At 32.9% G+C, this 121,710-nt stretch overlaps 1 protein-coding gene and 2 long non-coding RNA genes across 5 annotated transcripts; 2 read left to right on the top strand and 1 right to left on the bottom strand.

Moving 5' to 3' along the window:
* The first annotated feature begins 7,380 nt into the window (after window positions 1-7,380).
* LOC148609868 (uncharacterized) lies at window positions 7,381-95,054 on the top strand. 2 transcript variants are annotated; one of them, XM_088541347.1, is made up of 56 exons: window positions 7,381-7,434; window positions 20,333-20,435; window positions 29,905-29,994; window positions 32,590-32,669; window positions 33,833-34,006; window positions 36,917-37,057; window positions 38,261-38,374; window positions 41,049-41,306; window positions 44,518-44,638; window positions 45,070-45,295; window positions 46,693-46,863; window positions 47,227-47,584; window positions 48,217-48,517; window positions 49,594-49,714; window positions 50,157-50,381; window positions 51,163-51,375; window positions 52,786-53,063; window positions 53,418-53,568; window positions 54,112-54,330; window positions 54,703-54,865; window positions 55,293-55,549; window positions 55,935-55,961; window positions 56,484-56,498; window positions 57,214-57,411; window positions 59,531-59,666; window positions 60,242-60,267; window positions 60,792-60,933; window positions 61,971-62,206; window positions 63,504-63,668; window positions 64,399-64,588; window positions 65,403-65,642; window positions 66,462-66,679; window positions 67,389-67,494; window positions 71,035-71,151; window positions 72,356-72,491; window positions 73,527-73,710; window positions 73,993-74,269; window positions 74,638-74,824; window positions 75,344-75,564; window positions 75,874-76,103; window positions 76,469-76,622; window positions 77,275-77,459; window positions 78,644-78,781; window positions 79,382-79,556; window positions 80,027-80,171; window positions 80,675-80,796; window positions 82,856-82,998; window positions 83,659-83,806; window positions 84,366-84,569; window positions 86,067-86,288; window positions 87,779-88,558; window positions 89,939-90,151; window positions 91,690-91,785; window positions 92,696-93,021; window positions 93,366-93,564; window positions 94,406-95,054. In XM_088541347.1, the coding sequence occupies exons 2-56, from the start codon at window positions 20,362-20,364 to the stop codon at window positions 94,684-94,686; spliced, it is 10,317 nt and encodes a 3,438-aa protein (XP_088397473.1). In that variant the 5' UTR covers window positions 7,381-7,434; window positions 20,333-20,361; the 3' UTR covers window positions 94,687-95,054. The 2 variants fall into 2 exon arrangements, with proteins under 2 accessions (XP_088397473.1, XP_088397474.1); XM_088541348.1 differs by lacking the exon at window positions 56,484-56,498.
* Window positions 59,535-74,781, bottom strand: LOC148609869 (uncharacterized). 2 transcript variants are annotated; one of them, XR_015914597.1, is made up of 6 exons: window positions 74,645-74,781; window positions 68,873-68,975; window positions 65,426-66,686; window positions 64,547-64,725; window positions 63,469-63,564; window positions 59,535-59,652 (listed from the first exon to the last, which is right to left on the bottom strand). It is a non-coding gene; the product is annotated as an uncharacterized LOC148609869 (long non-coding RNA). The 2 variants fall into 2 exon arrangements; XR_015914596.1 differs by having other exon boundaries at window positions 63,469-64,725.
* Window positions 95,055-102,266: 7,212 nt separating the features above from the next.
* Window positions 102,267-109,428, top strand: LOC148609867 (uncharacterized). Its single transcript, XR_015914629.1, has 3 exons — window positions 102,267-102,527; window positions 106,327-106,460; window positions 108,933-109,428. It is a non-coding gene; the product is annotated as an uncharacterized LOC148609867 (long non-coding RNA).
* Window positions 109,429-121,710: the final 12,282 nt, after the last annotated feature.

Raw genomic sequence — 121,710 nt, 5'->3', positions numbered from 1 at the left:
GTTTTCTTTTGTGCAACTAGGAAGGCCGAGGTGTTCCGATTGGTCTAATCATATTATTTTAACTCATGTTGAAATACAAACTGATCTATCAGAAATATGAATTTTTCAATATCAGTTTTCGTAACAAAAGAATTATCAATATGAATAGCATGATTAAAGTAATCATATCTTAGATCACTATAAGTATCACAGTTCACTAGAAAATGTACCTCATCTTCGAACACATTTGTACAAAAAGGACAGTTCTTTCGATCAGCGGTGTCGGTGGTTTCATATATGCTCTGTCAATCCCCATAACGACGATCCGTATATTAAAATCGGTTGTACCATACTTTCATACTGTTTTGTGAACACTTTGTAGGTCATACCACCACACGCATAATAATTTGAAGTTATACATCCCAGTGTGCGGCTCGCCGATTTAGAAAGTTCTCACACAGCTTTGCACCACGTAATATGTTAATTAAACCTTATGCGTAAATATTTATAGGAATCTACATAGTTAATGTCATTAGAACCACATGTAAAATTATAATTAGAACGCTGCATAGTACTAGGTCTAAAATGCACAATATTTGATTTGCTATAATTTAATCTCAATCTCCATTTGTAACACCATTCATATACATGATCTTACACTGTAAATTAGAGCCATTTGGTGAAATCAAAACAATATCATCAGCATACAATAAGATGCTCACATTAATATTAACAATATCAATACCTTTGTTTAAAGACTTAATAACTGTTGCTAAATCATTAACATACATAGCAAAAAGCGTTGGTGAATTTAAACAGCCTTGCTTTACACCACATGAAACATTAAACATAGATGTATACATATTAATAATGCACACAGAACATGCAGAATCATCATATACAGACTTAACAGGCGTTAAGAATCTTACCATTTATACCATATTTTCGTAACTTAAACCATCACGGTAAACATGATCAAACGCCATTCTTATATAATTGTTTATATACATGTATTGAATGATTGGAAATAGTAATCTATTGTTGATCCAATAGATTAGTTGAAATACGAAATAGCACAATAATCACGCTGTTCACCAATTGAAAGATTGAAGAATCCCACAGACCTAAACATGTTTTGTTAGTTCCTGAAATGAATTACAATGAAACACCTAGAGTATCGTTATATGGTGCTTATAAATAGATACATTTTATGTGTGTACTAAATTGCATAACTTATAAAAATGAGGACTCTCTGTTAACCCCCTAAAAAGAAAATCCTAATAAATAAAGGTTTATATTATGTCATTTAACTAGTTCACACGTTTGTCACGTGTCGGTAATCAGAATCTCCTCTGTTTCAATTCCTATGGACACGTTGATATTCATTTTAATAAGAAGGGCAATGCGGTTGGGTAATTTCAACTGAAACCGCTAGCATTCTTTGACAAAGATCTACTGATTTGATCATAAAGACAATGCTTTGCCTATACAATTTCCTGATTTTTTATCTTACATGGTCTTGGATGAACGTACTTAAAGTTTTAATTTCAAAATCACCAAACTTGATTTCAATAATAATCTGGTCATGATTGGACGATTTGTACCAAATTTTCTGATTTGTCTTAAAAATTATCTTGAATGAACATACTTTAGAGGCCTATTATTTAAAACAAAACTTTGGTCACCAAATTGGGTCTTAATTTTGGCAGTTTTAATAAGTCGCAGATTTTTTTATTTAACATATTCTTAATTTTCAACATTTTTTTAAAAATAAATTTCGGATTTTTATATATTTACCGAACTTGTTAAGTTCGAAAAAAAAATCCCTATATGTTACTATAGGACATTACCCTTGTATTTATAAACAGCTGTTTTAAACTAATGGTTGTAATGGTACTGTATATAAGATAACGTTAAAGTTTCTCCTAGAAGATTCAAAGATATCTTACTCAAATAAAACTCTATTATTTAATATTTCTTAAAAGACATATATAGTATAAGCTGACCGAAAAATATTTCCTCAGTCGTCATGCAATGTGTCGCTGTTCTATAAAGGGGACAGTTGGTTCGCTTGTGTGACATTTCAAAAAGTGGAGGTAAATTTTTCATGAGAAATTAAAATTTAATGTCATAATCAGTTATTTCAATAAAGTATAATGTCATGTAAATAGTTTCGTGTAAAGTTATTTGTGTACGGGGTCAATGTTTACCTTGCCATCACAGTTATGATATATTGTTATTTCGGTTGGGTGAATTAGGACTTACATATTGTATTTATTAGGGTATTTGTTTATTGCTTTTTTGAGAGTTTGTTTATAAAACATTAATTGAAAGTCAATAATATTTCAAATAGTTTAAATTGCTATTTTTTTTATTGAAATCCACCTCATTTATTAAATAATGTGAAGTGACTGGTCGATAATTTTAATATTTTATGAAATATTCGAATTTTGTTTTAGTTTTTCACACAAGTTTAAAGAAATGAAAAAGAAATAAAACGATAATACCAAAATGAATAAACAGAACGTACCATAGAAAATGTTAAGCAAACAATCTCCGATGTAAATAACCCCCGATGTAATTATTACCGCGCGGCTTGTCCCATAATATATTAATATGATGACTATCAGGCATGAAGCGCCTTACAAGCAGCGCCCTGTATATTGTCTAATGACGATAAGCCTCCGTATAGAAACTAGACAGAACTGTTGATATAGGTGTCACAGAGTAAAGTTTATCCCACCAATTTTTTTAAGTCGCTAATATTGTTAGCGACTTCTTGCACTCGAATTTCTGTAGTTAACATTCGCATATGATTTGCATTATTATATATCTATACTCCATGTAATGCTGCAGATCTTTGCCATGTTTACCGCTGTAGCGTCATAGTTATAGCAAACCGTTTGGTTTATTCATTTGGTATTATCGTTTTATTTCCTTTCATTTCTTTAAACTTGTGTGAAAAACTAAAAAAAAATTTTCACGTTCCTATACTTCACCTATTGCATCAAAAATTTTCAATTATAAAAGGCTATTGCAGAACCTCGAGATTGAGGACTTCTAGGCTAAACCACCTGACTGTTCTTGCAAAACTCTTCATTCAAATATGGTCATTCCGGTCACGTCGTTACGGGAGATCTGTCCATCATCCAAAACGAATCTCTGCGTAATATCCTTTCTAAAGGTCCCATGTACCGTGAAACACGCTCTATAAATTGAAATTATAACTTTAAAGTTCTTATGGATGCCGTGGAGGACTACGCAAGAAAATGGATAAACCGAGAACAAGAAGACATTGAATCTCTGTCAGAGTGGTTAAAGGGCGGGAGGTCTTTAATTTTGAAACGAATGAAAGTTTTAAGTAGTCCAATGCTACATCAGTTTTCAAAGACCCCGATGAAGCAAAAACATTGTCTACTATAAATGACAAATAAATTGTCATACCAGTAGACAAAGCCCAAAACAACATTTTTTTTGTCTGCAAAACGTTTTACATCCAATATTTATTATCAGAGGTAGACGTAGAAAATAATAGCAGCGATAAGGCCTATACTGCTACCACACTCTCCAAAGAAGAGATTGTGGAAAACCATAAATCTGTAATATCTTCTTTTGGTTTCTCTACCAAGGACGATGATTGCGATTTACTGTCTATGTACTGGAATCCTAAACTCTTCAAGAATTCATACAAACAACGTTACATAGCTGGATGTGCAAAATGTACATGTACCACAAAACCTCTTTCAAAACTTTTAACTTTTATACCCACAGCTGTCAAAGAGGGCCAACAGTCCTACCACAACACTTGTTACTCCCGTAGTGGTACAAATTAAATGTGAATCCTGAAAAATTCTTTTGGAGACAATCAGTTCAAGACTATTTTCAGAATAAAATAGCATTAAAACATACGATTTTTCAACACTGTACACTTCTATTCCCCATACTCAGTTAAAATCCCGACTTAAAAACATTATACATCGTTGTTTTTTTTTCAAAAAAGATGGTACAACTAAATACAAATATATAGTTCTTGATAGAGACTATTCATACTTGGTAAGAAATAATTCCAAATCATCATCCAAATATACAGAATATGTTTACAAAATGCTGGAATTTTTAATCGACAACATATATGTCCAGTGTGGTGGACGTGTTTTTCAACAAACTGTCGGCATTCCAATGGGAACAAATTGTGCTCCTCTACATGCTGACCTATTACTTCACTCTTATGAGACGAGACTGACTTTATAGCTGATCTGATTCGGAAGAAAGAATATCTTTTAGCTAGGTCCATTAATCTCAGTTTCCGCTATATCGATGACGTATTATCTTTAAACAATCCTAATTTTGGGTATTTGATACGTCGCATCTACCCCATAGAACTTGAGATAAAGGATACTACAGACACTGTGAAGTCAGCCTCATATCTCAACCTACACTCAGAAATCGATGGTAAAGGAAAACTATTGACCAAACTTTACGGCAAACGTGATGACTTTTCATTCAGAATTTTGTGTATAGGCATATGCATTGCCTACTCCTGCAATGCTAGAGGTTGTCTGGCAAGTTTGGGTATGGAGGAACGGAACCTCTTACATTGTAGGAATAATGCATTGCCCAAAGAAGCGAGCGCCGTTGGGTTCAACATTCTTGAATTGTCATTTTTCACCTTAGATCAGATCTGGCTAATATAAGTTTTAACAGTTTCTGATTCGTTTCGGTAATGATAACATTTCTACACAGATGACAGGAATATTTTACAAATAACCCGTGACGTAAACACATTTCCATAAAACTTACGCAACTTACAGCTTTGCATAAATAAAAAAAATACCTCAATTTCCTACCTTTGAAAACTTAGGATTCAGTTTTAACCATACCAATCACATCAAAATATTTTCCAGGCGGATTAGCCCCGTGCAGGTCCGGGTGTCAAAAGAATGGACCCGCAGCTGCGCTAAGCTTGTCGTAAAAGGTGACTAAATAGTGCTCAGAACCCTGGCCGGGGGCTAGGACGCTTTGCCCACAGAGCAACTGGGTTTTGTGGTTGAATGGGGTACCCCTGGCGTGTTACATGCTGGGGTTGTCAGGCTATAATACGGAAAACCTGACCTCAAACCATAGTGGTGCACCGTGTTGGGAAAGATTTCCACGTTCCTCGCACGTTTAAGAACCCTTGTGTGGTATTCTCCCGGAATATGAACCATAGGGTTCCGTCACATAAGGCTAAATTGCCCGACCCTAGCCACTTCTCCCTATTTCCAGTGGCAACCACAATTTGTCGACCCCATTATCCTTGCGTCCCACCCCATTTTTCATTTCATCATCATTTCATGTTCATTTTATCATCTATTTCATGTTCATCGCCTGAATATAGCTGAAATATTGCTGCTCGGGCGTTAAACCCCAACAATCAATCAATCAATCAATCCAGGCGGATTAGGTTTTTAAACAGCCAGTTAAACAGGGATGAAAATACGTGTAAGTGCATGCAACTTTTAGCGAACATTTCCATGATTTATGAAGAAGGAGTAATGCATTGAAAACGAGTGTATATTTTCAATGACAAATATTAAGGCTTATATACGTGTATACATGTATCCCGGGCAAGTGACAAAAAAAAACAAAGGTGATAAGCAACTAAGGTATATAGCATGAACTGCTACTAACTTTGACTTACAAATAAACACGCCCACCAAAACTAATCGGCCTTTCTATTTATTCTGTTGTTGCACAAATGAGTACGTTGTTTTGTGTGTGTGTGTTCGTGTGTGGCGGAGATGTACTATATATATGTGTGTGTGTGTGTGTGTGTGTGTGTGTGTGTGTGTGTGTGTGTGTGTGTTATAAATTGTATTATATGTGCATAATTTTCAGTAATTCTTAAAATTCATGGCAGCAGCCTACTATGTTCGTAAGGTGCAAACGCGATCCATGAGATCCTCATAAAATTATTTCTTTTTACATGTTATATTTTTATTTTAAAGCTGCATTAGCTGGCATTTTCGTATATTTTTGATTCTGTTGAAATATTATACCTTAACTTTGAATTATTTCTACTAAAATGTATTTTACGGTATATTCCTGTATAATTTCATTTGATATCCAGATATAAAATGCATTAAATACATGAAATAAGTGTCAATATATCTATTGTCTTGCAAGACAAAAAAATCGACCTAGATAAATTCGTATGCGTGTCACTTCTGGATACCTTAATCCGCGCATGTGGTGTAAGGATCGCTTCTTTAATAACAAACCTGATTGCAAAGTGAAAGTGGTTATTCAACGGCTAGAAGACCCACGGACACAAGCCGTAAAAGAAAAAAGTTCGAATAAAACACAAGGATCCTTTTGACATTAATGTGTTGTGATATAATGTTGCTCAAATATGGTTATTGTTTATTTGAAAACTAATCAAGAAATAGATGAAATGAAATGAAAATGAACAGCTGCACTAACATTCTCAGCTATATTGTAACATCTTTGAATTAACCGGGAACCTTTTATAACTAACTGTTATCCTAATCTGTTTCATTTTTTTTTGTTGGCTACAATGTATGTTATTCAAAATTTGTCTAATACATGCGGACCTTTCTTCAGTTTTGTTCTATTTATACTCCTTAAAACGTAACACATTCTTCGAAATCACTCTGAATAAAACGAATTCTTTTCCTCAGGCTTTCGTAGTTACCCGACCTTCATATACTGCTACCATGGTGCGACTGTCTTAGTCAGAAACAAAGGGACAGTGTCTAAAATAAGGACTATAGGTCACAGGCTTTACTGTTCTTTGTTTAAAAATAAAACAAAGAGCAGCATAACATACGTAGATAAGATCCAATCTAATCTGTTGAGTATTCTTTAAAGTAATCAGTGCAAAGTGTAAAAAATTCTTTATCTCATACAACAATCTTATTGAAGGCAATTTTAAACCTTTTTGTGTGTTTCACAAACGCTTGAGTTTTTTTTATTATTTTTTTCAATGATATGTTAATTTAGTACGTCATTATTTCTTTTTACACTCCTTTAATTAATTCACAGAAACAAAAAATCGTGCAAAATTCTTGTTTTTTTTTTGTTTTTTTGTTTTTTTTTGTTTTTTTTTAGTTTTTTTCTGGCGCAGGTCCGAAAACAGTAAACTAGCAACATATTTGGAGCGGCCTTATTTCATTTGGTATAATATGTCAGATTTAATGGGAAATGGTCATACCTGACCGGTTCACTTGGTTTCATGCCCAGGCCTATGTCGCTACAACATGTACGTTTATCCAATTTCAACCAATTATCGCTTTTATCTATTATAAACAAACAGGTCAACATATTCTTTCGTCACCGAATTTAATTTTTACAAGTCATTCGCTGACATTTAAATTCATTTCGTAAAACAGGAGTTGTACCGTAAAGTTCGTTTGATTTTTACCACAATTCTCTATGGATTAATAAGTTCAACGGGTATGTAGCAATAAATGCCAACTTTATTTAGTTTAATTGGGGAGGCTATTTTAATGAAAATATAGGGACATTTAAGTTAAAGTTGCAGGACCATTTTGACTATTGTAATAATTAAATTATGACTGTGACAAAATTGTTTTATCAAATTTGTAGCAATCAGTGTCAAAATCACAAAATCGGAAGCATTAAACAGTTTGAACCAATAGCATGATATCGATGTTATCAGCTACGAGCACATTACATGCAGGGTCGGGTTCAAAAATTTAAAAAAAGAGGGTCCAGAAAAAAGGGGTTTAAGATAATTATGTCAAAACTTACAAAATTTTCCAGCGAAAAGGGGGTTTCATAATTTATTACCATCCCATTATGTGAAAAATTTAACAACCTACACGATTTATTTAAATATTTTTTTTTTATTTTGGAGTGGGGGTCATAGCATGCCTTATGTTTATTTCTAGGTTGTTATGATTCTCTGGTAAAATTTCATTTTTCCAACTCTGTCATTACAACAACTTGTTGAACATTGTGTCATTATTATAAAAGATGAAATGATTTTTTTTTAATTTGGACTAATCAGTCCTAAGCAAAATTGAAAATATTAACAATACATTTATTAAGTAATATCAAATAGTTGTATAAGCTTTCCTCAAAGGTAAACGTGCATATTGAAATACCTGGACAATTCGAAACCTGGCATCCAGTGGCGGCTCCGGATAGGGGTCCTGGAGTTGGAACCCCGTCCTTTTAAGAGAAACTTTGTTCATTTAGTGCAAAAATTTTGGCAAATATGAGCAAAAATAATACCTTGAACTCCCCTTTCAAAATTTATGGATCCGCCCTGGCATATCCGCAGTTAAATCTGACTCAGTGACCATTTTACCTACAGGCATATTAAGTCTCCCAGAAATTATCGCTTGGTCACAAGAAACACGTTATATCATGGGAGTAAGAAAAGAAAAGGCACGCTCTGGGAGTGTTTACCATTGAGGCATAATTATTACACTACTCTCTTTAAATCAGTCGACAAATGTTAATTCTAGAAACTAGCGAATTCAAACATACAGTGACGCATTCAGAAATTCTGAATGAAAGAAGGTGGAAGTTACAGTGATTTCCATGCAATTTCTTCTATATAAACAACCGCACTTGTCGAACGAAAGGGGTACACCCCTTTTTTATCTGCTTGTATCATTAAATCACACACAACCCAAAGACAATTTGAATGTAAATTTGTTTCTACTTCTTAAGATAACTGTATTTAAATGGTCGGAAACAGTACGCATGTTATGGCAGTGACAGTATAGTTACTCATAGTTCAATGATAACTATTGGATTAGGTACCAGATGGGTCTATCCAAAGAATTCGGAGTGGTGTTTACTTCACTTATTGACTACGTTTTCCGAAATGACTTTTCTTTTGAAATTTAGAGATTATTGGTCGTGCGTGTCGTCAAAAACAGTAAATATGAATTCAGCCATGGTCTTGATCTTAGTGATTTTTTTTTCGTTGGAAACAATTTTGCACTTGTCACCTACTATCTGCACTTTCATTTAAACCAAATGATAATAAACGGGAAGTGGACGAAATCTGAAGAAAAAATTACCTCAACTTACTTCTTTAAAATTAACCTCGAATACCGTCCACTTCAACCTTACAAGGCCTTGGATAAAGCCATTCACTACATTTTACGATTCTGACACGATCGTAGAAATTACAGTAGCGTATCCAGAAAAAGTCCGAGGGCTAAACGCGCCCTCCCATTGTTGCATGAAAAATTTGATTAATTAAGTGCAATCTTTTTAAGAAAATGAGCACATGATAGTCTGATGTCCTACTTTTAAGTCGCTAATATTGTTAGCGATTTCTTGCATTCAACGTTACGCACGCTATTGCGGCTGTGTCGAAAAAACACACCTATCTAAACTATAAATGTCTATTGAAAACAATCAAAACTGTGCTTATGTAAAAGCTGTATACTGTTGGAATCGGGACAAATTATAATTTCTGAATATTTGTCGGACATATTACTTCTAATTCTTTCTTATCAATTAAACTTTCCGAAAACCCGTAAAAACGTCAAAATTCCGTATGTCAGGTGTAACAAACTGTAAGGCCAAAAAAGTTAAAATAGTGAATTGCGCTATTGCAAGAGGTACGAAAATCGCCATATTTTGCTTGGAAGAATAATTTCGTATGTTCTTTTTGAAATAATTATCGAAATTTGCATTAATTTTAGGCAAAAAATATTCAGTGCAAAAATGAAATTGTTGGTAAATGGTCAGATTTCTAAAAGTGTTCAGTAATCAAATTCTGTTGTTAATGTGAGAACTTATTTACACAATATTCTTTTCCGATTAATATTTCCTAAAAATATACAATCATACTTTCAGCAATTCTACGTCGACATTCGATAAAATTTTCAATACAAACAAAAAAGTTACGTCTTTTTGAAAATGTCTTCCGAAATGTCAGATGTCAATATTTTCCGTGTTCGTTGAAAAAATTTCATGCTCCAACGCAATTCTACAATCAGCTGAAAATTTCTTCTATGAAATAAAGATACTTTGTAATTGTACATACACTTAGGAATACACATATTTCATTTTTATGGTTTTAACCATTTGAAACGGATAAAATTCGAACAAAACAAATGTCTAGCGATTTGTCGAACTTTCACTTTTTGAACGTTTGGAACGTTTTCCGTCGATCTGGAAATTATAAAATAAAACATAAATAATTTCCGCCTTAGATGACAAGAACCAGACACTTATACTCGTTTCTGCAATTACAAGTATAGAACACGCAACTGAAAGAGACGAAAAAATCGAAATCAAAGAAATATAAAAAGACTAAAAGTGTCTGTATATTGTGTTACTAACAAACAAAAGAATAAACCAGAAAAGAAAAGAATAAATTCTGATAGTTTATAGGAATTCGATCGGAGTTGAATGACTGAAACGCAAAATAGTGTTGACAGAACTTTTAAAAAAGTACAGAAAAGCAGAATGCTAATAGATAAAATGAATACAGGAAAGGAAGTCATAAACATTTTTTATTTTGGAAAACGCAAATGAGCAAATGAAAAGAAAATCAATGAGCGGCTACCTGATGGGTGTTGATGAAAGCCCGATTTTCTGATGAATAAAAAGCTCTTTCAATCGAAATACTAAGTTGTGAAAGGTACAGATTCTGCTATTAGCACATGTTACATATAATGATACATGTAAATCAAAACGTACATTTTAACTTATCGCAGGAGAAAGTTCCTATATTCCTTCTCTAGACTGACAGAGTGTGCATGTATGTGGTGGTTGCATTCCCCGCTGCGGTGCACATGCAAGTGCAAATTTAATTTACCGGTAGTACTGATAATGAAATTAATTAATCTTTTCGATTTTGTAAGAAATTTTCAAGATGTTTTAATTGCTACCAATCAAAAACTATTGTATATTGTATTTGCTTTACTGTACAGATGTTTCAATAAGCAAGCAAGCAGGAAACGAAAAGTGTGGACAAACGTCGAATTCTGATGTTACCGAATGTGCCGCAATAGCGTGCGTAACGTCATTCGTAATTTTAGTACTTCACATTCGCATATGATTTGCATAATTATATATTATTACTCCACGTTAAGCTGGTGATCGGTGCCGTGTTTACCGCCATAGCTTCATAGTTCTAGCGTCATACAAGATCAAAAATGTACCTCTTAAATATCATACACGTGTGTTGTACGTGTGTGTTTTGTTTGTATGAGAAAGGGAAGTTTACATTAAAAGATGAAATGATCGGTTATCATTGAACATTATCCAGTTTCTGATTCAGACAAAGGGGTTCGTTACAATTGACTTTCTAGATCATATACATCATCAAAGAAACCTATGGAACGGAAACATTATCCGCACTTCCTGGTAATCATTTGTTTTGATTGAAAAAAATCTGTTCATCACGGTTACGAAAGAGTAATGATATTAAGGGGACCAAGATACAAGCGGAAGTCACCCGATTTTAGAGCATATCGAATTCGTGCCATTTCGGATATTGAAAGCAAGCCAAAATCAGAGGCATAGAATATTTGACAGTTACCGAATTTTGAAGACTTCTGTTTTTGATTTCTTTATAAATTTAAGAATCGGTGCGTTCCCGATTAAAGACATAACTGCTTACAGTTACATTGTACATGTATAAGTTGACTGCTGTCTTTCAGTGTCAGTATTGACGTCTTGTTCTGTTTTGGCAGCACAATGAATGACCGAATTCAAAATGTTCTTTTGTTTCTTTTCAAATAATAGTTTTACAAATCTATTAAGAAACATTTGACACGTAGAAGCTAAAATTCTATTAATCGACTACTATAAAAACATCCTTTTATGACGTCTTAAACTACAATTATTAATATATTCAATTAGTATTAAATGTAGGAAAGAAAGGGTTACAATATCGAGTTGATATATGTCAAATATAATGAACTGAGTATGACCTTTCCATAAGGCTCTATCTATAACGTTATTTTTATTATGGAAAATGCATTGAAACTTTTCATAGATTTAATATTTTATTTTTTACCCTTTAATATGTAAAATTTACACATAAATTAGAAACAAAATACACCTTTTTGCCGCAATTTATGATAAATTAGAGTTAAATCTAATATAACGCTTCCAGGTAATGTGTATACAACCATGGTGGATTCAAGGAGTTTCGGAGGTTTAACCCCACCCATCGAAAATTTTGTTAGCCTTATGCAAAAAAGGAGTAAAATGAACAAATTAAAAGCATGTTTCTACAGAAGCTCGGACTTCCTTTCCCTTGCATATACATGTGCCTATGAAGACTAGATGTATCGCCATCGTACGTGTATACTGTTAATACTTTAAACGATTCGTTGTTTGGTATTTCGTTTCGACTTTATACCGATCACGCACATTCTTGAGCCCTATCGCAAATTTGAAATAAAGGGCAGTATTTTTTGTCGAAACAGTGACCTATGTAATATCAAAATAACGATTCGTCTACAAAAAATGAAAAAGCATTTGACCAATCTATTTAATAAGAGTACTCGTATACTAAATCAGCTTAATATACTGATCATTTGAATTAGTACGCCTCATAATCGTCAAATTGCAAATATAGGGATAGGCAGAAAAGAAAGAACGGGAATCGACTTCAAACGTATCTAAACACAAGATCGTTGTTATGAATTATTATTAAAATCTTTCATTTAAAGTTGCCATTTTGTTGACGAGGGGCATTCAATTTATCTTTTAAAACCACATCAAAATTCACCTGGCATCATAAACGTAGCTGTTCGCCAGTGTGGGAAATATTCAGGTTCGTTGTTGGTTTACATGGTACACTTAGATGTATGAACGCCAAACCTTCCGACGTACTGCATAATTAAATTACAAACTAGTTTTAGGTCGAACCTGTCGGTCAAATTATTCAAACTGAAGTCACAGTCGTTAAAACAAAAGCTGTCCTTAGATACTCGTACCTCTGAACTAGTCGAAACTATTTCTCATTTGATAAGCTACAAATTGTCCTATAAACAGAGTGCTTGGTTTCCGGACACCTAGTTCCAGAGACACATACATTAACATAAACGCCAAAGTCTTAGATGGTTTCGACGGTCGGGGCAACCCTTTTGTTTAAAAGTTTGTGTAACACTAAAAATATTTGGAAACGCCCCAAGCCTGCATGAAATATCTAAAGACAACTCTTCCGATTGGTACTCGGCATCCCCCTCTATATTTTCATTTCTAGCATGGATGTCTATTTATAATGTAATTATTTTTTACCGTGGAGGGGCTCCCGTGTGGATCCATGAGTGGTGACCTTATCTTAAATTTAATATACTCATGCAGTTTTTATTCCCAGATTATAATGCGTCTAAGAATAAAGCATTTAAAGGCAATTGAACAACTGGTTTATCAGGGTAAATGCTAAGAAATGAACAGGTACTAATAAGAGGTTGGAGGTCACCTACTTCAATTATATCGTTGTTCAGACATTCAAACAAAGGACTGTAATATAACCAAATTTTGTTTTAACCAAATTAATCAGCAAATAAAGTCCACTGTAAAAATAGTTTATTAGTGTAAATAACATGGTATGAAACTTGATATATTAGAAAACCTATAAAGGGGACATAAATTTTTGTAATAGTCTGCAATTAATCTTTAACGTGGTATGCCGGTGATAGTGTAAGATATAACTGCAGATGTTAATAGAGCGTACAAATCTATTTTGCTCTGTCGGCTATATTAATTCTGATTTTCGATCTAAATTGATAAAAACATTTTTATTAGATTTTTAATACGGGAACCCAATGGAAAAAAATTTCAAATTAAAATTGATAAATCCAAAATTAAAGTCGACAGTTAGAAATAAAATATATAAAAAGGATGGCCTTAATACGCTTCCGTACCTATTGGGCTTTCGTACCTTTCGCATTTTCTGAGAAAAAAAATAGTTTATTGAAAGCAAATGGAAATCATATTTGCAGACATTCTAGTTTTGTGTGTAAAAGATTTGTTAAACTTGTCGACAAATTAACCTCAACATCCTCCGTTCACGATCAAGCAGCAATACCTTAGATGTATTATCTAGCAGGTTTGTCCACAGTCAATTCATTATTAGTTATCTGTCCTTTTCGTCCCTTACTGAGACAGACGGATAGTGAGGAAAACATAGGTAGAGACGGTCATTCATATCGCTATATAAAAAGAGAAAGAAAATGTTGGCTACCGAATGTATTGTTGCTGTAATGTATTGTTGCTGTAATGTATTGTTGCTGTAACGACATTTTGCTATTTTTGGACAAGAATATCTTGATCTTGCTTTGTTCCTTTTCTCAACAATAATACTAAGTTGTTGAATTGTATTAACGATTAAAGGCGGATTCAAAGAGGCGCCCCCTTATGCTCGAAAAGCAATAAACGTTCTATAATACACTTATTTTTGTCTTTAATTCAATAGGCATATTATTGCCTCTGTGGCTGTGACTTCTGATGTGAAACTAGTTCTCCCTATCTTCATCATCGCCATCCTTTGGTTGTATCAATTGTTATACAAGCTTTGTCTTACAAACTGTATCTACTCAGATCACTGGTTATCATGCCATAGTATTTATGGTTAGTTGTACAATCCCTGAATGTGGAATTATCTCCCCTACTATCTCCCTCTTTATCCTGTCATATCATCACCTTGTATATGTTGTTACTACCTTTGGGTATTAACACTCTGTATTCCAGTCAAAGCATGGTATTAATAATTTGTTGTTTTTTATTAGATATTACATTATTGTCTTTGTTTTCCTTTTGATTTTGTTTCTTTTTCTTGGTGGTTTAATTCATAAATACCAGATTTGATGGTTGATTATGCGCTGTTTGTAAAATGATTAACGTGTCAGTGGGACTTTCTGGTCTTTTGACTTAAATAATCATTTAAAGTTTGTCAGATATTAGAATAAGGCTAAAAATATTCAAAAGCTATTATTTTTTTTGTATTTCAGTTGTGGCCTCTAATATTAGGTATTTATGATTAGAATTTTGGATAATCTATAATTGCTTGACTAATATTACTCGCGCAAGATAAATTATAAAAATATTTTTTGTTAGGGGGAGGGGGCAAGGGTCGTAGTTGGAATAAGATATTGAATGTGTAAATAAATGGTAAAAAATCCAAATCGAATAATGGATTACAATAAAGGGCTAAAGTTTAAATACGAAAACAATGAAGTCTGGAATGGTATAATGATCACTGTCACAAAGAGTGCGTAAATATCACATCTACTATCGGCAGTTGTTAACTTTTGCTTTTCACAGACAATGCATTTTCTTAGTTAATTCTGAAGTTTGTATGTTTGTGGGGGCTGGTAATTTTTTTGGGGTCAGAATATTTATTTTTGAGTTTTTAAGTTTTTAATTAATATTTTTCAACTACATTTTCATTTCATTGTATGAAGTATTTTAACTGAGGTCAGAAAATTTATTCTCTATGTGAAGGCCAGAATATACATTTTCAATTATTTCAATGTCGCAGAGAAATTTGGTAACAAGAATTTTCATAGGAATGCCACGGTTATCCCAATTAACCTTTAGAGAGAGATGTAAATATAATAACCACAATTTTACAAGATTGAAACTCTTGTATTTCATAATGCACCATTTGCAAAATGTAATAATGAACAACTGTTGACAGTAAAATATAAGATTTACGACATGTAACTCTTTGGGGACATTTGTAATGGTTCAGCGCCTATGGTGGGTTTTATTTAAACAAACGGTGGGGTTATAAATATAAATGGTGGAACCCGACTTATTCTACACGTGTTTTCCAAAATTCAACATTGTATGTGAGTCTTATATTTATGTTTTCATAATTTATTTCAGGTAGTGTACTGAAGTTTTTTTTACTCGGAATACTTTGGAACTTTGCGGGGAACAAACGATACTTTAAGGTTACTAAACATGCAATAGATTCAAAGATTTGTAAAACTGTTACCAAAAAAAAAAAAAAAAAAATAGCCATCTTATAATTACAAGTAATGTTAAATACTTTTGTGTCCCGAGGCATGTAAAACAGTAGTAGCCAATTTTGATTGAAACAAAAGTTGCTTTTTGTTTCTTTCTCATGAATGTGGTCAGAGCGTAGAGGTCGAGGGCATGACTCGACTCCTCGAGATGTGACACCATCTCCGACCGGAACCACTAATAAATAGTTGTTATATTCATTTCATTGAGGAACCATGCATATCTTTGATGTATTTTGTTGTGTATATAATTTAACCCAAAAGAACAATCGGCAAACCTCGGGTGACTCCGCTACTCTACCTCAATCCATCGGATGTGATACGGAATTTAATATGTGTCTACGCGCTACATTTATTCGCCGGAAGTTGACCGCGTCACCTATGACCATTAGAAATATGGCTCGCTTGACCTAGCCATAGGGTGTACGATACGCTCTATCAATAAGACGTACATATCCGTAAAATAGAATTTAAAAAGTTAAGTTAATTATCTTAGAAAACGACATGTTTATATTTATAAGCACACATTTTCCATTTTCAAATCCATATTATGGGCGCATCCATCTTTAAATGAACATTAAATACCTCTACATAGAAGATTTCCGAAAGTAGTTCCAATGGCAGCTGACGTAATACAGACGAGGTATGAGGAGGGTACGGACTCGGCCGAAGTTGCGACGAGTGCCAAAAGAAGTGGGACTTTGTCACATGCAAATCTGCATCGCAACTGTGTTTTATCAAAGGACCCCAGGTGGTCATTATCGTGAAATGCTCTGACAATGACCGGTTTTCTGGTCCGTTTTGCTTCATGATATTATTGTTTGATGGAGATTCTTCCGTGGAATGACCACTTTTTATCCAATTAGAAAATCGGATTTTTCACCGATATGAAATACACATGAGTAGTTAGTCTATTTTTGTTTTGTACTTGGGAGCTCGCACTCAATACCAAAAACCAACGGCACTGTTCATGAAAGGGTGAACTGTCCGTGGTGGACTCAACAATGCACTGACGCTAAGAAAGAAATACGTAATAAAGAACGTATTTTCAATAAGTCAAAATCCGAAAATGATAACCAGAATATAAAAAAGAAATTAAGTCATTTCAAAAAACTATAGAAAATGCTAGAAAAGACCATTGGCAAAACTTTTGTTCCAAATTGAACAACAAATCCAACGTCAAACAAGTATGGACTGTGGTTAAGGGCCTAAAGGTAACAGGGATAGCAATATTCCTACACTTTCTGTTGATAATTTTCAAGCAGTTTCCAATAAGGACAAAGCAATCTTTTGGCTCGCACATTTGCTATCGCATCAAGTAACCAACACCTTGATCCAGAATTCAAAGTTCACAAGAACAATTTTGAAGCTTCAAATCCAATTCATAAAGATAACTGTCATACTAATAATCAATCAAAATACAACCTACCCTCTACAATAGAGATGTGTAAAATAATTAGAAATAAAAAAAAGCGTCAGCACCAGGTGACCACAGAATGTCTTATGAAATGTTTTAACACATGCCCGAAAACATGCTATAATTGCTTTTAGATTTGATAAAGAAAATTTGGAAAATTGGTAAATTATTCCTATTCCTAAGCCTAAGAAAAATGAATCTGATCCAAAATCATACCGTCCTATTTCTTTAACTTCTAATCTTTGTAAACTTGTGGCAGGTATGGTTAATCAAATACTCAAATTTCTTCTCGAAGAGAAAAATATAATTAAAGATATGCAAAGCGGCTTTAAGCAGGGTCGGTCTACTCTAGACCATTTGTTAACGCTGAAGGATGATATCAAAAAGGCTAAAGTTAAAAAAAAAAATCTTTTAGCAGTTTTCCTAGACTTTGAAAAAGCATTTGACCTAGTTTGTAAACCAGGATTGTTATATAAATGCAAATCATATGGCATCAATGGGCATATGTTTAACTTTATAGCTGATTTTCTCCAAGATAGAAAAATTAAAGTAAAAGTTAGTCAAGAAGAATCAGATTAATTTGAGTTAGATAATGGTATTCCTCAAGGTAGCCTTATTAGCCCTACACTTTTTTATACCATGATAGATGACTTTAAAAAGTAGATGACAATTTCAAAACGCCATTTTATCACAATTTGCAGACGACAGTGTCATGTGGTTAAGGGGATATGATCTTAAAGCTCGTACTCGAAAAATGCAGTTAACCCTTAACAGCATTAGTAAGTGGTAAACAAAATGGGGCTTTCAAATATCTTAAAGCAAAACAGTGGGAATTATTTTTGGCGATAAAAAAGAGACCTCTGTCAGCTTATTTTTAGAAAATAAACCAATCTCATTTCAAACACATGTCAAATTTTAGGTCACACTTTTGACAAACGTCTTACATGGAATGAGCATGTGCAATATTTAGAAGAAAGATCAAAACCAATTTTGAACTTGCTGACATATGTTAAAGCAAATAATTTTAGCATGCGAACAGAGTCCTTACTTTTGCTTTACCGGTCTCTATTAAGGTCAATTTTAAACTTTTTTTTAATTTTTTAATTCTGCCCTTCAAAATGTTAAAGAAAAACTAGACCGCATTCAATCTAGGGGACTTAAAATTGTTCTAGGGGCAATCAAATCAACACCTTTAAAAAGTTCTAGCAGAAGCAGGTGAACTCCCTTTACAGCTCAGAAGAGATCAGCTGAGTCTTAAATATTATGCTAGATTTAAACAAAATTCTTCAATCCAGCCAACAAGTTAACCGAACAATGCTCGGAATATACTAACAGATATTCACATAAGTGGGGAAAAAATGACTGCTCATATGGTTTCAGAGTACGTCAATTTCTCTCAGATAATGATTTAGATACAATAGATATCGTTCAAAACAAACAACCAAAACATGCCCCCTGGATAATTGGTACGGCTAACACATCCGAGTGTATTAAAAACAGGTGGACAAAAAGGACAATCCGCATTTGACTAAATCAGCTGTTATGCAAATTATAGAAAAATATAGAAACTTTTTAAAAATATATACAGATGGCTCCAAGGATCCTGCTTCTGGTAAAATATCAAATGCATTCTTTATCCCTTGTAAAAGAGTATCATTATCTACTCGGTTGACTGAAAATATTTCCGTTTATTTTTCCGTTTATTCAACAGAAATGACTGCAATATCGCTTGCGCTAAAATTGATAATAGATGAAAATTATCAGGACAAAATATTGTCATCCTCACGGATTCTTGAAGTTCTCTTCAATCTATAAAAAATAATAAATCTAGCAGACCAGACTTGTTAAACTCTTTTTCAACTATACGCACAATTTCTAAAACGGAAAAATAAAAGCGTAATTATAAAATGGATTCCGGCACATGTCGGTATTCCGGGTAATGAAATAAGCGACAGACCGGCAAAACAAGCTCTATCAAACCCTACTGTTGGTGTCAAAATTGGGTTAAAAGTGAAAAAGAATTTATTTCTATTATTTCCAAAATCTTTAAACAAAAATGGCAGACAAGCTGGCAAAATTAGAATCACATTTGGCATAAACAGCTAAAACCTAATGTTAATGTAAAATCCTCATTTTACAGTGGTAAAAGGCATCACGTAAAAACAATTACTAGACTCGGACTGGGCACAAACATGCTACCAGGTCAAATAGGAAAATATGTTAAATATATATCCAACTGTCAGGTCTTTTTTCACTATATATACATTTTTCCAATCTTTATAAAATGTTGGTTGTTTACATAAATTATTAGCGAGACAACTAATTAGCAAGTATTTAAGAATAATTAATCGCTTGTAACAGATTATATATTATGCAATAATATAAATATTTCTTTCTTTCGGCTAAATAAACAAATATATCAAGACTTGATCAATTTACTTCAGCTAACATCATGTTAATACATTTTTATAGAAATTTTGTTCTGCCTGCCGTAATTATTGGCACGGCTCTAGCCTCTAGCAGTACCTGGCGGACTAGCTAAGCCTCTGACGTATGTAGGAACTAATGGAAAAAGACCTGACAGTTGGAGTCAAGGCAACTTCGTATTGAACAAATTCTGAAGAGTATAACGGTAGCCATAACTCTCAAGCCGAAGGCTGTTCTGTCACGGGCCAGTGCTTACTTACAATACAGTGTCGTTAGAATAAATCTGCAGCATTTTATGAACTGAGAAGTCCTCTCTGACTATCGGTCACTGCGTCACCGTTCAGCCCTCCTATATGTAATTAAAGGCATTAATTACATTGTAATTAAAAAGTCTCAGTGCGAAAATGAGACTCCTTGAACTCGATAATGTTTTAAAATTTAGCATGCTGAACATTGACATGCTGGAAACGATTGGTGATTTACAATTTTTTAGTTTTTAAATATCTTATTTGTTTCATTCTAGGAAAATGTCGGTTACAATTGGATGAAAGGATGGGAACATTACTGTGTTTGTCTGGAATTTTATTTGGATTTTTGCATTTGTGTAATGGATTGGTAGATGGTGGGTAAGTTCGATTTTATCTCTGAGACAAATGATTGTTCTACTTAGTTAAAGTATTTAATTTCAGTACAAAATATCCCGGAGCATATTTTGATAATAAAATAAATGGTAACTGAAAAGCTTTCGTAAATAGTGATCTTTTTTTTTATTTACAATGTCGAAATGAGATTGACTTGTTCAACGTTATCCCTATATGTATAGAGAAGTGAAAGCTACAATAAGTTTATAAAAGACTGAAGTCGAGCGGTTAATATTTGTCTCCCTATTTCTACATACTTTCAGAAATCCCTAATTGAAATATCGCTGAGAGACTCCAACACTTGTTATGTGAACACTATTTTGACTAAATACTTCACTATTTCGATCCTCAGGATTAAGAAATTGAGTTTTTTTGTTTGAAAGTGTTAATAATCGTAAATACACACTTCACTTTGCACTAAAAGTACCACCTTTAATGTTTGTTTGTGTAGACGAACGATGGACGACAAAGGTCTACCATGAAGTTGTCCGAAGCGAAAATCTAACAAACATACAAAAAATATGGGAAACAAAATACAAACATATATGATTATAAAATTTGTCAACGAAAGTATCAATGACCATCTATGGCTTTCTTTTCGATATTGGCCCTGTTGCATGCCAATGTTTCATGACCTTGGTACGTGTATTAATAAAAGACTTTGACTACGTCCTGAAATAAAGTTGGTTAATATAAGTATCAATGTATGGCCTTTTCTATATTGGTCCTGTAACATTTCCTTGGTATTATAAATGGCCTCGGGTTGCTGTAATGGCCCGATGCGCTGTTTTGTCTTTTAATACAACGTTGAGTTCCGTCTACCATAGGCATAGCCTAAAATCATAATACGAACACGAACGATTTTGATACCTGCAGTACGTCTGCATTATTGGGACTAGTACAAGCAGTTTCGAATAAATTGTGAAGTAATGGTCTCATTGCAAATACGTATAAGGTTAAAAAAAAAATCTCAGAAACTAAATCGTTTCATTTCGAGTCTGTCCAAATTAAAATGTTAAATCGACTTAATTGTCAATGATTGTGATTCAAAGATTCAATATATTATCAAAGTCTCGATCAACACATACAAACATACATATTTAAAATCTACATATAACATGTAAAACAAAGCATTGTATGCACCAAAACAAAAAGATTTATGAGAGACTGTTGAAAGACCTACATGTAAGTGTATTCTATATACAAAGCATATACATTACAATTATAAAGTATAGTTTATTTCTTAAAAATCAACAAGTAAACCATTTACATGTATTTTTTTATTAGTGATATAAAAGACTTTTACTTCTTGATAAAATATTGCTGCTAGTTTTGGCAGCTATATTACTCATATTTTCATTATTAGAAAAAAGTTCAAATTTTTCATTTTCTGATAGCATGTTCAAATTTTTATTTAAATGTGGTGCATCATTTAGAATAGATTGCCTAAAATCTGCAAAACAGTGCATCATATAACAACATGTAACTCGTCTTCAATATCAGTACTGCAATAGGAACAACTTTCAAAAATTTTATACCTACCAGTTTCTATTATTGTGTTTGTCATATCATTACATATATATACAAAGAATGTTGGGGATGCCACATGCAAATATGAAACCTAAATGAAGAGGGAACATCCAGGTTCTTTATATATATATATACAACACATCCAATAAATCTTCCAGAAGCCCTGAGCGAGGTGCGTTTCAGAAGACTTAGAAAAGCCTATCTTTGAGCATCAATTTTGTGATATGTCAGATAAAATTCAGAGCATAAGAGTAAAGCACGGAGCACTCGCCAATACAACATGCCGACGTTTCATTTCATTAATCATACCCTGAGGACCTGCCTATGTATATAAAGTGTGTGCACGTGGTTTCATCTGCTGTAGATAGCGTTATATAGTGAAACACCTGTCCTGGCAGAACCCAGAATAATTCGAAAACCTGTCTAGACAGAACCCAGAATAATCCGAAAACCTGTCTAGACAGAACCCAGAATAATCCGAAAACCTGCCTTGACAGAACCCTGAATAATCCGAAAACCTGCCTTGACAGAACCCAGAATAATCCGAAAACAAGTCTAGACAGAACCCAGAATAATCGGAAAACCTGTCTTGACAGAACCGTGAATTATCCAAACACCTGTCTAGACACAACCCAGAATAATCCGAAAACCTGTCTAGATACAATCCATAACAATCCGAAAACTTGTGTCATCCAGACACTTTGAAAGTCTCTAGAAATCAATTTTAATATATCTTACATCTCGGTAATTCAAAACAATTCCAAAATATCTTCGGTTTAGACAGGTTTCACTGTATTTTTAATTATAAAGAACAAGCAAAATTAAGCAACGAAGAAAGAAAGGCGTTTTCAATAAAAAAAAATAAAGAGAAGACCCAAAACAAACAAAACAGTAATAAATCAAAGTACTCATGTACTTAATCAATTTACATGTATATCAATCGTTTGAATTTTTATGCCACAATAAATCGCCAAGTTGCATTCAGATTACGTAGACAAAACACACAGTAACTAAAAATGCATCGTAGCATGGTGCCAGTTTGCGCAATATTCAGCTTCGATGTTGGTTTACGTGGAACACCTAGATGAATGAACACAAAACTTTTCAACAATCTGCGTAATTGAACTACAAACTACAAGTTGGCCTTTCCAATATTCTAAATATTTTTAAATCGAAATTTAGGTTATCGACCTCCAGGTCGAAACTGTCTGTCAAATCATTCCAACTTCAGCCGCCACAATCATTGAAATAAATCATGTCCTTAGATACATGTCCCTCTCAATTAGCCACATTCCTCAGTTGATAAGCTTAATAGCTCAAGTGCTACATGCTTATCGCATAGACACCTATGTGTCATTTAAAGTGCTTAGTTTTTTAGGCACCTAGTTTCAGACACACGTACATTAACATAAACGCAAAACTCTAAAATACAATGTCACCGATTATGAATATTGTAAACAACATTGCAATATCAAGGCCCTGGAGTCATGTATATTGCAGACAACGCAGCCATATCAAAGCCCTGGAGCACCTGCAGCTCTATTATCTTTATACATGGCCAAAATAACCCAATAGAATGATTATCACACAAAAGCATTTGTCGCCAGGCCGCAGACTGACACGATTTCCGAGAAATGCATTATCGAAATCCCTATCCCTTCGTCTAAACAAAATTTTAATGGTATTTGTGATAGAATATAGAATTAAATTTGATGAATTAGAAATACCTATGAAATGGAGCTAACTATCTGCATTTGAACCTAAATGGGATTTGATTGGACTATTTTACTGCGGTAGTGTAAGTTAATTGCAAATGCTATCAGGCATTTACGAATCTAAAGGCTCTTGCGACTGCTAATTCTGATCTTCGATCTAAATTGATAAAAAGCAGCCATCATCCATATAATTTCCGAGAGTCAGAACAGTTATTTTGCATATAAATACCAAAGCTTTAAAAAGTACCCATTTGTGAAACTGGTGTTGATCCCTTTAATCACGCGTATCGACACTTACACAAAAGCAGAGGACGCTTACCCTACCGGTGCACCTGGTCCATGCTCCCAGTTTTTAGTGGAGTCCGATTTGCTCATTTTGCTTTTGTTACTTTGTATGTGTGATTTTAGTTACTTTATGTTCTTTGTGTATGTCTGTTTTCCATGTTTGGTCTTTGTCCCTGGATTACATTCTTTTGATTGCCGCTATAACCTTGGTTCCCTTGATTACTCTTACAGAAGCAAGCATTTATTGAGAAGCCACAAGTGACATAGAAGATTCAAGTACATCTTTTGCTTTAAAATTAGACATTCCATTGTAAGTTACATGTATTGGGATGACTTTCAGTCATTTTGTCCGTCTATCCTTCCATTTCTTGTCACAGCCTCGATGGTCTCGGAGAATCGTGCTCACCCGACGATCAAGTGTGGGAGGTCGTGGGTTCGACCAGCCGACTCAGACCAATGATTTTAAAATTGGTAGTCACTGCTTCTCTGCCTTCAAACTCCAAACACGCGGTATTTTGGGGTTAGAGTAGCGTCTTATATTGGCTCGGAGTCAGAATAGTTTAGCCGAATAGGGTGGCATACATGCCTGTGGGCTTCTGCTTCTGTGAACTATATTATTATAGCACACTAAAGATCCGATTCAACATGTTCAAAGCAGGAACATTCTCCAGGACAAGTTTGCAATTCCGGTGAGTGAAAAAATGGATTTCATGTCTTCGCTATTTCAAGTTTCAGCGAAAACATTTTGTTAATTTGTTTGTTTGTTTGTTGGGGTTTAACGTCCGAGCAACAATATTTCAGCCATATTCAGGCGATGAACATGAAGTTGATGATAAAATGATAATGAAATGAAACATGGGATGGGACACAAGGATAATGGGGTCGAGAAATTTTGATTGCCACTGGAAATAGGAAGAGGTGGGTAGGGTCGGGCAATTTAGCCTCCTGTGGCGGAGTCCTGTGGTTCCTACTCCGGGAGAATACCACACTAGGGTTTTTTAACGTGCGAGGAACGTGGCATCTTTCCCAACACGATGCACCACTATGGTTTGCGGTCAGATTTTCCGTATTATAACCCCAGCATGTAACACACCAGGGGTACCCCATTCCACCAACTGGGGCACACATCCCAGTTGCTCTGTGGGCAGAGCGCCCTAGCCCCTGGCTAAGGTTTTGAGCACTATTAGTCGCCTTTTACGACAAGCTTAGCGCTGCTGCAGGCCTATTCTTTTGTCACCCGGACCTCCACGGAGCACATTTTGTTAGAGATGATGGAATAACATAATAGTAAAAAAATGACTTAAGTAACATAATTACAACACTTACCATCTAGACAGATTAGGCATTTAAAACTGGATTTCCTCTGTGGAAATTTCATTTCCTTGAGGAAAATCTACACATCAAATATCTTTGAGGAAAATTCAAAACAAGTATTACCTAAGAAAAATATTTTCCCTGAAGGACATTTATTAAAATTTATTAAAGTTTCCTCAAAGGAAAAGGCTTCTCCCGAAGGAAATATTTCACATTGAAATTTCTTTTGAGGAAATTTTATCACTTGTCAAACTTTCCTTGAATAAAATTCCATGGCGTTTAAGGAGATTTTCTTACTTGAAACTATCTCAAAGGAAAACAAATTTGATGAAACATGAAACCTGACTTCAGGATATTCAAAGACAGTAAATATAAATTAAAAAAAAATGATGATTTTTATTTGAATGTAATATTTTCTATTCAATTGGTATATTTTTTTTTTCATTTAGAAAACACGAACTTTATTCTTAATGCATAGGCCTCTGTCTTAGCGTATTTCTACATCCTTACTCTAGATAATTATCAGTGGCCGTTCATGTCAAAATAGGGATATTTCTAGGCTAAAAACCACTAATTCCACTTCCCATGTACTTCTATGCTAATTTCACAAAATTCAATGGCTTCTCTGGACTTTATCTTAACTTTAACCTGCAGAGGACTATATATCAGCATGATTCTACATATGTCAGCTCACAATCCTCAGAATGGCATGTGGGGTTAGCAGACTTGCAGTGCAGTACTGGTCACCGGAAATGAAGTGTCTATAAATAGCATGGGAAATCCCATTGTTTTCACAAGACAGGGGTATATTTAGAAATCATTATGGAGATTAGGCTTCACATCACAAGAAGCAAAATGCACCTATAAAATGTACAGAAATGTTTTTCCTTTCAGAAACTGTTTAAATTTTTTTAAATGAGATGAGAACTTTTTTCACAGCACTATGAGGAACAGGGGTAATTTCTGCGTAGGACTATTTTTGCGTACGTTCCAAATGCTCATTGGTTGAATTGGTGGTCTGTAACCTCTATCGGCTGACATATTTCTATCGGCTTACTTTTAACAAGTACCGGCTTACTTTTCGAAAGTATCGGCTTACTTGTTAAAAGTATCTTTACAGAGATGTGTACCCAATCAAATCGATCGTATCAAGGTCTTTCCATATCAATAACGCGCATCTACAGTTTATTTTTTTCTTTTCCCAAAACGACCCCCTATCAACCTTTGGCGTATTTTTTTCTATTTCCAAATTTCTCACTTGGTTTACTGCACCTGGTCTTGCTTTTCCTCGTACGTTAAACATTTATTTTTCTTTAACTTTTTTTTATGATTTTTGTATATTTTGTATTATCACGTTATAGTTTCATTAGTATACATATTTTTTTCTTTCTTTATTTTGTTAGGTTATCAATTTCAATCTTCTAAATTATATAATATATTTAAACTATAAATTACAATATTAAAGCGGGATAAAGGGTCGACCATACAGAGTCACTGGGGTATATACAGGTCTTTAAACTCCTATCGTCGTCATCTCTGCTACTTGAATTTGAACGAAAGCCTCACATAGATAATTTGTGTTGGTTTTCAGAGAAAGAAGAAATTTGCGGTGACTATGTTAAGACTTTTGGATAAGGATATAAACAGGATAATAGATTAAATAAAGGAGACAACATTTTATACCATTATGGTTAATTGAATTAATGCAATACATCATACATGTAGGCACCAATTATTATAGCCCTTATTGCTACTAATAAAATGAGTTAATTATTACATGTCAGCCTTACTTGACTGATTCATAATTATACAATTAATTGTTTATTAAAAAAGTATGCCGATACTTTTGATAAGTATGCCGATACTTTTAACAAGTAAGCCGATACTTTTGAAAAGTAAGCCGGTACTTGTTAAATTTAGGTTACAGACCACCAATTCAACCAATGAGCATTTGGAACGTACGCAAAAATAGTCCTACGCAGAAATTACCCCTGTTCCTCATAGTGCTGTGAAAAAAGTTCTCATCTTATTTAAAAAATTTAAACAGTTTCTGAAAGGAAAAACATTTCTGTACATTTTATAGGTGCATTTTGCTTCTTGTGATGTGAAGCCTAATCTCCATAATGATTTTTAAATATACCCCTATCTTGTGAAAACACTGGGATTTCCCATGCTATTTATAGACCCTTCACTTCCGGTGACCAGTACTGCACTGCAAGTCTGCTAACCCCACATGCCATTCTGAGGATTGTGAGCTGACATATGTAGAATTATGCTGATATATAGTCCTCTGCAGGTTAAAGTTAAGGTAAAGTCCAGAGAAGCCATTGAATATTGTGAAATTAGCATAGAAGCCTATGGAAAGTGGAATTAGTGGTTTTTAGCCTAAAACGAGCAACGTTCCGATCATGTTTTGATATGACGGGCGGTGTCAGTCTGCAATGTACATTGTGCAGAACGCCAAGTGCAACATTCAATCGGAGCCAAGAATACCGATTGGTAGCAAGTGTAGTGCAAAGTACAACTTTTTTTTCTAAAAATAACTTAATGGTCTGGGCGCAGTTTCATTCCCCTGGCGCACGGTGGACTGCTACTCCAGCAGTGCTACAGGTTGTCTGGCAAGCTATTTTATGACTTGGTGTCATCCTAAGCATGCCATGGTGTATGGAGGAACGGAATTCCAACCTTTTTCGTTGTAGGAGTAGGTGGGCTGCGTAATCAAAGTCCCTTAAGTACTCAGTTAGATTCGAAAACTCCTGACTGTTAGTAGATTTGTAGCACAAATATATGGCAAGCCAAAGTGGGCAAAAATTAGTATTTTCCAATATTAAAAAAATATATCTTTAATATTACTTTTTTATTTTCTAATATTACAAATTAGATTTCTTATATCACAAAACACTTTTTTAATATTAAAAATTTAATTTAATTTCTAATGTTTAAAAAAAAAGCCTTTTTTAATATTAGGAATTGATTTTCTAATATTAGAAAGTGGATTTGTTGTATTCAGTTACGATTTTTTAATATTAGAAAATCATTTTATAATATTAAAAAATATGACAGATTTTGCAATATTGCAAAGTGATTTTCTAATATTACAAATTAATTTTCTGATATTACAAATTCAGTTTGCAATATTACAAAATTTGTGATGTTTTATAAAATTACTAGTCCGAATTTCCTCTGACCCTGCAACCCTCCTCTTTTTTATGTGGATATTGATGTGATGGGTTGGGACCCGACATATCAATATCCAAATAAAAAAGAGGAGGGTTGCGGGGTCAGAGGAAATTCGGACTATAATATTACTAAATCAGGAATATGTAATATTAGAAATTGAATTTTTAATATTACAAAATTAATTTCTAATATTAAAAAAATGATTTTGTAATATTGAAAATTAATTTTCTAATATTACTAAACATTGATTTTTGTCCATTTTGGCTTGCCATACAAATAAGATGAGCTTAAATGATCACAAAATACTGTAAAAAATGTGCAAATGGAAGGTTAAAGGAACAGATATGGTGAATCACAACAAATGCACCATTGTACTGTTGTAACCTTTATAAAAATAGTAAATACAGAGATCACCAAAAGGTCTTCAATAAGAGTTATAAGCACACCTTGAAGCAGTCTGAACGAATGACACAAAGTGCTTTCATAACAATTGTTTATCTTCTAAACATAAAAGTACAACTAACAGTGACAACTAATATGATCAAGTTAGGCACAGCCTACAACCAAACAGCTCACTTATATACATACACATGCATCCTGAATGTACATTGTAGTAGAAGTTCATGCATATGGCCCACATGTATATTTATTTATTTTACAAGACTGTATCCATAAGCCTTTTCTGAATTGGATTGATAAGCGTGTGTAACGTAAGCACCTGAAGTAGTTTAAATCCCAGCCCAGAGTCAACTAGTCAGGGAAATTTCAATTCTTTTTCCTTTAAGGAAATTCTTGTTTTGAAATTTCCTTTTAGGAAATCAGATGTTTAGTTTTTCCTCAAAGGAAATAATATTTCCTCAGAAAATAAGATTTCTACAAGGGAAATCTATTTATCAATATTTATTGTGCTTAGATGGTAAGCATTGTAAGAATGTTACTTATATGTCAGTTTAATACTAGTTATGTTAATGCATCATCTCTAACAATTTTTTTCCCTGCTACTTAAAATGCTGAAATACAAGAGTAAAATATGCCAAACATGGGTCACATAAATCTAAAAATGCAGTTGTAACACTTTTACCTGTGTACATAACATTGTGCATGCCAACATACATGTATGATGCCAAACCTTCCTAAAAATTGTATAAGAATTGATAGAGCAGTTCAGGATCAGAGGGGTTGCACTTACAAGGTTTAAACATACGAAACCTTTAAATTGAATAATTATCTCAGCTTTGGAGTCCTCCAACAATATCAATATTTCTTCAGATACATCTTCATACATGTACATGTTTAGCTAAAAATACTAGAATACTTCTAATAAGGAGTACTCCTTAATAAAAGTCAGTAGAGGGAGATATTCTAAATTTTTAGTTGAACAGTTTAGTAGATAGTTTCCCTAATGTAATTCATTCCTTTCTTAATTACAGTAACAATGTACATAAAGACACTTGGTATGTTGAAGAAAAGTATTATGTGAAGTGTAGTTTCTGGAGTTGGGGTCGGTGTACCAAATACAGGTTGGTATAATACAGCCATATTGGCGTGGGGTTGGTGTACCAGACACAGGCTGGTATAATACAGCCATATTGACACATATTGTTTGCTTTGTTATCTTAGCGTTTGGTGCATTGTGCAAGATACAGGTTTGTATGGTTAGTCATCCTTTGCAGAGCTCTCAAAACCTGTCAACTTTAAATAGTTATTGGACAAAAATTGGTACACATTGTATCTGGTACCACATTTATCTTACCTTTGTATAGGAACTGATGTTAGGATAGTTTTATTGACAACTAGAATGAATGAATCTGAATGCCTTAACAATATTGACAATTTTCTATTGTTACAAATAACTTGAGATTTTGTAGTTGCATGACTTTTGTAATTGAATGATTATATGTGTATGTGTATATTAACATTATAATATAAAACATAGCAAAACTACAAAATCTTATGATACAGGATAATCCGAGATTGCTGGGGCTTTCCATGACTTTTTTCCCAGACAAACTCATTGCTGCTGTCTGAAAAAAAAAAAAACTTGTGTAAGTCAGGGCAATCTTACACTAGGACAAATTGACTGTTATGTCACTGACAAAAACAATACTTGTAATATAGCATCAGTTTGACCGTCTTACCTTATCAGTCTCATTAATGTGATATTAAACTTTGTTATTCTGTATCTTTGCATTTTATGAGCAATGGGGCAGTTGTTTCTAGCAAAGCAGAGGACACTTACCCTACCAGTGCACCTGGTCCATGTTCCCAGTTGAAGACTGAGTTGCCCATTTACTTTTGTTTATTTGTATCTGCTATTTTGGTTATTTCATGTCCTTTATTGTGTGTACCAGTTTTCCCTGTATAGTCTTTATCCCTGGAATATATTGGTTTGATTTCTTTATTCACCTGATTATTCTTGGGAAAGACAAAACATTTGGTGATATGTGGTTCACCCATATGGTGATTTTAACTGTTTCCAATTTTGACATAAAAAGAGCTAAAAACTGGATGGCACTGACTATGCACATTAGTATTTTATGTTTATCCATAATGTTCTGTTCTTTCACAAACTAGTTAAGTATTTCCTGTACATTTTCTTATCAAACACTATTTACCAATTATACTTAAGATTACACTGAATTTCAATAATCGAAGTTTACAACCACAGGGGCTTGAGTTCATAAATAAAATTGCAGAAATTGTTTTTAATTTTGTTTTAATGATTCTTTTACATTTTACTTTCCATGGCCATACTTTATATCATGGTAAGGCCATAGATAGTAAAATTAAAAAAAATATCCCTAAAACAATATTTAAAATTTTGGGTATCAAAATCATAAACTCAAGCCTGTGTTTTTATAAATAGAAGTCTTATTCAAATTTGTGGGGCAAATTACCCACTTGTGACATATATTAAAATTACTGAAACATAAAGGTGACACCAATTACCCAGCTATAAGAGAGTACAAAACCCAAAGATAATCAGGGCATGAGAGGGAAAATGATACAGAAAACAAAAGTAAAAAAAAGAAATACAAATGAAATGATCAACATCCTACAATGTCAAAAAACAGGAAGGTCATCCCACATGGCTTGTATGGAATCGAAGTGTAAATTTCGTATCAGTAATTATACATACATGTACATATTTTACGTACATGTAGAAGAAAATAGAAATAGGGGTTCAAACTTAGTGACAAGAGAGGAAGATCCTGGGCTTTTACGAGTTAGAAATTAAATGGCCAATAATAGGAAAGCAAATCCTCATTGAAGTGTCAATGTAGAGGAATGAAGTTCTAGGACCTAGGTAAATGATGTTTCAATGAAAGTATGTTTGGTTTGCCACATAACCCACAACTGCTGGACCTATTGTACATTTTTTATGTTCACATCTGAATGTTTTCATAGAGCACGACTATGGATAGCACTTGTTTTTTTTTTTCTGCACATTATTTACTTTTTTAGTCACCATCCCAAGAAGTGAGGTTTTTTAATTCCAAATTTTATAAAATATATATTTTTTTTACTGAACAATGGATGAAAAAAAAAAACCCCAAATTATTCAATTTTTTTTCTTTATTTCTTCACATTATTGATTTTCAAATAAATATGTTTTGACTCTGGCTGCTGTTGAAAACATTCTCACTCAACAAAAAATCCCAGCTACTCCACTGTTGTGAGAAAATGGCCTGTTTCTTACTTACAAAATTACTTAAATATATGAATTGGTGATGTAGCTGAAAATAGGTCTTGTTGGTAACCATATAAGCTGTCTGATTGGTTGGTTTTCTTTTGACAACTAGGTTATTTGGTATTAGCTAACTAAAAGGTCTGACTGCACATCTGTCCAAAACTTTGTAGCTTAATTTGGTAAAACATTTAAAACAATCCTTAAGTAAAAATGTTTTTCTTGTGTATATTGTATTTTCTAAATCAAAATTAGAATGCACGAGTTAGGGCATAACCCCCTAAAACAAATAAACGAAAAACAAACAAATACAGAATCAAAAAGGAAACAAAAAAAAAAAAAAAAAAAAAAAGCAAAACAAAACAAATACAAAAACATTGAACACATGAAGGATCACATGTTTATTAATAACACTGGTTATTTTCAGAACAATAGAAGAATATTCACTAAGTTGTAAAACAGGTTGGACTCAAAATGGGCAATGGTGGGCCACTGGCTGTGATCATGGTAAGAACTAATTGTATGGATAGTGATGAATCTTTTAGGTTTTTTTTATCTGTCTGACTGAATGGCATATTCTGAATTTTTATCTATAGGTATGTATTAAAAAAAGGAAAAAAGTGAAAGTTTTAGCCAGACTGAATGAAAATTTCTCTGACATAACTACTTCATTGCTTTGGTCAGCTACATAAAACAACAGCAGATGTAAACCATGTACAGTTGGGGCAGGGACTTCATATTACAATATACACTGGCATGGTTGTATTTAGCAGTCTGTCTGAAGAAGGCCAAAATGAATTGTTCAAAATATTTGCTTCAAAATCAACAAATTTTACTCCCACCATACATATACAGATCTGCACAGAAGATGACCTTTTTGACATACTCCTACAACAGAAAGTATTACAACTTTAGTTTTACACATTACATGTTGTATCTCTTAAAATACACATCTCCTCATTAATTGTCCAGACGTACTATATAGATAATAAAAACAAGTATTAGACATTATCTAAAGGATTTGAATTAGTCTGTATGATGCTCAGGGATATTATTCATTTTGAAACATGCTCACATTTATTTCTATAGCTCTATACTGAGTCCATATCCTTAATTATTAAAAAGGGAAGTGTACCACTAAAAAATCCTTAATTATTGAAAAGGGAAGTGTACCACTAAAAAATCCTTAATTATTGAAAAGGGACGTGTACCACTAAAAAATCCTTAATTATTGAAAAGGGACGTGTACCACTAAAAAATCCTTAATTATTAAAAAGGGAAGTGTACCACTAAAAAATCCTTAATTATTGAAAAGGGAAGTGTACCACTAAAAAAGCCTTAATCATTAAAAAAGGGAAGTGTACCATTGAAAAATGAAGAATCCTTTAGTATTATTAACAATTTATACATTTGCCTTCCTATTGGGTGGTGGAAGAAAACTGGTAAAAAAATCCAAAACTGTAATGATTTGTGATTTTAGGAAATTTGCATGGTGTTGACATTCTTTGCAATTGGTAAACAATCTGTATTTTGAGGTGCACCATTTTAAATATGGGTTGCAAAATCTCTGATTGGTATTTAAAAATATATTGAGATTATCATAACTTTTTAAATGTTAGCTAGTTCAATGTATAACTTATTGATGTTTTTTATTTTAAATATCATTGCAGCGATTTGTGATGGTAAAACAAATTATAATGGTGCTTGTAATATTTATTACTCCAATGATTTCCAAAACATTAGAGGGAAGGGAATTTCGAGGAGTAGTGGAGGATCCTGTAATTCCCCAGATAGTTGCTCAAATTGTAATGATGGGTTCTACTCAGATGGACCATATTGTAGAAGTAAGTAAAATAATGATTGATTGGTTGATTGATGCTTGTTATACATGTTGAGTGGCTAAGATGTATTTATGTACTTATTTGTGATGGCAATAAGTTGTTAGAAAGGTTATTTTTAATGAATTTCTAAAAATATGATCATTTTCAGGAAAATGAGTAATTCTTTACTTCATCATACAGAGGCTTTTTCTCATTAAACAGTCTCATGGACAACATGAGGTACAAACTTTTAGATCACAATGTTTTTTTGAAAACTTAAAAAAAATTGTATTACAGCTGTTTTAAGAGGTATTCTGCATTAACTTTAGTGTATGATGCTATATATTATATGCACCGGTATACACTTTAAATACATGTGTAGACAAGGGGCATTTACATGACAAGAAAATCTGCAAAATTCTTTTACCACTTCATAATTAATGCTACTTTTAGATAGCCATGAAAATAGATACCAATTTTTTATTTTCATATTCATACAAGGGGAGATAATTCAACTTTTAAAAATCATTATCCTGAAAAAAGGACATTTATAATTGTAGGAAACTTGCAAAAAAAGATAATTTATTTTTTTTTTAATTTAGTGGGTCATCTTATTTTTTTGTTGGGCTGTCTTGTATTTACTTTTTTTATGCCCTCACCTTATTGAATGACTTATTATAAAATTGTTTATTGTTACATATGTGTGCATAGTTCTCCTCTCTATGAATTTTTGTCTGCTAAAATTAGGAATATTAAGTAATTTTCTGTCTTATTTATTTTGAATTATTTTTATTGGATTTCTTACAAAAAATCCTTGCTTGCGACTTTCCATCACATTACAGATATCTCTTATGGTTCTTGAGTTACTAGGGGCAAAAGAGGCCATCCCCCCAAAAAAAAAGAATAAAAAAAGACTTTTTTATTTTTTTGTCTGATTTTCAATTTTTTTCTAATAGCAATGAAATTTTTTAAGCTGTATCAAGTTTAAATGTTGTGTCCATACTTGCACAAACTGTTCAGGATTCCACTGCAGAACTGTACTGTTATGTTTTTCTCTTTTGACATGAAATTCAGCAATTTGGTAAAATTTTGATATAAAAATTTTGATACAATAAAATGATTTAACCTACCAGGGACCACTTCAATTCTGATTAGAATGCTCATGGCATGCGTTTAAACGCACGATAAATAAAAAATGAAAAATAATAATATTAATGAATAATGCTGAGAATGGAAATAGAAAATTGAACTAATGAAAATATATAAATTAATAATAGCAAAAAATATAAAAAATAACAGTTGAATCAAGGAAATAATCGAAGTACAAAAATAAACAAACGCTTCCATCGTGCCTTTAAATGAACGCAAAACAATGTGTAAACGCACGATAAACGATGCCCAAATGCTAAAATGGGAAACCTAGACGTCTCAAGGAGTGTGCATACTTGTCCCAACTGTTCAGGGTTCAACCCTGCAGTTGCATCAAGCTGCGCCTTGCAAAGCATTTTATTTGTATAAAACTCATCAAATTCCATGCTAGCATTTAAATCAGATTTCAGATATCTTTCAAGGTTTTCAAGTTATAGTGATCAAAAGCAAATTTCTGTTGCGCACCCGTAAAGCAGAACTTCTTTCAACTTATATTAAGTCTCAAACATTTTTGCAATATTATGTTCAAAGGTAACAAGTCAAGTCACCCCCAAGACAAGTCGCCCTAGAGACAAGTCGCCCACTTCTCAGGACGAGTCACCCACTCCAATAAGACAAGTTGCTCACTCTCAAGACAACTCACCCACTATCTAACATGAAGTCATGTTATCTTGTTGGTTTAAAACGTTTACTCAAAATATGAAATGAAGGAATATTTATGCATCTGAAAACGTAATTTCAAGTCTATAGATCTCTAATTTTTCACATCATTTTGTGGTTATTTTATGAAATTGTCCTAGATTGTATCGTGTTATAATGTCATATGTGTAATCATGTTCATATGCTTCCTTGTAATTCTTATCTACAGTGGTTGACAGCAATTTTGTTTGCGCCGATCTGTCCGTGATAAGGCAAAATGAAGAGAAATTTTTATTCAAGTTTAAATATATTTTATTCAGGAGAAATATTATTTAATGGGCTTCAGGCTTTGGGCTGTGACACTGTTCCCAGTGAATATCCAAAGCTGATCTACCGAACAAAACTCACCTTGTATCCTTCTTAATCATTTTAAATTATCCAAGCTAATTAAAAAATGACATGTTTGCCAAGCCAATACCTGTAAATCAAGCTTAATTACCTCATTAACATAGTGGGTTTAATTTATTTATGAAATTCAATTAATTAATTAATCAGCGGTAACTATCAAAAGTGCAAAATCGAAAGTGCCAAACAGGCGTGGTATGTTCACATCAATTGAAAAAGTCTGTCAGAATATACAATTTTTGTCAAACAATTTAACTATTAATCAACATATAGATATACATAAACAAAAAAAATAACTATTTATCAACATTCCATTTCAAGGAAACATTGGGAAAATAAGGACACAACAATTCATTTTATCCAAATCATGCAAAAATAATAAGTTTAAATTACTTATTGTTACATAAAATGCATTTATATTTTGATTGGGCAACTTGTCATTAATGAGGGGCAACTTGTCTTTATGAAGTGGGCGACTTGTCTTAATTAGGAGTGGGCGACTGGTCTTGGGGGCGACTTGGTTCGCATTCTGTTCAAATCAGTTGTTGTATCCATAATTAATTGGAAGCCCTTATGTTTAAGTGTGTCAAAAACTTACATCTTTGTCACTTATCTACTCCCCATTGTCATTTTTGCTTGAAATGTAGGGGTTAATGGGCATCTATTTTCCTTTCTTTGTTTTGTATAGATTTATTATTTTTTTTATCAATTTGTATATGCATTACATTTACATAATTTTAGTATGTTCGAGAATTGACCACTGCTACCACAGGCGATGTACCTCCAGCACTAATCAGATTTGTATGTATTGTGAAGGAGAGATATCCTATAGTAAATATTTCAGAGCTTATACCAGACATATAGATAATACCAAGTGTCAAAGTAAGTTTTAAGTATTTTTATACATGTTCAATGTATTTCTTTTGTGTGTTAACAAAATAATATTCCTCTGCAACTGGTGCATGTAACTTTTCCATCTTCAGCCAGAAACCCAGAAGCTTTAGGCATAGTTCAATCATTAGTCCAACTATAGTTGGTAGCCCTGGAGACTGCGTCAGATCAAGACCTGAAAGTTGTAGGTACTGTATGTAATCCTACAATCCTGAGCCCATCAAGTTTAAGAAGCCTTAAAAGCTTTCCAAACAGATGTCCTGAAAGCTGAAGGTACTCTTTATGATCCTAAAGTCCTTAGCCTAACAAGTGCAGGAAACCTTAAACAGAAGTCCTGAAAGTTGTAGGTACTGTAAATTCCATAATCCGTAGCCTAATAAGTGCCTGCATGCATGAAGCCTTAAAAGCTGTGTCTAGATCAATGTCCTGAAAGCTGTAAGTTCTGTATATAATCCTGTAACCTTTAGTTCAACAAGTACCTGATGCCTTAAAAGCTAAATATCCAAGCAGAATGGGATGTCTTGAAAGCAGTGGGCAATGTAAATAATTCAATAATCCTAAGCACAAACATAGCTCAAAATTTGTATTTATTGCTTTAAATAGAAATAAGTGTTGATTTACTGTTAATATTACAAATCACAGGAATTATTTCACTTAAATAACAAATGTTTAACTGCTTCCTATAACTTTTCTTTTTGTCATTAAAAATAGAAATCTTTGGAGTCTGCCGCAAACAGTTCAAAATGCTAAAATACTGTTAGGCTGAAGGTCTGTGAGTGAATGGTCTGATTTTACACATCCATAAATGATGGAAAAAAGTGTTTAATTCTATAGTATGTTTCATGTACTGTATTGGTTGTTATAAATGAACCATTTTGAATGTGGCAATAAAGATGAACTTTTCAACTTCTAAAGAGGCATACTCGGAGCATGTGATGCTCATTAAATGAATAATCAAGGGAACCAGGGTTATAGCAATAATCTAAAGACTGTAATCCAGAGACAAAAACCCAACATGGAAAACAGACATACACAACAAAGAACGTAAAGTAACTAAAATCATACATACAAAGTAACAAAAGGAAATGAGCAACTCAGACTCCACTAAAAACTGGGAGCTTGGACCAGGTGCACTGGTAAACCTCCATATATATTTATCACTTGACCTTTTGACTTCATTATTGACCCTTACAGAGGCATGCTCGTGGAGGAGTGACAGTACCAGATGTTACCCAGGAACATGTTCGAACGAACTTGCAGCTAATTGTGCCTGTGCCCAAAATTTTGGTGGCAACCATTGTGAAAATAGTATGTATAATAATACAGGAATATATTTTCTTGATTTTAATGAACAGGTCAATTGTTTTTATTGGCATATCCTTGACTGTGTAATTGTTGAAGCTTCAAGCAATTAATTCATAATTTGCTGATATCGATTATATTTGTATTTTAAGAAGATTTTACTATAATCCTTACTACATTTGAACTCAGCAACTGAGCATTGCAGATTCTGTTGACATAAACGTGTTTAGACATGTAACTTGCGGATTTCATAGATTTTCAGACTTTCCACCCAAACAAAACAATATGATTATTGTTGTTATCTCTAAAGGTAGAGTGCATGTTTCAATCATATAAGCCCAACAGATAAAATTTTAAAGGAGGCTTAGGCATCATATTTAGACATGCATGAGGGAATTCAATTATTTTCAAAGAACTCCAAAGGGAGATAATTTAACTGAAGTGTTTTACCTCTATATTCCTTTTGTAAGCTTGCTCATAGCATTGCTGGTGGAATTTTATCTCTAATTGAAACTGCTGATGTTGACAGTTGTGGGTGGCCTTTCTTGAACTACATAATTTTTGGGTTAAATAATTATTTTGATAGGATAAATCTGTCTGGAATCATGAGCCTTATAAGGTCAACAACCTTAGTTTACTTATTGGGTAAGGAGAAAATTAATTGAAAGTTTAAACATATTTTATTTGTAATGAACAAAATGGACCAGCACACAAGTATGAAGTCTTTTCCTGGAATGATAATAATTATAATAAATTACAGGCATGCTAATTCACTTAGTGTTAATTTAAGTTATTATTTTAAGTTTTATAATTGAAGATGATCGAGAATACCATGAATATTTTGTGATGTGATATAATTGTACCGATATAGCTTTAGCAATAATGAATCATTTAGTGCATTTAACAAAAGAATATACATGGTCTAATGCAAACTAATGTTGCCTTTCTGACAGATTTTTTGCAAAACCAAGTAAGTTGCAAAATTCAATTCAAGAGCCCAATGTAAATTAATTGAAATGTAGCATGCATGCACTCAAACTGCATTGTTTATCAATGATTTTAATGGGTTGATTTTTGGCTTTTCAGTTTTATGGATCATTTCAGTTTTGATGTTTCTTGACACATGGCCCCTAAAAAATGATCCAAGTAGATATGTGTGATTCTCCTTTTTATGTTAAATGGAAACAATATGGTGTACAATATTGATCTAATTGATCCTCAGAACAAGAATTTTTGTACATTTCAACAAATAAAACAGAAGATTAATACAAACAATTTTGTCAAATATTATAGTCTGATCTCAAATGTTCCAAAATGTTTTAAAGATCACATAAAAGAAAATACTGCAAATGTTAGTTTAGTATCATTTAACCCTGTTGACACTTTTTTTCAAAGGATTGTTACCAGCACAAAAGTGAAGTTTATATACAATGATTTTATAGACAATGTTGTTCAGTTACCCACTGAAAAATTTTTGAAGTGGGAAGACTTACTTAGCTGTGATATTGTTAACTGGTCTAAATATTTTATTATTTTAAACAAAGCATGTAAGAATTCTTATTTACGAAATTTTCAGTTCAAATTGTTACATAGAATTATTCCAACAAATTCTTTCCTTTTCAAAATAAAATTGACAGACACAAACTTGTGTACTTTTTGTAATTCACAAGAGGAAACATTAGAACATGTGTTCTTTGATTGTTTAGATGTTCTTCAATTTTGAACATTTTTTATTCAACAGCTGAGGTTATATTATGCAGATTTTGTTTTTGATAAAGAGAAAGTATTACTTGGATTTAAGTATGAAACTTTGTTCATTAATTTATTACTTATAATTGCTAAAAATTACATTTACAAGTGTAAATTAAATGAACAAAAACCAAACATTACTGATCTAAAGTATAAGATCAAGAGTTATCATTCAATGGAACTATATGTAGCAAAGAAAAATAATAAAGTTCCGGTAGTGGAAAGATTCTGGGCCCCTTTGCAACACATTTTTCCTTATTAATGTCTGTATCACATGTATTATTATAATTGTTATTACTGTTATCATTATTACGATTACTATTATTTTCTGTTGGTCATGATATTAAATTAAGAGCATATCTACTATCAGTAAATTTCGATTTGCTATACGTATGATAGAGTGAATGCAAGTGTGAGTGAGTCAGATTTTAATATTACATACCATATCTTATTTCTTTCAATTTTTTCTCAGTTATATTTAAAAAAAATATATAGTCAGATCATTTACAATTATTATATCACCTTTAATCCCTGCCACACCCTAGTCAGGTGGTGATGTAAGAGTAGCTGTAAAATCCTGACTATTCAAAAATAAATAAAAGATAAAAAAAAAAAAAAATTATCCAAGTATCAGGTGCAGATCTAAGGATGGGCGTGACGGACGTACCCCCACCTAAAATTGAAAAACAGCTTTTTTTCTGCATAAAATCTTGATTTTTATCCACAAATTTTATTCACAAAATTTTATTTAATTTTATTTTACCTGAGATCCTGTATCCTCCCCTGAATATGTTAAAAACACTGTTTTCTTAAAGTAATCTGAATGAAATACTTATGGCACTAAACTCTCAACTCTTGAATAGACAACACATTACAAATGACAAGGTTGATGAAGAATTCTAAAAATTAAATACATTATTTTCTTTTTCAGTTCTTGATACACCACTTATAAATGAAAATTACTGCCAGTTTTCTGATACACAAGGGTATAATGTTGTTGAAAATGATGGAAACTATGTACAAGATGACCATCCTATTATTTGGACAAATTTTGTTGGGTACACAAAAATAAAAGCAAAGATGGCAGCCAAGTATACTCAGCCCCCTGACAACCGGGAAACCACACACTATGTTAAAGCTTTTGGTGTTGGTGTAGTTGAAGAGAAAGTTACACTTACTTATTACAGAGGTATGGTTAACTCTAAAAACTCATTAGATATATTTGAATGAATTTAACTTTTTTGTCAATACAAACTTTAAAGAGTAGTATTAATACTCAGAATGAAAGGTGTAGCATCATTAAGGCCTTGTTTGCACCCAATTGCATGATTTGTATATTCAGAAATGATTAGTGATGGATCAGGGAGTTGGATCCCCCTTTTTTGCTCACCTGGCCATATTGAACTATAGCCATCATCGTTATTGTCTTTCATTGTTAACATATTTTCAAACATCTTCTCTTGAACTACTAGACAGAATTCAATGAAACTGTGTATGATTTTTCCTTAAGGTATCATGCACAAAGTATATCCTTTGATTGTTGATCTGTATAAAACATGGTCACTATAATAAAAATAGATTTAACATAGGGTTCAGGAAGCAGTTTTCGTTCCCCACCATTAGCAAAGCAGACAGTATAGAATTTGGCTTTGGTTCGTCCATCATTGGTTTCCAGAGCATAACTTTTGAATGCCTTAATAGAATTTTGTTAAACTTGGACAGTTTAAGGCTTATGTGATAAGGATGCCTATTGATTTTGTGTGCTGTAGTTCAAAGTTCAAGGTTATACAGACTTTATGAAATAGAATTTAAGAGGTGAAAATTGGTTTTTGGAGTTTTACTTTTGAACACCTTCATGGGATTTCACCAAACTTTGACAGTAAAAGACTAATGAGGCATGGAAGGCACATTTTGTGATTTTGGGGTCAGTAGGTCAAATGTCAAGGTTACACTGACGTGGAAATTAATTTTTGGGCCGAAAATTGGTTTCAGTGGCATAACTATTGAATGCTTTCATGGAATTTCACTAAAACTCGGCAGTAAATGGCTCATGAGGTAAGGAAAACACTAATTGATTTTGAGATCAGTCAAAGGTCAAGGTCGCTCAGACTTAACAAAATAGAATTTTTGGGGAGAAAATTGGTTTCCGGGGCATACATTTTGAACATCTTCATACATTTTCATACACTGACATAGTTGAAGGGTTGTGAGGTTAGGAAGAGACCTATTTATTTTTTAATCAATAGGACAAGGTCACACTTACCTGATTAAATAGTCTTTTGGATATTCCTGGGCATACCAGATGTGTAGAATTTTATACAACTAATGGAATCCCATCATTTTGAAGTAGTGGGTACCTATCCAGCAGATCCATAGTATTTCAATGCATTTATGTAATGCATGTTAACTGAAAAGAAGGAATAGTAAGCCAGTAGGGTCAGTTATATATGTCATATCTATTGTCACTGCTTGCATGGGTTATAAGAGAGAAATCCGTCAATGTAGTTCAAGGTCAAGGGCTCAACATGATCTCATTCCACTTTTGATTACTCTTTCCACAGTTATATTCCATGAAATGTTACTTTTGTTGCAAGACACACTGCTCTTGTTCACATATAATTTCAAAACAACTAGGTCAAGCCAAATTCTGGTGAAGGTTTTCAGTATGATGAGATGTATTTGTGCCTATCATGTTACAGTTATGCCTTTTTTGGACAGTTTTTTGCTACTTTTGATGTTTTTTTGGGGGTTTCCTGAATCAGGACACAAACTTTTTTATTCTACAATCAAGGGGTAACCATCTTCTAATCCCCAAATCTTCAGAAACAACTGCATGGAATTTGTTGAATTTGCACACATTCTTCAGAAGATTGCCCATTGTTTAAGCTTACCTGGCCTGAAGGTGGAGCTTTTTGCCATCACTGTATCACTTGTCTATCACTGCCCTTGTCCTTCCTCTGTTAATTTTTTCAAGCATCTTAGCCTCTGAAACTACTGGATGGATTGTAATCTAATTTAGCATGAATTTTTCTTCGGATATCCTTAAAAGTCTGTGCATTTTGATTTTTGGTCTGGCATAAAACTTGGTCACTGTTACTCAAAATAGACCATAGGGGTCAAATTATAGATTTTTGCAAATAACTCAAGAACAATTGGGTTAAGATTAGATCTGGCAGGGAGTACAATTGTTCAGTGTGATAGGATGGACCTATGCCAAAATTTTCAGAAAGATCCGTTGATGGATGTTGAATTGTGGGTCCCAAAATCAATTTTTTTCCTGAATTTTACATTTCCAACTTTGAAAATCTCCTTTGAAACTGATGGATAGATTTTAACCAATCTTATTATGAATGGTCCTTAGAATATCCTTCACTATCTGTTAGTGGAGATTTTTAATACATCAAGTACTAAAAATAGACCATAATTGTTTACTGTTTAAGCTCACCTGAAAGTTGAGCTATCACCATTGATTTGTGGAAATAACTTGAAAAACAATTGGTTTAGCTAAATCATAATTGAATTCATTACTGATAGCATGGTGAGACAGCCAAAAAATGACAATTAGATAACCTTAGATCATTTTAGATAAAATGATTCTTATAAAAATAGTACAGAAGGGTCATGAGTCCAATTTTGAGTTGTTGCTTTAGAAGACTATATAGTCTATTTTTGACAAGGTGATTAATTCAGGCTATCTAGAGTCTCTAGTTGTACGGTGCTTCATTTGCAAGTTTGTCTCATTATCTACTTCCTGTTTACCATATGACTCAATAATTATTTAGGTGATGCGTAATAGAATCTGTCATAACAGATTTCTCAACTTCTATTGGAGGGAATGCTTAGAAATTTGGTATATTGCTTTTTCATGATCATAATGACTCTTTTCATGTTTGTTGCTTATTTTATCTACTTTCTGATAACTGCACAATCTGGTAATTTTTAGGTGATGTGTTATGGAAATTTTTATAACCAATATCCTAGCTTCATGCAACATCTTGTATTACAGGGAAGGCTTAGATATTTTGTCAATTGCTTTTGTATGACGACTTAGACTGTGCTTCCAGGTTCATGGCTTTTCTACTTCCATTTTACTGTAGATTGTTGAGGAGGTTATTCATAGCATGGTGTAGCATGCAACATCTTCTTGTATTTCCATCAGAATGACTTCTGGGGTTTCCTATATAGTTTCTGGATAGGGCATCAGTAGAAATCTCTTAAAGAGGTTATCTTCAGTCTTTCCAGTTTTTGTTGTTTTCTAATCTTATTGGACTTCCAGTTATTAAGGTTGTATACACAAAATGTGCTGTAACCCAGCTGTTTATCTTATTCTTAAGGTTACATCTTGAGCAAGAATATCTCAGGCACATGGCTGACAGTAACTTATATTTCTGTTGTTATAGGAGGTGGTATATATGCTCAGAAGAAGAAGACTTGTAATGGAATGGACAAGAATTCACCAGTTGAAAATAAGGAATGTGAATTTAGTTTTAATTCCTGGCAAGGCTTCCAACATGATGACAAGTATGTTTAGTTCAGGAAAATTTCTTAGCAAATTTTTTACACTGTTTTACACTTTTATGGCAACGATAACTTAACTTAAAAGGTTATAAATTTTCTTGAAAGAAGTAGCATTTCAGAAATGCACATGCACTTCTTCCTCACTTTTTATATTCTTGATAAAGCTTATGCTTAGAATTTTAAAATTTTTATTGCTTTATATATTGTGTGAGAACTCTTTCAATGCACAAATTTAATATTAAGTCTTCTGTGTGGGAGACACATTTCTTGTGGGAGACAGAGCTCAAATGTGAAAGATCCTGCAAGATCTATGAGGGTTAATAGGTATGACTCTATCCACTTAACATAATCATTGTATTTACTGAAATTCTTTTTTACAGTAATGGTGATTTGTAGATTTATATACTTGCTAATTTCTATAATTTTATTATCAGAGTGATTTTTGAAGTGTCATCAACCAATGGTGGCTTTGTGACAGTAGCCGACAGAGATGCCAATCCCCATGACAGTGTATTAAAGAGACATTACTATAATGGCCAAACTTTGACAAGAGACTTCGAATTCCATTGGGATTTGGTAAACCCATATCATTGCTCTGTGTCCCAAGGAACTTCCTGTGATGCTTTTGTTGCACTTCCTGATGGGGATCTCACTGAAAATGTAAGTACTTTATTTTGTATGTGCAATTAACCACTTGAAGACTTCTTGTGGGTGTGATATACAGACTTGTAGCTTGTGCTCTGGTGGTATACTGCTTTCAGTATTACACCTTTAAACTTCAGATAGGGTTGACAGACAAAGCATGCATTTGCTTTAGTTGTATACTGTTTACTTTTAACAAGAAGTAATACATGTACCAAGACAGAGGATAACATCAAGCATCTGCACTGAAACTATGAGATATACTACACTGGCAAAATTATTTCACAAGTTTTTTGCACTAATTTCGCATGATTTTTACCTAAAATGAGCAATCAGAATTTTTGACAGAGTTCACGTAAAATTCAGGTGAATTGAGCTTTCAGGTGAATTTTCTATGAACTTTTCACTTGAAGCAATTGCTATGTGAAATATGTGAATTTCATGTTGAGAACTTGTTTATTTTATGTGAAACTTGATCCTTGCAAATTTCATGTGAAAAACATGTTTATTTTATGTGATGCTTGATCCTTGTGAATTTTCTGTGATGCTTGATCCTTGTGAATTTTCTGTGAAAAACATGTTTATTTTATGTGATGCTTGATCCTTGTGAATTTCATGTGATGCTTGATGCTTGTGAATTTCATGTGAAAAACATGTTTATTTTATGTGAAGCTTGATGCTTGTGAATTTCATGTGATGCTTGATCCTTGCAAATTTCATGTGAAAAACATGGTTATCTTATCCTTTAAATATGCTGCAACAGTGACAAAATAAACATAAATGGCCAGTCTGTGGTTATTTTATAGAACAATGATAATATGGAGCCTTGGTGAATTATTATGGTTCTAATGGGATTGGTTTCCTTTTGGTTTTGAAATATGCAGGCTATGTGTAGCACTCAAGCACTTGATACCTATTGTGGAGAGGAATTCTACTGTGGCGTCAATAAAATTTGGTTTAACTTGTCTATGACATCTGAAATAAGAACATAATATTATGATATAATGCATTAGATATTTGCTTCACTATGACAAGTCACAGGTGAAGTTTGAATTTTGTTCTTGTCCAATGGATTTTTGCTGAGTTATGGCCCTTGGACTTTATGCAATAGCTCAGTTTTCCACATTTTTTGTTTTGATATTAAGTACATTAATTAGAGATCATGTCTGAATTTTGTTCTGGATTTTTTGCTGAGTTATGGCTCTTTGACTTTGAAAATTAATGCACACTCAGTTTTTTGCCGATTCTCTTTAACAAATTTTGGATGAAAGTTTGCTTCTTTTCAAGATTTTTCTTCTTGGATGAGACTTTGTATTGCAATGTTATAATCTTAAAATGCTTGTCTCAACCTAAAAACTGCATATTTTTGTTGGTACAAGAAAATTCCACTTAATTTAATATCTTTGTTGTTTTAGCCAACCATATCTTTCACTTGGGGAGGATGGGCAGATGACCTATCAGGGTTGAAATACTTTGAATATGATGTGTTTGACCTTGGACGTGACGGAACATCTTTGGTAGATGGTGCTGGAGCAGGTGGCAAGAAAGTTATATCAGTCCAGAATATAGATTCAACTATAACTTCAGTAAGTCACAATGCTGTGTTAATACAACTTTACAATTTTTTTACTTGAAAAATATTATGTTCCAAGCTTTAATTCAGATGTGACATATTGAATCAAGGCCTCAAGGCACTTCCACTTTGAATTATTATTGTGGTTTGGTATTGTTTTTTTTAGTGTGATAAAGATTCCTTTGTGTGATTCAAGCTTCTTTCACATAATCATAAGCATGTTAAGGTCTGACTCAGTATCAGGGAAAGTAAAGTAAATATAATTGGTTCCCTATATAAAATTAGTATTAATATTTTATGAACTTTTGTATATTTCATAGCATATTGCTTAGAATTATGATTCAAATCTTTAATCTAATTGTGATTAAATTTCAAGGCATCAATAACGCTTACAGAACCAGGGATGTACTCCCTACATTTGGTGGCATATGACAAGGCTGGCAATCACAAAGTTGGCAGAAATTTGTTCTTATTTGATGACCAATCAGTTGTTGACATTGACATTTCTGTTGAACATACCAGGTGTACAACTGCTTCTAAAGACACCGAGTACACATGGGTTGTTGAGGATACTTCTGATATAACCTTTGTATGGCCAAGTCGTTTCATGAATGTTCGCCATATGAATAACTTTTGGTTAAATAAAGTGTTGACTTATGGTCCAGTCCCTGGTGTGACTATTTATGAGGATTTATATGGTGATCGGACTAATGTTGCCATAAAAAATGTCAGAGGTGAGTTTTGTCTCAACAATAGTGAAAACTGTTCAAATAATAAAAATAAATTGGGCAAATTTTCAAACCATCAACAATGCATTTTAAATTTTAAATTTAAATATGTGTAAACTAAACACATAGGTTAGGATGAAAATGGAGGTGTGTAGAGCTTATATGCCCCAACAATTTTTTGGCATAAAATCTTCATTTTTTATAAATAACATTTATACCCCAGAAAACTTCACTTGCCTCACTTGTCAATTTTGTTTACATCACCACAATATACCCACCCAAAATCTAGAAATCCTGGATATGCACTGTAAACCAAACACATTTCTAATCAGATCAACCTTCTTTTTGAGAGGTTCACTTTCAAAGGCTGTTGGTCTTTCTCATAAGAGGAAGCTATATGAGCTCCCAAGTGTCATTGTACATCTGTCTGTCTGTTTTTCTATCACAAAGTTTGGACATCATGTATCTCTCATGTTATTCATGAATTGGAACAAAAATAGTTATTTGATACAATAATGGAAATTTGAAAAACATGATTATTCATTTGATCCCTGGAAGCCATTGGTTCAAATAGTTCTATATTGCATGCATTTAAGATTTAATATCATTGAATTATTAACAAGTTTATTTTTTTACAGCTGTTGTTGACTATAAGGTTGCCTATGATGTATTTAGCAACCCAACAACCAAGAAAGATACTCGTGCCTCAACCTCGGTCCCTGAACTTTATGATCAACAAGAGACACTCTCTGTTGTATGGGCTGATGGAGACCGTTTGAACATGACTGTAGTGGCATATGATGTGTTGGGAAAAACAAACCAAGAGAGTGTCACAGTTTACAGAGATGCCACACCTCCAATAATTGACAACCTGTGGCTTACCAAAGGGGACAGACTAAATATTTCTGTCCATAGTCTGGAGGAATTCAATGAAATGACGTAAGATTGTCTAATTTTAGGGTGGATCATTGCCTTCTGGGAGAATTTTTCAATTCAATGGCCCAAAATACATTTAAGGATATTTTTGTTAAGTTAATGTTGGCCTGAAGTAATTTTTAAGGGAATCACTTTCTTGTAAGCCAACTATTCCTAAACTGCTCAAGGTATTTTAATAAGATTTTGTATGATGGTTGGACATCATACACTCCTTGAGATGGGTAGGTTTCTTGCATGCACGATACCTTAATGCACACTAAATGCTCACCAAATGCGCAATAAACGAACACTCCCAGTGTGCATTTAAATGCATGATAAACCAACTCTCCTAGAGTGCATTTAAATGCACGATAGATGAAAGATGAAAAATAATAATACATGTATTAACAAATAGTGAAAAAAGAAAAAAATAGAAAATAGAATTAATGAAAATATATAAATTAATAATAGCAAAAAAATATAAAAATAACAGTTGAATCAAGGAAATTATCAAAATGCAAAAATAGAGGAACACTTCTGTCAAGGGTTTAAACAAACGCTTGTATCGTGTTTTGAACAAATGCTTCTATGGTGCGTTTATCATGTGTTTAAATGAACGCAAAATGATGTGTAAATGCATGACAGATGAATGCTAAAATGGGAAACATGAATGTTTCAAGGAGTGTATGTAGATGTGCATGAAGAAATATAATTATTGCTAAAGGACTCCATAGAGAGATATAACTTCAGATAACTCCATTTGAAGCTGGGAGTATTGGCTTTGTGAGCTTGAAGCTAATCCAACCTGATAGTCTGTTTAACTGTTGGTTAACTTCAAATTCAAATATTTTTTATTTGTTCTGGCTGTGGTAAGTACTTGAATTCTTTAAAAGAACTTATTTCAAACCATTTAGGTACTTATGGAAGGGATTTTAGTTTCAGTTTAAAAGAAATGTGTTAACTATTCTTCATTTCCCTCAGTGAGACTGCCAATAAGGTTGTTGTTTTTTTAGTGGGTTATGAGTCTCTTTAAAAAAACCTTACTGAAATGGCTTGCATTACTTAAATATGAAAAAAAAATTAATATTTTTACATTTCAGGATAGAATGGGAGGCTTTTGACATACACAGTGGTTTAGATAGTGTTAACTGGAGACTGTATGACCACAAAACTGGAGATGAACATGGATATGAGGATATCATTGCCCAGGGACATGCTGTGGTAAGTAATTATAAATAATGAATATACATCAATTGGCATCTCTTTTAATACAAACCTGTAATAATACCCTCCTGCAAACCAAATTTAGGGTATATGCATATTTGAAATACACCCTTCACTTTATTCTTTGTAGGCAAAGTGAACTCTTTTGATTTTCAGGTTTGACATATCACTTTATAGATTTGCATGAAATAAGATTTTTATTGTTGGATGCTTTCAAAAGGGAGATAATCCAACTTTTAACAACTTATTGTGTTTAAAGTATAGGTGCAAAAATGTATATGTGTAATCACTCAGTCAGCTCTTTCACAATTTAAGTTTCTAAAACCATTCAAATTAAGATATGCTAATCTTCTGTGTTGAATGAATTTAAGGAAGAGCAAACTGTTTGCTCTTATTCTCTTTCATTGTGTATTAAAATATAAACATTTCTTCATTTTAGGATCTTAATGCTTGTCAAACCAAGTACAACTCATATGCCAGGGGAGCAAACTGTTACTGTACTGCTTTCATGGGTTGCTTCCATCGTCATTTCCAAGTAAAACCAGAAATAAAAGCCCATGGAGGACTGAAAGTTGGAAAAGACAAAGGGAACCATGAATATGATTATTATATAGAAGTGACTGTTACAAGTAAAGCTAACCTGACCACAGTTCTTACTAAAAAGGTTGGTTTTAGAATTCTAGTATTGGTGAAAGTGTCATTGTTCATTGGTTACCAATTTTTGTAGTTTTCATTTGTTTTGCATTCCCACAAAAAGGGAATTTTCCATTTATTTATATGATAGAATTGACAAATCTATTAATTGAAGAATCTATTCTGATATTTCTTCCCAAAATCTTGAAATTGGTACGAATGACAAATTCCTTCACATTGTTTGTATGCCAGAGTAGGATATAACTAAAGTCCTTATCCCCCAGGTAAATGGACCTTTAATTGTTTCATCAACAACTGGTCAAAGATGAATAAACATGTAACAAAAGCCTTTAAAATCCATTGTAACCTACAGATTTGATGGGTAATTTCTTTTAGTTGGCCTTCCTGACTCTTTTGTGCAGTTTATAATTTTTTTGGCATGCTCATTCCACTTCCAAAAGGATTTTCTAATGCATGCATGCACATCTAACTATGAGAATTAAAAACAAAACAAGAGAAAAAAACCTATCATTGGACAGAATGTGTTACTCACTGTACAGAGATTTAGAAAGTTATGTATATATTTGTGTATTTACAATGTATATGTTTAGTTAGATAAAATTTACTAAATAAAGCATGCTATTCATATTACTTGAACATGGCTAAGTATGTCAGTCTAGTACAGAGAAATGTATGTTCTGTTTGTCAATATTATATTTGATCTGAAATGCATAAAATATTTGCAATGACATTAAACTACAATCAGTCATAAATATATATAAAAAAAAGCAAATGTGTGCCCTTCTTTTCAGATAACTATAGACATTAGTCCGCCACATGCTGGAGTTGTCCATGATGGTTTGCCATCAGAGAATGAGGTAGACTACCAACAGGGACTAGAACTAAAAGCCTACTGGGACCAGTTTTTTGACCGAGAGAGTGGGGTCTTCTTTTACCAGTACATAGTGGCAAAAAGCTGTGCTGATAAGACTAGTTTCAGTCTTGATTTAGCATCAAATCCAAATGTAAGATTTTATATTCCTAATTAAGTAAAGTTTAAAAAAAAAGTTATAAAAAATATATTAAAATGTTATATAGAACTTTTATGGATGTGTAACCCAGTAACAGTTTTAGAAGACTTCAAAAGTTTAAATTATGTAGAGGTTAGATTAGGGGAGAGGCAAATTAAAGGGATAGATGCACTAAAGATAGGAAAAGGGTAGACATTTTTTTATTCTTCAATTTGGGTGGTATAAATTTGAAAGAGGGATATAGAAAAAAAATGCAAGTATGTAATCTCCTATAAGAACTGAGATAAATGTTTGAAACACCACACATTATACCCTTGCTTAGAAGGCGAGGGGGTATATATACAATTTCCCTTGTCAGTGAGTCTGTGTTTCCAAAACAATTTTCGTCGCAGTTTTCTCAGCAACTACTCATCACAGTGGCTTGAAATTTTGAAACATTCTTTCTGTAGATATGCCATTTGTTGAATTCCATTTTTGGAAAAATTCAGCAACAACTTCCTGTTTACCCAGGACTTTATTGTCCCCTTTCGGCAAATGCCGAAGGGGACTTAGGTTTGCAATCCGTCCGTCCGTCAGTCTGTCAGTCACACTTAGTTTTCCTGACTTTTTTTTGTAATGCCTCATCCAATTGATTTCATATTTTGTATATAGTCTTATCATGACAAGTAACAAGTTAAGTTTGAATGACCTTACGGTTGAATGATTTTTACGGAAGTTGTGTCCCTTGGACATAGAAAATTTCATAAAATTTTATGTTTTCCAGACTTTTCTTTGTAATGCCTCATCCAATTGATTTCGTATTTGTTACCTAGTCTTATCATGACAAGTTACAAATTAAATTTAAATAGTGTTGCAGCAAAATGGTTTATATGGAACTTATGGCCCTTTGACATAGAAAATTACATAAAATTTTATGTTTCATCATTTTGATGCAAATTGTTGCTGTCATTCTAGGGTTATTTGCCCTTTAATTCATAATAACATAGTTTTTTCAACTTTCCAGGTGATAGAAAGAGAATGTCTTTATGCAGCTTCCTGTAATGCAAAAATGTTATTATCTACTGTAAAATAAAGCTCAGGTTTGATTTTGATGGAATTTGCTTTTGCCGTTCAAGAGTTATTTTCTCTTGATTGTTAAAAAATAACACCATCCATTGTTAGTTCACATATATAAAAAAAAATCTCATAAAGGCAATGAGTTCAAAGGCCGAAAGGGGACACTGTATTGCATCAGCAATACTGTCAGAATGCTTGTTTATTATAGTAATTGAAAGCAGGTGTATCACTATTGTTTCATTGCTCACAGATTTCTTGTATTACTGGAGTAAAAACAACATCTGTATTTAGGTTCATTATCATGCTTTGAATGCTTAATGTTTATGTATATAATTATTGCCTTTGCAGATTGTAGAAACTTACAACACGTTTGGAACCCATACAGCCAGCAGTGATGGGACATACTTCTTCACTGTGGTAGCATACAACAGGGCATTGGACCCCTCTGACCCAGTCTGTTCTGATGGTGTTACCATTGATAGTTCAGTGCCAGGTGTGAAAGAAGTTGTTGTAGATGGCGCTTTGATCACTGGAGGTCTTATTAAGGACTCAACTAGTACAGATTACTACATATTAGGAACTGATCGAGTACGAAGGAAAATTGGCAATTTTTCCTCTGAGTGTCTGTAAGTATTCCAAAAATGATATTTATTTTAAGGCTCTCAATTTTAAAAACGGTTTGACATCATATGTTGCTTTGCTTTTTTTATTCAATAAATTTATGAATTGGTTGATTTTTAATATTTTTCACATTTAATACTATATGAAGATATATTTTTATTGTCTTTTTTTTTTCTAAGGTTTAAATCTAGCAGTTTATGATTGTTAATAAAAATCCAATAAGAAATACATTGTACAAGAAGGGACACGCGAGTCTTTAACATAAAATATGTCTTCTTGTATAAATCATTTTGTTGAATATCCTTTTTTGGTTCAGCATGTCGTAGATAATGGTTTTTTATGTTTGTTTATACTAATAGAAGTAAAGCTACAGCCCAGAGTGACATTGATCTCTTTCCATTACAAAGAGATGTGAAAGGTGATCCTGTAGAAGTTGATGGTTATGTTTTCTGTAGTAACTCAAGCTCTGCTCCGAGCAGTATAGGGTTATCATTGTTCAAGTCATCAATGGTGAGTATATTAATAAAGTCATTAATGGTGAGTAAGTCTTTCATCAGTGGTGAGTAAGTCAATTTGTGAGTGGTGAGTAAGTCTTTCATCAGTGGTGATCAAGTCTATTTATCAATGGTGAGTAGATCAATTCATCAATTCAACCCATTGATGGTGAGTATATTGGTAAAATCAGCATTGTAGTGTATGTAAAATCATAAATGTACTTTGTTTAAATTTAGAATAATGTTTACATATTAATATCACTTTTGGCCTGCACAGAAGCATTTTTTTCCAAATATCTTCTTAAAATAATGAAAAGTAAAAAATTCCTATGGTATTCAATTCTTTTTCCTGTCTTCAGTGATATAATCAAATTTTGTTGAAATCCAAACCTCAAAGAACTTTTGGAAAGACATCAATTATCATTTTCCCTTTCTTTAAAGATACCCAGTCAAAATAATTAGTGTTTGATTAGCAAAATATTTTCTCTTGTAACCTTTATGTTAGGGTTTAGCTATCCTCTTTAGTCATGCAATGGTAAACCTTTGTTTGATATTCCAGATGGAGATGTCATGGACACCTGTAGATATCCCTGCCAAGGTCTATGACTATCAAGTTGGTTTCTCATCAACACCTGGAAGTGCTGCCCCTGATATTATGAGTTTCGAGTCGACCAAACAACATGCTCACCACCGAGTGATGCATGGAAATGTTCCAGATGGATCTCAGTTTTATATCATTATCAAATCTATTAGTAAATCCAACGTAGAGGGAATCACGGTAAGTTAAAAATGTATTTTTTTTATTTCCCGTTAAACCTTTACAATTTGAGCAGAATATTCGCTAGATGGATTTGATTGAAATTTGCAGTTGAAAGTATTAATAACACTGAAGGCATGTATTGATAAGTAGATCAGTTGATTGAAATTCAAGATCACCATTACTTACAAGAATAGATTGTTCTGTTTTTTTTAAGATATAATTTTTTGGCCTAATTAAGTTACTTGCAAATGATTTCAAAAGAAAGAAAAATAGGTTCCTTCATAAATTTAATAGTAAGATTGATCTGATTGTGGCTATTTAACTGACAACAATGTATTAAATAAAGTTTGAATCCTATTAGATATTTCATGTACAAACTATTCATTGCAGAGTGTTGGACCATGTTTTATGGACACTACACCCCCAGAATTTGATGATAGCAGTGGAGGTATTACTGTGGCATTGTCTGGGGATCACCTTGTTGCGACATGGCCCTCTGCAGCTGTTTCTGACAGTGAAGAGTTGTTTGACTTGGATTACAAGTTTTCTATAGGTATATAGACATTAAATTAATGTAAAACATTGTCTATGATTCATCATGCAGATCAATACGTTAAAGTTAGTTGTTGTCATTTGGCTTAATTTACAAACTGTGTATAATTTTTTACATTCTGCAAAAGATTTATAAAATCATTTGCGCTTGTCTTGTGAATTAAAATGAGAGGCAAACTCATGGTTTTTATTTCGTTTAAGACAACCTCAAGTCCATCTTGCTAATTTTAATTTTTATTTTATATACTGCATTTTTTTATTCAGAACCTTATATTGGCAACATGTTATTTAGTGTCTTTCTCATTCTGTGAACTTGTAAGTTTAAAGCCTTAAAAAGTTTAAACCATCAAAATGTATTATTGTTGTATTACATTTGAATCAAATATCTTAACAGATTTTAGTCTGTGTTTTTCTATCTTATTTTGTAGGTCACAGTCCCTATGGAACAGACGTGCAGACTTTTGAGCCTCTACAAGCAGGTGGGTCCTGTACCCTATCTACACCCCCATCCTGTACAGCTGCCAAGATCTCTGATTTAGACTGGTACATACATGGACATCATACTTACTATATATCTGTTAAGGTGGAAAATACAGCAGGACTGAATCTGATCCAGACATCTGATCCATACACCCATGATGTACAACTACCAGCCAAGGGTGTAGTTATAGACTGTGATACACAGGTAGCTCTCTAAAATCTTAATTAGACCTGAAACAGAACCACATCATGCTTTATGTTGTACATGTCTTTAATATAATTTTGGTTTCTTTTATTCTAATGGTTGAGTTAAATATACATTTTAGTTTTTAGCTACTTAGCCAAGAATGTTGAACTCTTGCTGTTTCACATTTTTTTCAAGTTTTCTACAGGGGAATCAATTATTCTTCAGCCAAGACAAGGTTGATTTATTTTTACCTCTGAGTCTCAAGTCGCTGTGGTAAAAGGTTGACTTTAAGACTGACTTGCTCTTAATTTAGGTTTGCTTATTAAAAATTAAAATTTTATCAGCTGTATGATATGATTATATTAAAAAGTGAAATTATTAAATAAGTATTATTTTTTTGCAGACTTTCTCAGCTGATATTCCACTTAAGGTATGTTTACTACAAAGCTAAAAACCAGTCTGCATTACACCCTATGAGAAAAGTGTACATTACCATAGCAACACAATTATTAAGTAAAATTCTGTGTAAGAATCAGACAATGGGTGGCACATCATTTTTCTCAATTTATTCTTTTTTGCCTCAAATATATTCAATGCATCTAGAAAACAACTAAAAAGCTATTTAAATTTATGCTGAAGTGTCTGTGGCATAGATAAGTTTTTTCTGCTTATAGAAGGAAAAGTGCCTGAAAATTTTCCTGCTACTTTTTTCTAATGCATTTGAACTAAATTTGACCTATCATTACCTTAAAAAGACAAACACTTTGATGGTTATTTCTGGAGGTTATGAGGTATAAATTCTTGGATATACAGTAAAATCTCTTGTGTTTTTTTTTCCTTCATGTGCAACACCTTACATACATTTTGCCTGTTTCTTAGGAAGAACAGTACTTACAATATTTACATTTTGGTATAATCATTTTTAAAATCATCATGAAAATTTGTTGTACAGGTCGTCACAATGAAGGTAACAAGAAATAACCCTAATACAAAATATTGAGGTTTCTATCGAATGCTCGATGTTTACTGACATGCTGTCTTAACATAGCTTACCTAATGAGTGTTGCAGGATGCAGACTTAATATTCGGCCAAGTTGTAACACAGACTTTGAAATCAATATTAACATGCAGCATATATAGGAGATTTTGAGAGTGACAAATACTTTGTGGGGTGACTGGCCTTATTGCTGGTTGTAGCTTGTGTAGGGCTAGATATACAAAAAATTAGCTCAGGGTGTAAGACAAGACAGAGTTTGTCAAGTTATCAAATGATCTCATCCTTAAATGCATGATCCAGTATTTGCCAATTAACCTAAACTCACAATTAATCAATTACCATGGCATTGAAAACTGTGACAGATTTTGAAAGTCCTCATTAGTCAAAATGAAGTCCAAAAGAAGAAACAAAACAAGATGCCATATGATTGGAATAAACAAATTTAAGTTAGGTTCCAATATCTTCAAAATATCAAAAGGAATGAGACAGAAGTTGTGATTTTCTCCCATATTTGAGTTGAATGTATTTTATGCTATAGATATTTATATACATTGAAACGACTGTCCTGACTAAGTGCTTCTGGCAAATTTAGAATGCCAACAATATTGTACATGTACCTTAAAAAAGTATATGGCTAGTTGCCACTATCAAGATATGAACCAGTTTGTTTTAATTTTTGTAACAGGACATAGAAGATGAAGATTTTCAGACTGATACAAGCAGTTTGGCAGCCAGATGGTCAGGATTTGCTCATCCACATTTAGATGTCACATACAAATTCAGCATTGGTACAACCTCTGGTGCTAAGGATGTGATTTCTGACAAAGATGTGGGTACCAGTTTATCGTATCAGGAAACAGGACTAACACTCACACCTTATCAGGTACATTGTAATAACTTTTCTTTTGCCATTAAAATTAGTCATATAGTCATACTATATTTTGTCTTTCAATAATACTTTTCAGTATCCAATAATCTTTATTCTTCCTACAATGTTCACTTTAAAAGGAGGGTCTTGAATTCTTACAATTTTTATATTCCCATCTGTCTAGACTGGACATATTGTGGTACAACTTTATCTTGTACTTCAGTTTGTCAGTTGATCCTTCACATTTCATATGATAGCTCAATGCTGCCACCATTTTGTGTAATTTGGTGAATTTTTCTTTCTATTAATGTGAACTTCCATTTCAATTTCTTTAAAATTCCTAAATTTTGTTTTAGAGTAATTGAACTTTGTACAAAACTTTATGTTTCAGACTCTAATTCAAAAACTTTGCAGCAATCCACAATGAAGCTTTGGCAAATATATTAATGTAAGCTCCATTTCGACATGCGAAAATGTCCGATTTTATTAGAGTTATGAGACTTTGTTCATGAAAAAGTAGATATATCACATTTTTTTGGACTATAACTCAGTCGTGCTAGCACTCATTTTCATTAAATTTTGGAATATATTTTTTTATTATTGAGGCTATCTCCTCTTCAATTGTTTTGAAGTTCTGATTTTTCTATTTTGAATTCAAGTTCTTGAAATTTATTCATAAAAAAGGGGATTTTCCCATAGTTGCATAAAAATTTTATAACACTTGCAAACAATTTTCATGACATTTCATTGAATTTTTTGTTTTTTTGATAATGTAAGCTTCTTTTTTATATTTTATATATTTTGTGTTGAATATTTAATCACAGTCAAATTCACAGCTGTTACAAGCTTGAATTTTGTGTCCTAAGATGCTCCATCTGTTCAAGGTTCAACTCTTACTTGGATATCTAGCTGCACTCCATGAATTATTTTTTTTTAGTTCAGGGGTCCATAATACAAGGTTACGTGAAATGGATTTTTTTACACCCGTGTAGAAACTCAAATACAGTCGAACTTCACTCACTCGAACTCGGAAGGCTCGAACACCCAGGATTTCTCGAACACAATTCAAAGTACCAAAATTGTCTCCTATATAATCAATATAAATAACCATCGATTTCTCGAACACTCGCACTGACTTAAGTCGGTCCGTTTGGTAATAAATCTTAGAGAATAATCCTCACTAACTCGAACTTGTTTGGATAATAAAAGGCGTGAAAAACTGAAACCCCATCATTAGTCAGTGTCATTTTTGTTAATTAAAGCTAATACTTAAGTCATCACTAATTAGGTAGTTTTGATCTTAACATAGTACTGATTGAAGTTCAAGAATGTTCCGGTATGATGAAAGCATGAAAGAAAATCGGATAAAAACAAATTATTGACCAAGGAACACATTTTTAAAAGAGAACACAGCATTTTTAATGTCCACAAATCAACATATCGTCCAAAAGCGAATGAAAAGGATCCACTAACTAGCACAACTTCGTAAGAAGTAAGCAATTTCTAATGATAAAGTTGAACTCGGACCGGCAACGAAAAAAATCCGGAAATATACGAACTTCAATTTCTTGTACTCCCGATAACTCGAACACATTTCAGTGATCCCTTGGAGTTCGAGCTACCGAGGTTTGACTGTATCTTTAATTGATTTTTTCCAATGTTTTTTTTTTTCAAATTCACTTGTCATCTGAAATTTATCGAAGACCCAATTAATTTTCATGAACAGCAGTTAGTCACAACATTGCTGAAATTTTTATGAAATACTTGGCTTTGTGCTACCTCGGGTATATAATTGAAAAACATCAGATTCATCAGGCATATTGCATTATGGAATTTTTTTCAAATTAACAATACAGTTTATTTCTTGCAACTGCAAAACAAAATTTACATTATCAGGTCAGATTACAAATTTGCAGTGATTAATGCACACAAAAAACTCTGCATTTACCATATGTGGTAAAGTTTGATACTCTCAAGTCTTAGTTTTATAATTTTTCATGTTGTGTATAAAATCCTGCTATGAATATTAGTCCAAATGTTCATGATGTTAGAGAGTTCTCTCTCTTTTATTTGACTTCGTAGAATAAAATAGCTTAGTGAATATTAATGTCAATTGCAATCAATATTTTTGTAGAAATATTATGTCACCATAACAGCAGTGTCATCAATAGGAAGTACTGTAGTATCATCTGATGGTGTTACCATAGTAACAGAAAATGATGCGCTGACTGGAATTGTTATTTATGATGGAGAACCCTGCAACACAACAAGTAAGTTTAAAGCATTTGCGTTGGTTTTTTAACAAATATTAAGCTTTCTAGTGGTATGCTTTTTGTTATTTTTTATTCACTCCTATTTGTTTTTATCGCATTTTCAAAAGCTGTTAATCTATAAAGTCTTGTAACTCATCTTTCAAAGTACAGTGAAACTTGTCAATGAATGATTGATTGATTGTTGGGGTTTAACGTCTGAGCAGCAATATTTCAGCTATATTCAGACGATTTCAAAATAAATTGTGATAAACCAGAAAACCTGTCTAAACCAAACACTTGGTTGAGTCCTTTTATATCAGTAAATCAAATACCTGTCTAAACAAAACCAAAAAGGGGGTTTGATTTAGGCAGATTTCACTGTAGTGTCTCAGTTGAATCTGTGTACGTACAAGTGTTTCAATACTTGCAGAAGGTGACTTATTTGTTTCCTTGTTCAGAATACAAGATTTGGGGTGGTATCACCTGTTACTTAAAGTATAATAGAAAAACTTTTTTTCTGAAATGAATAACTTAGGGTTAGAACTAGTTATATGAACCAAAATGTCTCATTTTTGCTTACGTTTTTCTTTCAGATTTAAACTTGGATCACCATGAAGTTGTAAGTAGCATTTGTTGCATTTTGATTTAAAATAATTTTGATTTGAAGATTAAATTGGCATTTTATATGGAGAATAATTATTCCTTTTATTTCAGTTACTTTTACAAATCAGAATAATGGTTTTAACAAATCTAGTGTCTGCAGAGTTTTGCTTCCTTATCAATCTTGATTTCAAAATTGGTTTTGCCTTGATAATTTCAGTTAGCCCCTATGGTCCTGAATGAAACTTGCTTAAAAGAAAGCTTGAGTGATAAAAAACTGCTTGTAATTTTAGGTTAAAGGTCAATATAACCATTTTGATATAAACTATTTGTTGATTTGCTTTGATTACTGATATTGGGAGACAGACGATCTTTCTCAAAAAGAAACATTTTTGGAAAGAAAGACACCCACTGATCAGTTAGTACAAGGTCAAGGTCATAGGTACCAAAAATAGATTTTGATAGTTGAATACCTTGAAGATGACCAATGTACTTTTTGATAGTTTTATGGACATCACATGATTTTAAACATTTTTTGTGTAGGATAACCGTCTACACTGCCAGGATGATAGATCAGTACAGATGTCAACTAATTCACTGAAGGCCTACTGGACTGTACCATCAGATATACAGGCTTATACTACTGATGCCTATGTTGCTGTAGAGAGAAGATCAGGTGTTGGAAGTGAGTACTGAGAAGTTTCCTTGTCTCCTGTTTCAAATTTGGTATCAGTTTTGCCTCCTTGGTCCATTTGAAGACGAAGCTCTAGCTAATGAGTGTTATCACATATAAAGTCATTTAGATGGACCAATTTTGCTTGGATCTAAATGAATAGCATATGTGGTAGGCTCTTGTAGGGTGTTTTTTGGTCTAACTTTCATCTGTTACCCTTATCATGGAAATATCAAAAGTAGAAATGAACATTTATATTTATGACCATATTAATACTAAATAAACCAAAAGACAAACACAAATTCTCGTCATGGAGATAAAAAAAACCAATATTCACATGCAAAATTCTTTGAAGGCACAATCTTCTTTGTCCGTTACCAAAAAAAAATGACAAGGGCAACAAAAAGAAAACATTACAATGCCACAACCACATAAACAAAAAACTTTTTGTTTGTTAGGAGTTAATGTTTTATCCTCAAGTAACCTGGCAGCCCGGGTAATATTTTCTCTCAAATATAACCCTGAGTAATCAGTGACATCTTCTGTCTGTTGATTGGCTGAATGGATATGATGTTATTTTATTTATTTTATACATCCTAACATTCAAATTTTAAAAAAGCAACATTTAAATAATTCTTTCAAATTACTTAGATTACCTTTCGATACAAATGCACAATAAATAATTTAATTTACATAATTTCATCTTGGTTTTTACTTTATTTCATAAGCGGCAATTTACTCATATATTGTGCATATCCATTGGTGGTGACCTGAGTCTATATTTTAACGATTCTAGGGTCGCTTATGATATTGACCAGGGAACCAGATTATATCCTCAAGCTTCTTGGAAGATTTGTACTACAAGTTGGTATATTTTTATCCATTGATAAAGCCTTTTGCCCTAATCTGCAAAGAGAGATTTTTCAGTGGATAGTTTTTTTAACAAGCAATTTACTTAATGCTTTATAGCTCTAAGGTATTTGTATATAATGCACCCAAAATTCCCAACAATAGGTATTTCACTCATGGATGTGTTCCTTATATTGCAGACATTTGGTTGCCTTTTCAAGACTATGTCCATCTGTCAACAGTATTTGATGTCAGCTTGGATCACTTGACACTCAGTCCTGGTATCATGTACAGAATAGTTTTGAAACTGTGTGCAAAAATGTTCTGTTTCCAACCAGTGGAAACTGATGGTGTCATGGTGATAGCCAATCCACCTGTATCTGGGGGAATAACTGTGGAACATATTAATATTACAGATGGTGGAGGCACTGAAAAGGTTTGAATTAGAGAAGAAATGTGCCTTGAAACATTTCTTACAGTTTATGTAGGATGCAGTGAAAAAAATAAAATAGAACTATCTTTAAAAAAAAGATAGCCAAGGTGGTAAAATTTTGTTCTTTCTACCTTTAACTTTCTGCATTTCATTCAGGAAATAACACATGGCACACAATTTCATAAGTAGTTTTTTCGAACTCCACTATGTTATCAATTTTTGGCCAGTTGGGAAACAGAATTGAGATCAGGTGACTTGCACTTCCATGGAACTCAGCGTTTTTAAGGTCAAAGGGTAAAAAGCAAAAATATACCGATTACACCTTAGTGGAAATCGATCATAACATTGAAGGGAAAGAGAAAAAATAAATTTCTCTGTGGATATAAGTCAATATATTAAAAATACTTGTTGCAAACGTCAATTAAGTTTTATATTATATTGTGTTGTTTTTGATAAAATTCATGTAAAGAAGATAAAAATTAATAGTTTTTTATGAATCTTTCTGTGGATAGATGTTCCATAATATACCATTACATATCTTTCTACACATTGTAGGATAATTCAAAAATGCTTTGATGGAGGTTAATACTTTTTTAGTGCATTGCATGTTTATTTTGGAGGAAACTTCGAATGAATTTTTCCAGATTCTTTGATTTTTTTTTCATGATTCATTCAATTTTACACTCTGAAAAAGGTGGAATTGTTTTACGGAACCAAATCTGTTACATTTTTGCTGTGTAAAAATATGATAAAATGTGTTTATACAATAAATGATCTTTAAATTATCTTTCAAATGAAATATAACATTTTAACAACCAGATAAGGGTGGCTTATGATAGGGAAAAATCCAGAAGTACTTACTGTACTTTTATTCGTGGGTACCAATTTTTGTGGTTTAGGGAAAATTTATCAGTTTGTAGATTCTTGAATTCATGGATATGACAGCTCTGTCATACAAACTAATGGAAAAGTTGCTTTTCATTGGGAACCAATTTTGTGGTTTACAAAACCTGCAAAAACCACAAAAATTGGTTCCCCATGAACATTAATACTTTCTCGGTATACTTTTTTAGAAATAGAAGATGAAAATTATGTAGAATGCATTGAAAAAAGAGAGAATATAGCTCTAAAACTGCAATATAAAGTACAAGAATATTGCTTTTGTTCCAATTCATTTAATTTGATAAATTTTAAAACATTTTTTAAACCAACCATATGAAGGAATAAATAGGAGTTCACATTAAAAGTCTATAAAAGGGACTTACCTGGTTTTAAGAAATAGTTGTTCTTAACTTTTCAGCTAAAGGTGTCATTCACAAAATTCTATGATCCTGATATTGAGGACACGACAGAGAAATATGCTGCAGTAGACAGATATGAGTTTACCATCACTGATAATTCTGTACATGGAAAGCCATACATCATATGGACAAAACTGGTTACTTTTACTACCAATGGGGATCAGGTTTGTAAAGGGAGATAAATTTATATGGCATTTTAGTTTTTCTAAAAGCTTTAGGTAATATTTGATCAACAAGAGGGATTCTTTTTATTAAGAAATAGTGGAGTAATATAAAGGCTTTGTCTTATTCAGTCAATTACCTTTGAAAAATAAACAGAACTGCAGAAAGATATGGAGTTCATGTTTTTCATGATGTAGAAACTTGGTACATTACTGAATATTATGAAATTGCTTGATAACATACAGTCATAGAAATGTATATTATAGTAATTTTTTTTACTCTAAATAGACTTGGATATTCGTATTTTTAGCCATGGGAGATTTCCTTATCTCACATGCCGGTGCAATAAAATACTTTAATTTTATGTTATAATTAAATATTTTTAACTTCCTGTAAACACAAATGAACTTTCAGCAAAGAAGGCATTCAGAATTGGCATACTTATTACAAAATCAATTTTTAAAGTGTGAAAAAGAATATTGAACAGCTAGAAATTGCTAGACTTTGAAATCTCAGACAGTGTTTAGAAAAATTGAAATCTTAAACACCGTTGGATGTAAGATTCTGTATGTCTCAATAAAGGCATCTGAAAATTTGGAAATGGGATTCATCAACCTGTCATCAACCTGAATCCCATGTAAAGTTTTGTATGTTCACTTCCTCAGTTTGGTTTTATTGAATTATCGCAGCAAAGATTTTGTGCTACTACAACATATGTCTTTCTTTGTTCAGGTATCCTTTGAATATGATTTAACTGGAGAGATGGACTTTTCTCGATGTAAGAGAATTTCCGTGAGAGGATATAACTGGGTCAGTCAATATTCTACTGTGTCAACTGAGATAAAGGACTGTGATGCCTATAATCCTATACTAGTAATACCTAATACAGTTATTGATGCAGTGGGTGCTGCTGATGTTTTGGGTAAGTTGTTGAGGATTGGGATGTGATATCATGTCTGTCACACTTCTACTTCCTGTTTACTTCCTTTTTTTCAACTTTGCAGCAACCCAGCCATTTCTGTCTTTTTTGTTTTGCCCATTTTTTTGTAGATTAAGTAGCTATCGAAGAAAGAATATTGCAAAATGAGAATTAGGTAATTTGTTCAGAGCTTTAAACTGAGGTAATTCATTCAGAAATTTAAACCGAGGTTATTCATTCAGAATTTTATACTGAGGAAATTCATTCAGATTTTTTTAACCAAGGTAATTCATTCAGAATTTTAAACCAAGAATTTTTATACTGAGGTAATTCATTCAGAATTTTTAAACCGAGATTTTTATACCGAGGTAATTCATTCAGAATTTTGAAACAGAGGTAATTCATTCAGATTTTTATTTTTGTTCTATAGTAAGACCTGTCTAAACCAAACCTCTTTTGAACTTTAAACCTTGTTCAGATAAGGCAGTTGTTTGGTTTACGAAGGTGTAAAATACATTAGATTTGAAAACGTCTATCTAGTTTAGTTGTGTTTCACTGTATTATCTTTTAGCATTTTGTTCATGGAGTGGATCATTATTTTTTAAATGAAAGTCTTCTAGCAAAAAAAATTCAAAGAAGGGAATATTGTTAGACAAAACAAAGATTGGAATATAGAGAAGACAAAAAAAGTACCGGTACATGTATAATTGATAAAACTGATTTAGCCATGAATATTTGCTGAGGTTTTAAATCAGATAATTTCACATGCACAAATTCCTTAATAAAGTTTACCCATGGTTCAGGTTTTATTTTGTAGATAGTATAGGCAAGCCAGTATACCTTGAACAGAATGCTTTATGGCTGGAACCAGACAAGGATTATACACCATACAAGAACCTCATTTCTGCTGTGTGGCCAACGTTGCGTCACAAAGATTACACCTATGCTGTTCTTAATGCTAAGAGCATTGATGTCACAACATATTATCGCCAAGTCAACCAGCTCAGTCTGAAGGATCCTTGTGCTCATCCGGATAGAATTAAATGTGGTCATACAAGTAAGTTCACTAAGGATATAGTATTTTGAATTGTTCCAAAAATTCCCCCATTTTTATTACAAAAATTCTTTAAAGATAATACTCTATGAATTCCAATTTAAACACATTAACATGTAAATATGTTTCAATCAAAATATGCATAGATAGATTTTAATGTATAATTTACTTTGGCTTATTGTTTAGTGACTTCTGCTCTTTGTGTTTTACCTTGAGAGTTGCTCATTACAGTACATATATAAAAATCCAAATTTAACTATCTTCAGTATAGGAATGATGTTAACTGCTCCTACCTAATTAAAAATGTTTGTAGTGAAATTGTAAATTTTGCTGAAGAATATTACCGTTATTATACCCCCACTGAACAAATTGGTGGTAAATTGAAATCATGACATTGTCTGTCTGTCATTCCATTTTTCCATGCCAACTTCGTTACAGTTATATCTCAATTTTCAGTATGTCGATTGATGTCAAATTGTGTGTGGCTTTATGTAGATAGGACATACATTGTAAGCAATTTTGGTTTAATGTCCAGTTTTAGTATTCTATTTCCTGGAACTTGAAAATAACATTTCTAACTCTATGGAATGGTAGAGAAAATTTTTGTCACTATAATATTGACTCTCAGTGGATGGATTGATTCCAAATTTGATAAGTGGCCTAATTATATGGATGGCCTTACTTTGGAAGCATTTTTGGTAGCTGTCTAATATGGACTTCCTGTATGAGTGTGGGTAAACAAAGCATGACAAATTGAGCATTACTTCATGTTTAGCTCTGAGGATATATTGGAAACCTTACCTTTATACATTTCTTTTCCAGTCAATGGGTTCGTGAATGTTGAGTTTACTGGTAATGAACTGGTACATGGAACACGATACACAGTCTGTGTGTATGCTCCATTTAAACTGGTCGAGCATGAGACATGGATTGAAGAGTTAGAAGAGGTTGAAGCTTGTAGTGATGGTATCGTTGTTGATTTCACTCCACCATCAGAAGGACGGCTGTGGATTGGAGATAACCCAGCTGTCAGATATCAGGTAAATCCTTTGAATTGTTAAAGAATAAATTAACATGTATTGGATCTTCAATTTTTATATATGACAAAACAATTGGTGACCATCATTTAAATATTAAATACTATTGAAAGATAAAGATTCAGTTGTCTCTTTTAAGTAGCACTTCATCTAAGAGTCATGTAAATTCTGTAATATGACCCATAAAAAGGCTACACATTTTCATTTTCATTATTAATTTGCTGTATGGGTCAATATGATGAAATGTATAATTATTCATTCCAATCTGTCTGCTCTTAGGACATAATTCACATTGAAAATCCAACAGTTTGTGTTGTATTTCAGTGTTATTTACAGATTTATTTTCCTCCATTTTGAATTTTATGGTGCATTCTATATGATTGTTATCTCACAAGAGCAAGGTTTATCTTAAAAGCCACATGTAAACTTCTGTTTACTATGACATTTTAAATGAAAATCAAAAATAAAAATATGTAGGCTTTCAAACCATGAATCACATTTTGCATGATTCTCACCTGGAGTGCTGCTTAAAAGTTATGTAAATTAAATGTTGGTAGAACTATCCTTAACTACATCCTGCATAAACTGAACATCTATTATACATACTTCATACTAGGGGCTTCCTTGGTACAAAATGTAAAATATATTTTTATAAAATTTTATAGGACACAATTGCCATATAATTGTTTTGACCTTATTGCCTTCTTCACAGACCTCTTCTACTAATTTATTTGTGACTTGGGATGGATTCCATGATGTAGAGGAGTATAACACAGGACCTCATACTTCTGGTGTAATGAAATATGTACTGGGAATAGGTATGTATAGAGGACTATAACACAGGACCACATGCTTCTGGTGTAATGAAATATGTACTGGGAATAGGTATGTATAGAGGACTATAACACAGGACCACATGCTTCTGGTGTAATGAAATATGTACTGGAAATAGGTATGTATAGAGGACTATAACACAGGACCACATGATTCTGGTGTAATGAAATATGTGCTGGGAATAGGTACATATAGAGGAGTATAACACAGGACCTCATACTTCTGGTGTAATGAAATATGTACTGAGAATAGGTATGTATAGAGGAGTATAACACAGGACCTCATACTTCTGGTGTAATGAAATATGTATTGAGAATAGGTATGTATAGAGGAGTATAACACAGGACCTCATGCTTCTGGTGTAATGAAATATGTACTGGGAATAGGTATGTTTAGAACCTTTATTAGTTTTGTGAATACAATTTTAATTTATCAGGGTCTATCTCTTAATTTGTCTTGGAATGCAACATAAAACACCTTACTGTATGTGATATTACAGTTGACTGTTTTTTTTCTGGACATCAACTGGAAATTCTTTATGATTTGGTTGTTGTCTATTTCTTGGAAGGCTAAATATTTCACTATCTTACACAATGGACAGTGTGATAGGATCAAGTGATATTTGTTGTTGCAATTAATTGTTGCATTATTGAGATGCACTGTTTTTTAAATCTGATTGGTCAAATTATTGACATTGTAACATTTCTTACATTCTCCCTTAGCAATGGCTAATGCTCAATAACAAGTGGCCAAATATTCTAAAAGGATCATAGGGAAAAAGATATTAGAACTTGTGAAACTAGAATATCTTTTAACTAAAATGTTGACCACTGTCCAAAACATTAATTCTTTCTGGAATATTACGTTTATATATGTATATTTGAACATACATACTCATTTCCCATGTCTACTGAATCATGGAAAATACTATGATATCTTTTTATGTATAAAAGGGTATCATACCATCAAAGGAATGGTGGGATTGATTTTGGGGTTAGAAGTATTTATTTTTGGCATTAGGAGTCAGTAAGGGTGTGAAACAAGCATTTTTCCTTTTGTTTCTGTGATAACTTGATCTCATATAAATTTTACTGGAAAGTGTATACTACCAAAGGAAGACTGGGATTAAATTTTTTTGGTTGTTACTTGAGCCAGGTAAGAATGTGGGGTCACAAAGAGGTCAGAAACAAATATTTTTTTTATACCTGGATAATAATTTGAGTAAAAGGGGATTGAATCGCTTTGAAATTGTACCACGAGTGTCATACCCCGATGGGAAGGTTTGAATTGGTTTTGATGGTTTCCACTTCAACCATTTAGGAATAATGGGCCAAAAAGTGAACACTTCAGTAAAATTCTTACCCTGTGTCACACATCTAATCGTTATCAAAATTCAAAGCTGTATCATGTGTGAATAGTGTGTCCATACTTGCCCCAACTGTCTGCGGTCGTATTAAGCTGTACCCTGCAAAACACTATTTTAAGATTAGAATAAAATATTCTTTTAATAAGTTGTTGAGTTATCAAATGGAACTTGACAGAAACAAACAGTTGTACTGCTTATGTTAAGAGCTAAGCTGTAAATCAGGGTTGAAAACATAGAGGCTCTTATTAAACCAACAAATTCAAAACTATGAAAGTAACAATGTTTTTACAAACTATAAAATTTTTTACACACAGTACAATGTAAATTTCTTTTTAGAATAGATGTAATATGCACAATTTGTTTGTTTAAGATGTGTATCCACATGAGTCTATATTAGTAAATGGTATGTTAACCCATTAAGCTTTAATTTTATAAAAGCCAAACTTCTAAAAAAATTGCCACATGATAAATACAGTGAATCCTGTGTAAACTGAACCTCTGTTTGGGATTTACAGGTTTTCACTGTTTTTCAGTATGCTTGTTAACATATAAAATGACCTCTGTAAATTCAGGAATTATTGTGAGATTTGAATGACTGCAAAAAATTGAATTTAAATTACAATAATAATTTCCAAACGTTTATTTGTTATTCAATACTACTCTAGAATTTTTCTTAATATCACAATAATTAAAGTAGCCTTTTCAACACAAGTGAGGAATTTATAATAACACTCACAATAATTTCTAAATTTACAATATATTATACATATTCAATCAGTATAAAATAAGAATTATTTACTTCTGATTTCCTGAAGGAGAACTTTAATTATTGTATTAGCTGTTATCTTAAAATGTTGGTTTGGTTGTTAACAAGCTGAAAAAAGTTAAGACAATAAAAAGAAAGATGTAGTAATACTGAGATTGTTTACTGTTAACATATTCCATTTTGATTTAAGCAGAAATAGTTGGTGTCAATGTCAATACTGAACAAGCTATGAAAACACTTAATGTTCTTGAGACTTAAGTGATTTTATTCTAATTTAAAAATTTATAGTCTTAGGACTGCTAATATCCATACTTTTAACACACATTTCCTTTTCAAATATGTCAACAGAATTTGCAGGCCATTATATTAAAAAAAACAACCAACCAACTTTAATTACAACTCATTTCCATCTGTCAGCTTGTTCTTCAATAATATTATGCCAGACTTAAATAGATTATTTTCTTTCAGCAATACATTATGTCATAAAAGCTTAATTTGACCAATATTGTCTGTCAGCAATAATTTTGTGATAGCTTTATTTGTGATATCTTTGTTTATAAAAGAATGCTGTATTCTTTGCTGTCAATATATTTGTCATTCATTTTATGTTTTATGTTTTAAAAAAATTATGTTCAGATGTGTTTTTATCTAACTGCATCTTTATTTTTTTTTAGCCAATTGTTAAATTCACAATCCTATTATTAAATAATAAAAGGCTGAATCATGTGTCTCAAAAGTTCAATTCTGAATCAGAATCTGAACAAAATAAGTTTAAGCTTTGTTGTAAAATTTAAAGAGTTGCCTTATTGTGGAAATCTTCCATTGTAATAATATTCTTTAACTTCAGTTGGTTCAAATATGGCATACAAGCTTTAAAAATTATATGTATATTTTTTTGAAAGTCACACATCATACTTTAAATACACGTGCATTGATCATTTTCTGGTATCTTGAAAGATTTTCTAAATAATAAACAAAAATTTTCCACACTGTTCAGTGTTATTCCTGTGTAAACAAAGTTTTGTGGTACACATGTATGTAGGAATCTCCAATGTTTACATATATGTTTGCTGTCTTCATGTTATTTCCTAAACCATTCTGTAGACTTTGATAAAATTTGGCATGAAAGTGACATAACTGGTGTAGATGCGAATAAAAAGAAATTACTATTTGTATTGTAATGGTATGATACTTGCAAGGGGAAATTATCCATTTTTAGTTTTCAATGAAATTCAGGGTTCATTTGATTGTGAAGTTTGGCCTTTTGTTTAGTGAGGGCAGTCACAGTTATGGTCTGATGAAAAGCTTAAAAATTGACAAGTAATGGAGTAAGCTCTTTATAACTGTCACATAAAATTATACCATAATTTTTTTTTTAATCGTTGGTTTTAGGAACCACCCCAGGTGGGAATGATGTGCATGCCTTTGAAGATGTTGGTGTGGTACAGCACAAAGCTCTACATAATCTGAATCTTCAGAATGGATACCAGTACTACGCTACACTTAAAGGTATGGATATATCATAGGTTTTATGTGAAGTGTGGACGTCAGAATGGATACCAGTACTATGCTACTCTTTAAGGTATAGATATATCATAGGTTTTATGTGAAGTGTGGACATCAGAATGGATACCTGAGTACTACTCGACACTTAAAGGTATGGATATATCATAGGTTTTATGTGAAGTGTGGACATCAGAATGGATACCAGTACTATGCTACTCTTTAAGGTATAGATATATCATAGGTTTTATGTGAAGTGTGGACATCAGAATGGATACCGGAGTACTACTCGACACTTAAAGGTATGGTTATATCATAGGTTTTATGTGAAGTGTGGACATCAGAATGGATACCAGTACTATGATACACTTAAAGGTATAGATATATCATAGGTTTTTTGTGAAGTGTGGACATCAGAATGGATACCGGAGTACTACTCGACACTTAAAGGTATGGATATATCATAGGTTTTATGAGAGGTGTGAATGTCAGAATGGATACCAGTAGTATGCTACACTGAAAGGAGTAGTCATATCATCGGCTATATCGGTTATTAATGCAAAATGGATACTATCAATAATGGTTTCTAAATGGTGTGGTCATATGATAGGTTTTATGTGTTGTGTTTACATCAAAATGGATACCAGTACTACGCTAGACTTAAAGGTATGGATATATCATAGGTTTTATTAGAAGTATGGACGTCAGAATGGATACCAGTAGTATATGTAACCCTTAATTAAAGGAATAGTCATATCACCGGCTATATGGGTTATTGATGCAAAGTGGATACCATCAATAATGGTTTCTAAACGGTGTGGTCATATGATAGGTTTTATGTGTTGTGTTTACATCAGAATGGATACCAGTACTGTTTTTATTTAAGATGTGGTTATACCACTGGTGCATCACAATCTTTTTAGTTACAATCTGAAAACTGAAACCAGAACTAATCGCTAGATATTCAGTATTATAAATATACTAGCTTGTTTCTGTTAGCTGTATTGGTGTGATGCAAATGGAGAAGCAAATATGTCTTCTACTATTTCACTTTTTTAAGAATGTTCATTTTTTTTATTACCAAGAAACCAAAAGAAAAATCTAATTCCAGCCCATCAATTTGAACCATATTAATGAATGAGAGAAAATGATGCTATATTGATGTGACTATTCTATATACAACTTAACTCATTTTGTTTTCTAATTTCAGCCATTGACTATGCAAACAGAGAAAGACATGCTGTATCTGAAGCAGTAATGGTAGACTTCACATCCCCAGATAGAACTAATAAACCTATAACTCTAGACAATGCTCATATAACATCTACCACTGAAGTCAATCCATGGTATGTATACAGCACCAGATATATGTGATAAACCTATAACTCTGGACAGTGCTCATATAACATCTACCACTGAAGTCAGTCCATGGTATGTATACAGCACCATGCAGATAGATCTAATAAACCACTCTGGACAATTTTCATATAACATCTACCACTGGTATGTTTATTGAGTTGGAGATCAGCCAAGAATAAACACGCATTGTGGGGTTTTTGCAAGAACACGGTTAAACTAGTCCAGTAGTGCCATATTCCTGAAAATCATTTGAGAGGAAGGCATTTTTTTAAAAATTATATTGGAATGGAAATGAAATTGTCAGACAAAACACACTTAAAGTGACTAGGGCCTGATAACTATGAAATAGTTTTACCCGCTACAATTAAAGTTGGGTTTGGGGGTATATTGGAATCACCTTGTCTTTCTAACCAACTGTCTACATTTTTTGTAATCTATCTCATAAACTATACAAGGGATTAATATTTTAATGAAATTTTATGGGTAGGTTAGGCATATGTGGACATACAAAAAGGAGTATATGGAGAGGGCTCCAAAGAGAGATAATTCAATTAAGGGTTTTACATGTTAAAACTTTAATTCCTGTTATACCAGTCACAGGGATTTGGATGAAATTTTATTGGAAGGTAGGGCATCATATGTAGATGCACATGAAGGGATAAATCTATGTAAGCTTGCTCTCAGTAGTTCTAGTTTTTATCAGGAAATGAGGAACAGTCTATTCTTGATAAGCCATCACCTACAAAGAAAGATATATGATGCTTAGAGTCTGTACGTGTGTTAGTCTATTACAAGCTTGTGAACACTGAAGAATCAATTATGGATAAATGATTCAGACCATATTTAAGAATCAGCCATGGGATGCCTCTTCATCTTGTCAATATATAATCTTGCAATTTCAAATATTTTAGGGTATTAAAAATGTTTATTATTGATTCAAGAACAAACCCTGGCTAAGCATTTAAACTTAAGTATATCTAATACTTTCACTATATATTGTACAATTATGTGTTTTATTTCAGTTGGAAGGGAGTATTTATAGATCTAGAAAGTGGCATTGATTATTATCTATGGTCTATAGGATCAGAGCCCGGCTATACCGATATGATGTCCTACCTTAAAGTTGTGGATAATGAATGTGGAATCACAGATAAGAACAATCCACTTAATCTAAAGGACGGTCATTATTACTATATCAATGTTATGGTAGGTAGCTATAAGAACTTTTAAGGTTCCTGAAATCTAAGGAAGAGGTACATCGTATATTAGGATTTAAAACATCTCTGAATCAAGAGTGAATGACTTGGACTTTAAATGCTGTGAAAGTACTTGTACCAACTTTTTGGTTGCATTTTTGTTAAAACAGCTTTTTATTTTACATGTTTTATTTTTTTTATAGAACAGTGTAGACCTATCAGTGTTATTGACAAGTTTAATAAAAAAAAAAAAAACATTAACATAAAAAAGGATGTCTTCATTTCATTTCAGGCATTTAATAAAGCAGGGTTATCTTCCCTTGCTACATCCTGGGCCTTCAGAGTAGATACTACACCACCTACTGCAGGTCATGTGTACGATGGAGACCGAAGTCAGATAACAGGAAGTGAGAAAGACATTGATTTCCAAACTGAGACCAAAGTTTTACATTCGTACTGGGAGGGATTCCATGATTCACATTCTACTATTAAAGAGTATTACATTTCTATTGGAACGTGTCGTCTGTGTCAAGATATCCTTCCTGAACAGGCTATTGGTATTGCTTATGGTGGGTACATATAATATATGTTATTCACGTTAGAAATCACTCATTTAGCTAAAAAGTTATGGATTTGCTTTCATATTTTTTTTAAGATTCTGCCATCTTTCATGAAGACTACAAGGGTAAAGGTATTTCTGTTTACATGTTTTACCTATAGTTGTCCAAAACACTTGACAAGGATGTTTTTACATTGTTCCAGGAAAATAATCGAGGAAATGTTTCTTTGTCTCTATTTTGTTGATATTGAGTGAAAAAATGAGTAATGAGACACCTTTAATCAAAAGAAACAATTGAGAACCTAGAAATTGAATTGAATTGTCCTTAACATTATTTTCTCTGATGGGGTCATTATTGATAAAGTCGTTTAATTTCAGATTTTACCCTAGAAAACATCCATCTTGGTCCAGGTCTGAGGTATTATACCACAGTGACAGCCTGTAACACTGCTGATATGTGTACTACTGTGACCTCTGATGGGGTCATTATTGATAACAGTCCTCCTACTACTGGCTTTGTACAGGATGGAACTGGTTTCTTAAACACAGAGTACCAGTCTATGAGGTAAACAGCAGATATAAAATTCTGTCTGACTTCTTCTTTAAAATAATGGGTGTAATTAGAGCCCTGCCATAAAAATGGTGGACAACCTATAATGACCTTAGTCTGTAAAAATGTCAACCTTCAGTCTGCAAAAAATCGTGTCCAGGATAAAACTTCATTTTGATTTTCAAGTTGGGCAGTTTTGGTATTTGGCATGTGATTAAACAACTTTAAGATGCTGCATTGTATGCTAGGGTTTAGGATATTTAATCTTGAAATTCTAGCTTAGGATAATTTTAAGGCTTTTTTCTATTTTAATGCAACACTTTGTGTCAAGACTGTTATCTCCTTTTTTATCTTTACAAATAGGGCTTTGAAATTTGGCTTGTGATTTAAATACCATCAGTCCATCAGGCTTTACCAATTTTCATCAAAATTCATTTATACATGCTCATAGCCCATAATGAGATCTATCTCATGATATATAGTTTTTTATATCTTCTAGTTATTAATAAACAAGAATTTGAATTACTTTTGAAGGAATTACATATCAGCCAAGTGGAGAAGTTTTGATGACCCTCAATCAGGTTTGGCAAAGTATGAATGGAGAGTTGGTACCAAACCAGGAAAGGAGGATATTATATCCCCTATAGAAATCCATCTCACACAGGTGGCAGCACTGTTAAACTCCACCCACAAACTTGTCAACCTGCCAGTCAATCAGAGAATTTATGTGACAGTCAGAGCTTACAACAAAGCAGGTCTGCATGCAGCTTATTTCCCAATAATGATTAATTTAATTTATTTTAAAAAAAGTGCTTATAGGAATCAGTCCTTGAACTTTTAACCTGTTATTTTAGATTATTTCTTGAACATTTTCTGCTTTGCATTACAGAGAAAAACAACACTTATTTTAATGCTGAGCTGCATTTTGTGATTTTTATTATTCTTCAAAAGTTTTGGTCAGAATATTTATCCTATCTTACTTATACATGACTATATGAACATTATAACATTACCCTTTGTTACATATATTTATATACCAATAACCATATATGTATTTATTGCAGGTCTGTGGTCAGAATCCTCCTCCAATGGTTTCCTGGTAGATGACTCTGCCCCCATTATAACCACACGCCCTACATTCTCAGAAGACTTTGGTATTAATGGATTGACACAGATCTATAAGACTTCTATGAAAGTTGAATGGGAAGTTGAAGATGAACAGTCTTATATCAAGAGACAGTATTTATCTATCAGTTCTCATATTGGAGGGGAGTTCATGCTGTCTTCTCAGTTGGTAAGTAGATAAAATTCAGGGTTCTGATTTTGTCATTGCCTTCAGAGTGGCAGTAAAGAGTGATTATTTGGATTTCTGGTTTGCTATTTCCTTGGCCTAATTAAGAATGATTAAAGTAAAATTTCAAAATACTGTGTAGAAGCAATCATTGCAAGATTGTTTTTGAGCCGTCTCTGATGGTCTCAAATGTCCATTTTAATATGTACATAATAACCAGGACAATTTTTAAAATTAAAAAAATAAACAAAAGTAAAGGTGAACATTGAAGAAAGTGAATTTGCAGTGATTATTCATAAAAACTTTATTCTACTTGAAAATAACTTATCAACGTTAATTAACATTGTCTGCTACTTATTATTTTTCAGGTAAATGGTATAGCCAGGTCGTATGTATTTACTGGACTAGATCTACATGATGGAGTTACATACTATGTTACTTTGATATCTTGTAATAGTGCTGATATTTGTGCCACAAGTATATCCCAGGGGATGTTTGTTGACAGTTCTCCTCCTTCTAGAGGTAAGGGGTATGATTGTACATGTACTCCACCATTAGATGGGGTACTAGTAAGCATATCAATGTTGGCTTTTTTTTTGTGGTTTACAGATAAGGGCAAAATATTATACAAACATGTTTTTTTAAAACTTTGAAACACATTCGACCCTTTAAAGCTGTAATTATGCTCATTTGACTGAGTCTGCAAAAAAAGCAACTTAGAAAAATTGTTTACATTATTATATTGAATATAGGAATAATTGTGTTTTAATGTACACAATGCAATTTTGCAACAAGAAATTGTAAATTTGTAGTCGTGTTAAATTATGCCACTGTGCGTTTCTATCCTCACTCCCATTGTCAATAGAGATTCGATGTCTTTGAATATTCCCTTTTTATTGGAGGTATATTTTAGTTAACAAGAGGTGAACAGAAGTTATGGGTACTCATGATTTCTAAAGATTTCGAAAATACATTGTGATATTTATGTTCAAGATTATTGTGGGCAGACATAATGCATTACAGTCAATGTTACAGAATGCTGAAGATTTTGGTAAGTAAACCAGACATTTAAATGTCACCCAAACAACATTGTTTGTGATGTAGGGATGTTACAATATGTCACCACTGTTCATCTGTTTTTCAAGTAAACATGATTTTGTTTGTTTCCTTTCAGGGATGTTTGCTATCAGTACTGACCATGCATCAGATCCTGACCTTGATCGACATGAACATGGATGGATGACATATGGTACCAATGCTGTTTATCTGGCCTGGCTTGGCTTCAGTGATATACACTCTGAAATAGACCACTACATTGTTACTGTTGGGTCAACTTACATGGCTTTGGATTTAACAAAGGTGAGTACATCAAGAATGCAGCATCTGTTTGTATGTCTATACACACTTTCAAAGAAAATTTCTCAACCTTGACAAATGTACAAAATGTAATTATATTATTGGGGGTCTGCTATAGCTATTGTAATTTTATTACTCATTTCTGAGTTTCTAATACATCTACTGTGTGTTAAATATTGTCAAACTAAGATTTTAACACCTTTGCTGATAAGAGTGCTTAATAAAAACAACATTTTTTTTTCCGTAAATGGGCATTTTTGAGTCAACTAGTGTAAGATGCTAAATCACTCTCATCTTTACAGTACTCATTGTATAATCCAATAATTACACAGGTAACATCACAGGCAATTTGTTATTTTGCAAGGTAATATGACAATGATAATTATGGAAAATGATAGAGATGTTCTCCATGACTAACAGGATAATTAATTGAAAAGAGTAAATAATCAAAATATGGTCACAAGTTTCAAAGAACGCCTAGATTTAACCAGTGTGCGGAACTTGTTCTGCACACAAGTTAAAGCTTAGTGTGTTCTTGGCATGAGTAATCATAGTTTGGTTAATCATGATAACCAACTGATTATCCTATTTATTATGTAGATTTCCTCCATTATCCATTGCTATTTTCAACATCAGTTTAAAATTTTGTGAACGGCTGATTGATATTGGTGTTGTGATGTTTTGGTGGGAGAAAGCGCGAGAGTGAAATTACCGAATTTATTTCACAGTGTGAATTATCAAAAATTTTTACACTGGGAACATTTGGTTAATCACTGCTGTCTATATAATGATATTGGTAAATTTGACTGATGTAGTGTTTAAGGGAAGAAATACCCACACTCGTACCTATATGAAAATCTGAGATTTCTTACGCTTATGAGTGTCCCAATACTTCTGCTCCACTAACTTGTACAGAAGACATAATTTTTCAACACTCATGTGTTGAAACAAAGAAATCTAAGGTCTTCAATAGTAACTCGTGTATAAACCTATTAATCTCTTAATTGTTTTCTGTTCATTTTTATAACCATACTAAGATATACTTTCCCTAATGTTTCTAATAAGTGAAAATATTTCATTGAAAAGACAGGAGAATAACCAACCATCTTAGTAACTATTCTCCAGCAATAGGTAAAAATTACTGAAAAAAGATGGCTTCCATTATCTTGATCAGTCCATTTTTTAAGGATCACAAAGAACAATACATACACAAGGATACCAATACAGATCATGGAGATGAAGGGAAGGTCCAGTTGTATGAAATTAAGACAGAAACAATCACTAATTATGATCTACTATTTATAACTGTCTGGGCTGTCAATAAGGTTAGTATTTATGATATTTATTATTTCTTGGCCAATAAAGTTTCAAAGGGAGGTAATAAAATTTTCCAATCTTCCAAAACAACTTTGTAGTCTAAGGTTATATTCAAACAAGTTACAAAGGCAATGTATGAGGTTTTTCCTTAATTTCCGTAAAATGTTTATACAACTCTAGGTTTGACAACTTTATTCATCAGAATTTCACCCTACCAATTGTAGACTCATTTATGTATATATTACATATAAATTAAATTATAGAAATAAATTCTTTGCAATAGTGATTCCAAGTTTGATATTAAATATACAAATATACTATTTCGCTGCCAAAAGCTGGAGGACAACAGCAAAGATCTATGTCAGTCTGTCAATCATAGGTAATGTGTGGTAGCAACTTTTAGTTGACTCTGGTAGTCAGGTTTTTATGAAATTTGATAGAATAGTTTTAACATCATATGTACCTGGCAATATCACTACAGCAGATTGGCTCTATAAATTGGAAAATAAGCATATTAATGTTGATGAATATTTGCCTCAAATTCTATCATTGGGAGAACATACATGCACGCCAGCCAGCATTTTTACTTTGTAATTACATATTTCCAGGTTGGTTTAAGAAGTGAAATGATCCACTCAGCCTTCACCAAGACACCACCTACCACTCTAGATCTGGTCAGACGATGTGATGCTTTGTCATGTGAAGGACATTGTGTTTGTGCTCCACAAGATCAAAAATGTCCCTATCAGCCCAGTCTGGGAAGCTGTGTGGATATATCAACAAGTAAGTAACACAGTCAGAAATGTCCTTATCAACTATGTCTGTATCAGGAAGTTATTATCGTGGTGTTTGCCATTAAGTGATTATTATTGAATGTTATTGTTTGAGGGATTTTACTTTTATTTTTGGTGATTTGACAAAAATATTTTGGTGTAAAGTTGCCTAACACGGTGCATCCATATGAAGTTTTCCACAACTTTTTGGTGCAATGTTTGTCTTACATGCAATTACATGCAGCTCTCTTCATTCTTTATTGTGTTCCTTCTTTCCATTTCCAAATGTTATCTTAAGTGGGAAAAAAAGAGTTAAGTATGATAATTAGCAATTCTTGAAATACCGTCAAGAGCAAAATATAATAATTTTGTTTTTCACAAAGCTTTAAGGCAATCATGTTCATATTCAAGTGCACAGATTTAGAGTTATGGCCCTTGGGTTTAATGGACACATGTAACGTGATGTAACTTAATTTGCAGGTATACATTCAAGCACACAGTACTCCTTGCTACATATAGTTGATACCAATGGATACTCCAGCAGTGATCAGGCTGTGACTGCATCAGATAATGTACTTAGAGCTGTCTGGCTGATATCACAACAAAATCCTTCCAAACCAAAGTGGTAAGCTCTCACATAATGTTCTTAGATTTGTCTGGCTGATTTTACATCAAAATGCTTCCAAACCAAAGCGCTCAGATTATTTGCTCTGAACTGATTTGCAGTTTTCAAAACAAAATTGTTTCCTAATGACGTTGTAAGCTAGCATGTACTGTTCTCAGATCTGTTTGCCTGATCTTGTTATGAAGGTTAACCATAATAACCAATGCTCTGCATCAACAAATAAAATTTGTGTTCACTTCATGGATTTTTTTTTATAAGACCACAAGCAATCATAATGTGGTACTGTCATTATTGTTGTGGCAGTGGAATAATCAAAAGACATTTGGTATCCACACAATAGTGTGATATAGCATGTATAAGCATATGGATCTCTATAAAATTGATTCACAAGGTTTCGTACACTGTAGTAAGGCCAGATTTCTGCTGTGTACAATACTCTCATGTTTAGAAAATAAAAGTTGGAAATATATATTTATACTGTAAGCAACAATTGAATTGTATAGGTATGAATGGAGTGCAGGTTATGCCAAGAAGACATCACCACAAGGGATATTTGATCCAGTAGAAGAGAAGGTATGGAGGGATGCAGGACAACTGACTGAAGCTGTGTTTACTGTTCCTAAAGGTGTGGTTTATTTATGGCTAAACTTGGTTTGATAGATTTAGTATCTGCCTTGAATAATTTATTTGATTTGTAATCAGTCTTCAGATTGGTGCATTCTTATTAGGCTACATAAACTATTTTGTATAAACTACTTTGGTACTGTGATGTCATTACTTGGTAAACAGTCTTTGATTAAAAAATCCAAAATGAATACTGTTTTGATTGAGCATCAAATCTTATTTGAAAAGTTGCCATATATTAAAAGTAAAAAGGAACTAAATACAAATAACATGTGATAAAACCTTGCAAGATTGGGATGCCCAAATTTTATGCCTTTACAGCCTTCATCAGCGAATAGCACTGGCTCAGATGGAAACACACCAATTACTGCCATTTTTTATCCAGACTTGAGAAATTCAAATTACCTTCAAATAGCTAATAGAGACCTCAAAAAGAGAATGGGCAACAAGGTTTTATTGGCCTAAAAAACAACTGAAAATTAATCATAAAGTGTTGAATGATTTAATTGTGAATTTGCAAACTTGAATACATCACAAACTAGAAAAATATAAAGACTTCTGAAAATTCTTGCATTGGAAGAACAGAAAAATTGCTTGAAGTTTACTAATATTCAGATATTCTGTCAAATTTTGTACTTTTTTGTCACTTTCTGGTCATATTTTTGGCAAGGAAATGGTGTTCACACCTAAGAAAGAACTTCATATTTAGTCAATAAAATAATTATTTTATAGTTTATCATATGTGAAAATGTGAAGTTGCTTATAAGGTGTGGACTTAAATATGTTCGAAAAAAACAAAATTTACAATTCTCAGCAGTTTTTGTTAAATGACGTAAAATTGTTGCACCAATATGACATCATTACAATGAACTAATGCCACATAATATCTGTTTCCTTATATTTATATGTTTTACCAAGTTATGAACAACTATGTGACTACAACAAAGTTGATGTTTTTAGGCAATATTCTTAGCTAAATATCACGACAACTTTGTGGGAAAGACACACCAAGATCAAGATTAACTTAATTTAGGACAACATCCCTTCAACACCTGCATATGGAGTATTCATATCATAAATGAGCAACTCTGACTCCACTAAAAACTGGGAGCATGGACCAGTTTTTAGTGGAGTCCGAGTTGCTCATTTGCTTTTGTTACTTTGTATGTATGATTTTAGTTACTTTATGTTCTTTGTTGTTTATGTCTGTTTTCCATTTCTGGTCTTTGTCCCTGGATTGCATTCTTTTGATTACTGCTATAGCCTTGGTTCCCTTGATTACTCTTATATATGTTGTATTTTAACATTCATACTGAATGAGCGAGCAGTCCCTAGAAAACTGATTTTCTGTTGTTCATGGAACTGCAACTGTCTTTCAACTGAGCAGTTTCATAGAAGGATAGTAACTTGCTCATCATGGACACTTTGGTTAGCAAACTTAACATGTTCACCTACTTGGCAATCCTTGTCCATTGGTGACAACTTGGTGTTCCACAAAACAATCACCTAATTTCAGATAAGTCTTGCTAAAATCTTAATTTGGACTGGAATCAATGAAAAATTATATTGTAAAGATTGTTTAAAAGTTTTGGTCATGTTATGCTTGGGACATTTACAATTTTTCTTAAGGCAATTTTATGTTTATGAAGGGTGAACTGACCTAAAATTGTTAATAATGGGTAAACAAATCATGTTTTATCTCACATGGTTAAAGAAGATATGTCCTTGCCTCTAAAGTGAGATCATTTAATCAGCTTGATTTTTTAGGGTTTCAACATCAAAAAAGAAAAGTTTAAACCTTTTTACATGTACTTGTATGCAAGAAACTTTTAAGAATTTCAATCTAAGTAATTATATTGTCATTACAAAGGACTTTTTCTGACACAGTTGGTATACTTTCGCTTTTTACCCTTTGACCTAAAAGACGTTTCTCCATGGACACAGAAGTCACCTAATCACAATTCTGTTTCCCATTTTGCCAAATACTGATAGCTTAGTGGCGTTAAAAAAATAATACCAATACTTCTTATTTATACTGGTAAATTTATTATTTTTTTCAGATAAATCATTACTTGGGAACACTCTAGTCTACTCTGTGTTTGTTAGAGTCTGGTATTCAGCCACAACTTATGCTGTTTTTGTCACTGATGGTATCTATGTGATGACACAGCCACCAGCTCTAGCTAATGTAAAGGGAACTGCTGTATGTATTAAGTTTAAGTAGATAAAAAAAATCAGGCAGATTTTAGAACTATAAATCTTGCATGTAAAGATCAACATATAAATGGTATCTGTACTCATAATATTAGTGACTATCATTTTCTCTGGCATTCTGAAGAAATAGGGATTTTTCTAATAGCTGGTACTTTTCATGATTTGACAACAACCATACACCAATTAAAAACAGATATAACAGCAAGAGAGTATACATACGTGTTAGCCTTCAGTGTTGAGTGTGACTGACACTTAACACCTAGTAGGCCCAAATTGTGTCTTTTGCTATGTTACGTAACAGTATTATATAACTAGCCTTAACAAAAAAAATCCACATATTGCAAAATACACAAGGAACTTAATTTTCTCTAGTATTTCAAAAAGAAAAGTATACATATATATAATGTCTTTTAAAAATTGTGGATACCAAATCATGAACCTGATTTTCAGCGTTGTCACAAAAAATATGGATATGGTTACACAAGTAGTGCTTGCCTGATTAAAAGGTCATAGTTCAAGGCCATAGATCGAAGATCAAGATCATGGATACACTTTTATTTTTAAAGCAAGATGATACCATGTAATATGCTGTCAGTTGTATATTATCTGCAACATTATACTTTAATTTAATACTATAATATTATAACAGGTTACAGAGAAAGTTCAAGGTACCACAGTAAAGGATGATGATTATATGAGAATTGGTAGACCTATTTCTTACACATGGAAAAATAAATTCTTAGAGGCTGATGCTACAATAGAGAAATACAGGCTCTACCTGAGTACTTTCCCAGGAGGTTTGTATACTTAAAGCACATGGAATATATTGATTATGAGTGTATGTTCATCAGTCCCAAGTTGTAATCTTCTACTCCTCAGAAACCACTGAATGGAATTTGATGAAACTTTTACAATTTGTTTATTATATGGTACCAGTACATCAGATTTTTTCCCCATCTGGATGACCTTAGGGGTTTTCTTGTTATACCAAGGAGAACTATCTTAATGGGTCTTAAACAATTGAATATAATTTGATTAATCTTTCACACATTCTTATCACATGATGCCATATTTTACCTGAGTACCTTCCCAGGTGTATATTGTGTTGTAGTTAATATAGTTAATGTAGTCTGATAGTTTTTTACTGCCTTCATTATTGATTCTTTGCAAAGCACATGGCATATGTGAGGATATGCATGCCTACCTGCTGGTTATACCCAATTCAGTGTGCAGACTAGTTTAAACAGTCTTTTGATTGAACTGCACACACTCTCATCCTAAAAAAGATATTTGCTTTATGATGTAAAACAACAATTAATTAATCGTCATGATTATATATGTTTGTTTCTGTTGAAGGTTACGATATTCTGACAATCAGTGATGTAATCCCAGGAACAGCTACAGGTTTCAACATGTCCAGAATCAACCTGACACCTGGTGTCAAATATTATGCCAATGTCATCGCCTATAACTACGCTGGTGCCCATACAACATCCTCCTCTGATGGATTCATTGTAGATCATTTAGATCCGTTTGATGGAATTGTCTATGATGGATTAGGTATGGGAACTGAAAGTTTGTTAAGTGTAAGTGTTTGTAAGAATCAGGCAAAATGGGAAAAATCAGAAACATGCATGTCAAAAAGTCCACCTATCTGACAATGTAATATCACTCAAGGATACTTTCTGTATTTGAAAATAACACTATTTAATCTGTATCACTGGCTTTGCTTAGAAATTTTTCTATTGAATCTTATAATTAGAAAAATGAGGTTTTTGACAAAGTTTTCTTCCCTTGAAATGTTCATTTTCAGTGCATTTCATTGAAATTGTAACTCAGTGGTCCAGCATGATATGAAAAATCTTGTCTGTTTTCCTTGATTCTGATGGTGCAAAAAGTCAAATTACACTATCAAAATGATGGGTTTTTTCATACCATGTTTCACATACTGCCTGATTCTTACAGGGACTGACACTTCAGATTTCTTGTTTTGTATTATTTATGTTATATTAGTCCATCCAAATGTCACTGTATAACACACTAATGATTTTGATATTTTTTTATTGGAAAATCTTATTTTTAATTCCATATTTACATCAACCTTTTTTTTATTTGATAATTTGTAATGATTGGTACTCATGCAAATATATATGAATAGAGTTTTATATATAAACATACACAGTTTTTTTTTTTTAGTAACTATATGGTGGATGGGAATGTAAAGAATATGGAAAACATTTTATTTCAAATTTGTATTAATATGCAAATTAAAAAAAATAAGAAACTGCACACACCTTTGGAGTTAAATCATTACAAGAGGGAAAGCTTTTCTTTCAATATTTGACAAATTAATGTCTCATTCCTTTTTCTAAAACATCCAAATTCAAATTTTCATGATTGGGAATTGAAAAAAAACTTTCTTAACAAAAAAGGTAAGTAGTTAAAGAAATGAATTCACAAATCTGATCTTGAAAAATGGGTACATTTTTATATATCTGATTGTGATAATGATTTTGATGTAAACTTTTGATCATCATTCTGTGGAGAGTTTACAGTTACAATTTTGCAATAAACTTTTTTTCAGTTTTTAATTAAAAAAGTGTTGTTTTTTTAATATCAGACGTCACAAATTTTCAATTTTTTGCAAAAAATGATCTATGCCATTAACTTGGCATTGTGTAAAAAATTCAAGCAAATATCTGCAATTTTAAGGAATTTATATGCATTAGAAGTTTACTCACTATTGACATTAAACAGGAATGCACAGTTTCTTTTTTCCATAAGTATAAATTAGAGTTGAAATGTTGAAGAACATAAAAAGATATTAATCTAGAATTGATAATGTAATGGTACATGCATAATAATGGATATTTCTATGGGGTATTTTCTATGAGGAGTGTAAATTTTTGTATGGGTCTATGGTGTGATTGGGATGTATATACCAATAAAATAATTGCTTGTAATGTGTTGTCATATTCTTGAAAAATAAATGTAACAGATTGCAAAATTCCATATCACATTCAAGGCATTATTTTGAATTTTATTTTAAAATTACAGGCAGATTAGACCAGGAATATAGGAATTCTTCTGATACTGTTTCTGCCCACTGGCATGGATTTGTAGACACTGAATCAGGGATCCAGTCTTACTTCTGGTGTGTAGGAGAGACAACTTTTTTACACAGGACATATGAGAAATCTGAATGTAATATCTTACCCTGGACTAATGTAGGGCTTCATGTGTCAGCTTCTAGGAATTTGTCCTCAGAAATATCTCAAGGTAAGATTATTTGTTTTGGAAATCAACTTATTATTATTTCTAACATGATCCAGGAGGTATTAAACTGTATGGTTTATCTGTAATTTGTATAGGGCTCACATCAAATTATGACTGAATTACAGATTGGAATTCTTAACAGATTTCTTCATATATAAAACATAGAAAATCTCAAAGTTAAAGAATGCTAATGATAGATATAAGGAATTAGGTTCAAATTAAGAAAGTTATTATTATGTGGAAGGATATAATTTTGTGTAAACAGATCTTAGGTTTATTCCAAGGAAGTGGAGTAGAGATAGGATGAAATTGCCAGTGATCAACACTGGAGCACCATCCTTTGAAAGTGGTTAAATACACAATAGGACGATACCATATAACATGCAGATCTTTACTTTAAAACTTTGAAATGACATTTATTAAACTATTTGATAACTGGTTTTAAAGAAATAAAAGCTGTTAGGGTTTTTTTTTTAACTGTCTCTACATGTGGCAGGTTACATTAAGAGAAATACAAAAGGGAGACAGTTCTCTCTCCAAATAGACTTGATAAATTCATAGCCAATTGGTAATTTGACAAAAAGCTTTGCAATATGGTGTGCAATTTCAATTTCAAGCTCAAGCAACATCAAATCTACTTCTTGACAACTTAGGGAGGGCACTTAAGGGTATTCTTCAGCTCACAGATTTTTAGTTTTTTCTTCTGCATATCAGAAGGCATCAGTTTTCAGCACTTTTTATTCTAAACGTTTTAGACATTGACCCCATTTTCGGTATGTAAGTCATCCTTGATGAGTTACAGATCAAGTTTACGTTTCATTTGTCTTCGTTGATTTTTGTCCTAGTTATGGCCCTTGAACTATAAAAAATTTGCTGAAATTTAAGTTCTTCACACTTTTTTTTCTAAATGCTTGTAGATATTGAGCTGAATTTTGGTATATGAATCTACCCTGATGAGTTACAGATCAGATGTAGGTTTTGTTCCGCTTCACAGATTTTTGTCTGAATTATGGCCCTTGAATTTACCGAAATCTAAGTTTTCTGCACTTTTTTTCTAAACACATGCAGATATTGAGCTTATTTTTGGTATGTGAGTCTACTTTGATGAGTTACAGATCAAGTTTACATTTTGTTTTGCTTTGCTTTGCTGATTTTTTCCAAATTAAAGTTACCAACTTGCAGTTGTACACACTGTAATAAAATGTCAGTTTTACACACTTTTTTCTAAAGAAAACCTATTTACATTTTCTCAATGTGACAATATGTGACATAACAAAAGATTGGGTAATTATTCATTTCGATTGGTTTGGAATTTGAAACCTAATCTGTCCAATTGTCCGTATCCCTTATTCTATTCATAATCAAGGTCATTTCCTCAGTTTGTCATTTATACTTGATGATCCAAGGTAGTATTTGGGTCAGTGTTATAAACAGCCAGTAGGGGACTATGCATTGTTTTACAGTACTCTCAGAATGCATGTTTCTTTTTTCAGGTAAAAAAATCTATAGTAAAGTGTATGCAATAGATGAGGTAGGAAGGAGATCCTCTATAAGCATTTCAGATGGAGTTATTGTGGACAAAACGCCACCAATCGCTGAAAAATTACTACATAATGCTGAGAATATTGTCGACAATCCATCGTTTGAAAGCACTGGTGGTGATGAGATACGATGGGAAAACATCAGTACAACAGATATCTGCATGGTATCCAATAGTTACCATCCGTCTTCATGGACACCAAACGGTGTATCTTGCTTAGGAATAGTGTCTTCTGATGTCAATTTGGCCATTGATGGGCAGTCATTCCTTTACATCCGAGGAAGTGTTCATCAGAATTTGGTAAAAGTTACAAGGGGAAAGTTTTACAAGATTTCATTTTACTCAAGTCATTTACCAACTGTTGATTCTGTCAGCCCAAATAAAGAGGGATTTCTTGAATTTGGGGATGAGAATCATGTATTCTTGATATATACAAAACCTTACCGTAATGATGGACATGGGGCTGCTGATCGGAATGATATTTCTTGGCATCTTCACACATTTTACTTCAAAGCAACAGAAAACATGGCTAACATTACTGTAGGTAGTATGGATATAACAACTGGGATATTTATTGATGACCTTTCTGTACAGGAAGTGAACTTGACAACCACTGCTGCCAGTGGTCAGGTGATTGGTCATGTGGTTTATTTACATGAGTGGAGTTCTATTCATGGATCTTGGAGTTTCATTGATCCAGAGTCACCCATATTGGACTATTCATGGGCAATAGGTAAGATGAATACAAGATACAAACTGAATGTATTAGATGAGTGCCAAGTAAATACACTTTGATCTTTAAACTTTTGTTTACATTACACAACCCAGTGCAGATCGAGATACTGTAAATCAAACCTAATTTTGCAAGTGATTTGTTTTCACTAATTTCACTAGGAAAAGAAAAAAAAACATGAATATAAATCACTGTGAATAAGTGTTTTTATTGTAGAGTACAGGTTTGAGGGAGTTTTGGTCCCAAAATTAAATAGCAGTGAAAAAAGATTGACAAAATAAAACACTAAAATTAGTATTCAAGATAATAAGTTGGTTTCAGTATACACTGTATGCAAGCTTCAGAAAATATTGACCTGTTGAACTCTGACCTTGCATTACAGGGTGCTTAAAAGTGGTTGTTTAATTAATTCTGACTTTTCACCTTATTACTCTTATAGTTATGTAGATACAAGCTTCAAGAAGTCTTGGTCTGATGAACTCTTACCTCTAATCCTTACTATTTACATTACAGGTTACACTGCTGGCGGTACACAGATACCACCCTTCGGAAGTCTTGGCCTGATGAACTCTAATCCTTACTATTTACATGACAGGTTACACTGCTGGCGGTACACAGATACAGCCCTTCAGAAGTCTTGGCCTGATGTACTCTTACCTCTAATCCTTACTATTTACATTACAGGTTACACTGCTTGCGGTACACAGATACAACCCTTCGGAAGTCTTGGCCTGATGAACTCTAATCCTTACTATTTACATTACAGGTTACATTGCTGGCAGTACACAGATACAACTCTTCAGTAGTCTTGGCCTGATGAACTCTAATCCTTACTATTTACATTACAGGTTACACTGCTAGCGGTACACAGATACAGCCCTTCAGAAGTCTTGGCCTGATGTACTCTTACCTCTAATCCTTACTATTTACATTATAGGTTACACTGCTGGTTGTACACAGATTCAGCCCTTCAGAAGTCATGACCTGATGAACTCTTACCTCTAATCTTTACTATTTACATTACAGGTTACACTGTTGGTGATACACAGATCAGCCCTTCAGAAGTCTTTGCCTGTTGAACTCTGGTCTCTAATCCTTACTATTTACTTTACAGGTTACACTGCTGGCGATACACAGATACAGCCCTTCAGAAGTCTTGGCCTGATGAACTCTTATCTCTAATCCTTACTATTTACATTACAGGTTACACTTCTGGTGGTACACAGATCAGCCCTTCAGAAGTCTTGGCCTGATGAACTCTAGCCTCTAATCCTTACTATTTACATAACATGATACACTGCTGGTGGTACACAGATACAACCCTTCAGAAGTGTTGGTCTAATGAACTCTTACCTCTGATCATTACTATTTACATTACAGGTTACACTGCTGGCGGTACACAAATACAGCCCTTCAGAAGTGTTGGTCTGATGAACTTTGCCTTTAACAACAATGTAACACTAGTTCACAATACATATGTATATGTGACAACAATTGCTACAAATGCAGCAAGGCTAAAAGGTGTATCTTATTCCGACCCCATACTGGTAGACTTGACACCTCCAGACATCAAATTTGTCAATGATGGGACAGGTTTGTTAAATTATCAAATTTTTCTTTACTTTTGACTTCAAAATTGAAGCTTATACTGTTAACTTCTTTTGGAACCAAACTTTTATTATTTACAGTTGTAATTGAGAAAGTAGCATTTATTTTGTGTTACTATGGGGTGGTCATTTAATAATGGTAAAAACTGATGTGAAAATGGACAGCTTGTGGTAAAACAAAGATGAACTTGTGGATTGTTTTGATTTAAAGACTTCATTTTGAAGTTTGGAAATTGTAACCAAATTATTGTTCATCAAAACCATTTCTATAAAGTGAAGCACCCCAGTGACAATGAAAATAGTAAAATCTGATCTCTGAAGTTATAAATCTTGCCATACATTCATAAGTTATCACTTTTTAAGCTTCCTAAATATATCCATTTCAGGCTTCAGTGAACATATTAACATAGTATCCAATTAAATGACTTGTTGGAGTATTTTTGTGTTAAGTGGATGAATTAATCCAGACATAAAATTTTGCAGTCTTGCATGTTTTTCTTTCAAAAAATGATATTACTAATTATCATTCATATCAGGGTAGGAAATTCGCTCGAATTCTAGCTCTGTTCATATACAATATCTTGTAAGGATGAAATGATTCATCATGATATCAAGGTATCACGATACTTTAGGTCACGATATTATATGTTACAATTGTTTGAGGTTTCAATACAATACAATACAATACAGATCAAAATACTTCTTTTTTTTCTAAGAATTGATGAAATTCCTATGCAGATAGTAAAGTAGGACATGTCCTGTGAGGAAAAGTTTATTAATCTTTGCTAAGATCAAAGTTATAGAATATAAGAATGAAACCTGGCTTCAACAAAATTCATCATTTTTAAATCTGTTGAATATTCTTTTCCAAATTAAAGAAAATATATAGGCCAGTATACTGTTGTGTATCATATGGTCACCCTTCTATTGTGAGGCATGTTTATCATTGCAGCCCTATCTTATAAAACTTAAAGGTTGTAGTCCACAAAATTTTGCGTTACTCTTGCATATACTAAAGATTTTATCAAAAAGTTGTCATGTTATAGGCTATTGTGGTTAAAATATTCAAATTTTTTATTGATTTGGCCTATGTTTACTGTTAATATTGTCATTATCTAAATAATTTTGTTACATTTACATTAGCAATTACAATGTAAATGCAACAAAATTATATTCTCTTTAATTTGGAATAGAATCATCAACAGATTTAAAAATGATGAATTTTCTTGAAGCCAGGTTTCAGTCTTAGAGTCTATAACTTTGATCTTAGCAAGGATAACTAAATTTTTCCTTTTTAGTTTTGCATATTAGTTTCTGCATTAAGCTTGAATGTACTGGAAAGAGGTTTTGTTTAAGCAAAGTACTGGTAAATTCACATTTGACTACATATAATGCAATATCATTATTGAATTGTCAAAAACAGTATTATAGTTACAAACTATGTGTATGCCCTATGTGTAACTATGTGGCATTGAGTATCTGTTTGGTAGCATTTATAGATTTATAAAATGTTAAATTCTATAGGAACTGATGAAGAAGCTTGGGAGTTAAATGAAGTGATTGCTAACTGGGATGTAGAAGATCTTGAGTCTGGTATACTACAGTGTCAGTGGGCTATAGGTAAATTGAGTTATCTCACATGGGCTGTTGGTAAATAGATAATGGGTAAATTACCCCCTCTCACAATTTAAAAAAATGGGAAAATTAATGTGTAAATGACTTGTTACATTCAATTTTGTTAGTTACTATTTCAGTGACCAACATTTTGTTATGTCTTTTTTTTTTTGCGAAAAACTTAGAAAGTTTTAAGATTTCTTTGAAACTTGTCATTCCTTACTGGTCTTCTCAGTTATGCTGTAATTAAATACTAGATATCATGCATTTATACTTGTCCCTACCATCCCCGTAAAAAAAAAAGATATTAGAATTGAAACGAATGAATGAATAGAAAATTACAATACCTAGAGTCTGCCTTTAACTAGCCCTTGATATGACAAAAATACCAGTTCAGCAAAATTGGTATAAAATTCAAGATCACGCAACAGATTCCTGACTATAGTGATAGGCAAATTACTGATGTGGCTTTGTTTTAACTAGTTTGATTGAGCCCCAACCCTCCTCTATACCTCTACCAAAAACAGACATTAATTCACATGATAAAACTGAATTCAAATGTGGGTATATTCCAATGTAAATAAGGGAATGTCAGGAACTAAAATCAACTAAATATATACACTGGACTTCAGCAGATTGTGAAATATGTTTAAGAAAAGGTATAACAACATAAAATAAACCTTATAGATAATTTTTCTAAACTCATGTTGGTAATATACAATTCTTCAACAAAAATACAAGAAAAATACATGTAGCCCCAAAAACAATTATATGTAAAATGATTAGAAATACAAGATTGTTTGACTTTTAAGAGTTTGTATTCTCTTGAATATTTCCAAAGATGATCTCCAAAGTTAACTTGTATTTGTTACTTAGAACATTTTATATACATTTGTATTTTCTGTTTATTTACTAGGTTACAAACCTGGAGGAAACGACCTCATGACCTACACTCCAGTGACAGACAATAGAGGGTTTAAGGAGTTTCCATATAGTGTACTGACTGGCAGGATAATCTATACAACTCTTAATTGTGAAAATAAGGCTGGATTGTTCTCTACCTTGTCCTCAAACGGTGTTAAAATCTCTGACCAGCCACCTTCCATAAAAACAGCAGAAATATCTATGCTGCCTCTCTCTCACACAGAATACACTCCTGATAGAGGGTTCCAAGGTGTTACTGACAATATCAGGATGAAATGGACAGGGTTCACCGATGATATTGGAATTGAAAGATACAGGGTAATAATGGAATACAGAGAACTTTTGCTGTTTGCTAAATTTTTTCTCTGTTGTTTGATTTATGAGCAATATTTCTCATTTTTTCTTGTCTAGTATACATGTACTTGTCCCAATATTTATGTTGTGTAGATGAAGAAACAACCTTAAGTGGTTAGCATACCCTGAGCATCATTTACCATTAATTTCGTATTGTATTCTGATTGATAAAGACTAATTATAATAGTCTGTGTAGGAGGGGTCAAGTCTTTGAAAAGGTAAAGAAATATAATTTTTACAAACTTAGCAGCCTAATAATACAAGAATTTTTTTTTATTCTTCCATTATGAATATTTTTAATGTTATAGGTAAACTATAAAGGTGATGACACCAACGAACTTATGTTCTTTGCTGATGTTCAAGATGTCCTTTATGCGCATTTTACAAAGATGACTTTGACAGATATCAGCCAGAACTTCTCCATACAGGCCATTAATAAGTTATTCAAAAGAAGTGACAAGGCAATTTCTCAACTGACTGTTGATACTACTCCTCCTAGTGTTGATGGTAAGTTCAATGAATTTTTGATACAACCCTGATCAGGTTAGATGAACATTTATGCAACTTTTTAAAATATTGACAGTTAAATGAATGAACATTGATGCAACCTCACCATTATAGTATTAAACAGCTATTTTCGGTTGTTCATGCAAGTATGAACGGATCTCGGAGCTCCCAATCTCAATGAATGGCCAAAGGGAGTGGAGAGATCTGTGCATACATGCATGAACGACCAAAAATAGCTGTTTAATCCTTACAAATTTATACCAACATTCAGGAATTTTTTTAAATGTGTTGAACCAGTATATGTATTTATAAAATCTAGTCCTGGGACAATTTAATTTTGGGGCGAATTTACTTGTAGTTAGATTTTAAGCATTTATAAGTTTCTTTTCTCAAGCTGAAAATTACTCTCTGTAAACAAACTTGACCGGTAAAATTAATGTGATGTAATAAACTATTCTTACGGCTATATTATGATGTTTAGTTCATTGCCACACTCTTTGCAATTTAAGATTCTAACAACATCAACCCTATGTTTAACATTTTTTTTTAAATATATTTCAACTTACAGTTTCAGAGGTTTGAAACAGGGGTATCCTTTAATGAGCTCTGCTCACACTTTTTTTGTTTTAAAGGAGTAACAGTCTGGATTTGAGACAGTCAAATCCAATTCTGTATTATCAATTGCATTGGTGTTCATATAAAATTCCAAATTCCAACATATAAACTTCATATTCTACTGGTCCTTGCTTTAAAAAAGGTTTAATGAAAAAAAGCACATGCTAAATCTGTTTTGCTTATTGTCAGCAAATGATTGATATGAAATCAATTAATTTTTTTACAGGTACCAAGAACATGGATATTTCCTGGATAAATGAACAAGTCATTGTGTCTTGGGATCAGATATTTACATCATCAGGTGATATATTCTACGAGGTGTCAGCAGGTTCCTCAAGTTCTGGTGTTAATATCATACAATGGCAAGAAACCAACCAGACCAGTATGACATTTGGTATACCAGCATCTGTATCAACAAAGTCAGGGTTACCAGTCTATATAACTGTGATAGCTGTGTCTGATGGAGGATATTCTGCTGTTAAAACAGGAAAATTTGTTCTTCCTTAAGAAAAAAGTTGAAACTTTCTTCAGTTCATATAAAACTATTATTTCAATTTATGTAAGATGTTGAGCTAAAAAGATACTTTAATGTTTGATCCAAATAAGTTTAACAAAATAATGATAAATCAGTTTTATTGTTCCTGATATGTAAGTGATATAAATTTCTCTTATCTTGATGAAGATTCAAATGTGGATCTAAATTGCTCATGTTTTGAAAACAATGCCACTTCACCAATACGAGTGGTTCAAGTATTAAAGCCGTCCAGTATAAATATAGTCTGTGATCCATTTTGATAAATACTTTATTTCTATAAACTATTCTGTTTTTATTTAATGTTACCTACTTAGTTGCAAATAAATGTAATTTTAAAAAATGCTTTTTATTTCATTCTACCTGTCTTCACACAGGGAGACCCATGGAAGGGAGGGGGGGCTTTATGCTTGAAAGATTTAATTGATTATATAATATTGAAAGGCTTTACATGACACAGCTTGATATGACTGCAGAGGTTGAACCCTGAACAGTTGGGGCAAGTACAGACACACCATTCAAACTTGACTCAGCTTTGACTTTTGATTATGATTAGATATTTGACACAGGATAAAAAGTTGTCCAGAACTGAAGTGATCACTTTTTTACCCTTCTTCTTAATTAATGGTTCCTGTTAAAACCTGCAAGATCAAACCCAAGCTTCCTTTGGGGATATGGCACCATGTGGTTCAGTTTCAAAGCAATCCATTCCCTTATCATCTAGAAATATAAAAAAATGAATACTTTTTGCTGGTCCATTATTATACCCCAAGCAACAAAGTTGTGCAGGGTAAAATGTTTTTGACCCGTCCGTCCGTCAGTCCATCATCAGTTTTCTGGACTTTTTTTTCTAAACGCATGCAGATATTGACATGATTTTTGGTATATTAGTTCAACATGATAAGTTACAGGTAAAGTTTAACTTGTTCCCCTCCGATGTTTTTTACCGAAATCACAGGCCTTGAACTCAGCAAAATTAACAAAAAAAGTTTTGCAGACTTTTTTTCTAAACGCTTGCAGATATTGACATGATTTTTAGTACATAAATTCAACTTGACAAGTTACAGGTCAAGTTTAACTTTCGTTCCGCTCCAATGGTCTTTAATAAAATTTTGGGCCTTGAACTTAGCAAAATTCACAGAAAAAAAAGTTTTCCGGACTTTTTTTCTAAACGCTTGCAGATATTGACATGATTTTTGGTATATAAGTTCACCATGATAAGTTACAGGTCAAGTTTAACTTTCCCCTCCAATGATTTTTACTGAAATTACGGGCCTTGAACTTAGCAAAATTTACAGAAAAAGTTTTTCTAAACGCTTGCAGATGTTGACATGTTTTTTGATATACAAATTCACCATGATAAGTTACAGGACAAGTTTGTAGTTGGTTCTGCTCTGATGATTTTTACCAAAATTACAGGCCTTCAACTTAGCTAAATTCACAGAAATAACCGTTTTTCGGACTTTTTTTTCTGAACGCTTGCAGATTATGACATTATTTTTGGTATATAAGTTCACCATGATTAGTTACAGGTCAAGTGTACGTTTTGTTCCGCTATGATGATATTTGTTTTGGATTAACTGAAATTCAAAGAATCACAGTCTGGAGTTTGAAACTACCATTCTGAGTAAAAGAATTGAGTTAGAACATAAAGGTCTAAAGCCTTGAAAACATACTTATTCCTTTTTTATCGGGGTCTTTCTACATGTATTTCTCTTACAAACAAATTTACTTGAGTATCCAACATGGGAACGCATAGGGTATGTGAGCGTGCTTACTAAGGTCCTTTAATTCTTACTACACTCAAGGTACAACCCCAAAAATTAGTCCCAGTCTTCCTTTTGTGGCATGGCACCTTGTAGTAAAACAAATGTATGTACTGTTACTCATTTTTTATTATAGGGACATTAGGAAAATGCTTGTTTCAGGCCATTTTTGGTCCCTAATGTGGAACAATATAGATATACCTATGCTTTTACTGAGGTTGAATTGTTAAAAAATTCTATGAAATTCGTGTATATACCCCTTATGGGCCCCTTATTCTCAAGCGGTTATGACCACAACCCCATTATCAACACCAACCTTCCTCTGTGGAACCTTGTTAACAAACTAAGAAGATTAACTGAAATACTCAAATTATCACACGAAAACCAAGTGTCAATGAACTACAACAACATAGACAATGATGACACAGATGATGACAGTGACATGAACATGACATACAGTTGCACTTACAGATAAACAATAAAACATAAAAGAAATATAGTGTACATATATACAGAAGCACTAGTTACACATACAGGTATACACATAAAACGTATATACAAGACATACCTAAATGCAGAAGCACTAATAAACTAAAGCACATGCAAATTTTAGGGCAAAATAGCTGCTATACAATTAGTAATAGTAAGTAATCAGAAAAAAGAGTAAAAACTGATATAAAATATAGATATCTTCTGTATGCTGCACCTCTTTTACATGGAAATTTTGGCAGATTTTTTTCAAGCTAAACAAGTACATCATTTTTCTTTATGATATTTGATCTTTATGATAGTTGGTCTTCATGTTAGTTTGTCTTTAATTATGATACTTTTTCTTTATGATACTTTGCCTTTATGATAATTTGTCAATACGTGTATTATATGGCTTGCTTCCTCATAAGAAGAAACGCCTTGATGGTATCAGTGGTCTCGGTGTAGCGTGCTCAACTTGAGTCAATTGTTCTTGTCTTAAATTGACATATTTGCCATACAAATATAGATAAATAAATCTATCTATTCCCTTTATCAAATACAGAAACCGCGCCTTCTTGGTGTAGTGTTGGTCTTACAAAAAGACTAATGTATGTGAAAAACCTGTGACCAAATTATGCTCTCTTGTCATACCCCACCTGCCAGAAACCAAATATTAAGAGGGTCACAGTGGCATTGTGTGATAAAAAATATGAAAATGTCATTGAATTCTATTCAGTGGTTTCAGAGGAGTTGGAAGTAGAAAATGGACCCTCCTTTACGACCCAATGACATAGTCCATTCATGTTTTGCATCAAGTAACACCCAAACAAGTCTTTCAGATGGAAATAAGTTATGATTAAGAGGTGCACAATGGCAAGATGTGATATAGAATTTGTGGAGGTTTATCAAATTTTAATGTGCCACCACAACGTACTATGAGATTGGAAGCAGTAAGAATTATGTCACGATTACCAGTATTAACTAAATTAGAAACTTTGTATACCGACATTGGGTGGGAATCTTTGGCTGATAGACGTATGTATAGAAGGTTACAAATGTTTTAATATAAAATACAAAATCAAGATGCACCTGAATATTCATGTAGAATCACTCCTGCTAAGACTCAAAGTTTAAGGGCTTATCCATTAAGTGAAGAAGATGACATTATTATATATACCTTATTGTCGACTCTCTACTACAAATAATCAATTAGGCGATGGAATAGTCTTGATCCAAAAGTACGAAATTCTAAATCAATTGGCGTTTCCAAAAATGCATTAAGAGGTACCGGATTGTACGACGTGTAATGCCAAAACATTACTGTTATGGCACAAAGAAATTGAATATAATCTTAACTCAACTGAGATGTTCAGCATCATTTCTTAACTTTGACCTGTATGAAGCCAATCTTTTTTCAAACCCTTCCTGTAGATGTGGTTCTGAAAAAGAAAATGTAAAACATTTTTAATGTCGTATATATAATGGTTATGGAATAGATCTTAATTTTTTGACAATCTGCACTGGCTACCTATATTGAGATGACCATAGAGATACACATGCTTACCTGTGGTAATAACTTTAATATAATCAAAATATAAGACTATGTAAATCGGTATCATTTGACCCTTTTGTATATATTTCTCTTATGAATTTATTGTAGAAAATGAGTGTTCTTGATTAATGTACTTCTATTATATGAGGTACAATAACTTACGTATACCCAACAACTCGAACCGGCCAAACACATCTGAGTACATGCAGTATCAAACAAAAAGTTAAGTATGCATGTAGAACTTCCTTATAGCATACCGACTTAAATAGTAAAAGCCGAATCTATTGCCCAACAATGCAAACTTGGTTTCGCGGACTATCTTTAAGTTGCAATTAAATACTTAAAGATGACTCTTAATTATAACTTATTTCCGCCTGAAATACCCTAAAATATTTCAACAGCGTTATGTATGATATTGTAAGTCACGTAAGACCTACTGCACAAGCATCTAGTTAACTTACAAAATTGCATGAAAAGATATCGGTGAGTAAGCTTTTTTTGGAAAGCCTATACTTGTCTTTCATTAGTAACTGGTGTGGCATAATAATCTCAATTGATACATAATAGTATGTATTCCCGCATAGTATAACTCTGTGTGTAATCATCAAAGTTTCCAGTATTAGGTATGTATATCCTTTATTCTGAAAATTATTTAGAAAAAAGTGTACAGTACTAAGATATTATGATATTTCTATTTTCATCATATGGTAACATACATTTTTTTTTTATTTAAACATTCAATAGGGTTAAAATTTTTATTAAAAAAATCTTCCTAGCACCCCCCCCCACACACACACAACCAATCAATAGCAAATGGTCGTCCCCTAATATGTTCAAGATCTAGACTTGACACAAATTGTACGAATTTTAAATATCATAATGGTGAAAACCTAGATGTTATCACTGATTTTCAATATCTGGGTATTATATTTTCATGTAAAGGTTTCATTAATATTCTTATAACATCTAGAATGGTGTGAGTCTTGCGACATGTTATTTTTGATAAAAGATTGTTTGTTTGTTTGTTAGGGTTTAACGTCCGAGCAGCAATATTTCAGCTATATTCAGACGATGAACATGAAATTGATGATAAAATGAGTATGAAATGATGATGAAATGAAAAAGGGATGGGACGCAAGGACAATGGGGTCGACAAATTTTGATTGCCACTGCAAATAGGGAGAGGTGGGTAGGGTCGGGCAATTTAGCCTCCTGTGGCGGAGCCCTATGGTTCCTACTCTGGGAGTATACCACAGTAGGGTTCTTTAACATGCGAGGAACGTGGCATCTTTCCCAACACGGTGCACCACTATGGTTTGCGGTCAGGTTTTCCGTATTATAGCCTGACAATCCCCACATGTAACACGCCAGGGGTACCCCATTCCACCACCTGGGGCACACATCCCAGTTGTTCTGTGGGCAGAGCGCTCTAGCCACCGGCTAGAGTTCTGAGCACTATTTAGTCGCCTTATACGACAAGCTTAGCGCTGCTACAGGCCTATTCTTTTAACACCCGAACCTGCACGGGGATAGTGGCTATTGGAAATGTTTGTTTGTTTGTTTGTTGGGGTTTAACGTCCGAGCAGCAATATTTTCAGAGGAACATCGACTGTCCCAAGGCCGTAGCCTGGGGGTGCGACGGGTGCGATCGCACCCCCTCCTTTTGAAAATCAATCTTTAATTTGCATCAAAACCTGTATTTAAAGAGAAATCATACCAAATAACCAATTAAAATTGCTTATCAGTGATCAGTTCGCATCCCCCCGCATTCAGAAAACCTGGCTACGACCCTGTGTCCCTTCCCTTTTCAAAGTATATGGATCCGGCCCTGAATTAGTAATTTTCAGTTCATGTTTGTTACCTTTTCAACAATAACAGCAGAACTGGAACTTTTACAAATAAATAAATGTATCTGATAAAAGGATCACCATTTATAAAGGATATGAAGTCATGATTCATTGATTTTGATAAACCGTTTGTCAGAAAATGAAAAAGGCAACTCTTCGCTCTATATATGCATGATGGAAGTATTTTATAAAAATCTCATTAAACAGAACCCGATTTATCTTTTGCGGTTGTACACTAAATCTAGATTGATTGATTGATTCATTCATTTGGGTTTAATGCCCGTGCAGCAATATTTCAGCTATATTCAGACGATGAACGTGAAATGGGTGAAAAAATGAAACGATGATGTTATGGTTTGTTTGTTTGTTAGGGTTGAACGTCCGAGCAGCAATATTTCAGCTATATTCAGACAATGAACATGAAATGGATGATAAAATGAACATGAAATGAAAAAAAAGGATGGGTCAGAAGGATAATAGGGTCGACAAATTTTGATTGCCACTGGAAAAAGGGAGATGGGTAAGGTCGGGCAATTTAGCCTCCTGTGGCGGAGCGCAAAGGTTCCTACTCCTATCGAATACCACAGCAGGGTTCTTTAACGTGCGAGGAACGTGGCATCTTTCCCAACACGGTGCACCACTATGGTTTGCGGTCAGGTTTTCCGTATTATAGCCTGACAACCCCAGCATGTAACACGCCAGGGGTACCCCATTCCACCACCTGGGGCACACATCCCAGTTGCTCTGTGGGCACAGCGCCCTAGCCCCCGGCTAGGTTTCTGAGCACTATTTAGTCGCCTTTTACGACAAGCTTAGCGCTGCTGCAGGCCTATTCTTTTAACACCCGGGCCTGCACGGGGCGGCTATTGGAAATAAAGAATACTTTATACGAATGTAATTATTATATAATATTGGGATGATCAAAAAGTTTTAAATTCTGATTGTATTTGCAAAATTAATAAGAAATTTACCAGTGATGTTTATACAAAACTGGCAAAATAATGATATATGAATTCTACTTAATGTGATTGTGAATGTACATGACAGTTGTGTCTATGTACATTTCGCCCGATGTCTTGACCTCAGTGTAAATAATTATTTACGTATTGAAACTGGAATATTCTATAATATTTATAGATCTGAGGGATTGTAATCTTTGCATTAATGTTAACAAACTTGGTGATGAGTTTCACTGCTTGATCAAATACAATTTTTCAACACTGCTAGGCGTATATATGGATATCAATTTGCCAAAATTATGAAACAATCAAAATGTTATAAAGTCTCGTGAACTAATGAATTCATCAAATTTATTCATACTTACTATTATATATTGCCAATATTTCAAAATTGTCATTAAAGCCTTTCGTATGGCAAGCCAAAGTCTTAATTGTATACAATGTATGTCTCAATACTGAATGTTAATGCGATTTTTTGTTGTTGCAGTGTGAATATGTTCACACTTTTGTTTATTTTGTTTATATGTTAAAAAAAATACTACAGTATATACCATATGTTATATTACATACTCCATGTAGGGTCTTACGGAATAGTGAAATATAATCTAAAATGTGTTCAATATTAAATCTGTGTCGTCCACTTTTGATACAGAAAGAAAAATCCCTGCTCTTCCTGACATCATATTGAGTTAAACAATACATTGGAGCAAACAAATTGATGTGATAACATTTAAATTTATCCTGTGTCACCCTTATTATAGGCCGAGCAAAATTACTATATTTGGGGGGGGGTTGATTTTGTGAAAAACCCTGCTCTTGATTTAAAATCTAGGTAAATTAAATTGAAAATAATTTTGAAATGGGACTTACAATGGGATGATTATTAGTCCCAGATTTCGGTTTTGAGAAATATTACGGAAATTTTGTCATTTCCGGTAACGACTCTGACAACGTATGTATTTGGCGGGAAAAACAAAATGAAAGTAGAGGAACAGAATTATAGTGTAAAGAGATATGTCAATTAGGCCTAGTTTTTGCTTTGTTAGTCTGAAAGACAAAATGTCTATGTATATACTTTGAAATTCATAGAACGGATGGTTCAGGGAAGAAATTTGATTCAGAAGTACAAACACTGTCACTTGGCCCTTAGGTTATAATTGTAGTGGGTTGACCGAAGACGCCGAAGGACATGATGGAATTGAATATAAAGTCTAATATGGGGTAGGCATTGCCTTAATCAGCGAGCACCGTGAATTTTACCATACATGTACCGTCTGTGCGAGACTCGTAAAAATAATAAAGGGCATTACAAAGAGGGGTGGTCTATCCGGGTAAAAATATTTGCTTCGCAAGTGCAATATTTTTATTCATAATTAAACAGCAAGCGAAATTAATATTTCTATTTTAAAATCTGACTTGTTAATTAATGGGGGAGTTTTTTTTTCGATAAATGAATAACTAATTTTTTTCCAAAAATTCCAAACCCATCCCCCTTTCCCCTTGCTCTAAAAATAGTCGATAACTTTACAGCACCTACAATACTTTACATTTTCTATCCCTTAAGGGCATCTCTATCAACATCCATTTCAGTTTTGGCCTGTCAGATCAATCCGTACAGATACCGAAAATATTACAGTTCTCCACGGATGGTGGGAATATTTTACACTTATCATGTGACATAAACAAAATTCAGACGACAGCTGCAAATTCTAAACAGGAAAATGATTGCCTATCTTAGAAAAACTATGCTTCGATTTTGATAATATAATCAGAATTATATATTTTCCAAGGCGGGTTAGGTTCTTAACAGCAACAGTGGAACAGTGGAGACGTACATACATCCATGTGTTTCCCGAACTTTAAAAAGAAAAACATCATATTCACTTCTTTTAAAAAGTAAAAAAATAATAAAGACTCGAAAAGTATCGGAAAAGATGAATTTATTTTTACTGAAACGTAATCTTAACCCATGTACTTTTATTTGGTTTAAGGAAGTGATGAATTTTCTCCGTAAGGACAGTCACCTTTTGTTACTTCCGGGACATGACTTTTTTTTCGTTAGTATATTAGGGAACCTTAAGGGAAATTTAGATAGTATATGTAATAACCGTAGAGCTCACACCGCTTCGTGGTGCTTGCTACTATAAAAATCCTTGGTTAACCCATTCCAGTGGTCAAAATATTTAGCCTCCAATTAAAATCCAAAAACAACAATTGATGAACATGTTTTGTTCTACATATAATCTGGATATTCTTCTTTTCAATTTTGAAAAAAAAAAAATTATTATGATTGTAAATGCTTACCTACTTAACGAATGGATGAATGACAAGGGCAATTGACAACCATTATTCCGATGCAAAGGCATGTTGTCATGCATACATTTCATTATCATCTGACTTAGGTGAGGAATGCATCCTTCATGGCAAACCATTAATCAGTTCTGTTGACTTATTTTATAGATGTAGGTTGAAGATCAATGTTAAAATTTTAAATTAATTTGAATGCATACAAAGATTTCTAGGGTGTTCAGTAAATCACAATGGCAAACTTATAAAAGGAATATTATACCATATATGGAATGTTGAACTGATTTGAACATGTTAGTAACCATCCTTTGACCTGAAATTGATGAACCATGATCCGCATACATTTTTACATAGGCCCTTGTTCTTTTTTACAAACAAATCTGAATTTGTATTTGCACTGGAAATAGGCTGCACTGAAAACAGGTTAAACCACTTTACCCCTTCCCCTTGAAAGAGAAGGGTAATTTTTTCATGTGCCTGTAATGACAAAGCATGATTCCAATGACCTACCATACAGTTATGGCTTAAGCCAAATGGACAAAAAGCCATACTTTTTCATGCATACTGTGAGTGTTAGAATGTGGCCTTCTGTATTGTACATGAATGTCCCTGCAGGGACAAAAATTTACAAGTGATTTGCATATTACATTAACACGTTGCAGGCAACAAGATCTTGTACTTACTGAATCAGCAATAACAATTTGACTTTAAATGATCATAACTGAAAAAAAAAAAGTATTGTGAGTATTGAAATAAAACCTTCAGTTACTCATTCTACAATATCTTAGCTTCATGTTCATACCACATTTTTCTATGTACCAAAACAAATCAAAAAGAAGTATTGAAAATTAGTCACCTACCCCCCAATTTTTTTTCAAAATGAAAATAATTCATAATTGAATTTCACTTTAACCTATCACAACCTTTATTTTGTTTCACAAGATCTTCAGTTTCCCATTTTCGTGCCTTCTGGTCAGCTGCTACAATTTATTTCAGGTCATTTCATCAAAAGGGGAAAAAGAAGTTTTCCGCTGTGTTATAATTTCTTCAATAAACTGGCTAATTAACAAATTTCTTATCTTTGCTTAATAATTTGTACATTTCTGGAGCAATGTCAGTCCTTCATGGAAGGCAGGATATTTTTCACATAACCTATTATGTAAACAAATGCCTATTGAAGATTTTATGAATGAATTCATTCTCATTAACTGTACACATACATGTGGTTACAGAGAAGATAATACATTGAACAAATATACATAATTATAATGCATGTGTTATGTTATATCATAACGAAGATTAGTTAAATAGATAAATAAATGCTTACCAGGAGGGTTGACTCTCACATTTATAGTTTTATAAATCTCCATAATTTTTTTTCTAAAATTACATTTTTTTCACTATTAAAAGGTGTTCCAAATTTAATAATGTTACTACCATTTTAACAAAAATGAGGTAATAACCTATTTATTCTGTGTCAAAAGATCGACATGTCAATTTATTATGTAATTCATCCCCGATGTAGGAGGAATCGCAAAGATGGCATTTTCTATTCTCCCTCTCAATGCCTTGCCATTTTCCTGATTCCTTTGGTTGGCAGTGATTTCCAGTTATAAATTTACATGAAGTAATAGCTAAATTTAACTATAATATAGATAAATAAGGTTCAAATTTAATTTGGCTTTTAAAGGTCTATAGCATAAACCTTTTGACATATTAATTTTTGTGGAAATTGATCTTTCATTCTTAATTAAATACAAGGTATTAACCATTTTTCTGAATAATCATCTGGGTTGTGCTAAATGTTTGACATACCACACTCATCAAAAATATGTTTAATATGAGATAACCATCTGCTTTCAAAACTGTAATTTTGATAATTAATAGGAAACAATCTATTCAATAATGATATTTTATTTCCTTAATCTTACTTAGACTCAACTGACTATTGATGAAAGCCTTTCCTATCTTAGAAAGCCATGCTTTGATTTGGACAATACATCAAAGCTGTATTTTTTCTGTGACTGGTTATGATTAGATTTTTTAATTGGAATAGCCAGTAGAACTGAACAGTTCTGAAAGATGCCTACATATATTTCCTGAACTTCTTTAAACTATATTCATTTCTTTTTACGAGATAAACAAATTACGAAAGACCAAAAGGAGATGATCTTTATCAAACATTTTTATGTGTTAAGTTAAAGATATATGTTATAAAACTACTTCTGGATGCTCGCTATAATGAAAAGGTTAAAATAAAAAAAAATATATATTTAAAAATTTTTTTGTACATGTAATGTCAACAAATTAACACAACCTATTCAAAAACCATAAAACTTCATAGGAATTTAGATAGCCCATAGGACTACCATGATTTTATTCCAAGGAGTTCACTTTAAAATTAGGGTTGAACAGGACTACCAGACTACTGTTGTTGGTGTCAAACCCTGCTCATGACTTCCAAGGTTCAACGTGTTCGGCGCTTTGATTAATAGTCTATTTAAGTCTTTGCCATCTAAATTTCAGACAATAAGCCCTACCCTTAATCTGAAAATAATTTTATATATATGCTACATTGGCTTGGAAGCAAAATTTCTGCAAGCCAACCACTATTTTACCAGCATTGGCTGGTGGGCTGGTTCCAATTTTGAAGACTGTATTTGCATGTACTTTTTTTGCAGCATTTCCATGTCTTCTTTTTCTTTTTCTTCAGTTATTCATTTGACGTTTACTGCTTGTCTGATATGGATTGAGGGTGAATGTTTGATGCTTACAGATTCAACAGTAACTTGCTTAACCACAACTGAAAAGGAATGAATGAATATTAAATTTGGACATTGTAAGAAGGTGTGTATAAAGGGATAATAGATTGTTGTAGTATTCTAAATCTAAAGGGAGATAATTCCATGGTTTTATATCAAACTCTTTGCTCGGTAGCCCACAGTTCAAATTTGGATAGTCTGCATTAATATTTATATAGTTCTATAGAGAAATGGCAAACATTTTGAAACCCAAAACAAAGTTTAAGGGACAGCTGCTAATTTCAAACCCTGAATCCAACTTACAAAAACTTCACTTGTTAAAACCTTGTACAGTATTTTTAGGAAGTTTGGGCATCATTTGTAAAACATGCAGATTTGTAATATTTATCAGCTCAAAAGGGAGATAATCCAACTGAAGAGCTTTATTTGTTGAAATCATGAAAGCACACTTCCTCCCTAAATAGTTCAAGGAATTATGAAGGAAGGTGTATGTAGATATGCAGGAAAGAATATAATTATTGTCAGACAACTTCAAAGGAAAATGCAAATTGAAGTTTGGCTTGCTCCCAGTTTATCTTGTTTTTCTTATAGCTGAGTTCTTTTTGTGGTTCTCTTATCGCTGTCAAATCTTTTCTTTCAAATTTAATTTGTGAGGGATAAATTTTCTCAATAAATAGTTTAGTTAGAAATTTCCTTAATATATGAAGTAAACTGTTAAGATGTACCTTTTATGTCATGGTATGATTTCTGTCATTTTTTTATTTGACCATCAGACATGTCCTTTTAGGGTACACACATGTCTGTCTGTCTGTTCCTTTTAAATAACATGTCACATCGTAATTTGAAAACACCATGTTCAACCAACACACTGTTGTTTATGATAGTGGTCTAACAGTCTGTATACCTTTTGGAAGAAAAAAATACAGTTTTAGTTTTAAAAGTTTTTCAAAAAGGGGAGGGTTAAAGTCTTACATGTCTTGCCATATTCTCGATATTTACTTCAAACTGAACACAGTTGTTTGTTTACAACTGTTTGAAGGTCTGTATATATTTGAGTGAAATTTCTATTTTAATTTTCTTTTTGGAGTAATTGACTTTATCATAATTTTATGAGATTTTTTTCCACTTTGGACAGTAACTTATGAACGCCTTGTACAATTAAATTCCAACTTCATTATTTTTACCATGGTCTGCTGTTCAAGAAAATTTGATTTTTAGTTTCGGTGTTATGGGACTTTTTAATGTTTTAGTTTTTCACATGTCCTACTGTATCTTTACAACACCTTGTTAACTTTGTGAGAAGTCAACATAAAATAAGCCAATAGTGTGAGAGATGGGCAGGGTTTGTTTTGCATGCTACACATGCATTTATCTCTAAGTTGTATTATGTATCTTTAGTTGTAGATTAGATTTGATAGCCAAAACAATGTGTTTAGTTCCTAGGCTATAAAGTAACACCAATACAGTATTACAGCATAATATTACACATTGTTTGTAAAAACTCCCTCCAACTTGGAGACAGGCACATCCTGTACTCATGGTGCAGCTGTTTCTTTTTATGTTTTATTGTAGTAATATCATATTCATTTGGATTTCACATCTTTTTATGATTTAAAAAGAAATTAAAAAAAGTGTGTGTGTGTGCTATTTTTCAAGCTTATTACCCTGACTTTTGGTTTAATTGTATAAATATAACATTCATGTAAATACATAATTGTGGAATTACTTCTCTAAAACTTGAATCAATATAAATTAGTCTAATAATTTCTCTTACATGTACTTGTATTATTTTTTTTTCAGTTTAAGTAGCTTGCTTTTTGGTGCCACAATTTTACTTTATGTACATGTACCATGTTTAAAAAAAAAGTGCTGAGAATTGTAACTTTTTTTTGTTTGTTTTTTTTTTTCAGACTTATTTTCACATATGATAAACTATGTAATAATGAATGTATTTACTAATGATGAATTTATTTCTTGGATGTGAAGACCATTTTCAGTGCCAGGAATATAACTGGAAAATGACCAAAAAGTATAAAATTGACAGAATATCAAACTTAAAAATTCAAGCGATGCTTTTGTCATTTGGTAGCAAATTTTAATTGTTTGATGCAGTTTTTAGAAAAGAAATCTATTTTTGTTGGAGCTTATAGCCATTGTGATGAAAACCGTAAGAGATAGAAACAATATGTAAATGAAGAAAGGTAGTGAATATTAACAATGTCAATTGTAGAGAGTTTAACATGATTAAAGTCCACTTGTTTATAGTGAAAAGAAAGATAATCTATATTAATGGTTTTAAAAAATATAATTCCTATCTAAGCAGGGAATATTCTCTCAGTGAGATAGCGCTCAAAGGATTTTTAATTGTTGCAGTAATAAGACTTACTGGTACTAATTTTGTAATGTCATGACAAAAACTTTATTGATTGATAGAGAAAATTTCAACCAGGAAATATGCATGGCACTGTCCATGTTTACCTGTAGTTCTAAGCCTCATACAAATCTTGTATTTGCTAAAATAGCAGAAGTATATTTCAATACTATTTTATATTTGTAGGTTTGTGATGAAGTGTTTGATTTTGAAGTTCCTGTAACACTGAAAAGTTTTTTTTTCTTAAAATATGGACATAAGTATTCCAAAGCCAGATCCCAAAGTTCTGAAGAACACTGCAGTAATCATGCCTAATTTGCAGAATATGATGAAGCTGCTATTAAGTGATAGTTTAAGATTTTCATGGAGGATAAAGTGAAAAAAAATGTACAACATGAAACCCAAGACTAAATGAGACAGACCCAGCCAGGTATAAATCTGTAACTGCTGTTGCAATTCTATTGAGAAATTTTACATTGTGTTAGCTGATGCCCAGGTTTGCTCAACTTACAAGCTATTGAGAAGACATATTGTTTGTGAAGAAGGAATACTGAACATCATGTTTATTTCATTGATGAGATGCTTTAAATTTGTCTTGTATCCTCAAGTAAGATGATGGTGGAGGAGTTCTTGTCTAACACACATGTTCTACTTTACACAATAAATTTGTTTTTTATTTAGATTTATCCTGTGATTATACGCCCAGTAATGGGCTTAAATAATTATTCATTTCAATACCTTAAAGTTTCACATACACACAAGATCCATGCAATGCCTTATTTATTGCATTATAAGTGTTTCAATTATATCTGACTGATGTATGTCTGCTGAATGTTATTTTGTTATTGATGTTAATCTGGTAATTACCTTCATTTTTTGGAAAAATACAAGAGTGACATAAATTAAGTTTGGAAAAGAAGTCATTTAATCACTGTGAAATATATTAAAGGTTGGCTTTTGATATGAAAAGTAGGAGATTGATAGTTTCCTACAGTGTAGGATCCTATGCACTCTACAGAATGGTTATTACATGTTTTATGCATGACTTGTACTTGCACATTGCATGGTTGCACACATAACAAAACTTGGAACAACAGTTAATTATTAGATAATTTATTTGAAGAGCCAATATCAAAGGCCTTAAGATGGATTTTTAAACATATTAAGTATCAACAAGAAGAATTGTGTGGAATGAACATTGTCAGGAACATCAGAAAGACAGTAGACACAGATAAATTTACAATACATAAAGCAATAAGTAAACCCCACTGAAATCAGGGTTGGACCATGCAATCCTCCTCTTTTTTATTTGGATATTGATAAATGAGGAGGGTTGCAGGGTCAGAGGAAATTTGGACTAATACTTACTAGTTATATAACACATTCAATGCTATTGACGCTATATATCGACCTCTGTGATTTGTACACAATATAAAAACTATTTCCTGTAGGGCTTTGACCTTTACTATGTACTCTAGTGATTGGTGTTAAGAGTGACTGGTTCATTCATATCGAACAGTCGCAACGAACTAGTATTGAAGCTAAGCAGTTAAAATAGGTACATGAGGGAACTAGTATTCCCTGTCAGATTATGGATTTCTCCCTGCTTATAACATATACGACTAGCAGTAAGATGCATTTCTTGCAAAACTTGCGGTCTAGGGGCAGCAAGGCCCCAATATTGCTGTCTGCCGCACTGATATCACCTATACCTAGCCTCGGTCAATTCGTCTACAAACATGTCTGGGCAGTCTAGATCTATAAACAGCAAAGGCATAGACAGGTATGTACATGTAGTAGTAATGCAGAATAAATAATTTTTCCCATTGTTCGTTGTAATAGCCTATGCAACAAATAAATCGGCATAAGCATAATTATTCATGGTACGAAGGTGAAGCGAAATGTATGTTGCAATAGGACTGTGATTAAAGGTCTGATAATACAATGAAGTGGTGCTTGATGGTTGATGCGATGCAATATAAACAAATTAGATGGTGTTTCTGTATTTAATTATATGCAAGGGAAATAAAATGTTCCTCGAATTGCTGCCTATTCGAATTTCATAATTCTCTACGCTACGTATTAATAATGTAGCGATCGGTTCATTTGGAAAAAATAAATTAAACATTTTCCTTGTTTATTGTATTATTGTTCACTTTAGCGTCGAGCTATATTGTTTCGGATTGTGCATCGGCTCTGTGATCGGCTGCTGGCACATGCCCAACTATACGAGGTGTGAAGGAGGACATAGTCTCGCATGGATGCCACCCAGGGCTTCCTCGTGACGTTTAGGTCATTGAATCCTCAAGCCTCTCCGTTGTTGTTGACGAGAACGGTAGTGTCAATGTTCGCAAGTCTCTTCAATAGTTACAGGTATAACTACCAGCACTTGTAAAAGGGGGGCTTCGGACAAAGTGACTTGGACGTTATTGCATAGCAAAACGAATTTGATATAATTATTTGTTTTCTCAAGAGAATGGCTCGACATAAAATGAACAGTTTTTGTAACGCTTAATCCACTTTAATTTTCATGTACATTGAAAGTTGTGACGTGTATTTATTATTTTCATATAGTAGCCTGTAGCACGAAAGTAGACATCCTTTACCAATGTTTTATCAATGAGAACAAAGTTTACGACAGTCTGTTGCGTTCAAATTGAGGCAAAAAGTGAAATATGAGTTGAGGTAAATCTTTTTTTAATATGCTTAGCAACACAAGTAATTATTGTTGTAGAAAGGTAAAACTTGCAAGAAGTCTAATACAAATACAACCCTCAATGTATTAATCCATCATAAGTTGTTATTCTTGTCAATGGTCGGAATAATGTTAGCCCTAATCCATTATTTGTCAGTCTAAAATTAAGTGTAAACACATTCCACTCAATGGCTGAAAACAAAACTGAACCAATCGCCTGCAAATTACTTTTTTTCTAAATGTATATCTTTAGGATGAAAAACTTGCAATAAAAGTTAAATGTAAAAGCCCTTATGGCTACAAACATTCTCATAATCAAGTTAAAGCAGTAAAAAAGATGCCTATCGACCGCTGTTTTGTTTCAGACTTTGGCGTCGTTTTTTAAAGTCAACACTTTCTATAAAGACATTAGCTTAAAGTTTTGTGAGTTTTAACAGTCTCAAATTTTAGTTTAATTGCTCCGAACAGGAACAGCCCTTCCCTACATCCCTTGCATTTCTGTTGCTTTTGAACAATGTCTGACTTCTCACACATATAGGATTGATAATAGTTTTAATTGTAGTTAAGGAGTATTTGTGCTTACAAAGTTTCAATATTTTATTTCAAAGCTTACGTTAGTGGAAGATATTCGCCATTGCAGTCATTTTGAGAATAATCATGTTCCTTCAAGCATTTTTAAGAGTCTGGCAAGTTTTTTGTACAGTCTAACAGAGACATTTAAGCATACTGACCGGGTGATTCATGTTTACGCCCCTCCAAAAACTGTTTCAGGTGGTATAAAATATTTGAAACTTATTCCGTACACATATATTCATATATGGTCCATATATACTGTGTCAAATCAAAAGGAAAAACATAGATTGCTAAGCATTTGAAAGAAATGTAGCTATAAACAGAAAAATTTCTTTTCCACGTCAAACTTATCGTGTATCATATTTTTAATTGCGTTTGTACAGAGAGCGTTGACTTAAGAACGACGCTCAAGTTTGAAGCCAAATAGTTGTCTATAGGCAGCTATTTTACTGCTTTTGCTTGATAATAAGCATGCCAGTGGCCATGAGGGTTGACGCATAGTTCACTTAAAATTGTAAATTTTACACATTGAAGGTAACAATATACAAAGAATGCAACTTCCAGACCGATTAGAAGTTCGAAAACTTGAATGTATTGCAATGATTTAGATAATATCTAGGTAAAATATGTTAGTGTTTTTCTGCAAAAGGGGAAGATTCCAGGATATAATGCTATTCATCACCTAGTTCCTTGTTATTGCATAATATACAGTATCTGTTTTCTCTTTATATGTCTTGCCATCTACCAGTGTAAAAGTGTAAAAGTATTTCTGTAAGGCTATTGCTAAATTAGTCGATTAATTTCATACACGTGTTTTTTTTTTCTGTCAATTTCAGTCTAAACAGCCTGCTTGTGATGCAACATCACACTACTGTCACGAAGAGATTTTGTCACATATTAATCCATGGTATGTTTTGGAACCTCAAGTCCATCGAAATATTAAGGTGTATGTCCTTTATTGTTTGGAATTGCCGCAGTTGTTTTAAGTGCGCTCGTCTTGAGTGCAGGGGGTAAAAGGTTCAATCGATCCCCAGCCGAGTACCGTAAAGATTTAAAAGTAAGTAGTAACTGTTTCTCTGTCCGGACTAGTACATAGCGTGATCTGTTCGATTAGTCAGATTCTTGTTATGAAATGCATGAAATATCTGCCATCGGGCGTTGAACCACAATCAATCTATATTGTTGCGTTTGTTTCCTATCACAAACTTATATTTTTAAGTGCACAGCATAACGTCCAAATTTTTAAATTTTGTAATGAAATTAACAGTGTTTAACTTAAGTGTCAATGTATTGAAACATAACTTAATTTTCATCCAAGTTTACTTCTGCACCTTTCTTGAGGTTACTTGGTTCATTTGATGGACAATTCTAATTGATTGATACTTTATCAGGAAGGAAGTTCCTTTTTTGCAGATCTTGGTGATTATTCGAAAACCATAAGAGATAGACACATTGAGCTGATGAAATGGACCAGCTTTTCAGTTCGATTTAACTTCAATGTGTTAAGTTTATGCTCTTGAAAGTTTCAATATAGCAATTTTATTGCAGTTTGTTACCTTTAAGAACTGTATGAGAATTTAAATTGTCAATTACTGGCATATTCATTTGTTCATAAGGGAAGAAATGAGTTTCAGATGAACAAATTATACGATACACTAAAGGAAATACTTAGCTGACACAACTCCTCCCAATATAATCACTTAGATTTTCGACGTACTGGATTCTTCCCGTATCTTATCTTATCCTACACCTTATATACTAGAGGTCAAAACCAAGTTAGTGGCTATTATATTTTGTAGCATTCTATGGGGGATTTTCTGCCTTGAATTATATCCTCTGTTTTCATTGCAGCTTCAAGTTCAGTGAATTAGAATTTATTCAGCATTGTTTTTTTTTAACAGTTAAAATGCACTTACTATAGATTTCCAAGTGATATACCATTACTAATCTCCAAAAACGTTACATTGTTTAGGTTTTTAGGATGTTGTCCGTTCAAATTATTTTGTTTTCTTTATTTCAATTTGGCTTAAAACATTTTGAAAAAACAAATGCCCTTCAAAATATACATGTATATAGGACGTCTCCAAATGTTATATATGGATTTAGTTGACATGATAAAGGAAGTTAGGCATCATATGTTTGTCTAACAGGGAAATGATTCAACATCAGGGTGTTTTTGCTTACACTGGTTAGTCGAAAAATTGGAACTTTAAAAGAAAATTATTTTGTATTTTGCACTATGGTTTCCTTTGAATCTGATGTAAATCAAACTTACCCCTTTGTCAAAAGCAATTTTCATTTACCTGTAACATAATACAGTTTGAGATCCAGTATAATGACCAAACCTCTTTCAAAACTTTTAACTTCTATACTCACAGCTGTCAAAGAGGTTCTCCAATCGCACCACGACACTTGTTACTCCAGTAGTGGTATTGATTTAATGTGGATCCGAACAATCTTCTGGAAACCCTAAATTCAAGATATTATCAGAATACAATAGCAGTAAATTTTATGATAGTTCAACTCTTTATACTTCTATTACCCATGCTCAGTTAAAATCCGGACTCAAAAAATTTTTCAATGTTATTTTATTTTTGTAGGAATCTGATGGGATACTGGATTGTGCTGTTTCTATTACACAAAGCACTTTTTCTTATAAACTGATAAACGTATTTCTAATCCGGACTTCAGAATCACAAAGAACACTGCACTGATGTCTAATTTACAACCAATTCTATAGCAAAATACGATGAATCCTGTATCAAGTGACGATATAACATGAAACCCAAAACATAAATGTTATAGACCCACTCTGGTATGTTTATGTTACTACAGTTTATTTTCGGTTTCGCCGATGCCGAAGTTTACTCAACTTACAAGCTATTGAGAAGACATATTAGTTTTAGTTGAAGATGGAATACTGAACATCATGTATATTTCAGCGATGAGATGTTTTTTAGATGTCTTGTATCCTCAAGTAAGATGATGGTGGAGGAGTATTTGTCTAACACACATGTTATAATTTTCACAATAAATTTATTGTTTTTATTTAGCGCTCTTCTGTGATTCAGTGCTCGGTAATCAAAAATATGAATTTTAAGACACAAACATTAATGAATAAACTCAAATTGAACTGTTTACTGTATTATGAAGGGAAATGTACTTATGTTTGGGAAGTAGACAGAACTTTCATCATTAACACTTATCAAGAAAAGACAGTTATTATTGACCCACTGAAAGATTTGAAGGTCAGGTTTTTAAATATAAAAAAATAAATAAGAAATGGATTATTTCCTACTGCGTAAGAAACATTATATGCACTCACCGTACATGATTATTGCATGATGCATGACTTGAACTTCGCACAGTTAGCACACATAACCACATAACAAAACTAGGAACAAATTTGAATGAATAGATATGGAGAATCCACACCATATGTCTTAAGAAAGTATTGATTAACACGTTAGGTATCGAAGGAGGGGACATATGTGGAATAAATGTTGCAAGGAAAACCAAAAAGACAGTCGAAAAACAAGTAGCATAGCACAAATGAACTTAAAGATAAACCCATGATACAATGTAAACCAAACTAAAATCGGGCCTGAGCGTATGTGTTCTGCTCAACAAGACATCAGATGCACTTTTTGTTGAAGGTTAAAGAAAGTAGAGTGATATTTGAGAGATGAAGGTTATTTGTACAATCTCCATCTTAATAATCTTAATCTTAATAACTGTGACGTCCTTAGAAGGGTATAATATAGCATATTAATTGAGCTGTGTCGCAAGACAAGCCATATCAGTCTCGTTTAAAGAGATCAAAATCATATACCATGACAGTGACCTTAGGCCCGTATATAAGACCTGTTCCACGTGTTATCTTCACTTTTTAAAGAGAGTTTGTTCCAACAGTGCACAGACAGGGTGGGAATTAACGTGACAAGAAGAAACAACTTAATAGATATTTAAATATACAGTGTACTGATATTAGTAGCAATCGCATTGCAAGATACCAGACAGTCACAATAAATATTAATTTATAACCAAACATATTTCACAAAAATGTGTGGCCAGGAAAATAGAAATTGATGAAAGAGTATGATCAGCACTAATGGTGTTTAGTAACAATTACACATGTTTATAAACATATACCATCAAATACAAAAAGGTCAGATCCTGTTAATAATCTACGTTGTATCACTCAAACCATAAAGATTTTATAAATGTTACAATGAGCAGTTACTATACCTCACATCACTATATATCAGTCTCCAACCACCATCGTTTTAGTTGGGTGACTTCTGAAGACAAAAAATATTTCAACTGTCTTTATATCTTATTCTCCACTACATAATGGGTTAAAGAAGTAAACGATACATACAGTATGAATTACATATATAATAAAACAAAATGTAACTGAAAGAGTAATCAAGGGAACCAAGGTTATAGCGGTAATCAAAATAATGTAATCCAGAGACAAAGACCAGACATGGAAAACAAATACACAACAAAGAACGTAAAGTAACTTGAACCATACATACAAAATAACAAAAGTAAATGAACAACTCGGACTCCACTACAAACTGGGAGCATGGACCAGGTGCACTGGTAGGGTAAGCGTCCTCTGCTTTTCTAGAAACACCCGCCGAGTTGCTCATAAAAAGTCAAGTCCGGGGTAGACAAACGAGGAAAGGAAAACTATGACCCGTTGAATAAATCAGTTTTCATGGTGTTGATGGATACACCATAACGATCCACGAGTTCATGATGACGACCATAAAACTTCTGTAGTGATGACTTCAATCTTGTAGCAACATAACCCTGAAGATCTCACTTGGATGAGTCTTTTAAAAAATATGGTAATCTCCAATACAATTTATAAGGAAAATTGCTTAAATAATTTGATTTTTTACATATGGACATCTGGTTTATAGTTTAAACCTCATTGAGGAAGATATTTGTCGTCTGAAGAGACTGTCTAAATGACATGTTTGTCGGAGTTGATATGTAATCTTTCTACTTTCTTACTATGTAATGGATAGTTTATAGTTTTTTGGTCAGCTTGATAAGCAAGACTGGTCTTTACTACAATGATTTCTATTACTTTAGGTTTTGAATTGTGTTTTTCGACTCAATATCAGTCCTCACACAAGCAGGTAGAAGAACTTGCTCCTACTTTTTAAAATTATTTTTATTGTACTGCTTACTAGTACATCTTTATATGTATAACAGTTGTTTACAGACCCTTATTTTGATTCGTGGTATTGCCCCCCTACACATTTGCAACAAGTCATACTTAAGATATTTTCTGGCATTATTTGTTACTTTTGATTCAGCATTTATAAGAATCTTACAACCAGAATACTATAATGGGATCTTGTGTCTCATATTCATGGCATTTTGAGATGTGAACTATGCAGTATATTCACTTCATTTTATTTGCTTGATGTCTGTGGATTTAAGGTCATTTTAGATTCAATCTGTTCTACCTAACTCTTGTTGCATTTTTGTGCAGCATTATTTTTGCTAGTTTCTATTTAGTAAATAGTTATCCCCACTTTGATTATGATGTATAGAATACACTAAGGTTTCTTTTCTAGCCTTCAATTATCAAAGTGGTATTTGTGTTTTCCTGTTTCTGCAAAGATGAAAACACATTTGATTGCAAGGAAAATGGAACCATGACTTTAATTCTAACTGTATCCACATGAATATTTGCTTCTTGGTTTGATGCTTCAGTTTCATTTTGTTTTATTATATATGTAATTCATACTGTATGTATCTTATACTTCTGTAACCAATTATGTTGTGGAGAATAAGATATGAAGACAGTTGAAATATTTTTTGTCTTCAGAAATCACCCTAAATAAAATGATTGTGGTTGGAGACTGTTGTATAGTGATTTGAGGTATAGTAACTTCTCATTGTAACATTTATGAAATCTTCATGGTTTGATTGATATAACGTAGATTATTAACAGGATCTGACCTTTTTGTATTTGATGGTATATGTTAATAAACATGTGTAATTGTTACTATACACCATTAGTACTGATCATACTCTTTCATCAATTTCTATTTTCTTGGCCACACATTTTTGTGAAATATGTTTGGTTACTATCATATAAATTATGTTATACAATCAAGTTTTTATTTCATAGTAATATGTGTTGATAGGGTGAAGTAATTGCTTTAGGTCATGATATGAAGACTATTTTAGTTGATGTTGGTCTAAAAACTGTAAACTGTGTTTGATTTTAACTTTGTCTAGACTTGTATTTTTCAGACTTATAAGTTTAGACTTGTAATTTTCATCCTTATAAGTTTAGCTCTATTATGGTGCTCTATATTATATATATATAATATATAAGTTTACGTTATCTTCCCTGTATCAATCCGATGGAGCAGTGTAGTGAATAGAGTCTCACATTCTGAAACGTTGTATAATATTGATTTGTTGTGACATGCATCATTAATTTGATCCTCTATCCTACATAATACACCTAGATGAACTGTCCCGTACTACCATACATCGTGTACTAAGTTACAGCCCCAGATTAATCCTACGAGGAGGAATCACCCGGCCAGCGAAAGCTACATTTTTATATAGCCTAGCTGGCCGAGTGGTCTAGGGCGCTGGACTTAGTGCAGGCGGTGTTGCCATAGATGTCACAGCGGTACGAATTCGAGTCACGCGGAGGGAACGACAAAAATTTGCTTCGCAAATTTGACAGTTCTAACATCGTTGGGAATTTTTCAGACCCTTCTATAAGTTGACGTTATCTTTCCTGTATCAATTTGATCCGATGGAGCAGTGTAGTGAATAGAGTCGTCACACTCTGAGACGTTGTATATATATGTATACATGTGCCATATTGACAAACAAGCAATACAACAGGTTGATTAGTTAAAATGTGTTACTTTATGAGCTCAGAAACAATTTTATGCTGGTTCACCTGTTTAAATTAATGAGAAAATAATTTAAAATTTTCTATTTTGATTTTATCAGGATTGTACTAAACTTTATTTGGTGTAAAGCATCAAAGTTAACTATATGGTATTCTTGCTACGGTCTTTGCACTCATTACATAAATTATCATACAATAAATAAGGTTATATGTTCAACATCCCTAATAATATTAGTTTCAAATTTTTATGTTTGAGTATATATGGATCTTTCGATTATAATGTTGCATTATATACTTATACATTGTAATCTTTTATTTTGTGACATTTTTCTGAGAAGGTTCCTTATTGGTCAGTAAAAGGTTTGTTTACTGGCAGCAAACTCAATTTATGTATTACTTAGTTTGTTTCAACTCTTTGAACATGCTATATTATACCCTTCTTAAACGAAGGCGAATGTAAGGTAATGTTCCCTCATCCAAGCCTATCGTAGAGATGTAAAGGATGAGGGGCATTATCATAATGAGCCTGAGGCTCAAGAACGGTATAATATACCCTCCTCATGTGTTTGTCATATTTATTGTGACTGTCTGGTATCTTGCAATGCGATTGCTACTAATCAGTACACTATATTTAAATATCTATTAAGTTGTTTCTTCTTGTTACATTAATTCCCATCCTGTCTTTGCACTGTTGGAACAAACTCTCTTAAAAAAATGAAGATAACACGTGCAAAAGGTCTTATATACGGGCCTAAGGTCAGTGTAATGGTATATGATTTTGACATCTTTAAACAAGACTGATATGGCTTGTCTTGCGACACAGCTCAATTAACATGCTATATTATACCCATCTTGAGCCTCAGGCTCATGATGAAAATGCCCCTCATCCTTTACATCTGTAAGATATGTTTGAATGAGGGAACAATATATGTTATGAACGTTGTTGAAAGCTACAATTTGGCAGAGATAATTCGTAAGGTGTATATTTAATATAAATAAAATCGCCATTGCATTTTGCAGACTAACATTTTTCTTCTCGTCGATTTTCAAAATCATGTTAGCCCTTACCCGTTATTTGTTTATGTCTAAAAATTACTGTAAACACACAACACTTGATGATTAAAGTAACACTGATCCAATCGGTCTGAATGTTGCATTTTTGTTACTTTGGCATCATAAAGTTGTAAGATTGACAAAAAATGTTAACTTTATAAGAACCCTTATGGCTACAAACATGCTCATAAGCAAGCAAAAGCAGTGAAATAGATGCATATTGAACACTGGTTGGTTTAAAACTTTGAAGTCGATCTTTTAAGTCCACGCTGTCTCTACAGACGTTAGCTTAAATCTTAGAGTTCTAACAGTTTCAGTTTTGAATTTAATTGATCCGAACAGGAGCAATTAAAGTCAAAAATGAAACTTACAAAGCAACTGCGTTTAATAAAGCATGCCTTTGTGCTTAAATTTCAAGAATAGTGACAGTCTTTTCCGCTAAAATTTTGTGCAGAAAAACATTTTGAGTATTGAGTTACATTTATGTTCAAATGCTTAACAATATATGTTATAAACGTTGTAGAAAGCTACAATTTGGCAGATATAATTCGTAAGGTGTATATTTCATATAAATAAAAGCGCCATTGCACTTTGCAGTGAAACATTTTTATTCTCGTCGATTTTCAAAATCATGTTAGCCCTTACCCGTTATTTGTTTATGTCTAAAAATTGCTGTAAACACACAACACTTGATGATTAAAGTAACACTGATCCAATCGGTCTGATTGTTGCATTTTTGTTACTTTGGCATCTTAAAGTTGTAAGATTGACAAAAAATGTTAACTTTATAAGAACCAGTATGGCTACAAACATGCTCATAAGCAAGCAAAAGCAGTGAAATAGATGCATATTGAACACTGGTTGGTTTAAAACTTTGAAGTCGATCTTTTAAGTCCACGCTGTCTCTACAGACGTTAGCTTAAATCTTAGAGTTCTAACAGTTTCATTTTTGAATTTAATTGCTCCTGTTACAAAGCAACTGCGTTTAATAAATCATGCCTTTGTGCTTAAATTTCAAGAATAGTGACAGTCTTTTCCGCTAAAATTTTGTGCGGAAAAACATTTTGAGTATTGAGTTACATTTATGTTCAAATGCTTAACAATATATGTTATAAACGTTGTAGAAAGCTGCAATTTGGCAGATATAATTCGTAAGGTGTATATTTCATATAAATAAAACCGCCATTGCACTTTGCAGTCAAACATTTTTATTCTCGTCGATTTTCAAAATCATGTTAGCCCTTACCCGTTATTTGTTTATGTCTAAAAATTACTGTAAACACACAACACTTGATGATTAAAGTAACACTGATCCAATCGGTCTGATTGTTGCATTTTTGTTACTTTGGCATCTTAAAGTTGTAAGATTGACAAAAAATGTTAACTTTATCAGAACCCTTATGGCTACAAACATGCTCATAAGCAAGCAAAAACAGTGAAATAGATGCATATTGAACACTGGTTGGTTTAAAACTTTGAAGTCGATCTCTTAAGTCCACGCTGTCTCTACAGACGTTAGCTTAAATCTTAGAGTTCTAACAGTTTCATTTTTGAATTTAATTGCTCCGAACAGGAGCAATTAAAGTCAAAAATGAAACTTACAAAGCAACTGCGTTTAATAAAGCATGCTTTTGTGCTTAAATTTCAAGAATAGTGACAGTCTGTTCCGCTAAAATTTTGTGCGGAAAAAACATTTTGAGTATTGAGTTACATTTATGTTCAAATGCTTAACAATA

This window comes from Perna viridis, chromosome 8 (assembly GCF_037379345.1).
Source record: "Perna viridis isolate PV_CMFRI_1.1 ecotype Kerala chromosome 8, ASM3737934v1, whole genome shotgun sequence".
NCBI classification, from domain to species: Eukaryota; Metazoa; Mollusca; class Bivalvia; order Mytilida; family Mytilidae; genus Perna; species Perna viridis.
Note: the sequence above shows the minus strand (reverse complement) of the source record. Positions and strands in the feature narration are given on the sequence as shown.

What these genes read in the sequence shown, in the direction of transcription:
- LOC148609868 (XM_088541347.1), top strand. Translation starts at nt 20,362, where the DNA reads ATGGGAACATTACTGTGTTTGTCTGGAATTTTATTTGGATTTTTGCAT. An exon ending in GGTCGGTGTACCAAATACAG is followed by an intron (nt 29,995 to 32,589) that starts GTTGGTATAATA and finishes GGTTATTTTCAG; the next exon opens with AACAATAGAAGAATATTCAC. An exon ending in CAGAGCTTACAACAAAGCAG is followed by an intron (nt 75,565 to 75,873) that starts GTCTGCATGCAG and finishes TATTTATTGCAG; the next exon opens with GTCTGTGGTCAGAATCCTCC.